The sequence below is a fragment of the Salmo trutta genome, chromosome 29 (assembly GCF_901001165.1).
Source record: "Salmo trutta chromosome 29, fSalTru1.1, whole genome shotgun sequence".
In the NCBI taxonomy this organism is placed as follows: domain Eukaryota; kingdom Metazoa; phylum Chordata; class Actinopteri; order Salmoniformes; family Salmonidae; genus Salmo; species Salmo trutta.
In genome coordinates, this window is record NC_042985.1 from 5,066,126 (window position 1) to 5,210,304 (window position 144,179).

The 144,179-nt window shown below is 42.8% G+C and overlaps 3 protein-coding genes across 6 annotated transcripts in view; 1 reads left to right on the plus strand and 2 right to left on the minus strand.

Annotated features, from left to right (window-relative positions):
* Positions 1 to 11,018: 11,018 nt before the first annotated feature.
* On the minus strand, positions 11,019 to 91,447 carry LOC115166801 (D-glucuronyl C5-epimerase B). 2 transcript variants are annotated; one of them, XM_029720630.1, is made up of 6 exons: positions 91,260 to 91,447; positions 51,662 to 51,763; positions 37,729 to 38,258; positions 24,358 to 24,609; positions 16,288 to 16,580; positions 11,019 to 15,506 (listed from the first exon to the last, which is right to left on the minus strand). In XM_029720630.1, exons 3-6 carry the CDS (start codon positions 38,243 to 38,245, stop codon positions 14,775 to 14,777), a joined length of 1,794 nt encoding a protein of 597 aa, XP_029576490.1. In that variant the 5' UTR covers positions 38,246 to 38,258; positions 51,662 to 51,763; positions 91,260 to 91,447; the 3' UTR covers positions 11,019 to 14,774. The 2 variants fall into 2 exon arrangements, with proteins under 2 accessions (XP_029576490.1, XP_029576489.1); XM_029720629.1 differs by having other exon boundaries at positions 51,662 to 51,771.
* A 33,659-nt stretch (positions 91,448 to 125,106) lies between these two features.
* On the plus strand, positions 125,107 to 130,707 carry LOC115166803 (acidic leucine-rich nuclear phosphoprotein 32 family member A). Of its 2 annotated transcripts, none has more exons than XM_029720633.1 (7): positions 125,107 to 125,310; positions 127,590 to 127,739; positions 127,883 to 128,005; positions 128,414 to 128,609; positions 128,898 to 129,004; positions 129,297 to 129,345; positions 129,503 to 130,707. In XM_029720633.1, the coding sequence occupies exons 1-7, from the start codon at positions 125,257 to 125,259 to the stop codon at positions 129,568 to 129,570; spliced, it is 747 nt and encodes a 248-aa protein (XP_029576493.1). In that variant the 5' UTR covers positions 125,107 to 125,256; the 3' UTR covers positions 129,571 to 130,707. The 2 variants fall into 2 exon arrangements, with proteins under 2 accessions (XP_029576493.1, XP_029576494.1); XM_029720634.1 differs by having other exon boundaries at positions 129,506 to 130,707.
* A 344-nt stretch (positions 130,708 to 131,051) lies between these two features.
* LOC115166802 (coronin-2B) overlaps positions 131,052 to 144,179 on the minus strand; it is a 96,014-nt gene continuing 82,886 nt past the window's right edge. For both annotated transcript variants that reach the window (XM_029720631.1, XM_029720632.1), the window contains exons 6-12: positions 139,900 to 140,016; positions 139,429 to 139,533; positions 138,996 to 139,092; positions 134,591 to 134,703; positions 134,238 to 134,328; positions 133,681 to 133,820; positions 131,052 to 133,298 (exon numbers count right to left, since the gene is read on the minus strand). In XM_029720631.1, coding sequence (XP_029576491.1) covers positions 133,158 to 133,298; positions 133,681 to 133,820; positions 134,238 to 134,328; positions 134,591 to 134,703; positions 138,996 to 139,092; positions 139,429 to 139,533; positions 139,900 to 140,016 — 804 coding nt within the window. In that variant the 3' untranslated portion in view covers positions 131,052 to 133,157. The remainder of the gene's footprint in view (positions 133,299 to 133,680; positions 133,821 to 134,237; positions 134,329 to 134,590; positions 134,704 to 138,995; positions 139,093 to 139,428; positions 139,534 to 139,899; positions 140,017 to 144,179) is intronic.

Genomic DNA, 144,179 nt, shown 5'->3' on the forward strand with positions numbered 1-144,179 from the left:
TCTCTCTCTCTCTCTCTCTCTCTCTCTCTCTCTCTCTCTCTCTCTCTCTCTCTCTCTCTCTCTCTCTCTCCCTCTCCCTCTCCCTCTCCCTCCCTCCCTCCCTCCCTCCCTCCCTCCCTCCCTCCCTCCCTCCCTCCCTCCCGTCAGGCTCTGCACACCCCATCTAGTTTCACCCTAAGACAAAAAGGTGTTGAGCAGCTGAGTTCATGTTCACACACAGACACACAAAAATATTCACATTCTTCGAAAAAGCTGCCAAGGGAGAAAACTTTTGAAAAAGGCAACAGAAGTCTAACCAAAAGCTTTCATATTTTGAAAGATAATGGTTTATGAGTTACAGAGTTTGTCTTTGAGAGCAGTTGGCCTATTGTTCTCTGAAGTAAAAACAATGAGTTAATGACTGATTACGGTAGCCTAACAATCACAAAGGGGAAAGAGCACAGCAGTACAGCAAGTTTAGCAGCTTTCACTGTGATGTTTAGAGATTTCAACCCCTGCCTCGCTTGTGTCTGCTTGGTACTCGTGAACTAGATCCATGGAATAAGTAGCAGAAAAATATATATTGATCTGTCTATGCATGCAGCAAAGAAATGCATAACATTATTCTGGAAATCTACAATCCTCCTACTTGAACACAGTGGCTAAATTAAATATCTAGCTACATTCTTGAGGACAAGATTTAGGTCCTACTGTAACATCAAAGGCAGACCAAATGATTTCCATAATATCTGGCAGTCCCACATCAGATTCATGTCAATAAGAGCAAATCAATAAGAAATAAGACATGTGAATATGAAATCTTTTTTTTGTTTTTGTCTGATTGCATGGTTGTACCTGTTCTGATGCTGTACATGAGTGTATGCATGGTTGTACCTGTTCTGATGCTGTACATGAGTGTATGCATGGTTGTACCTGTTCTGATGCTGTACATGAGTGTATGCATGGTTGTACCTGTTCTGATGCTGTACATGAGTGTATGCATGGTTGTACCTGTTCTGATGCTGTACATGAGGGTATGCATGGTTGTACCTGTTCTGATGCTGTACATGAGTGTATGCATGGTTGTACCTGTTCTGATGCTGTACATGAGTGTATGCATGGTTGCACCTGTTCTGATGCTGTACATGAGTGTATGCATTGTTGTACCTGTTCTGATGCTGTACATGAGTGTATGCATGGTTGTACCTGTTCTGATGCTGTACATGAGTGTATGCAAGTCATGGGGAAGAAATACAAAATAAAGACAGGTATTATTTAAGCTATTCATTGTAATGAAATTGTATCTTTTTTTACCTGCACTTGACAATACATTTATAAAAAAGGTTTCGCAGTGAGGAGTCTTGGTTCAACTTCAAGGTAACAGTGACAAAAACAAGCACTACCTCAGTCTCCAAGGAACCAGCTGTTACTGACATTCATTGTCTTAAGAATCACTTTAGAATGGGTGGCCATTTTCCATTAAGAGACACCTAAGTGAAGATGTCTGGAGATTAGCAGTGAATTTAGCCTGGTCCCAGACCTGTTTGTGCTGTCTTTCCAACTCCTACAGATGTAGGATCTTAATTTGACCCAGTTCGCTACAGGAGGAAAATAATCCTGTAGCAACAGGAAATGTGAATTATTATGTGGATTATAATTAATGGACATTTTTGTAAGGGTTGATACATTTTTCGTTAGAGCAAATGAAGTGACATTTTAAAGTGGAAATTATAAACTTTAGAATACTTTTTAAACCTTGAATACACTACAAGTTTGCATTTCCTGCTTGGCAGGAAAATTCTCAGCAACAAAAAGATTGATCAAATTAAGATCCTACATCTGTATGGTCATTGCGTAACAGCACAAACAAATCTGGGACCAAGCCATATTGAACTCTGCCAAATATGCAAACTGAGTTTCAGTCACACCAGATAAAGGCTGGCAATGAATGAAGGGTGTAAGTGGCAGAAAGAAACATCTCTTTCACTCATTCCTTCCATGTTAGAAAGAGGCATGTACACATGTCATCTGCCCACAGAATGAGTGTCACACCCAGAGATGACTGAAAGCTTAAATCAACATTCCTCCATGTTATGTTGTTCAAAATCTGAACGCAAAGAATGAAAACATATTCCACTTTTGCTATAGACGTAGTAACATTAAGTGTGGCCTTTTCTTAGTAATTTTCTGTCATGTGTAAATAAATGTTTTTTTAATTTTATTTTGTTGCTTTGTTCGTTCGAATATAGTTACAAATGATGTTTTATTTATTTGACTGGACATTGCTAACTACTGTAGCTCTAGGTTTGGTTCACTTGAGGACAGTTCATCTCAAATCTCAGCAACTAGAATGTGTAAAAATTAACCAAGTGTGTAAACTGAGTAACAACTACATGGCTAGGCCTATATCAGCACAGACATGATGGTCCTACAGATCATAGAAGAGCCTGATCTTTTACCTGCAGTACAATTACAAATTAATGTCACATTTTATCTGAAGATACTCAACAATTTGATAGAGTTATGAGTAGGGTCAGGTTAAGTGAGGGTTGGGGTTAAGGGTAATGTTAAGGTTAAGGGTCAGTGCAGTGGAGGCTGCGGAGGGGAGGATGGCTCATAATAATAGATTACAGCCTCAATCCTTCTTGGGTATGATGCTACAAGCTTGGCACAGCTGTATTTGGGGAGTTTATCCCATTCTTCTCTGCAGATTCTCTCAAGCTCTGTCAGGTTAGATGGGGAGAGTTGCTGCAAAGCTATTTTCAGGTCTCTCCAGACATCTCCCCAGACCCAGCAGGTTAACTAACCTAAGTGACATGTCCCCAGACCCGGCAGGTTAACTAACCTAAGTGACATGTCCCCAGACCAGGCAGGTTAACCAACCTAAGTGACATGTCCCCAGACCCGGCAGGTTAACTAACCTAAGTGACATGTCCCCAGACCCGGCAGGTTAACTAACCTAAGTGACATGTCCCCAGACCCGGCAGGTTAACTAACCTAAGTGACATTTCCCCAGACCCAGCAGGTTAACTAACATGTCCTTAGACCCGGCAGGTTAACCTAAGTGACATGTCCCTCGACCCGGCAGGTTAACCTAAGTGACATGTCCTAGACCCGGCAGGTTAACCTAAGTGACATGTCCCTAGACCCGGCAGGTTAACCTAAGTGACATGTCCCTAGACCCGGCAGGTTAACCTAAGTGACATGTCCCTAGACCCGGCAGGTTAACCTAAGTGACATGTCCCTAGACCCGGCAGGTTAACCTAAGTGACATGTCCCTAGACCCGGCAGGTTAACCTAAGTGACATGTCCCTAGACCCGGCAGGTTAACCTAAGTGACATGTCCCTAGACCTGACAGGTTCACCTAAGTGACATGTCCCTAGACCCGGCAGGTTAACCTAAGTGACATGTCCCTAGACCCGGCAGGTTAACCTAAGTGACATGTCCCTAGACCCGGCAGGTTAACCTAAGTGACATGTCCCTAGACCCGGCAGGTTCACTTAAGTGACATGTCCCTAGACCCGGCAGGTTAACCTAAGTGACATGTCCCTAGACCCAGCAGGTTAACCTAAGTGACATGTCCCTAGACCCGGCAGGTTAACCTAAGTGACATGTCCCTAGACCCGGCAGGTTAACCTAAGTGACATGTCCCTAGACCCGGCAGGTTCACTTAAGTGACATGTCCCTAGACCTGACAGGTTCACCTAAGTGACATGTCCCTAGACCCGGCAGGTTAACCTAAGTGACATGTCCCTAGACCCGGCAGGTTAACCTAAGTGACATGTCCCTAGACCCGGCAGGTTAACCTAAGTGACATGTCCCTAGACCCGGCAGGTTAACCTAAGTGACATGTCCCTAGACCCGGCAGGTTAACCTAAGTGACATGTCCCTAGACCCGGCAGGTTAACCTAAGTGACATGTCCCTAGACAAAGAGGGAAAGAACAAAGTAAAGGACCAATAAGGTATTCTTCAGGAGGACTACAACACAACATGAAACATCGCACATATTTGTACATCTTTCAAATAAATGTCAAATAAATGTCAAATAAATGCAATGCATTCAATATGCTATTTGTGATGACTTGGTGATTCATTCAATATGCTATTTGTGATGACTTGGTGATTCATTCCTTTGAATTACTTTTAAAACAAAATGGGAAGCCCATTAGGCCTGAACATAAAGACAAACGAGGTTCAAACAGAAGAAAGTCTCTTGTGAGAGCTATACAGATTTTGCCCCTGAGGTATTCTTTATCAAAACATTGTATTTCCTCCCAAGACACCAGTGTGTTTTTGTTACCTGGTAGTGTGGAGTATCTGCATAAAACATCTTCACTGGGACTTGTAACCAGGTGACGGCAAGTAAACATGAACCATTAGGTAGTTTAATGTAGTCTAGTTAATGTAGTCTAGTTAATGTATTAATGTAGTCTAGTTTAACGTAGTCTAGTTAAATGTAGTCTAGTTAATGTATTAATGTAGTCTAGTTTAATGTAGTCTAGTTTAATGTAGTCTAGTTTAATGTAGTCTAGTTAATGTAGTCTAGTTAATGTAGTCTAATTTTATGTATTAATGTAGTCTAGTTAATGTATTAATGTAGTCTAGTTTAATGTAGTCCAGTTAATGTATTAATGTTGTCTAGTTTAATGTAGTCTAGTTTAATGTAGTCTAGTTAATGTAGTCTAGTTAATGTAGTCTAGTTTAATGTAGTCTAGTTTAATGTAGTCTAGTTAATGTATTAATGTAGTCTAGTTTAATGTAGTCTAGTTTAATGTAGTCTAGTTTAATGTAGTCTAGTTAATGTAGTCTAGTTAATGTAGTCTAGTTAATGTAGTCTAATTTTATGTGTTAATGTAGTCTAGTTAATGTATTAATGTAGTCTAGTTTAATGTATTAATGTAGTCTAGTTTAATGTAGTCTAGTTTAATGTAGTCTAGTTTAACGTAGTCTAGTTTAACGTAGTCTAGTTTAATGTAGTCTAGTTTAATGTAGTCTAGTTTAATGTAGTTGAATTTAATGTATTAATGTAGTCTAGTTAATGTAGTCTAGTTTAATGTAGTCTAGTTAATGTAGTCTAGTTTAATGTAGTCTAGTTTAATGTAGTCTAGTTTAATGTAGTCTAGTTAATGTATTAATGTAGTCTAGTTTAATGTAGTCTAGTTAATGTAGTCTAGTTAATGTATTAATGTAGTCTAGTTAATGTAGTCTAGTTAATGTATTAATGTAGTCTAGTTTAATGTAGTCTAGTTTAATGTAGTCTAGTTAATGTAGTCTAGTTAATGTAGTCTAGTTAATGTAGTCTAGTTTAATGTAGTCTAGTTAATGTAGTCTAGTTAATGTAGTCTAGTTAATGTAGTCTAATTTAATGTAGTCTAATTTAATGTAGTCTAATTTAATGTAGTCCAGTTAATGTATTAATGTAGTCTAGTTAATGTAGTCTAGTTTAATGTAGTCTAATTTAATGTATTAATGTAGTCTAGTTAATGTATTAATGTAGTCTAGTTAATGTAGTCTAGTTTAATGTATTAATGTAGTCTAATTTAATGTAGTCTAGTTTAATGTAGTCTAGTTAATGTAGTCTAGTTTAATGTATTAATGTAGTCTAGTTTAATGTAGTCTAGTTTAATGTAGTCTAGTTAATGTAGTCTAGTTAATGTAGTCTAGTTTAAATGTAGTCTAGTTAATGTATTCTAATTGAATGTATTAATGTAGTCTAGTTTAATGTAGTCTAGTTAATGTAGTCTAGTTAATGTAGTCCAGTTAATGTATTAATGTAGTCTAGTTTAATGTAGTCTAGTTTAATGTAGTCTAGTTTAATGTAGTGAATGTAATGACAGTGATATCAAATCATGCTAGGAAGGCATTTGGAAAGTCTCAAATTGTCTGGAAAGGTAAAAGTTTGGATTTTGGAGGGAAAAAAAACAAAAAACAATTTGGTTGTATTTACAAAAAAAATTTAAAATCTCAATGGATTGATAGTGCCACAATCCAATTTAACACCTTAGATAAGGAAATTGTATGAAAGAACAAACAGAAGATGTATGAAATGTCACTATTTAAATTGTGCCTTTCACATCGGCCTACACATTACATATGATCATCCTTAATTAGTTATGTTATTATCATGGTGTGCATCCTCAATGTGAGTTTGCGTGGTGCTGAACTGCAAGTAGACTATATTGCATATTGAGATAGTGGTGGTTAGGGAAAACTTTGTGATGCTGAAGGACAGCTCCGCCATTCAGCCAATTGTATCCCAAATTTCACTGATTAAGAGTCGGACACACTTTGTCACAACAGGTAAATTAGTATGCACACTGTATAATTTGGCCTAGCTGACACACAAACTAAAATAGGGAAAATTTAGTGTATTAAACGTTTATGTTACAGGCAGGGGCGGAAATCCCGGGGGGGACGGGGGGGACACGACCCCCCCATCCTGGGAAAAATATGATTTGTCCCCCCCAATATATCACTGAAACATAACTATATAATTTAAATAATATTAATAATATGCAATGAAAGCAATTGTGCTTATTATAGACACTTAATAGCGCGTTTTTAAGTTTCAAAAGATTGCAACCCCCCACCCTTTGCCTCACAATGGTTTGATCCACTGCCAGTTCCTTAGCTTGCTAGGTAACAGAGGTCGTATCTACTGTCTGAAAGACACTCAATGAACGTAACTGACGTGAGGTTAATCCAGTCAATCGCGCACACACACTAGCTGAATATGCAGAGCTTGCGCGCAAATATTAACTATTAAGCTAGCTAGTACCTATTCCATTTATGTAGCGTCGTCAAAGATGGAATCAGCATGCAGATGATATAAGTTAGTGCTTCAAAGTCCCTGTGATAAGGTTAGCGATAAACTGAAATCCAAACTGAACAGAACTACACTCTCTTCTACCATTGTCTTAAATATATTTAATGGTCTCGTTGCAAAAGCTAAATTGACGCAAGTGAACTTTTATTTGTTTATTTTATTACACCTTTATTTAACCCGGGTAGCAAAGATTATAGCAAACACCACTGAAACTGAATTGGTGCTCGCTAGCTTTGCAAATTCAGCTATTGTTGGAAGCCAGCCAATATGAAACAAACTATTAAAATTACAAAAGGTTGCAGCATATGTTGTGTAAATGGTGAACTCATACAGCTGTCAACTCTTGTCATTTTAATCCGTTTCACATTTGCTAGCTACCTTTTAGATCGAAGCCCAAATAGAATGATTGAAGATGATAGAAGCCCATCTCCTACTGTAAATAACCTACACACTGTGTGTGTAGCCAGCCAGCCAGCCAGGTAGAAAAATGGCAGAAAAATAAAAGACGGACATCAGAGTATTTTTCAATACGTGTACAGGGTTCATGGTGGACTCTTCCTGTGTTGACGTGTACAGGGTTCATGGTGGACTCTTTCTGTGTTGACGTGCACAGGGGGTTCATGGTGGACTCTTCCTGTGTTGACGTGTACAGGGTTCATGGTGGACTCTTCCTGTGTTGACGTGTACAGGGTTCATGGTGGACTCTTTCTGTGTTGACGTGCACAGGGGGTTCATGGTGGACTCTTCCTGTGTTGACGTGTACAGGGTTCATGGTGGACTCTTCCTGTGTTGACGTGCACAGGGTTCATGGTGGACTCTTCCTGTGTTGACGTGCACAGGGTTCATGGTGGACTCTTCCTGTGTTGACGTGCACAGGGTTCATGGTGGACTCTTCCTGTGTTGACGTGCACAGGGTTCATGGTGGACTCTTCCTGTGTTGACGTGCACAGGGTCCATGGTGGACTCTTCCTGTGTTGACGTGCACAGGGTTCATGGTGGACTCTTCCTGTGTTGACGTGTAGTGAGATATTTGCTCCCTTAGCGGCTGCATTGGCTTCACTCAAGTCATGCAGGAAGGAAGGAGGACACACACCTAGGGAGGAAGGATGATACGCACAGGGAGGAAGGACGATACACACGCACAGGGAGGAAGGACGATACACACGCACAGGGAGGAAGGACGATACACACGCACAGGGAGGGAGGACGCGCACAGGGAGGAAGGGAGGAAGAGTGCAGGGCGGAAGGACGTGTGCCGGGATCAATTTGGACATGCGCCGGGAGGAAGGAGGACACGCCTGCCTCCAGGCTGGATTATCCAGTGACCCTGGCCGGCTTGAAGATCTCTCCTGCCATGGTCCCGTTTGGCCCCGATCCAGTTTCCAAGACATTTACAATGTAAGAACATATGTTAAGTGTTGATAATTGTTGCTTGTGCATTCCCATCTAATGATTGTGGCGATGGAGAGCTCAGTAAAGCAGCCCTGGATATAGTATCACCTGGGACCACAGAGAGACTTAGGAAACTGATAAGTTATTTCCTTCTATCATACATTTTATGCAATCTTAATAAGTAGTTGGCTAAATCCAAACCAGTTTGTTGGACATTTAGAGCATCGATCTCTGGATGTCTTAGAAAAAACATCACTGTTATGAGATTATTTGACCTCATAATGGAAATGTCATATTCTTCATGCAAATAATGAATAATAAAACACTTTAAAAGAAATGAATGGTAGTTTGTTGAATTCCAGACAGACTTTCAGGAGAGCTCAAGCCTCTTCCCTATTATAATACATATGACAGGTGAATAAAATGCAAGCTCACAGCCATGTCTGCAATATCACACTTCACCACAAGATGTCAGTCTTTTCATATGGAAACATTACAGGGTAGAGTTCTGAACAGTCCTCAAGGTGAACAGCTCAGAGGCCTTACCTTACCACACAGGTTGGGGAATCCTAATGCCTAATATTGGTATTAGCATGGTTTTGAGAATGTCTGGATTGCTTTGGTCAAATGTGTTCATTCAACTACAGTGACGGCTTATAATGGCCAATAAAATCCATCAATGTTGTTTATCACCTGAACACCCCCAGAAGCCATATAAAAATAAATATCACTGCTGTAACATAGCATTAGTAGCCTGGCTATGAAGATAGTATTTTTCAACCTAATTAAAATCAGTTGTTACCAGCTTCTTTAACTTGCACCATGATCCAGTCTTTCTTGAGTTCATTGTGTTCTCTGACAAGCAGTAATCTTTCTGCATATCTTCTGTAAGAACAATGCATAGACACAGTAGCTCTGCTGTAGCGAAAGAGGGAATTCTCAGTGATTGACAACATTTCCTACGGTTTCTGATACGACTTCTAATAGCAACAGATGGGACCTAATAGACCAAATCTACCAGAGGCCTTGACCCACCTATAGTTTTACAATGAAGAATTCCCCTGTGACAAACCCAAACAAAGACCAATGGTTCTGGCAACAACCCAGTAGGTCACAACCTGAACCTACCATTTGGTTTCCACCACATGCTGTGGAAAGAAGCCCTTGGTGCGTAACCACCACTATTGACTGTTGAGAGAAATCTACTTGAGGCTAAACACCCTCCTCTTCTGCAGGCAAAACAGAGCCCCCAGTGGGGGTATAATTTGGCCCTAATTTCAAAGTGCCAATGGAAACAGGGCTTCTTGCCGCACATTCATTAGAATACAGTACGTCCTAGTGTGTGTGCTGCCAGTGTGACAGGAGGTCGGTAGAAGGTAGGTAGAAGGTAGGTAGAAGGTAGGTAGAAGGTAGGTAGAAGGTGGGTAGAAGGTGGTTAGAAGGTAGGTAGGTTGGAGTGGATTAGGTCATCTGCTTGGTTGTGGTGTTCTGGAGTCTGTTGGCGAGGTCGGGTGTGTGTCTGGCAGACAGACACTCCCTGACCCAGTCTGCCCTGCCGGATTCATAATTAATGGTGGGTAAGCAGCTGAGGTCGCTCTCCCTCTCTGGTTGGGGCACGGTTATGCCAGCCTCGCCCCCGAGGTCACCTCTGGCTCTAACACAACTGCCAGTTAGTGGCATAATGCACTATATTATTCAGTACAATGCCTATAAGAGGAGAGCCGCGAGACAAAGCGCCAAGCCAAACACTGTAATTAGCTGGTTTGGTAAGTCAATGGCAGCAATCAGGGAATGATCACATGGTCTTTGGTTAATGATCATCTCTGCTGTTCCATCGTCTGAAATAGATATTGCTAAAACTATCTGCATTCGATAAAATGTTTATTCTGCTTCTGAATTAGATAAGCATCGGTGTTTAAAATAGGTCAGAGTGGGATCATAAACCAAGCTAAGATTAGAAAAAGCAAATCAAATGTAATGAGAAAGTTCCAGCTACCTCTAAGACTTGCAACTTCATAAGCTCCGTCTTACACAATGAAGTGATGACTCGAGGCTTCCTCCATCTTCCCTTCTCCCCCTCTACCTCCCTCTTTCACTCACTCAACTCTTACCTCCCCTGCTTTAATCTGCTCTCCTCAAACCCTTCCACCCCCCCTCTCTCCCTATCCCATCTACACACGCCTCACACGGACCCAAACCCAATGAGCGTAGGGTCACCCTGGAGCTAATCTGATCAGACAGACAGTGAAATGAACCCAGCTGCAGTGCTCCTCTCCTGGGTCTCCGGACTCTCAAAGCACCATGAATTCCTCTAATGCTATCAGAGGCATCTGAATGGCACTAGAGTAGGTGAAGGATGTGGATGGTCCTGTGGAGGGAGGGCCAATGGGGCCAATAAAGAGACAAAGCCTGGAGTCTGGGAAAGGCCTAATTAAAGGGCTGGGAGACAAACTGGCTGTCAGGAGGAAAGGTAATATCATTAGGGTCTGTGGAGAGAGAGAGAAGGGCTGAAGTCTATAAATGTCAGGAGAGGGGAGCTCTGCTGAGCTCAGGTCGAGCGTCCTCAATGAGTTTCCAATTCAATGTGCTTAAACTCACCCGGGTTCCATCCATTAGGTCTTTGCTCAGGTTTGTGTTTTGTGGGTGTAGAGGACTGATCACTTAATGGAAGTAGACTATCGGATTGTAACTCAATCGTCTCGTCCGAAACGAGTTGTGCATTTTGATACATCTTGATTGATTAATCTTCTAAGCAATTAAAGAGTATTAAACAGGAACATGGTTGCATATTTGAAGAAAGAGATCATTGGACGTCAACATTAAGAAAAATGTATTTATTTTACAACTTTAAAAAGCGACTTTTCAGCACAAAGATTCACTCTTATATATAAACACTTTTTCTCTGCATAAAAAAATGGTAGCATGTGCACATTGTGCTTGTCTGTACAACCGCTCTCTGGGCGCCCCTCAGCAGCTGGGACACAGTCTACATTTTATTGCATAAGTCACATGTGATCCGCACATGTCAATTTACAGGATAGTGGAAAGAATCAAGTTGAAAAGGAGAGAAAATAAAGACTAGAAAGATTCCATTACACAGTGAAAAACAATAGCAGCTTTCAAAAGGAAGGCGTTGCACATTGTCCAAAAGAAAGAAAATCCAACAGAAATATAGACCAACGAATGGAGCCTGTGATTGTGCTTTACTCAACAACAACAAACAAAACAGCTGACCCTAAAGCAAATCCTTCCACCATGTAAAGCAACGCTAAACAAAACAAGCTGGTAAACTACAACCCCCTCCAGGAGGATCTGCAGTTAGGAGCCTATTTTTCCCTTTGAAATATGACCGAGCACTAACACTAGAGGTACGGTTGCACACATCCCATTAGACAGGCCAGTTTTACATATCTTCTGTAAACTACAACTTCCCACGCTACTCTATTAGAATCTACATTTCAAAAACTACATTTTTCAAAAGGCAGTTGATTCCCCCGTTGTCTCTGAGGGGGGAAGGCAAGAAACTCTCGTTTAAGCATTATCGTTTGTCATCTTGTGATATCTCAGACTTGAGACTGACAAACAAAATGCTTCATGGAAAATATGTAGAAACCAAAAAAAAGAAGAATAACACCTCAAACAACCTGGACTTTTAAAGACTTTGGTATGAACAAAATGAAGCTCTCAATAAACAGGCCCTATCGGTACGCCTGACTGTCCCAATATCCTTTTAAAGAATGTACTTCATTCTTAGTCCCGTCAAAGTATGAAATATGCATAGTGGTACTCATGTGAAGAAATGAGATTGAATAGAAATGATCAACCAATGATTAAGAGAATCAAACAATATCCATTGAATATCCAAATCAGGGGATCTCAAGTTATGACAGGTTCAGAGTGCAATTTCTCAGCAACCAATGACTTGGCCTCCAGAATGAAACCAGAGCAGGGCACAAGAGGGCAAGGGTCACAGAGGGTGAAGAGGTGACCATCTGAACCCTGTGACTGACATGGAACCTGGGAGATCAGATGGAGCAGGTAGACACACACACACACACACACACACACACTACCTGGTCTCAGATGCGTTTGTGCAGTCTTGTGAAATCCTATGGTTATTGTCGTGCTAAAACAGATCTGGGACCAGGCTAGGAAACACAAGGTTGGGGCTTTGAGTTTGAGAACTACTGGACCTCGACTGACACTGGATTTCACTGAGAGTAAATGAAGGTTAAACCCCATTGACTAAACCATTTCCTCTGCATGTTCTAATGAAAACATGTAGCTCACGCCAAGCTCTTCTTACGGTCTCCTCTCTGACAGCAGTACCAGACTCACACCAGTAGTAGGTTTTCCTTTCATTATTTTATACGTCATTGGCATCACCTCAAAGAGCGAGGGCCAATGTCACTAAAATAGCCGGATTTCGTCCTTTATCAAGTTAAAAAGTGATTTAGGAAAAATGGAAGAAATGGAGTGGTCCTTTGAACAAAGAACATTTGAACCTCTTACGCACTTTAGAATTCCTGTAGCCGGTTGGAGACGGTGAAACCCGATCCATCTGTACCACAGAACATCCTTTTCACAAACCATCTTTGATCTGACTCCATATCAGTCAGGAGTGAAACCGTCTTCTTGGGCTTGGCCAGCCATTGTTTACCAGTCAGTTAAAAGGTGAATCATTCCTTGATGCACCACCGACAGGCTCTCAAGACTCAAGCCTATTAACCATCTGAATTAGAGGTGGCTCTGCAACCCTCTTCACTCACATCCACCTGTCAATAGGCCAGGCAGGGAGATTAAACAGGCCCGAGCCCACGCATGCTAACGGATAGGAGAAAGACTGACTGTCATTAGCTTGCTTTCGGCTAGCGTCTCCGTGTGCCAAGAATTAGGGCAGCGTTCAAAACAACCTCAGCCGCCGGCGATGTTCTTGTTGAGAAACTAAAGATGTTGACAGTGTTCCTGGAACAACATGACGCCTCAATCTGCCCACTCTCTCTCTCACGCGCAGACACACACACTTCCAGAATTGTAGTGTAGTGATTAGCAAATGATTGACATAATTTCCAGATGATTGAGAGAGTAATCAAAATGTAGTGTAGTAGCCAGTATTTCTGACAATGAATGTAAAATAGGATATGGCTATGATGTCAGTGTTACTGAAACAATATTCAAATAAATTACATTCATGTACATTTCATTTGCTGATCAGACACTCACAACTGGAGAGGGTTCACGAAAATCAACCCACGGTGAAATTAAAAATCAGTGAAATCACTAAGGAAGAATTCAAGATGGATTTATAATGGACATGGACAGAGCTCCAGTCTCAGACTGAGGGGAGGGCGGCCATTTCCTGGCAATGGGAAAAGATAGGATGTAATGTAACGACTATAGCGAATGCCTCTGGCTCCAGTATGTGAAGGATGATGGGCCGACCCCAGGGAGCTGTAATGGGAGCTAGTTGTGGCCGGGGATCAGGGATGCTGCCTCCCATTGCTGGGCTGAAATACAACCCGTGTCCCAGAGCAATCAAACTGACCTGAGAGCAGCTACACGGACACCGCCCCTGAACAGATTAGGACTACGGGGCTCCGCAGGGTTCAATCTTCACCCCCCAAAATGAGATTGTGGTGAGGTGGTTATGAGGCCTATGGGAATGGGATGTTTTCTGGAAGGGGCGAGATGTTGCTACCCCTAAGAGCTGATCACAAGTCAGATCTATTTATTGGATACTGATGTTTTAGGTTGGGATTGGGTTAAAATGAACTGATTCTACATCAACTGGGGTTATTCATGATAATCCAGGGGAGCGATTGTTAGTGAATGACGATAGTAGCTCCTTATCTTTCTACTCTGAACACCAATCAGTGGACTATTTACTTTCATAGAACAACAAATAACATTTGGTACCTTCAAAACAACTATTATCAATGTTGTTGGAAAACTGGTCGGTTGGGGGAAAACCTGATCCAAAATTCATGAAGACTCTCCTCCAAAAAGAGTCTTTATAAATTAGTCTCCTCCAAATAAAAGACTCATATCATACTCCATCTAGTATTTACAGTATGGTTTCAGTCAGCTAGTTCTTCAGCCGTCCCAAAACACAGATGAAACAGTAAACAAAAAGACAATTGGAGGGGAGACTAGTGAAGGAATAAAGTGTTGGAACAAAGCTATTCAATAAACCCACTCAAGACCTTCTTCTGCAGCATCCTGATGAGTGAAGAGACAAATAGGAGGGGGGGCACCCTTTTTCTCCCATACACACAGACACACTCCCTGAAGCTACGTTTGCACATAATTACAACAGCTAGCTCGGAATAGACCACAGCTGCAATTACAGTGGCAAAAATAAGACCCGGGACTGTAACGGGCACCGCAAACATTTACCGCTTTTAGACTGCAATACTGAATGCACCTTTCACCTTCTCTGTAACCTTACCAGATCACACACACACTTAGCTACGTAGGCTTTACACACAGATAGATGTGCACACCCACACATATACAAAAACCACCCGGTTCCCTCCCACACCTTCCCCAACGAGTTTATGGTCCAGGACCGGCTCCTAGTTGTGCTTGGCCCGTCCCCCCTTCAGGTAGCTCTTCCAGCGCTTCACCACGTCCCGGAAGATGGGCGCGTTATCGATGGACGCCAGCAGCTGCAGCTGGTTGATGTGCGTGGTGTGGTAGTCCCAGCGTGCCAGGTTGGGGGCTGTACCCAGCATGTAGTGCCGCAGGTCGTAGATGCTGCCCGAGCCCGTGTCGTACAGTGGCAGCATGGCCTTGAGGGACTCCATGCCCCTAGAGAACAACAGGCCAGACTCCCGGCCTAGTTTCTCGCCCGCCGTCTCGGCCAGATCGTGGAGACCGAGCAGCGAGTAGATAAAGCCGTTGAGCACGAAGGAGCCTGGTGTAGTGGGGTACTCCTCGTACCAGTCGTACTTGTTCATGAAGACAGCCTTGACGCCGTGCTGTTCAGAGGGCAGCTTGTAGGGGCCGGTGGCCCGCAGCGCAGCGTTCAGGTACGTCTGGTCCTTGGTGAGCAGGTAGGCACGGACCAGAGTCGACATGGCCTGGCCCTGCGCCATGGCGGAGTACCAGCCGGGCTCCAGCGGGCGGAAGCCCTCGCCCAACTTGCGTGTGACCATGATGGGCCATCCGCCACGCTCGTCCTGGTTGCGCAGCAGCCAGTCACTGGCAGCGAAGAAAGCAGCCGTGTGTGCCGTGGTGGCGATGGTGACGTTGTCGATGGCGCCGCGCCCGCGGACTATCAGTCGCACAACCCGCCGCGGCATCACCTGGAAACAAGGAGGGGGGGCAGGTTGTTTTGTTTAACTGAAGCCATGTTTAACATGATAGGAACATTAACTCTTCTTACCAAGACTCACACAACTTTTACTTCTAAGTTTCTGGTACTTTATAACCTTATGGGTTATATGCTGATTTGGTAACTAACATTTAAAAATATATTTTAACACTGTAAATAGTATCTTATGGTCTTAACCAACATGTTTAAATGTATTGTTTGGTTAAAATGTATTATTGTTTCTATACATTTTGTTGTTTCTCTACAGCAGGGCTCTCCAACCCTGTTCCTGTAGAGCTACCCTCCTGTAGGCTCTCACTCCAACCCTGTTCCTGGAGAGCTACCCTCCTGTAGGTTCTCACTCCAACCCTGTTCATGGAGAGCTACCCTCCTGTAGGTTCTCACGCCAACCCTGTTCCTGGAGAGCTACCCTCCTGTAGGTTCTCACTCCAACCCTGTTCCTGGAGAGCTACCCTCCTGTAGGTTTTAACTCCAACCCTGTTCCCATAGAGCTACCGTCCTGTAGGTTCTCACTCCAACCCTGTTCCTGGAGAGCTACCCTCCTGTAGGTTTTAACTCCAACCCTGTTCCTGGAGAGCTACCCTCCTGTAGGTTCTCACTCCAACCCTGTTCCTGGAGAACCACCCTCCTGTAGATTTTTCACTACACCCCTAATCTACTACAGTCGATTCTAATAATTAGCTTGTTGATAAACTGAATCAAATGGGGTTTGGAGAGCCCTGCTCTAACACAATTAAGACCTTGGTGCTGACCTTGGTGGCCTTGACGGCCTTGGTGTTGGACAGGCCCACGCCCTTCCTCAGGTCGGTCAGCAGGTCCCGGGTAACCGTGGACCAGGCGGCACGGGGCCCGATGCCGTAGGTGATGTCGCGGCCGCTGAAGGCGATGAGCTGAGTGGAGGTGACATAGTGGATGATGAAGGGCGCGCCCTTCTCCGTGGTCTCAAGCACCACAGACACACTTCCATTGGAGGTGAACTTGAGGTCGAAGGAGATGATAAAGTCCTTGGAGTTGCCCAGGGGGAGGGAGACACCTTCAGAGTTCTCTGTAGTGACGGGAGGGAGAAACAACATGGTGGGTTTAATGGTTTCACACTTCTTCACAGCGCTGGTACTCACTAGGGTCCAACCTTCTCTGAACTAATGAGAATGTGTGTATTTGGGTTTGTTCTCATGGTTACGAACAGGGTGAGGGAGATTTTGAAGTTGGATTTTTTTGTAACAAAGCGCTGTATTTAGAAAAAGGCCCATCACACCCAAGACAGTTTGTCTTAAACGTGCAGCATCATAAAGCGCTACCGTGTCATTCTAAGGACAGCTTTCTGTAGGCTTGCATTGTAATAGGACTTTGAGAAGTCTCTCTCTTCTCCTCCCCCAACAGATGCATGGGTTCTGAGAGAAAGTCCCCCTAGATAGATAGATAGATATACGAGAAGAGAGATAGTGGGGAGAGAAGGAAAATAGACCAAGGTGCTGCTCGGCCCATATCCTAATTAGGCCCCTAAAAAAAAAAATCTGTAAAAAAAATTAAAAATCTGTAAAAAAAATAAAAAATCCAAATTCAGTTCTTGGTTCTGTTTTTCAGTTCCTTGTTTTTTCTGTTTTTTTGCTCTCAAAATCACACTTATTAAAAAAACAAAAAATTGGATAATCTAAGTCAACAACCATACTTAAACCACATCAGGAGACCACTTGAGGAATGGGAAAATTAGTATGCTGTCACCCTTTAATTCCAGTGTGCACCTAGCAAGAGGCTGTTTAGCTGTGTTTTTGTAGCACACATTTGCATTGTCACACGTGGGTAGAGTTTACAGAACTAATACCCACTGGATTGATGTAAATAATAATGATATTCTGCCAGGTAAACAGAGGCTACTCTGTAGTTAATATTTCATTTAGAATGTTTTTGGGAAGACCTTTCCATCTATTGGGAGATTTATCATTAGCATCATCGCTAACGGCTACACAAAGTGATAGCAGCGCACACCGCCCATACAGCATACAGACAGGGAGGAATTGTCCTTGCCTCGTCAGAAAGTTGCAGGAAATACCAAATCACTCTGTTCATGTCATGATAAACTTGGGCAAATTAATACATGCTTTTATACATTTAGTTGATTCCCTACTGAAAAAGTTCAATACATTGTTAAATTCTGTTTTACTGTCTGGATTCAGTCCACATCTCGCACTGCAACACTTCCTTAGGCAACAACCCAGCATGGAACACAGTTTGACAACACTACTAGGAAATGTTGAATCCCTAACACACACACATACAGTACCAGTCAAAAGTTTGGACACACCTTCTCATTCAAGGGTTTTCCACACAAGAGTGTGTAAAGCGCTCATCACACCAAAGGGTGGCTACTTTGAAGAATCTCAAATATAAAATATATTTTGATTTGTTAAACACTTTTTTGGTTACTACATGATTCCATGTGTTATTTCATAGTTCTGATGTCTTCACAATTACACTACAACGTAGAAAATAGTAAAAAATAAAAACCGTGGAATAAGTAGGTGTCCAAACTTTTGGCTGGTACTGTATAGATACACACGCTTCCTTCCAGAATTCATCTTCTGAACTTATCCCAAAATGTTCAGGCCCCTTGTCAGCGGCTAAGCATTGCTCCCTCCCTCCTACTAAGTCTGCACCCCACAGCACTCTGAAAACACTCAGCGGAGGAGGCACTATTAAACATTCAGACAGAGAGTGCACACACAGACAGAGAGGCACACACAGACAGAGAGGCACACACAGACAGAGAGGCACACACAGACAGAGAGGCACACACAGACAGAGAGGCACAGTCAGGCTGGCAGGCAGGGCCCCAGGTTTCTACAGCTCTTTAATGCACTCATAAATCCATTACTTAAGGCAACCCAGAGAGTAAGTGGATTTGTACCGTGGCCCTGTGATTACTCTGCCATCAATAAATGATGGGCCGGGAATACAGACGAGATCCCATCTCCTCTCTGCTGCTGCTCATCACCGGGGCTGAGAGAGACACTATGCCAGGTTGTCTGCTGCTGCTCATCACCGGGGTTGAGAGAGACACTATGCCAGGTTGTCTGCTGCTGCTCATCACCGGGGTTGAGAGAGACACTATGCCAGGTTGTCTGCTGCTGCTCATCACCGGGGTTGAGAGAGACACTATGCCAGGTTGTCTGCTGCTGCTCATCACCGGGGTTGAGAGAGACAATATGCCAGGTTGTCTGCTGCTGCTCATCACCGGGGTTGAGAGAGACAATATGCCAGGTTGTCTGCTGCTGCTCATCACCGGGGTTGAGAGAGACACTATGCCAGGTTGTCTGCTGCTGCTCATCACCGGGGTTGAGAGAGACACTATGCCAGGTTGTCTGCTGCTCATCACCGGGGTTGAGAGAGACACTATGCCAGGTTGTCTGCTGCTCATCACCGGGGTTGAGAGAGACACTATGCCAGGTTGTCTGCTGCTCATCACCGGGGTTGAGAGAGACACACTATGCCAGGTTGTCTGCTGCTGCTCATCACCGGGGTTGAGAGAGACAATATGCCAGGTTGTCTGCTGCTGCTCATCACCGGGGTTGAGAGAGACAATATGCCAGGTTGTCTGCGACACAGGTGCACTAATACATACATTGCCTTCATTAAGTATTCACACACCTTGACTTTTTCCACATTATGTTGAGTTAGACTGGATTTAAAATGGATTACATTGAGATTGTGTGTCACAGATCTACACACAGCACCCCATAATATCAGTGGAAATCTGTTTTTAGAAATATTTACCAATGAATAAAAATGAAAAGCTGAAATTAGTCAATAAGTATTCTACCCAGATATTTAAATTTTTTACATTGGATAAAAGTAGAGACTCAGAGCTACAAAATGGTATATCATACACTACAGAACAATGGGAAAGTAATTATGCTTTGAAAATTGATAAACTTGTAACCTCACTTTCGAGAAAATGGCCCTTGAATGTTTTGGTACACCTACTGGAGAGCTCTTTTGTCTACACCCATTCAGCATCGTTCACACTCGCTTTAGCTCCACCCATCTCTTTAAGGATTCACATGTAAGGCCATGTACTAAACAATCAAAGACATTAAGACTAAAGGCTGGTTTATACTACGGGTGTGTTTGTAATTTAATTTGAAGAGCAGGTTAGCGCGCTCTGGGCGTTTCGTAAACTCAGAGTGTTGTCAGATTGTCTGTTGGTAAATTGAGCGTTTCGCTCTCTTAGCGTTCAGAGCGCACACTGGACGCTCTGGCACAAGGAGTAGGGTTCATCCCAGCGTTCTGACCTCAACAGCAGTCAAGCACCCAAGCTAACGTTGGCTAGCTTGCTAGCTACTGCCAGACCAAAAAAATTAGAGAACAGATCACTCCGACCATTTTACTCATCCAGGCAGAGCTGATTAGGCTGTTTTTATGTTATCCAAAACGTTGGTGACTAACTGTAGTGCTGGCAACAATTTAATTCCGATTTTTTTGCCAACATTTACTGATACCGGCAATATTCAACGGGTGTTGGGCTATCGTATATTTGTCAGTTATTCTGCGCTCTGGCACACTCAGACGAGAGTGCTCTGAAATCGAAGTAGATAGCTGGTAAATTCGCTCTGGCTAAGTCTAGCGACAGTTGTCGCAGTGACATCATGAACATTCTATTGACATGGTTACTTGCACAGTGGAGTCTTTTGTTTAGACATGTAGCTATCTAGCTAAACAATGAACCATAATCCCAATTTCTAACGTTACTACTCTGCATTAATTTGTAGGTAGCTAACCAACCAGGTTCAATGTTAGCTAGCTAACATTAGGCTTTAACTAGCAATGCAAATGGCTCAAATATGAATAATATTACTACACAGATCATACACGTAACGTTAGCAAGCGAGCCTGCTAACGCTAGCTAGCTAAAACATTTACATTCAAATGGCTCTCCTGTGAAGTAGTGACGCATGACATATGCCTAGTTTCCTGAAACCAGTCACAATTATCTGTAAGGTCCCTCAGTCGAGCAGTGAATTTCAACCAAAGACCAGGGAGGTTTTCCAATGGTACACAAAGAAGGGCACCTAATGGTAGATGGGTAATAAAAAAAAGCAGACATTGAATATCACTTTCAGCATGTTACAATTACTAATTCAACTTTGGATGGTGCATCAATACACCCAGTCACTACAAAGATACAGGCGTCCTTCCTAACACAGTTGCCCGAGAGGAAGGAAACCTCTCAGGGATTTCACTATGAAGCTAACAGTGAGATTTTTTCTTTAGTGGCTGTGAAAGGAGATAACTGGGGATGAATCAATAGCATTGTAGTTACTCCACAATACTAACATAAATGACAGAAGGAAAAAGAAGCCCATACAGAAGAAAAAAATATTCCAAAACATGCATCCTGTTTGCAATAAGGCACTAAAGTAATACTAAAAAAATAAATAAAAAAAATAAAAAATGGCAAAGAAATGAACTTTTTGTCCTGAATACAAAACGTTATGTTTGGGGCAAATCCAACAATACGTCACCGAGTACCTCTTAATATTTTCAAGCATGGTGGTGGCTGCATCATGTTATAGATATGCTTGTCATCAGCAAGGACTAAGGAAGTTTAGGAAAAAAATAAATGGAATAGCGCCAAGAACAGGCAAAATCCTAGAGGAAAACATGGTTCAGTCTGCTTTCCAACAGACACTGGGAGACAAATTCACCTTTCATCAGGGCAATTACCTAAAACACAAGGCCAAATACACACTGGAGTTGCTTACCAAGACAACGTTCCCGAGTGGCCTAGTTATAGTTGATTTAAAATCAGCTTGAAAATCTATGCCAAAAATCCCAGAAAGACTCACTGCCAAAGGTGATTGTAACATGTATTAACTCAGGGGTTTGAATACTTATCTAATCAAGATATATTAGTGTTAATTTTAAATAAATTAAAATGACATTTTCTTCCACTTTGAGTCTTTTGTGCAGATCACTAACATTTCTTTTTTACAATTAAATCCATTTTAATCCCACATTGTTAACGACAAAATGTGGAAAAAGTCAAGGGGTGTGAATACTTTCTGAAGGCACACGAATATACCAAAACGGTTTGAGTACTATAATTTGTTACTTTCGATACTTTTGTCAAATGTGTCTCACGAATCAAGTCTATCAGCGCTGCAAATGTCCCCCACATACTCACTGTTAGCCTGCACTGGGAGTCTGGGCTGTATCACGTTAGCCCCACATACTCACTGTTAGCCTGCACTGGGAGTCTGGGCTGCATCATGTTAGCTCCACATACTCACCGTTAGCCTGCACTGGGAGTCTGGGCTGCATCATGTTAGCTCCACATACTCACTGTTAGCCTGCACTGGGAGTCTGGGCTGCATCATGTTAGCTCCACATACTCACCGTTAGCCTGCACTGGGAGTCTGGGCTGCATCATGTTAGCTCCACATACTCACCGTTAGCCTGCACTGGGAGTCTGGGCTGCATCATGTTAGCTCCACATACTCACTGTTAGCCTGCACTGGGAGTCTGGGCTGCATCATGTTAGCTCCACATACTCACTGTTAGCCTGCACTGGGAGTCTGGGCTGCATTATTTTAGCTCCTCACTCATGATGCACAGAAGTCAACACACTTGAAAAATGTGACACGGCATGTAGAAAAGTTGAAACTGTTAATTATTGTTCAAAAAACAATGTAAAGTATTTTAGCCTGTGTGGACAATGCAAGAAGATACCGGTAGCTTCCAGCTTTGCAGGCTAACTTTCCACCAAAAACGTAATTAATTCACTTTATCGGTCTCCCTCATGTCTCTCTGTCAAAGATTTATTGCCTCAGAGAACTGAGGGCTCCGACAGGCCGTACCCCTCTTGGCTCGTGAACGACTTCATTACTAGTTAAAGAGACAGTGGCAATTTTATAAAAGAAGCTACTTCTACGCAAATGTTGTTGATTGGTACAATAACATAAGTGTCACATGGAAGGGAAACAGATTGCCATCTGTACCCCATGAAATCAGCCAAAACAAGCTGAATAACTCAACGCATGCACACACTCCTATTGAATATGCATTCACCTGTATTGTGGATAGACCTAGACTACATCTTGATTTACCCAGTTTATCAATAGAGATTTAACATTCAAAAAGTTATTACCATGTTGTTGTTATGTAGTTAGATTGTTTAATTGGTTCATTAATACATACATGGCTGTATCTGAAGAAGTCTGACGTAAAACATTTCAAATGTAATGATATTGAACTCAAAAGATACCCAGCAATTGAACAGAGCAGTACCTGAGTTCATCTGTCTGGATCAAGTGCCATTCTGTGGCTTTGGCTAATATGCCCTCTGTTTTTGCTGAGGTATCATTTTGGTATCGAGCATTGTGATACTAAACCTGGTATCCAAATTAAAATGCAGGTATCGTGACACACTGACGACCCTCCCACTCTGTCTGCCGAATTCTCTTTGCTCTTGTTTTCCTTAATAGGATGTCGGTGGGCGGAGCTGGGAGGGTCGTCAGCGAAATGGGACACCCGGGCTCGGGTGTATCCCAGGATAAATGCACCTCTTCCCCATTCATTGGGGAGACTCTCTCCATGCAGACACAGATTTTGGTTGTGGCTGTTTTTGGTTGTTTGCTTTGGCACCTTTCAACACCCCTCATTATCACATTTATGCACGCGACCACTCACTCACACTAGTGATTACTGACCACACACACACACCATTGTTAATTATATTTAGTTTACTTTAGTTAAAGAAATATATTTTGTTATTCCTTATCTCCACGTTGTCTCCTTTTTTGTTACGCACTTTGAGCCGGTTCGTGACAACACACACACACACACACACACACACCCACCCAGGTACTCAATTGCGCTCCCACACACACTTATTTAGGCCTATTGAAACACATAAGCACTCACACATTCATAGACCACAGCTCTAGCCATATGGGGCTTAGCTAGTGACAACAATTACTCCACTGTCTCCTTATAGAATGGCCCTGCTAATGTTAATGGGGTTTGATCTGCTGCAGGGGGAAAACTGCATTACAGGATGATCAACAAAAGAATGGGCATCAGCGCCCAGAATCCAGGCGCCTCTCTGCCATTGACGACTGAGACATACAGTAGTGACCACAATCTGCTCTGTATGGGATGAGTAGGCCACAGGCTTCCAATCAAATGAAACTCATTGATCCGCTTGTCAGATACCCAAGGGGGTTGGGGAAAAGAGGGAGAGATTGTGGGGGAGGGAGAGATTGTGGGGGAGGGAGAGAGAGGGGGATTGTGGGAGTTCATTCTATTAGGTTGACGTTTGTCGTCATGAGTCTTGTCCTGGAGGCAGAACTGAGCAACTTCCCTTTAGATAGGCCAGCTGAAAAGTCAAAATTGGGTTAGCAGTGGGTTAAGGTTAAAATATAATGACTTTGTGGCTGTGCAGAGTTGCCTCAAGAACAAGATTCATGCGAAAAAAACATTAACCTGAGTAATTCTATGGGGACTAAGAAAGATGAGTAGAGAGAGGAATAGCCTTCAAAAAAAGATGGAGCGAGAGAGAAGAGAAGAGGGAAATGGCCAGACAAAGTTGAGAGCTAGAAAGAGAAAGACAAAGAGAGCAATCAAGGAGAGGTTGATGATGTACTAATGATCAAGGTCTAAGAAAGCTCTTCAGCTTGAGGTGAGGACAGAACTGAATAGAGCAGAACATTCCAGCCTCATTTTCAACCACTGCATTCTATCCACCACAGAGACGCACAAGAATATCATTCCATTTCCATCTACCTCCCCGTACTATAGACATACATGCGCTGCTGCCATCCTACCTGGGGCACTGAACTGGCGCACGGCGGTGGCACGGCCCTTGTCGTGGAGCCGTGTGAGGCTGCAGCCCTTGGGGACCGTCCAGGGCCCGCTGGGTGAGCCCGCTCGGTTGTCCTTCTCATCGGCCGCGTCGTACAGCTCCACATGGGGTGGCCGCTCCGTCAGGTTCTTGCTGTAGTGGCTCAGGCCGTACTGGGCGATCTGGATGGCATAGAAGTAGCCCTGGGGACCCCACTGGGTAGAGAGGGGCACGCCTGGGGGAGAGGGAGAGAGCTTACATAATGAAACAGTTGAGGCACTAGCTTTACAAAGCAGTGACGTCACCTGTGATTACAGATCATGCCTGAGCACCCAGGACGCCACTGAATAATTACGGTCTTGTTTTCAGAGAGACTTCATTCTTGATACACTGTGATATCATTTCGATATCAGTTGCAATTCGTTACTGTTGTGCTATTTCGTTAGTTTTTTTTGCGTTGTTTGTAACTTATTGTGTACATAATGTTGCTGCTACCGTCTCTTATGACCAAAAATAACTTCTGGACATCAGAACTGGGATTACACACCACGAACTGGAAGAATCTTTTTCTTTTAACGAGTCCGACAAGAAAGATCTACTGCTCTCCCGGGAACAGGCCCAGATCCGTCATTTGGGTGAAGAAAAGACGGAGGAAAAGGACGCACATCGGGCTACCTTCTGAGAACTTTAATCCAGGCAAACAAAATCATTTTTACCAGCATGTCACATGTGAAACCATAAGAAAAACGTCTCTGGACCACCTTTACTCCACACACAGAGATGCATACAAAGCTCTCCCCTGCCCTCCATTTGAAAAATCTGACCATAATTATATCCTCCTGATTCCTGCTTACAAGCCCAAACTAAGCAGGAAGTACCAGTGACTCGCTCAATACGGAAGTGGTCAGATGACGCGGATGCAACGCTACAGGACTGTTTTGCTAGCACAGACTGGAATATGTTCCGGGATTCATCCAATGGCATTGAGGAGTACACCACCACCTGTCATCGGCTTCATCAATAAGTGCATCGACAACGTCGTCCCCAGTGACCGTAGGTACATATCCCAACCAGAAGCCATGGATTACAGGCAACATCCGCATCGAGCTAAAGGCTAGAGCTGCCGCTTTCAAGGAGCGGGACACGAATCCAGACGCCTATAAGAAATCCCGCTATGCCCTCAGACAAACCGTCAAACAAGCAGAGAGTCAACACAGGACTAAGATCGAATCCTACTACACCTGCTCTGACGCTCGTCGAATGCGGCAGGGCTTGAAAACTATTACGGACTACAAAGGGAAACCCAGACGCAAGCTGCCCAGTGACGCGTGCCTACCAGACGAGCTAAATGCCTTTTATGCTCGCTTCGAAGCAAGCAACACTGAAGCATGCACAAGAGCACCAGTTCTGGATGACTGTGTGATAACGCTCTCGGTAGCCGATGTGAGCAAGACCTTTAATCTTACATCTAGACGTTCCGCTAGCGGAACACCTGCTCCAATATCCAATGATGGGCGTGGCGCGAAATACAAAGTACTCTAAAATCCGAAAACTTCCATTTTTCAAACATATGACTATTTTACAGCATTTTAAAGACAAGACTCTCCTTTATCTAACCAAACTGTCCGATTTCAAAAAGGCTTTACAGCGAAAGCAAAACATTAGATTGTCAGCAGAGTACCCAGCCAGAAATCAGACACCCATTTTTCAAGCTAGCATATGTCACAAAAAACAAAACCACAGCTAAATGCAGCACTAACCTTTGATGATCTTAATCAGATGACACTCCTAGGACATTATGTTATACAATACATGCATGTTTTGTTCAATCAAGTTCACATTAGCATGTGACGTTCAGAACTAGCATTCCCACCGAACACTTCCGGTGAATTTACTAAATTACTCACGATAAATGTTCACAAAAAACATAATTATTTTAAGAATTATAGATACAGAACTCCTTTACGCAATCGCGGTGTCCACTTTTAAAATAGCTTTTCGGTGAAAGCACATTTTGCAATATTCTGACTAGATAGCCCGGCATCACGGGCTAGCTATTTTGACACCCACCAAGTTTGGCCCTCACCAAACTCAGATTTACTATAAGAAAAATTGGATTACCTTTGCTATTCTTTGTCAGAATGCACTCCCAGGACTTCTACTTCAATAACAAAATGTTGGTTTGGTTCCAAATAATCCATAGTTATATCCAAATAGCGGCATTTTGGTCGTGCGTTCAAGACACTATTCGAAGGGTAAAGAAGGGTGACGCGCCCGGCGCGTTTGGTGACAAATTTCAAAATATTCCATTACCGTACTTCGAAGCATGTCAAACGCTGTTTAAAATAAATTTTATGCGATTCTTCTCGTAAAAAAGCGATAATATTCCGACCGGGAAACCCTGTTTTCGTTCAAAGACGAAAAAATAAAAACATGGAGTCTTCTCGTGCACGCGCCCCCAGTCTCATTGTTCTCAGATCGACCACTATCCAAATGCGCTACTTTTTTTTAAGCCATGGCCTGCAAAGTCATCATTCAATGTTCTGGCGCCTTCTGAGAGCCTATGGGAGCATTAGAAAATGTCACGTTACAGCAGAGATCCCCTGTTTTGGATAGAGATGATCAAGAAGGCCAAGAAATAGTCAGAGAGGGCGCTTCCTGTTTGAAATCTTCTCAGGTTTTGGCCTGCCAAATGAGTTCTGTTATACTCACAGACACCATTCAAACAGTTTTAGAAACTTTAGAGTGTTTTCTATCCAAAGCTAATAATTCTATGCGTATTCTAGTTTCTGGGCAGGAGTAATAATCAGATTAAATCGGGTACGTTTTTTATCTGGCCGTGAAAATACTGCCCCCTATCCATAACAAGTTAAACAGGTCAACATTCACAAAGCCACGGGGCCAGATGGATAACCAGGACGTGTACTCAAAGCATGCGTGGACCAACTGGCAAGTGTCTTCACTGACATTTTCAACCCCTCTCTGACCGAGTCTACATGTTTCAAGCAGACCACCATAGTCCCTGTGCCCAAGGAAGCGAAGGTAACCTGCCTAAACGATTACCGCCCGTGGCACTCACATCGGCAGCCATGAAGTGCTTTGAAAGGCTGGTCATGGCACACTTCAACAGCATCTTCCCGGACACCCTAAACCCATTCCAATTCGCATACCGCCCCAACAGATCAAGCCATCTCTACACTGCCCTTTCCCACCTGGACAAAAGGAACACCTATATGAGAATGCTGTTCATTGACTACAGCTCAGCGTTAAACACCATAGTGCCCTCAAAGCTCATCACTAAGCTAAGGACCCTGGGACTAAACACCTCCCTCTGCAACTGGATCCTGGACTTCCTGACGGGCCGCATCCTGACCGGTTGCATCACCGCCTGGTATGGCAACTACTCGGCATCTGACATTAAGATGCTACAGAGGTTTGTGCGTATGGCCCAGTACATCACTGGGGCCAAGCTTTCTGCAATCTAGGACCAATATAATAGGCGGTGTCAGAGGAAAGCCCATAAAATTGTCAAAGACTGCAGCCACCCTGTTCTCTCTGCTACCGCACGGCAAGCGGTACCGGAGCTTCAAGTCTTGGACAGAGCGGCGGCGGCAGACAGAGCGGCGGCGGCAGACAGAGCGGCGGCAGAGCTTCATAGCTGGGAGAACAAAGATAGAAATGGAGAGAGTCCTATAAAGAGAAGGGAGAGAGTGAGAGCCACAGACAGCGGTAGACAAATGTAAAGAGCGGGGGGGGGGGGGGGGGTGGCAGAGACAAAGTGAAGCGAGACAAAAGTGCCAGCGAGACACGGCCTATTTTAGAAACAAACTGAGAAATAGGCAAGCACACAGAGAGAAAGGAAAATGGCCACATTAAGTGATCAGAGAGACAGACAAGACCGTGAGGTGAAATTCAAGCTAATCTATTTCCAACGTCAGGTACCTGGAGGCTAGCCTCCTCGTCCCACTACAAATAGCCTGGGCTGCCTGGCGGGTGGCACCCTGATGAATAGATAGTTTACCTAAAGAGCTCATGACAGAGACAGCAGAACCCACTAGCCATGACAATCACATTAGCGGCTAGCGTTAGGCTAGCCCATAGTGTTGGTGGTGGTGGGGGTGATTATTCTGCATTAAGCAGTGAGGGGGTGTGAATCAGTTTGTAATGTTTTATCTTGTACAACAAGACAACACCGGACCAATGGGTGTGAATGGTTTAAAGAAGCTTCCTCATATCTCCTTTCCTTCATCTGCACCCAATGGAAAAAAAGAGGGATCTACCATATTGCTTTCCACTATCCTCAGTTCAGAGCAGATTAAGGACAAGAGATGAGGAGAGAAAGACAGCGAAGTATAAACCGTCAACACCAGACAAAAGGACGACCAGACAAAAGGACAGCAGAGTTTAGGATTATTAATAATGGAATAGTTGAGGTTGTGACGTTTTCTGAATTTGGGAGCATAGTGTTCAGTAGTCTGCCTTCAGTTCTCCTTACAAAACCCAGGCAGTTGCCAGGTCGCCCTCCATCCATCTCACACAAACACTCAGCGTGCACATCCATTATTTCTCAGGGGCTGCTGGGTAAAAAAAAGACATGTCTGATGTAGAAAGGATACCTGGCGCATGAAGACTCTCCAAAGAAAATAAATAATTTTTGGTGTAAAAATGGCTTATGATGGTTTGACTATCGCTTAGATCTTCCTGAGCTATGTCGACTTTAAAGATGATGCAAGCCATTCTCACTTAAAACTTGATTTACACTAGGGCCGCGTGGCACCAGGACTGCCTCTGTAAGCACCATGGCAGGGGATTGCTACTCCTGCTACACGCTCCAGGAGTTCAATTAAGTCTTAGGTTTGGCGACAGTGTCTGGCCTAGATTCTATTCAGAGTCCTTAGCCCCCTCCACACACACACACACTCCTCTGGATGAAGAGTGTCATATACATCATTAGAGGGTGTGTGAGAGAGAGACTAGGGGAAGAGAAAGACCGTGAGAACACAGACTAGAAAGTGATAAAGAAAAGCTCTATGGGTTGAGGAGAGAAGCTTCTCTCTCCAGTAATGACAGACACCCTGCTAGAACTTCATTCCTAAAGATTCAACTTCAGCAGCAACTCAGTCACCTGATAAGAGTTTTCCATAAGCTCCGACCATCGGCGAAATAGCCGATAAACTACTTTGTCAGCCGGCTACTTTTTCCACTTTATTAATTAACTAGGCTTCTTTTCATTTAAAAAGTTTCAAGTCGTCAGAGAAGTCAGTAGAGCCTTCTCCCACTCGAATGAACGACATGAATCTTCTAGTGATCTATTTATAGGACAGGCGCTTGTCAGTCAAAGCCAGACATGACAGGGACACACTGCTGGATTGTCAGTCTGCTGTCTGTCCCGCCTCTTGGTACCCGTGTGATCTTTGTGCGCTCTGGTTGGCTGCAGTCAAATTTATTTTCATGGAGGAGCGTGATCCTCTTCAACGTCTCCTGTGAGTGAATTTACACTTCCAATGTACATTAATGCAAGTGGTAACGATGAGTTAAAATCCACTTCATTATTGTTTTGAGGCATATTAATTTACGTGTTTCATAGGCCTACTATAGCCAGCCAAAGAGTCGCGGCCCATAGACTATTTACTGTGCTTTGATTGATGACCAAACAGCAAGTGTTGACCAGTTTATAAAAGGTGTCGAACTGACTGAAAAGTCCATCTTCTAGATCCCTTTGCCATTTATAAATCATACTTTGCTATTTATAAGTCCATGGTACCGCATCGGGACAAGTTAACCAAAAGATCTTTGTATTTTCCTAGGATTCCAAGCCGATGTCGAGACTTGCCAGTGACCTCTAAAATGACTCGTCAGTGTAGCCTGGTGATCGTTGCTCGCGAACGAACGGCTCTTTTTGAACACATCTTTTAGGTGAAGGAATCGAGTCGTTCATTTAGCTCTCCAATTTACATACTGGTAGGCTACTACTGCTTTTTTGGCAATTATCTGCAGATAAATTATGAAAACATTCGGTTAAGATGTTGAATCCTCGCTGCAGGAACAATAGGTAGTAGAGAAAATATGATAAATAAAACAGATTGAAGGTTATAAAAGCTAATGTCATGGTACGGTATTATTCAGAATATTGATATAGGCCTACTGATTTGATTAAAGTGTCCACAAGTAGTCAACTGCTGCTTTCTGTGTAGCAAAGCCCATGTTAAACACTGGCTTCAGTCTTCAATCACACCTGTAGGTCTTTTCATGTCTTTTAATGGGTGCCTGACTTGGTATAAAAGTGGGGGTGCACAATGGGAGGGTCTGGGTGTCCTCCCTCTAACATTTTTTAAATGTTATTTTAAACCCATTTCCCTTCAATTCTATATTGTTTCTCAACAGGGAATCCATGTTTACATGACATTAAAAAAAATAAACTGAATCACAATAAAACTGAATTGAAAGAGTAGACTACACTTTTCTGACAAGATTACTAATCTACCGCCTTCCCTCAAAGTCCTACCCACAGTGATTGATTGACAGGTCTGAAACCCTACGAACTGACTCAAACATCCTGTCCCCTCCCCTGACTATCCCACCAACAATGATTGATTGACAGGCCAATCAATCACTGTGGGTGGGATTGTCAGGGGAGGGCAGGGTGTCAAACTCATTTCATGGAGGGCCTAGTGTCTGCAGGTTTTTGGTTTTGCTTTCAATTAAGCCCTAGACAACCAGGTGTGAGGAGTTCCTTACTAATTAGTGACCTTAATTCATCAATGAAGCTCAAGGGAAGAGCAAAAACCCAGACACTCGGCCCTCCATGGAACGAGTTTGACATACGTGTTAAAAGGATAGTACACCCAAAATGACATTGGATTCCTTACCCTAAGTGTCCAAAGCAGCAGAGCCAATAAAATAAATAATTTTAAGAACAAACGTCATTGTGGCAATTCATGTTGCAGTAAAACTGTAAATATGACTAACCTCAATAGAAGACTTGTTTAATGTTAAAATCATTCCCGCGGGCCCCCACCCTTTTCTAGGCCCACGGACCAATTTCACACAAGAAACTTATTGAATAATAGAATACACAAGGGGCAATATCGAAATGCTGTCCGCTAGACTAACTAACTAAAACTTGTAGTAAGCATGGTCGAATTACTGACCGGGGTGGGGCCCATTGATCATCAGTTATCATATGAAAACTGCAAACATTTGCCTCCGCCCTACGGCCAAATCCACCCTATGGCAAAATCCAAAACAACTAGCATGCTGAATTCATCCATTTTAAGAAATGTTAATCGTAAAGTCAACAACTCATTTTACCAATCTGGGAGGTAAAGTCGTTAACGTATTCAATAATTGAACTGTGTATTTTTCAGATGGAATATAGACAGAATGTACCAGAGGCCACCAAAATAGAGCTTGTTCTGCAAAACAAAAAATCCCTGGGGGGGTATGCCCCCCCAGACCGGAACTCCCTGGCTGGCTACTTTCTCCATGACTTACAGAAAACACTGCTGATATACATTCTAATAAGTCAAAACATTTTTACCTACGCCTCCCTTCTAATATAGAAACGCAAGGCATAAAGCGGACATGACATCATCACGTCAAAATAAATCACTTATTGTTCCGTGAATTGCATTTATACGTCAAAGAGTTGCCTTTTGAACAAGAAACGTAAACAAATGAGTCCACTTGACATCTCCACTCTGACCAAGTCTGTTGTGGAGGAGTCTCTCAGTGGATGGTGAACGATTTGAGTTGGTCCCAGAGTGATTAGGCAGGGTTAAAGTAGGGACAGAGATGAAAGGAGACCCATGTTTAATGCATTATGCTCCAAGGGGCCTTCACTAAATAACTTTTCCATGGATACCAGGGTGCTCCCAAAACCTTACGGCTGAGCCCTCGGGTCCCTCTGGCTGTGACGACCTAATTAAATGGAGTGATATATTCACCCCTTTATAACATGCAAAGTTGCAGTTGAGGTGCGAGATAGTGCAAGTCTCTCCTCGTCTATAGGAAATGGGTGAGAGAATAAGTAAGCTCCCTCCAGATTCATACAGTACCACACATGGATTCTGCTCAGCTCCTGACTGACCCATTTTCTGCCCCAGCCAAATGCAGCCCTCCATACCTGTGGTGCAGAACACTGTTGGGTAAAGGTAGCAGCATTTACTACCCAGCTGGACCTAATAACAGGGTGCAGTTCAGCCATGCAACAAATCTAGAGTGACGCAGCAACGAATAAATCTGCAGGGGATTGACTTTTTCCATATACAAACTGTAAATTCCTATGACTGTTCCTGAGACGATTGTTTCCGGTCAGTGGCTTATTTTTCTCATTCAAAAGAAGTTAAAAAAGGTTTCACATTTTAATGTTGGTCATTTGCATAATTACACAATTGTCAGCAGGTAGTGAGAGCACACAAAATGTTTTTTTATCACTTCAGGCACATTTATTAATATGTAATATAAAGCGCTGAGCTTTTTTTGCCTCCATTCATCAATTAATATCAAGTATACAGGCCACTTTACCAACTAGCATTGGGAAGGGTCCAGCATGGTAATATGTGGTTTAGAGCCAGAGCTTTCTGAAATGGGCTATTGATATTTGGGGGCTTTCATTTTAACAAGAGGTGCCTATCAGTAATGACTTTAGTTAAGGCCCGACTCTCATTATAGCAGGCTAGCTGGCCCAGTCCTCATTATAAAAGGCTAGCGGCCCAGTCCTCATTATAAAAGGCTAGCTGGCCCAGTTCTCATTATAAAAGGCTAGCTGGCCCAGTTCTCATTATAAAAGGCTAGCTGGCCCAGTTCTCATTATAAAAGGCTAGCTGGCCCAGTTCTCATTATAAAAGGCTAGCTGGCCCAGTTCTCATTCTCTTAAAGCTAGCATCATTCGTTGTCGATTCCAACACTAACAAGGCCTCCAAGCTAGAGTTCCAATGCCTTTTTAATTGGCTTTACAAACAAATCAAGTATGATTATGTTTGCAGTAAAAAAAAAAATGTTTTTAAAGTCTAATTGCATTTAGGTGGAGGGGCAGGTGATGCACGTCTTACATGCCGTTGGTAAATGGGATGTGTCTTGTTAATCAAGCCTGAAATCACATCAGCACAGAACAAGTGAACATTTTTATTTAGCCATCACACAAACTTCACTGGATTCTGCTGATTATCCAAAAGGATCTGTAATTTCCCTAAGAAAAGCAGGTGGTTATCAAGCCATGTCTGATTGAGTTAAAACAATGTGGAAGGGCAAAAACATTTCTGTTTATACCTGATTAATCTCAATGGCTCTTGATCATGTTTTCTGTTCTAGTCAAATCCACCTTCTATTTAATTCATATTACAGGGTACTAAAATGGTACCACATCCATAGAGAACTAAATACTACTTGTTAGGCAACAACACATGGCAGCTACCATGCAATGACCATAAATACCATGTAGAATAATATGACGCATAGCATGACGCCTGCTATGCGGTCAGAATTTGAATAAGCCAAGGAAGTGAAAGTGGCATATGATGAAATGAACCCCTAGGGAGAGAGAGACAGGAAAGTGAGAGGCATCAGAGAGGAGAGTAATAAGGAGATAAATGGAAGGAACATGAGGAGAGATGTTCTCTCCTTCCACACTTGGCAGTATCGCTGTGACTTCCAGTAAGGAGAGAACAAGAGACAGCACAAGAACGAGAGAGCGAGAGAATGAGAGAGTGAGAGAGAGATGCAGAGGAAACGTACTGTTAGATGGGGGGGGGGGAAACCTGCTCTCTCCATTGTGCTGTAGTCATGGCAGAACAAAAACCCAAGGCCATCCTTGGGGAGAATTTCTTGTTTAAACAGAGAAGATAAATGAAAGTGGACTGGCAGAGCAGTAAGGACAGGGACGAACACAAAGGTAGGGAGACGCTTGGTTACACTCCGGCTCAGTAAGTGGAGCACTGAGGACAAAGGCAGACAATGTGTGTGAGCTTCTGAGATACTGTGCTCTTTTCAAGTCGTGTGTTATAGGCAACATATTCACACCTACCCACACACCAATACGAAGCATACTTCACAACCCACAAGATAGACAAATAGAACACAATTCAAAATGTTATTGGTCACATCCACATATTTAGCAGATGTTATTGCGGGTGTAGTGAAAGGCTTGTGTTCCTAGGTACAGCAGTGCATTAATATCTAACAATACACACAGATCTAAAAGTAAAAGAACGGAATTAAGAAATATATAAATATTAGGACGAGCCATGTCAGTGTGTGTGTGAGACACACACAAACTCAGCAAAAAAAGAAACGCCCCATTTTCAGGACCCTGTCTTTCAAAGATAATTCGTAAAAATAACTTCAGATCTCCATTGTAAAGGGTTTAAACACCATTACCCATGCTTGTTCAATGAACCATAAACAATTAATGAACATGCACCTGTGGAACGGTCGTTAAGACACTAACAGCTTACAGACGGTAGGCAATTAAGGTCACAGATATGAAAACATAAGACACTTTGACTCTAAAAAACTAAAAAGAACGATGCCCAGGGTCCCTGCGTGAACGTGCCTTAGGCATGCTGCAAGGAGGCATGAGGACTGCAGATGTGGCCAGGGAAATAAATTGCAATGTCCGTACTGTGAGACGTCTAAGACAGCGCTACAGGGAGACAGGACGGACAGCTGATCATCCTCGCATTGGCAGACCACGTGTAACACCTGCGGGACAGGTACAGGATGGCAACAACAACTGCCCGAGTTACACCAGGAACGCACAACCCCTCCATCAGTGCTCAGACTGCATTACTCTGAGAGGCTGGAATGAGGGCTTGTAGGCCTGTTGTAAAGAAGGTCCTCACCAGACATCACCGGCAACAACGTCGCCTATGGGCACAAACCCACCGTCGCTGGACCAGACAGGACTGGCAAAAAGTGCTCTTCACTAACGAGTCGCCGTTTTGTCTCACCAGGAGCGATGGTCGGATTCGCGTTTATCGTCGAAGGAATGAGCGTTACCCCGAGGCCTGTACTCTGGAGCGGGATCGATTTGGAGGTGGAGGGTCCGTCATGGTCTGGGGCGGTGTGTCACAGCATTATCGGACTGAGCTTGTTGTCATTGCAGGCAATGTCAACGCTGTGTGTTACAGGGAAGACATCCTCCTCCCTCATGTGGTATCCTTCCGGCAGGCTCATCCTGACATGACCCTCCAGCATGACAATGCCACTAGCCATACTGCTCGTTCTGTGTGTGATTTCCTGCAAGACAGGAATGCCAGTGTTCTGACATGGCCAGCGAAGAGCCCAGATGTCAATCCCATTGAGCACATCTGGGACCTGTTGGATCGGAGGGTGAGGGCTAGGGCCATTCCCCCCCAGAAATGTCCAGGAACTTGCAGGTGCCTTGGTGGAAGAGTGGGGTAACATCTCACAGCAATAACTGGCAAATCTAGTGCAGTCCATGAGGAGGAGATGCACTGCAGTACTTAATGCAGCTGGCGGCCACACCAGATACTGACTTACTTTTGATTTTGACCCCCCCCCCCCCTTTGTTCAGGGACACATTATTCAATTTCTGTTAGTCACATGTCTGTGGAACTTGTTCAGTTTATGTCTCAGTTGTTGAATCTTATATTCATACATGTTAAGTTTGATGAAAATAAACGCAGTTGACAGTGAGAGGACGTTTATTTTTTGCTCAGTTTACCACACACACACACACACACACACACACACACACACACACACACACACACACACACTACCGTTCAAAAGTTTGTGGTCACTTAGAAACGTCCTTGTTTTTGAAAGAAAGGGTACTGGGTGGAGGCTGGCTTAGTGATGGCTATTTAACAGTCTGATGGCTTGAGATTTTTCCAGTCTCTCGGTCCAAGCTGTACTGACCTCGCTATCTGGATGATAGTAGGGTGAATAGGCCGTGGCCCGGGTGGTTGATGTCAATTATCTTTTTATCCTTCCTGTGACATCAGGTGCTGTAGGTGTAAAACACTCACAGAAAATAAGTGACATCCTCACCACACAGATATCTGATCAGAGATTAAAACCACGGATACCCACACATGGAGACCCTCACTCCATTGTCTACCAATAGTCCACCATCTCCACGTTGTGAAACAGGAGACCCCTGCGTAGCAGTACAAGCACAAAATGGTGCTCCATTAAGTTGCCACAATCAGGTCTCGTGATCTGCCCGATCAAATCCCAGTTTAATTTGCTTAATGCAACTCAATTGATGGTGCATTATTCACAAGGGGCCAGTGGTGGATTACTCAAGCCTGGTTTCCTGGAAAATTCTCCTGTGGACTGTGCAGCTAAATGGCTCTTAAGCACGTATGGACACTGTCCTTTAAGACGGGTCCGTTCAGACTGCTTTTACATGGCCCTGACGTGCCATGTATAAACTAGTGTGTGATAGAGCTTTAGTAGTTCCTTTCCTGGTCCCTGTTTATGGAGTTGCAGGGAGGGGTTATGGAGTTGAGGACAAAGGCAATGAATGTTGGGCTACTTTGCTTTCTTACATTTGACTACTCACAGAATTCTTCCAATCCTGGTCTTGGGGTGGGACCATTCACAGGGCCCAAAAAAATCCACATTGCGGAGAATGAGGACGGAATCACGGAATCCAGATATTAAAACGGATTTCAACAATATTCAAATTTATTGAACTTAGTAGAAAGCACATTAATTTGCCCAAGACTAGAACAGAATGCATCAGTGATTCGTATTTTCCTGCAACTTTATGAGGCGGCGAGCGTATGCCTGAGTGGCGAGCGTATGCCTGAGTCTGCGCGGCGAGCGTATGCCTGCACATTGTGTAGCCGTTAGGGATGATGCTAATTATAACCATCTTCTGTTAGATGGAAAGGCTTTCCCAAAAACCTTACCAATTAAAATGTGTACCACAAAGTAGCCTATGCCTACCTGGCAGAATGATATCATGACCATTTGCATCAATCCAGTGGCCATTTGTTTTGAAAACTCTGCAGCCACATGAACGCTACACAAACGTCGGTAACCAAACAGTCTCTCGTTGGTTCATACTACAACCCAAAATCAAAAAAAAGTTCACATTTTCTTATTTTTCTATTTTTAAAATTACAGAAACCTTGAAAACCCAAACATAGAAAACAAAATTTTGGGAAAAACAAATAAGATTTTATAACGCCATACATTCGTGATGGTATTGATCAATAAGTAGTAATTAAGGCGATTAAAGGATGGTAGACTAGCTCTGATTTCCTGTGCGTCGGGTGAATCAAAAATATTGGTTGTAATATGGTTGGCTGGAATTAAATGCCTTTCCTCGTGGACAGTGTCACGGATCAATGTTGGCGCCTCAAGGGATTTGACTCACCTTCCACTCCACTGATGCACTTGACGCGGTCGCGCACCTCCACGTTGTATGCCTCGAAGGACATGAAGACGCCGTCCGGGTGGTAGGGCTCGCGCTGCGCGTACACCTTGGAGTAGCTGTGCTGGAACTCGAAGCGCTCGTAACCGTCGTACTGCACCACCTTGCCGTACACGTCAAAGTACTTTTCCAGCCAGCTGAAAGGAAAGTACACTTCAGCACCGTCCCGCCGACCCTTTATCGTGACATCGTCGTTAATCAGGCAGTCGATCTCTTCGTACTTGATGCCGGCAGCTCCGCCTACTATGGGCGGCGGCTCCGGGGGCTGCGGGGGTTGCTGCTGGCTGCTAATGCTGGCGTCGCCCCCCTTGGCGCTGGGGGGTGGCGGCGGGGCCCGTGGGAGGAAGCGCAGGGCGGTGTCGCTGGAGCAGCGGTTCCACAGAAGCACGGTGAGGAGGGTGAAGAGGGCGCAGATGACGATCAGGGTCTTGTAGTTGACCCGGGCCGCCAGGCAACGCATGGTCACAGCACGCCTGCACAGGGGACAACAGAGACTTATTAATAGTATCCTTTGACAACATTAAGTATATAAAACACATACAGTGCCTTCGGAAAGTATTCAGACTCCAGAACATTTTCCACATTGTTATGTTACAGCCTTATTCTAAAATGGATTAAATCGTCTTCCCCTCTCAATCTACACACAATACCCCATAATGACAAAGCAAAAACAGGTTTTTATACATTTTTGCAAATCTATTACAAATAGAAAAACTTAAATATCAGATTTACATAAGTATTGTGGAGGGGTCTGAAAACTTTCCGAAGGCACTGTAGATACAGGCAGCCTTCCTACTTCATTTGCCGCAGAGGAAGGAGTTTAATGGCTGTGATAGAAAACTGAGGATGGCTCAACAAAAAGAAGGAAGTCGGTACAGGAAACAAATACTCCAAAATATGCATCCTGTTTGCAACAAGGCACTAAAGTTATACTGCAAAAAAATGTGGCAAAGCAATTCACTTTTTGTCCCAAATACAAAGTGCTATGTTTGGGGAAAATACAATACATTACTGAGCACCACTCTCTGTATTTTCCTCATGTTATGGGTATGCCTGTAATTGTTAAGGACAAGGGAGATTTTCAGGATAAAAAAAATAAACTGAATGGAGCTAAGCACAGGCAAAATCCTAGAGGAAAACCAGGTTCAATCTGCTTTCCACCAAACACTGGGAAATTAACATTTCAGCAGGACAATAACCTAAAACGAGGCCAAATTTACACTGGAATTACTCACCAAGAAGACAGTGAATGTTCCTGAGTGGTAGAGTTACAGTTTTGACTTAAATTTACTTGGAAAATCCATCGCTAGACCTGAAAAATGGTTGACTAGCAATGATCAACATCCAAATTTGACAGAGCTTGAAAATTATATATATATATATATATATATATATTTTTTTTTTAAATAAAATGTTGCACAATCCAGGTGTTGAAAGCTCTTGGACACTTACCCAGAAAGACTAGTCTCTGTCAAAGGTACTTCTACAAAGTATTAACTCAGGGTGTGAATACTTATGTAAATGAGATATTTCTGTATTAAATGTAATAGATTGGCAAGAACATTTCTTTTCATATACATTTTGAAATTCAGACTAACAACATGTGGAATAAGTCAAAGAGAATGAATACTTTTGAAAAGTGGTTTTTCCCCCCTCAGACTTAAATAAACAATTCCAGGTGAAAGGTCATAGCTTTCCAGGGGAGGGGGAAACACACACACACACACACACACACACATACTTCTATATGAATAAAATAGTGTAAAACGGCTGTCAACTCAACTGGTTGTAAATACCTGCAGTTAACTTCTGCTATACGTTAGGTGATCAAGAACATTGCCTTCATTTTACCTGTCATATTATTATGAAGCTTACGGTAGTCCCCAGTCACTTGGCATTTGTTTACAAGCATACGACGATGACGACAGACCGGAGCCTTGAGTCGCTTTACTGTTGTGCAGCATGCACCAGGTGATCTAATTACAGATTAGAATTCACAGCTAAATGTTTGCCAGCTAGATATCCTATAACTATTAAGTTGTCAAAAATGTGCTAAATGTTTTACAGTTAAATATGCAGCAAAAAAAAATAATAATCAAGCATTCACTTGGTAACAGCAGAGAATCCCCTCTTGGATCAAGAGCCTTGCTGGCTAATATTTGTTTTGTGCAGCAAACTGAGTTACTTGTATAGTTCAGTAAGAAACTGTACAAAAATGTTTACAACGCGATCATTAGCATTTATTAGCATTCTCTGGGATTTTACATGTACTTGTTAGCATTGCTAATCCTCAGATTGCAGAGTATTAGTGGGGTTTAAAAACCGCGGCCCTTGTGATCAGTGCCGATATTACTGAATATCCCCGTATGACACAAGGTCGGTATGAAGGTATGACTACCTGGATACCGCAAAAGCAAAGAAAGCATTGGCGTCAACATGGTCCAGCATTCCTGTGGAACTCTTTCGACACCTTGTAGAATCCATGCCCTGACGAATTGAGGCTGTTCTGAGGGAAGGGGCTCAATATTATGGAGGTGTTCTTAATATTTTGTATACTCCGTGTACTTCTGCTGTACCACTACTACTGTCACCGTATGTGTGGATCAACATCTTCAACAAAAACACATGCAAAGTGTTATCTGGGAGCTCCATTGATACAAACAAGAGAGGTGTTGGGATGTGGAGAAAAACAGCACAGAGAGTCACTCCAACACTAGCCTACTGCTCTACACCGACAGGTCCGGGCTCCCCAGCTCACGGTTCTAGCCGACAGGTCCGGGCTCCCCAGCTCTAGCCGACAGGTCCGGGCTCCCCAGCTCTAGCCGACAGGTCCGGGCTCCCCAGCTCACGGTTCTAGCCGACAGGTCCGGGCTCCCCAGCTCACGGTTCTAGCCGACAGGTGCGGGCTCCCCAGCTCACGGTTCTAGACGACAGGTGCGGGCTCCCCAGCTCACGGTTCTAGACGACAGGTGCGGGCTCCCCAGCTCACGGTTCTAGACGACAGGTGCGGGCTCCCCAGCTCACGGTTCTAGACGACAGGTGCGGGCTCCCCAGCTCACGGTTCTAGACGACAGGTGCGGGCTCCCCAGCTCACGGTTCTAGACGACAGGTGCGGGCTCCCCAGCTCACGGTTCTAGACGACAGGTGCGGGCTCCCCAGCTCACGGTTCTAGACGACAGGTCCGGGCTCCCCAGCTCACGGTTCTAGACGACAGGTCCGGGCTCCCCAGCTTACGGTTCTAGACGACAGGTCTGGGCTCCACAGCACACGGGTGATCAATTAAGGAATATTGATTACACAAAGTAGACTAAACCGCTTAAGAAGATGCAAGGTGATTGAGGAACATCTACAGATGAGTTGATGAGAATCGAATGCAGATTAACTTGAGGAAAGGAACCAGCATTATGGTAAATGTGATGACGAGCAGCATTGGCAATTAGTTGTTTGTGTACGCTTTTGCAGCTACTTCCGCTTGAGGGTTGGGAATGGAAAACATTCATTCAACTACCACTTCAGAGGCTTGCATAGACCAATTGACATAGCACATCTGTCAGCATTGGCCATTTTAAATGAGCACAGGGGTGGAGGGTGAACAAGGAGTAAATAACTAGAATAGTGGTTTCCAAATAGTGGATCACAGACAGCCACAACCAAAGAGGGACTAAACACTTGTCTACGAGAACGGTATTAAGAACTTGAAACGCTTTGAGGTGAGGGTCAAAACTAGATAAAAAGGCTGGAGTGGACGTCTACCAGGCGAACGAGACGCGGCGATTCATTCACCCAATTAACAGTGCCAATCAGCGCGGGTACGAGGCTCACGTCGTCAGCCATGTTGTTTCTGGCATTTCCATCGTCCTGAGAGAAATCAATAGGCAAACCCCCTCACTAATTACAGCTTACGGCGCTAGGAGTTGCAGATGCAGCAACGACAAAGACTCAGCCTTCCCACAATACAGGAGGCGAGAGAGAGGGTAGAAAATCATTACTTCCAAGAGCATCTCAATGCTTCAGCTTAATCCAGCCACAGCTAAAGGTCAGCACAATGAATGCGCATTAATTCCACAATGGGAGCAATCTGCCCTAGCAACGCCGAGTCAAATTACAACGATAATGGTCTCTGGTCTCCAACAAAGTTATACACCAAGGACAAGCATGTAGCCAGACAAGGGTGACCGGAGTCAGGAAGTTCCAGTTCTCTCTAATAGGCGTGTAGAGTAAAGGCATGATATGATACAGGATATGAGGCAGTATAGGCTACTCTCTTAAGAACAGCCTTGAGTGCTGGGTGATTTAAAAATGTCAGTCAAATGATCAATAATATAATAATGCTCTTAGAAAAAATGTTTATTTTATTTACAATCTGTAGACACTATGAGAATAGAAAGGTTCAGAACTTTTGTTAAACATCACAGCTGAAAACTATATACTAAATAGAAACCAAAACTGGATGGTGTTCAGAGATGGGAGGGGAGCTGAAAGATGGGACTAAAAACAAACAAAAGATAACTATTGTAAAATATACAGTGTCCATAAAATGTATATAGTATGTATACACTGGAAGTAGAAGCCTAAGTGTTGTTGTCGATTCGTTTACTCCAATTAGGGGAGGAGTGGTAGGGTTAGGGGGAAATAAAAACATACAGTACCAGTCAAAAGTTTGGACACAGGGTTATTTTATTATTTCTACATTGTAGAATAATAGTGAAGACATCAAAACTATGAAATAACACATGTAGTATCCCCCCCAAAAAAGTGTTAAACAAATCAAAATATATTTTATATTTGAGATTCTTCAAAGTAGCCACCCTTTGCCTTGATGACAGCTTTGCACACTTGGCATTCTCAAACAGCTTCATGAGGTAGTCACCTGGAATGCATTTCAATTAACAGGTGTGCCTTGTTAAAAGTTAAGGAAAGAAATTCCACAAATTAATTCATTTCAGCCAAATCAGTTGTGTTGCGACAAGGTAAGGGTGGTATACAGAAGATAGCCCAATTTGGTAAAAGACCAAGTCCATACTATGCTTATTTGAGCTGTTCTTGGCAAAGGGAAACGACAGTACATCATTACTTTAAGACATGAAGGTCAGTCAATGCAGAAGATTAAGAACTTTGAAAGTTTCTTCAAGTGCAGTCGCAAAAAACAACTGGCCACAGGAAAGAAAAGACCCTCTGCTGCAGAGGATAAATTCATTAGTTACCAGCCTCAGAAATTGCAGCCCAAATAAATGCTTCAGAGTTCAAGTAACAGACATCTCAAAATCAACTGTTCAGGGGAGACTGCGTGAATCAGGCCTTCAAGGTCGAAATGCTGCAAAGAAACCACTACTAAAAGGACACCAATAAGAAGACTTTCTTGGGCCAAGAAAACAATATTTTTTCTTCCAATCGCCATGTCTTCATGAGATACAGATTAGGTAAATAGATGATCTCCACGTGTGTGGTTCCCACCGTGAAGCATGGAGGAGGAGGTGTGATGGTGTGGGTGTTCTTTTGCTGGTAACACTGTCAGTCATTTATTTAGAATTCAAGGCACACTTAACCAGCATGGCTACCACAGCATTCTGCAGCGATACGCCATCCCATTTGATTTGCGCTTAGTTGGGACTATCGTTTGTTTTTCAACAGGACAATGACCCAAAACACACCTTCAGGCTGTGTAAGGGCTATTTGACCAAGAAGATTGATGGAGTGCTGCACCAGATGACCTGGCACACAGAGTGAAGGAAAAGCAGCCAACAAGTGCTCAGCATGTGGGAACTCCTTCAAGACTGTTGGAAAAGCATTCCAGGTGAAGCTGGTTGAGAGAACGCCAAGAGTGTGCAAAACTGTTGTCAAGGCAAAGAGTGGCTCTCTCAAATATATTTTGATTTGTTGAACACTTTTGGTTAATCCATGATTCCATATGTGTTATTTCATAGTTTTTATGTCTTCACTATCATTTCTACAATGTAGAAAATAGTAAAAATAAAGAAAAACCCTTGAGTAGGTGTGTCCAAACTTTTGACTGGTACTGTATACATTTTAAAAACAGCCTGGTGTGAGTAACCCAGCTCACAATATGAACCCTGAAGATCATGTGCTGGTGATCATGTTCTAACAATAGCTGCTGCAAATACATGAGCTGTATGGGGTGGGTTAGAAACACACTTTCCAATAAGAGAGAGCACTTCCATTTGGAAATAGGTCTACACATGCTTCTCTCCAAGAATCAACTGCTGGAGGGTAAAAGTCAACTCTGCACTTGCAGTTACCAACTTTAAGTGTCATGTCATGTGAAAAATCTGCTTTGGCAGACCTCTGCATATGTAAAATATTGCTGTATGAATAAAAGTATCATTGATATTTGGAGAAAAGTCAGCGTAGTGTAGAGATGAATGATTGGGCTGCTAGGAGCTCTGACAATGATGAGAACTCTGGGAGGAAGCCTGGGGACTGCACAGTGAAAGATAAGCAGACTGTCTCCATCTTATCAGGGCCTGACTATAAATAATTGTATCTTATTAGGTGGTGTGCTGCCGGCAGAGCTCAGTCAGTGGCATGGCTACTGGCTATACCACTAGGCTTCACTGAGACTTCAGAGTCCAGCCAATCACAGCCTGCTTAAACCAGGACAACACCATAGTGACTAGACAAGTGGGAAAGGATAAATCTAGAACTTATTTTGCATTGCTTGTGATTCATTCATGTTCTCCCTCACCACCTTTCATGAATCCACATCTTGTGATTCATATGATCAGACTGTTAAAACGGATCTCCTCAAGGTTCTGGAAAAGGAGCCATTTCAATAAAAACCTGTAGCATCTTTCAATTCACTTGTGAACGTAACCTATTTATTATGTACGACTAAACTACAGCTCAGACAACACCACTAGGCTATATCTAGTGGACTAGACAGTAGCAGTGTTTTCATGGATCATTTCAGCCCAAATCCACTTAAGTGCATGAGATATGGATGGGCCTCTGTGTAATCCAAGGGCAATCAGCTTGACTACGGATGTGTTGCACAGATGTAATCCCTCTGGTAATATCCACAACTTGAACTACAGACTTAGAGGGAAAGTACTCAAAAACAACAGACAACAAACCGGATACGGAGTACAAGGCTGTTGAGGATAAAAACCCTCCATGCCTGACAGATTGTGTGTGTGTGTGTGTGTGTGTGTGTGTGTGTGTGGGGGGGGGGGAGCTTTTCAGCTTAAAATGCGCCAACGTCCTGCTTCGGAGAATTGAAAGATACTTAAAAATTTGACACAGCAGCATGGGACCTGCATTTAAAATGAGTGCATCAATCTGTAGCCAGCACACATGACCAAATGCCCTCCCAGTCTGCTTTAAGAGTTCATCTGTCACCACGGCGCTCTGCCCAGAGTTCACGCCCACTCCCCGTCCTCATCCTGGTGATGCATGGCCTTCCCAGGGGGCCAAGGGGGAGGGACGACACACAGGAGGAAAGGAAGGACTCTATTGAAATGCTGCTAAGCATACTGCTGAGCTTAAAACAGCCTAGCCTTTAGCCTTGATAAATGTGTGTATGGGGGGGTGGGTTCTCCACTGTCTGAACTTAAAACAGCCTTAATAATAAAGATGTGTGTGTGTGTGTGTGTGTGTGTGTGTGTGTGTGTGTGTGTGTGTGTGTGTGTGGGGGGGGTTATCCACTGAGCTTAAAACAGCCTAGCCTTTAGCCTTGATAGAGGGGGGGGGGGGGGTCTCAGTAATGTGAGAACATCCACTGCCCTTGGCCTCCACCCCAGCCTTGGCAACCTGGCCCTTGGGAGCATAGGGGCTACATTGTCTTTCGATGCTGTCCCGATAATGGCCATCAGGGGTGGGAGGAGGAAGGCTGGCCCTGGCACTAGGGACTGTGGAGTCTGAAAGGACTGCTTTCAGGTTTAGTGGCCTCTGCTCTGAGTGGATGGTTTGGCTCCGGTCACCTTATGGTTGTCAGAACCCTTCCACTCAGAGTTTTTTTTAGAAACACTGACTGGGCATCAACGTTGAAACAAAATGAAGAGGGCAGCTGCTGCTGCTAGCATGCTGATGATGTAGGACTACATGTAGCGTTTTGTTGGCTTCCAAGGGGTTGGGACGACAGGCCATATTGGGCCCAACCTGCCCAGCCAGGTGGGGTTAGACGACTACGGCGAGCTTGACAGAACGGTCATCAGATATACTGGCCAACTCTTCAGGCCATTTAAGTTCCAGGAATAGATCAGAGGCAGGTGCATGCCAGGCTTGCTAAGACTTGAAAATCAGTCAAAAAGTTGGTTGAAATACAATGCATTGCTTCTAGGCAACATGAGCTATGGCAAAACTTACAAACAGTCCTTGAAGACCAACAGAGACATAACAGTATGTCTAACCTTGGACGGTTGGAGCAGAGGTCAATCGATATGTTCAAGGGGTCCATGTCTAACCTTGGCTGGTTGGAGCAGAGGTCAAATCGATATGTTGAAGGGGCTTACGCGTTGAGAAGTACCTTTGTGATCCGAGGTCACGGGACTGTAAACACTGAACACAGAAGCCATGAGGAGGGAGGTCTGCGAGTTCCAATTGCTCGCAGCTTCTCCGGTCATCTCTGACATCACTCATAACCAAGCTCCGATGACAGGCGTTTGCTCATCGGGTGAATGCTGGCAGCAGCTGCGCTGCATTGTTAACATGTCAGAAATCTCTGGATGCAATAACAGCTGCTTCACAACTACCCAGGATACACCGTGCTCAAGAGTATCTCATTCTGCCTTGGAACGTCAGACTGCCAACATACCAGCTGGCCAGTTAGTTTAATGTGCATGTATAAAAGGGGGGGATACTTTAACCCTTCACACAACAGCAAGAAAACAGAAAAGGGGGTGGTTGGATTGGCTACTTAGTTACAGTACGCCTGCTAAAGCCAATCTCCTACTACAAGTTCAGTTTATAATGAAGAGACCGCGAAAAGAGCAAAACAAGTGGGCCTAACATTGCTCACATTTGAAAAACAGAGGGTTTGTTGTTTTACTGATAACATGGGGAGGGATGAGGAACATCCTGCAGTGTTTAGGTTCATTGTCCTGTCATTATCTCTCAATATAAAGGTGTAGCGTCGTTTAGGCAAAAGCACTCATGTCCTACGACCTTTGCCTCCATACCAAAACCACCATCTGCAGTACAAAGGGTGCTAGTGATGATTATTCAGCAGTAAGATCATTGGAACCCCATCTCACAAGCACCTAAAAGTATGTTTTCATTGGTATGCTTAGGCAATATCAAGTGTGTATGAATACCAAGGGGGGGGGGGGATATTCTCATGCTAGCAGACCTTTTCTTTTTAATGGCAGTCCTCTGGATGTCCTGGACTTTTAGGTACCTGCTTATCTCCCAGCTGGTTCCAGAGCAGAATAAACCCTTCATGACATGCCAGACCACTGTAGCAGCAGAGCCCTGGGATGGATGGGCAGACCACTGTAGCAGCAGAGCCCTGGGATGGATGGGCAGACCACTGTAGCAGCAGAGCCCTGGGATGGATGGGCAGACCACTGTAGCAGCAGAGCCCTGGGATGGATGGGCAGACCACTGTAGCAGCAGAGCCCTGGGATGGATGGGCAGACCACTGTAGCAGCAGAGCCCGGGGATGGATGGGCAGACCACTGTAGCAGCAGAGCCCGGGGATGGATGGGCAGACCACTGTAGCAGCAGAGCCCGGGGATGGATGGGCGGACCACTGTAGCAGCAGAGCCCGGGGATGGATGGGCAGACCACTGTAGCAGCAGAGCCCGGGGATGGATGGGCAGACTGTTGTTTTTATCCCTCTGCTGTTTTCTGGTGGAAAACAAAATCTAACAGCCATCATTGCGATAACGCCCCAGCGCCGGTGAGCTGCCCTTGGGGAGGTATCGGAGCAGAAGTCCCGGTGTTTGTGCAGCCAGGTGTTCCAGCCCCAACTAGACACTCATGACATTTTCAGTGGTCTCTGGGTGAATTCAGGCAGGGGCTCAGACTGCTGTAAATAATAAGCTCTGGTTGGCTGGAGCTCAGGGGCCTGTTAACTCCTATTGTGTCGGAGACGAGAAGGGTGTCCGCCCGTCCGTCCGTCCGTCCGTGTGTGTGTGTGTGTGTGTGTGTGTGTGAGGCAGCTCGTTAGAAAAAACAAACACGCCTCCCATAAATGTGCTCCACTGTAGGTCATCTCACTCCTCTTCATCAGTTAATGCATGGCTCACTCAGTAACATTTAGGCGTTGACAGCATCACTACCAAGGTTGAGGCCAAATTCTCCCTTGGTGGTGCCTCAATACAAGGGAAGCGACCGCGACTCAGCTTGAATAAGTCACACTGATGACAGAGTATTAATATGCACCACAGTGCATGTACCATCCACAACATTCAAATGTCTGTTCTGTAATCGTGGTAACACCCCAACACATGCCCTTTCAAGTCTTCAAATGCCTGCTGCTGCCTGGGCGTAAGAACACACCGTCACAGCGGGTTGTATCTCAAAGGAGAGGAGTAGAGAAGGAGAGGGGGGGACAGGGGGAGGGAGCTAGCCCTTCATCACATATTAAAACACATCTTCTGTTAGCAATGAGTACACATTCTGCCCAAAACACCTGCTCCGTTGCCCAATCAGACGTTGGCACACGAAAGCAAATCTGGTGCGATCTTCACTAAAGGATGCCAGTCCTCTGGGTGGAAAGGTTGTCTCTCTCTGAGACTGACTGGATATAGATCATCCTGCAGAGAAGGAGATCATCCTGCAACTACACCTTGTGAAATAATGACTGAATTAGAGTGCAAAGTGATTCACCAACAGAGTCAGCGGCGAGCTACGTTCACCATTCTAACCTGTTAGTCATATTTCAACAAATATTTCAAGAAGTTTAGAAAACAATAAAAATGGAGATTAGTCAAAGCAGAAGCTCTAAAAACCAGATGGCCAAACAGTTTCTAGAGTAGTGTGTGTGTCTCCATTTACCAGCTCACCAGGCCTCTCAGGGGAGTAGCAGGACTTCCAGTAGCTCAATACCCTGCTGGACTCCAGCCTTGTTAATCATTCATGGGTGTGGATGCCCTCGCCACTCCAATAGGGCCCAGTTGTGCAGACCTCACATTGATTTGAATAAGACTCTTACTGTAGTCCAATCAAAACTCCTATCCAGATGTTTGCAGTGGAAAACAAAACAGCATATAGGCTCTTCTAGTCTAACCCTGTGAGAATGTGTATTTGGATTAATACAGGTTTTAAAAAGAGTTCACTGTGTGAGAACTCCAACTCCAAGCTGATATTCTTCAGACCTCTAACGACCCAAAGAGTCGTATGGGCGTTTACAAATGTAGAAAATGGAAGTAAAATGTTTATTTGAAAAAACGATGCCCATTTCAAGGCTGAGATATCTACACACGTAGCCAGGTAAGGCTGAGATATCTACATGTAGGATTTATCCTCTAAAGCTGGGCCTATATAATTGAGTAAAGATGTGTTCTGCTGATTTTAGCTGAGGAAGGTCTGTACCGGCCAGCCGGTGTTTACCGTCTGTGCCCTGATAACACAAGACTTAAGCACCAGGTTGTTCTTACCTGGCATTGGCCCTGCATTCCACTGGGCTTCTTCTCTCTATTACATTCCGTTTGTTGAATCACCATAACAAACACACTGAGCTAACAAATTGACTTCGATGTGGCCAACAAAGTAATAATTTCACATTAGCGCTGCACAATGAAACATTGTTTATATCTCTCAGAGCAGGCAGAGAATGGAGGAAATTGCTTTGAAGTTAATGCCTCGGTCCAACTCATCGCTAGTCCAGGGATTAGGCAGGTTATTACCAAGAAGCGTACAATATTAGAGACCTACAGAGAGGATTAAACACGCTCCTAATCAACTGGAGAAGAGACGATAGAAAAATAACCACTCTTCAATGCCATTACTGTGACCTTTGCACATTTATAAGCAGTGCACAACAACAAGTAGCCTCTGCAGCAGCATAACAGAATATGATTTAGGGACGGAGCAGGGCATGGCATCCTTTCACAGTAAGGCTTACATGGTTAAAACCTCATGACATAGCAGGGTTACAGATATTGGGACCTTGAACATGTGACATATCCCCTCTAGGCGAGTCTTTTGCATGAAGAGGTGGCATAAAAAAAAGCAACCCGTGGAGCTGTAGCTTTGATCAGCGTCTGTGAATCTACCCAAGTCCCGTGCTCTCGCTCCATGCAGACTTCCAATTACCAGCCTGATACAGGCTAATAAATCCAGAGCACGTTCAAAGACTTCTCCTTTCCTTTTGCTATCAACTTGATACGGTTTGGGTATAGGGAAATCCGTCACAGCTCTGCTTACTCAATTAAGATTAGGTCAGATTGGGTCAGCATTAATGCAGTTCTATGGTTCCAAAGTAAGTTACTTTTGAAAAATGACAGGTACAGTGCCTTCAGAAAGTATTTCACCCCCGTTGACTTTTTCCACATTTGTGGTAGAGCCTGAATTTAAAATGGATTGAAATTAGAGATTGTCGCTGTCCTACACACAATACCCTATAGTGTGGAATTATGTTTTTAGAAATGTTTACAAATTAATACAAAATAATAAGCTGAAATGTCTTGAGTCAATAAGTATTCATCCCCTTTGTTATGACAAGCATAAATAATTTCAGGAGTAAACACTTTTGCTTAATAAGTCACATGGACTCACTGTGTGCAGTAATAGTGTCTAACATGATTTTTGAATGACTACCTCATCTCGGTGTGCCACACATACAGATAATTGTAAGGTCCCTCAGTCGAGCAGTGAATTTCTAATACAAATTCAACCACAAAGACCAGGGAGGTTTTCCAATGCCTGACCAAGTAGGGCATTGAATATATCCCTTTGAGAATGGAGAAGTTGTTAATTACACTTGGATGGTGTATCAATACACCCAGTCACTACAAAGATCCAGACGCCCTTCCAAAGTCAGTTGTCGGAGAGGAAAGAAACCGCTCAGGGATTTCACCATGAGGGCAATGGTGACTTTAAAACAGCTACAGATTTTAATGGCTGTGATAGGAGAAAACTGAGGATGGATCAACAACATTGTCAATTAGGTTAGTATTGTGGAGTAACTACAGAGTGAAAAGGAAGCCTGTACAGAATAAAAATATTCCGAAACACACATCCTGTTTCCAACAAGGCACTAAAGTAAAACTGCAAAAAATGTGTCAAAGAAATTAACTTGCTTTCCTGAATACAAAGCGTTATGTTTGGGGCAAATCCAACACTACACATTACTGAGTACCACTCTTCATATTTTCAAGCAGGTGGTGCCTGCATCATAGGTATGCTGGTCATTGGCAAGGACTAGGGAGGTTTTTTTATTTAAAAAAAATTGAATAAAGCTAAGCACAGGCAAAATCCTAGATGAAAACCTGATTGTCTGCTTTCCACCAGACACTGGGAAATTAACCTTTCAGCAGGACAATAACCTAAAATACAAGGCCAAATCTACACTGGGTGTTGGCCGAGTTAGTTTTGACTTAAATCTGCATGAAAATATATGTCAAGACCTATAAATGGTTGTCTAGTAATAATGAACAACGTATTTGACAGAACTTGGAGAATGAAAATAATCAAATGGGCAAATGTTGCACAAAGCTCTTAGAGACTTACCCAGAAAGACTCACAGCTGTAATCACTGCCAAAGGGGATTCTAACATGTATTGACTCAGGGGTGTGAATACTTATGTAAATGAGCTATTTCTGTAATTTGCTAAAATCATGTTTGCTCTTTGTCATTATGGGGTAGTGTGTGTAGATGGGTGAGGAGAAAAGCACAGTTTGAAATCAGGCTGTAACAACATGTGGAATAAGTCAAGGGGTATGAATACTTTTTGAAGGCACTGTAGGTACTCACCCTAATCCATTCACCAGAAAACAGCCAACGGATCAGTCATGTCCACGGCCACGGGTTCCCCTGGCTCTAGTTCATCTGGCCACCTACCTCACTGGCCGACTCCTCACCACCTGCAATAAAAACATCACATTAGATTGAGTAGCAGTGTGAACACTTAAAATGTTAAAACTTTTAAATGAAATTGGGATCCGTAACATTACGACAAATCCCAGTACGCAGATTGCAGAAAGTAAACAGCATAGTGGGTCAATTTCCACAAGAACTAAGAGCGTTGAAGCGCGAGGCTCAACTTCTTCAAATGCTGATGCTCTAGATTCTCAACTAGTCTAAAGAAGGGTTAGTTAGTTTTATTGCTTCTTTAAATCAGGACAACAGTTTTCAGCTGTGCTAACATAACTGCAAAAGGGTTTTCTAATGATCAATTAGCCTTTTAAAATGATAAACTTGGATTAGCTAACACAACGTGCCATTGGAACACAGGACTGATGGTTGCTGATAATGGGCCTCTGTACGCCTATGTAGATATTCCATTAAAAATCTGCCGCTTCCAGCTTCAATAGTCATTTACAACATTAACAATGTCTACACTGTATTTCTGATAAATTTAATGTTATTTTAAAATGGACAACAACAAAAAAAATGATTGAAAGAAAAGCACAAGGACATTTAAGTGACCCCAAACTTTTGAACGGTAGTGTAGTTGAGAAGGAAATGCTAATTATGTGAGGTGGAATTGAAGTAGAGTATGGTAGTACAGGTTCAATGCTGAAAAGGACCGCACCCTGAGAACCAAACCATAACCATCTGAAAAGGACCGCACCCTGAGAACCAAACCATTGCAGGCAACAGCACAGCTGCATTGTGAATTTTATTTAATTAGGCAAGTCAGTTAACAAATTATTATTTACAATGACGGCCTACTCCGGCCAAACCCAACGACGCTGGGCCAATTGTGCGCCGCCCTATGGGACTCCCAATCACAGCCGGATGTGATACAGCCTGGATTCGAACCAGGTACTATAGTGACGCTTCATGCACTGAGATGCAGTGCCTTAGACCGCTGCGCCACTCGGGAGCTTATAGGTTAACAGAAAGCAGATGCTTTTAGTTTTTTCAACATTAAGAAAATGTTTCCATTTGTCACATCCCTAACAGTGACTACCTACCGATGAGGATGACTTACTAAATATAGGCCTAAATCTCTCCAGGAAAGAAAGTACATATGATCACATTCTAATAAGGTTAACATTTTGGATGAGTTACCAGGCAGACATCTTTGGTTGTTTCAAAAATTGTCCCTAAAAACGTGGAAGCATAATGACCTAACAACCAAGGGAGACAACAAGGCCTGTAGAGCAGAGAATGTTGTGTGTGTTAGCTTGACTCCATCCAGCAGAGTGGGCGGCAGCCATTTTGGACTTGGACCACTGACAGGAAACATCAAGAGTTCCCAGACCAAGACAGGGCTCTATCAGTGTCTGCCATCATCAGGCCTACATCGGGAGATCAGACAACTCCTGGGCAAACATGGCCAGAGAGAAACGTGTCTGTGGGGAAAAAAAAGAGTCTTCTAGTACCCTGCTGATAGGGATGAAAGGCTGTGATGATTCGTAGAAATGAGCGCTTAAAAGAAACATGCACGGATTACATCTCTACAATCAAATTAGGCCAATCAAACAGCCAAGCCTCATCCCCTGGCCTCTCATTGATGTTCATTGGACAAAAAGGCTTAGAAATATCAATCATATCTATTTGGAGAGAACATAAAGGTCACTCAGACATATGTATCCATACCATGAAAGTTCAACATAAAAGGCAGACTCCATGGAGGTGGAGTTCACTGGTTAAATATAATCTGGAATATTGAAGCTCCATGTTCTCCTCTATTCAGAGGCCTCTTCATCAAAGGTCAAATGTGCCCAAACTGTGCTGCATCAAATACAAACGATTCATTGTAAATCACTAAAAACACCCTCTTTGGCTAAGCCTGTACAGTTTGGTGGACAAGATTAGAGCCAAAATTGGCAGGATGTTGGTTCACTGCAGCAACCAGTGGCACTAATACAAATCGTATGCAAATTGTGGGCCATAAACGTGTTGCGATTAAGACGTTCAGGCAACACAATCTTTGGAATAATAGGCTATGGGTAATCTTAGCGAGATCAGCTTTCACCAGAGCATGAGAATTTAGCAGGATATTTATAACATGATCCTCATGCTGAGGCTATCCTAATCCAATAAGTATTGACGTCCATCTTCCTTCTTACTGAAATCAGTACTATTAACTGTGCCCGGGCATTTAGCCTATATTAATTCTAATTTGTCAAATCAGACGATAATATCTAATTGTTCACAACAGGGTTTGTTACAAGGTTCAACACCACACTTCAAGATTTACCAGGGTGAATGACGTTAATGTTGGCCTTTTTACAGGAGAATTGATCATGCAATAATCAGATCACGCTGCACTTTCCCTTTGGAGGTTTCAAGATAATCCTTTAACAGACGTAATGTTTCTTGAAGTAAATTACGATTGATCTCTTCCACCGCCTTTTCAGGTCACACGTTTTGTGAGGGAAACCAAAATGATTGCCGTAATGCTTTTTGACCAGGGGTAAATGATAGTCTTACATCAATAGCCAATGACTTAAGGCTCTGAATGACCCATAAATGATGCTGAGGAAACAAACACATATTTGTAATTGCAACCATGATGAATTTACAGGCGTCTCAACCACTAGGTCATTAACGTACTGCCAGTCCATCATGAGCAATGTGTAGAAAGTGACAGGGATACTTCACCCTGCAGTTAATCGCGCCCCTATAACGTTCCTACTGCAGAGGCGGAAAGGGCTGTTAAATAAAAGACGGTGTTAAATCACCGCACAAAGAGAAACGATCAATCTTTCATCAAAACGGGTTTAATCGACAAAGCACTCAAATCAGGTATTAGAAAGTTTAACAGCTGGTAACATACAAGCCCTGTTGTGGGCACAGTGTTACATTGTGGAGCGGATGCTTGAAGAACAAAGAGAGCATCTTCAGTCAAGGCTCAGATGGGGTGGAGCAGGAAGGTAGATGTTTGATTGGGGCCGAGCTGTGTGGGAGGATATTTCGTAGAATTCCCCCAAATTATAATATTTAATTGCATTTGATCTAGCCATCAGACCAGAGCAAGTACTGACACACCAAGGTGGCTATAGAAGACAAAATCACACACAACAAGTCTGGGCCAAGAGGCTGTTGAAGTCTTGACTATGGCAAATATACCTTGTGATTCTAAATCATATGACTGGTAATTCTAAATTATATCTCCATGCATTTAGTGTTGGTTTAATACAGAAACTAAATCTGTCTTGGTAATTAAACAGCACAATGCTGTACTATCATGGACGGTCATGTGGTGAAGACCCTGGTTTGACAGGTCTGGGTGGTGAAGGCCCTGGTTTGACAGGTCATGGTGGTGAAGGCCCTGGTTTGACAGGTCTGGGTGGTGAAGGCCCTGGTTTGACAGGTCTGGGTGGTGAAGGCCCTGGTTTGACAGGTCTGGGTGGTGAAGGCCCTGGTTTGACAGGTCATGGTGGTGAAGGCCCTGGTTTGACAGGTCATGGTGGTGAAGGCCCTGGTTTGACAGGTCATGGTGGTGAAGGCCCTGGTTTGACAGGTCATGGTGGTGAAGGCCCTGGTTTGACAGGTCATGGTGGTGAAGGCCCTGGTTTGACAGGTCATGGTGGTGAAGGCCCTGGTTTGACAGGTCATGGTGGTGAAGGCCCTGGTTTGACAGGTCATGGTGGTGAAGGCCCTGGTTTGACAGGTCATGGTGGTGAAGGCCCTGGTTTGACAGGTCTGGGTGGTGAAGGCCCTGGTTTGACAGGTCTGGGTGGTGAAGGCCCTGGTTTGACAGGTCATGGTGGTGAAGGCCCTGGTTTGACAGGTCATGGTGGTGAAGGCCCTGGTTTGACAGGTCATGGTGGTGAAGGCCCTGGTTTGACAGGTCATGGTGGTGAAGGCCCTGGTTTGACAGGTCATGGTGGTGAAGGCCCTGGTTTGACAGGTCATGGTGGTGAAGGCCCTGGTTTGACAGGTCATGGTGGTGAAGGCCCTGGTTTGACAGGTCATGGTGGTGAAGGCCCTGGTTTGACAGGTCATGTGTTGAAGGCCCTGGTTTGACAGGTCATGTGTTGAAGGCCCTGGTTTGACAGGTCATGTGTTGAAGGCCCTGGTTTGACAGGTCATGTGGTGAAGGCCCTGGTTTGACAGGTCATGTGTTGAAGGCCCTGGTTTGACAGGTCATGTGTTGAAGGCCCTGGTTTGACAGGTCTGGGTGGTGAAGGCCATTTAGAGATGCTACTAATATCAAATACAACCCCCCATGGCCACCTTGAAGGTGACAGGCATGATAAACCACTATGCATCTTTTTTGACCCACATTGCAACAGGGAACCTCAAAAACCTGTTAGACTGAAGAGGAGGCACTAGAGGCAGGGTGTGACTGGCCAGCTGAACACTGCCTCAAGATACTAGTCACCTGTGCGTCACTCTCCCTCTCTCCAGGCACCAACCTGGCACTCTCCCTCTACATGTGTCTCTCGTCTTTCCCACAGGAATGAACATCTGGACACAGCCAGGCCCAGCCTCAGGCCACATACAGCCACTTCCTCACACACACATACAGAGGTGAGAAATAAAAAGACATGCAAGAAGATAAATGAAAATGAGTAAAGTAAACTACACAGCAAGCAGCTCAGTCTTCCATCACCCCGACTCCCTGAGCAGAAAGCAGCTGTCGTGTCTTTGGCATCATTAAAACGGAAGACATGTTTATCAAATAACTAATTATTATTACGCGATTAAACGTGTAACTGTAATTAACTAGGAGGTCGGGGCACCAAGGAAAATACTCAGATTAAAGTTATAATTTTCCTAATATAACTTTCAGATATCATACTATCTGATCTGAGTCTTCTGATTAATGACGTATTCGTTTACCTCACGTCAGTCTCATTCCAAACGTCGTAAATTGTTGGTTATCTGCACGAACCCAGTCTTCACTATGAGTCATCCATACATCAATTGTCTTAAAATCATTTATTTGCTAACTAAATAATTCACAGAAATGCATAACAAACAGATATGGTTACAAGGAAATGACAGGATATTGTGCCCTAGTGGGCTAAACCGGCATGGCGGCTTGTTACACAAAGAAATGGGGGTTGGGCTTGAATGAAAGAGCGGGAAGACTGAGGAACAAAGAAAGCAGCTATGCCATCGTAATTACTGTATCGTATGCATTCTAAATTACCGCCCATTTGGAAAAGGAAAATGCAATAAATATTTACTCTGAGCTGCGCTTCGGTAGGTTGGTCGCAGATGCTGGCTGTGTTGGCCAACAGAGATCTTCCTGTCCTCGGAAGAATGTCACTCTTGGTAAAATGGATACATTGTAGTATCTTCGTTGTGTGTTAGACTGGATACGTCGTCCGTCCTTTCCTAGCTCACGTCTACAGCGGCCGCTGCTAACTCAACAGCTAGGAAGTATCACTTCAGTAGTGAATAAGAGTTCAAAGTTCATACCATTCGCAACCAAAGCCCACGCTGAGGTTGGCTTAGTTCTGTACTTGACATGTGTGTCCTTTTAACGCAGAGGCTGCAGACCTCACGTACCCGGAACAGGCTGGTTACATTTTGTCAAAGGCTTATATAGTGGCGAGGGGAGAGGTGTGTGTTTCATCGTTTATAACCCCCGTCTCTTCACAGGGGCGGGCCACTGATTGGTCAGGGCTCTTTCCTTATGAAAACCCAATTCTCTCAATTGGAAGCTAAATTACATTTAATCTCCTAACAAACAGTTTCAATATCAAACATTTAACCTGTTAGGGTATAGGGGGCAGTATTTTCACGGCTGGATAAAAAAATGTACCCGATTTAATCTGGTTACTAATCCTACCCAGTAACTACAATATGCATATACTTATTATATATGGATAGAAAACACCCTAAAGTTTCAAAAACTGTTTGAATGGTGTCTGTGAGTATAACAGAACTCATTTGGCAGGCAAAACCCTGAGACAGATTCTGACAGGAAGTGGATACCTGATGTGTTGAATTGACTTTAAGCCTATACCATTGAAAAACAAAGGGGGTGAGGAATGTTTTGGCACTTCCTATTGCTTCCACAAGATGTCCCCAGCCTTTACAAAGTGTTTTGAATCTTCTACAGTGAGATCTGACCGAATAAGAGCCTTGGAACTGTGATGGCCCATTAGACACCTTGCGCGCGAGTTGATGGTGGGTACTCTCATTCCGAAATGTTTTAAAAGAGAACCCAATGGTCCGCCTTGAATTTTATTCATGTTCTGGTTAAAAAAAGGCCCTAATGATTTATGCGATACAACGTTTGACATGTTTGAACGAACGTAAATATATTTTTTCCGTTCGTGAAGTGAAGTCCGGCTGGCTTAGATCATGTGCTAACAACACGGAGGTTTTTGGACATAAATGATGAGCTTTTTGAACAAAACTACATTCGTTATTGACCTGGGATTCTTCGGAAGTGACATCTGATGAAGAGAATCAAAGGTAATGGATTATTTACATAGTATTTTCGATTTTAGATCTCTCCAACATGGAGGTTAGTCTGTATCGCAATGCGTATTTTTCTGGGCGCAGTGCTCAGATTATTGCAAAGTGTGATTTCCCAGTAAGGTTAATTTTAAATCTGGCAAGTCCATTGCGTTCAAGAGATGTAAATCTATAATTCTTTGAATGACAATATTAGAAAACATTGGTAAAATATTATATTAACTAATTATTTTGTTGTCATGACTTGACTGCCGGTATTGGAGGGAAACGATTTCCTGAACATCAACGCCATAGTAAAACGCTGTTTTTAGATATAAATATGAACTTGATAGAACTAAAAATGCATGCATTGTCTAACATAATGTCCTAGGAGTGTCATCTGATGGAGATTGTAAAAGGTTAGTGCATAATTTTAGCTGATTTTATGGTTTTGGTGACGCCTGTCTTTGAATCGACAATACATTACACACAGCTATTGTCAATGTACTCTCCTAACATAACCTAACTTTATGCTTTCCCCGTAAAACCTTTTTGAAATCGGACAATGTGGTTAGATTAAGGAGATGTTTATCTTTCAAAGGCTGTAAGTTAGTTGTATGTTTGAGAAATTTGAATTTTGACATTTATTTGGTTTCAAATTTGCCGCTCTTGAAATGCACCTGCTGTTGATAGGGTGCGCCACGGGGGGCACGCTAACGTCCCACATAGCCCCAAGAAGTTAAATTGCACAACAATTCCATGTGAATCTGATAACTAGAATGTGTAGACTTTCCCAGGTACAGTTTGTCGTCCTGTCATCAGTCATAATGTCTCAGATGACAACCGAACTGACATCCATACTCATTAAATACCTGGTATATTTCCAATTGGTTCTATTACCGAAATATGGTTCCTTTCCCCCCACTTGTTTGATGTTCCCAGGCACTCTATATTTAACAAAGGCTATTCAAAAGTCCTTCAGTAGGGTCAAAGAGAGAGGGGAAGGGAGAAAGGTATTTATGGGGGGGGTCATAAACCTTACCCACAGGCCAACGTCATGACACAGCTCAGTCTTCCATCGCCCCGACTCCCTGAGCAGAAAGCAGCTCAGTAACAAACCATTCCTAAGCCTTGGGATGTGTAATGTTTAAGAAGCAGAATGGTTGTTCAACATGATCCAGGGATCTCAGTTCCTGCAGAGAGGTAGCTTAGCACATCTCTGGACTTTAATCTTTACCGTGACACTCATCATAGCCTTCATCAAGTGTCCTTTCATCTGACACTTCAAAGCAGGGGTTGACACCTTGCACACATGCAATGACTCAACCAAGCTCTAACCTACCATTCACATTGTACATGGTGTGAAGGGGAGTCTATTACGTTAACCTGTTGGGGCTAGCGGGCAGTATTTGCACGGCCAGATAAAAAAAAACATACCCGATTTAATCTGGTTACTACTCCTGCCCAGAAACTAGAATATGCATATAATTAGTAGAATTGGATAGAACACACTAAAGTTTCTAAAACTGTTTGAATGGTGTCTGAGTATAACAGAACTCATATGGCAGGCCAAAACCTGAGAAGATTCCATACAGGAAGTGCCCTGTCTGACAATGTATTGTCCTTCTGTAGCCTCTCTATTGAAAATACCGCATCTGTGCTGTAACGTGACATTTTCTAAGGCTTCCATTGGCTCTCAGAAAGCGGCAGAAAGTGTAATGAGATATCTGCAGTCTCTGGGCTAAGGACAGCTGCAGAGTTTGTTACTGGCCTGCCTGGGGACAGTGACACTGGAGATGCGCGGTCATGTGAATTCTCCATTTTGTTCTTTCAGTCTTTGAATGGATACAACGTCGCCCGGTTGGAATATTATCACTATTTTAGAGAAAAATCGCATAAAAATTGATTTTAAACAGCGTTTGACATGCTTCGAAGTATGGTAATGGAATATTTAGATTTTTTTTGTCACGAAACGCACCGGCGCGTCACTTCGGATACTGACCTGAACACACGAACAAAATGGAGCTATTTCAATACAACTATGGATTATTTCGAACCAAAACATTTGTTGATGAAGTAGTAGTCCTGGCATTCTGACAAAGAACAGCAAAGGTAATCCAATTTTTCTTATAGTAAATCTGAGTTTGGTGAGGGCCAAACTTGGTGGGTGTCAAATTAGCTAGCCGTGATATCTAGTCAGAATATTGCAAAATGTGCTTTCACCGAAAAGCTATTTTAAAATCTGACACTGCGATTGCTTAAAACCTCCTGACGGTCTTGTCCCGTAAGCGGGACGGACATCCAGCGAAAAACTCCTATCGACATTAGCATAACGAAATGTAATATTATTATTTTTTTCCAATATAGGACTATGTCATATCGTTTTATAGATACACCTCTCCTGAATCGAACCACGTTGTCCGATTTCAAAAAGGCTTTACAGCAAAACATTAGATTATGTTAGAGGAGTATATCGTAAAAGTAGCCACAGCCATTTTCCGACCAACCACATGCATCACAAATAACCAAAAAACTGCTAAATGCAGCACTAACCTTTGACAATCTTCATCAGATGACACTCCTAGGACATCATGTTACACAATACATGCATTCTTTTGTTCGATAAAGTTCATATTTATATATAAAAACAGCATTTTACATCGGCGCGTAACGTTGACTAACTATTTTCCCTCAAATGCATCCGGTGAAATAGTGCTACAATTTAGTAAATTACTATTCGAAAACATTTTTAAAATGTAATATTGTCATTCTAAGATTTATAGATGAATATCTCTTGAAAGCACCTGTAATGCCAGATTTACAAATAACTTTACTGGGTAATCACCCTTTGCGATAAAAGGGGATGCGATACTCAGAAAACTACCTAGTAATACAGGTCAGCGCCATCTTGGAACAATCGCATATCACATCTAGTCTTGTATACTATTGTCAATAATCCCTTACCTTTGGTTGTCTTCATCAGAAAGCACTTCCAGGAATCCCAGGTCCACAACAAATGTATTTTAGTTCGAAAAAATTACTCCTTTATGTTCCAAGAGCTTGTTCTTGTTAGCGCGTCTGAAGGCTGATCCAAAAGCTCCGTCGGCCGCGGGACAGCTATTTAGAGAAAATGCATTTTTTTCCCCATATGTTCGTTCAAACATGTCAAACGTATAACATAAATCTTTAGGGCCTTTATCAACTAGAGCTCCAATAAGATTCAAGGGGGATGATTGCATTGTCTTTCAAAATGTTTCGAAAGGGGAGGGTAGCCAGGGGCGCTGGCGTCATAATGGTGATGGCCCTCCTCATGTGACCAATTTCAACAGCGTCTCATTCATTCAGTTAACAGTAGGAGACTCAAACCACTTTGTAAAGACTGGGGACATCTAGTGGAAGCAATAGGAAGTGCTCAATGAACCATTGCTCACTGTGTGAATTACAGGCAAAGTGGTGAAGTTGAGTCCACAATTCAGAATTCCACATCCTGTTATGATCGGTCTCGGGGTTTTGACTGCCATATGAGTTCTGTTATACTCAGACACCATTCAAACAGTTTTAGAAACTTTAGGGTGTTTTCTATCCACAAGCACTAATTATATGCATATCCTAGCTTCTGAGTTTGAGTAGGAGTCCGTTTAAAATGGGCACAAATTTCCCCCCCCCCAAAAAAAATAATTTAAAAAAGCTGTAGCGCCCCCTATCCTAGGCGACCGTCAAGAGGATAAAGGAGTTCTGTATCTATAATTCTTAAAATAATGATGTATTTTGTGAACGTTAATCGTGAGTAATTTAGTAAATTCACCGGAAGTTTGCGGTGTGTATGCTAGTTGCTAGTTCTGAACATCACATGCTAATGTAAAAAGCTGGTTTTTGATATAAATATGAACTTGATTGAACAAACATGCATGTATTGTATAACAATGTCCTAGGAGTGTCATCTGATGAAGATCAAAGGTTAGTGCTGCATTTAGCTGTGGTTTTGGTTTTTGTGACATATATGCTTGCTTGAAAAATGGCTGTGTGGTTATTTCTGGCAGGGTACTCTAACAATCTAATGTTTTGCTTTCGCTGTAAAGCCTTTTTGAAATCGGACGTGGTTAGATTAACTAGAGTCTTATCTTTCAAATGGTGTAAAATAGTCCTGTTTGAGAACTTTGAATTATGACATTTTGTGGTTTTAAAATTTGGCGCTCTGATGTGTCACTGGCTGTTGAATAGTGCGGGACGATTTCGTCCCACCTACCCTAGAGAGGTTAAGGATCCTCACATTAAGTGTTGTTCACATTGGCAGTTTGAAGTGACTCAAATCCCCCCAAAATTGCATCTCTGTACCTACAGCCAGTCTGAACCTACAGCCAAAAAAGCACATGGAATCTGATATTTCAAGCCCCCTTCATAGCCTACACCACTGCACACACACCCGGCGTTACTATAACAACTAGCTTGGCCATGTCAGCTAATGACTGCTGTCTGAACATTTACAAATCCTATTTGGTAACTTCTAACTTCCGGTTTAGACAGTCAGTATTCTAAAAGTAATTTGAGCATTCAAGCCTTGCTCACACTGCAGGCCGAAGTATGATGTTACTGCATTGTAAATTCCAGACACTCGTCCTTTCCTGGCGCTCTGAGCGAGCATCCATCAGGAGTTCTACTCAGGGTGTGTGTGGGCCTGTGATGGTCCATCTGCTCTGCAGTCATAACACTCATGGTCTTGATAGCTGGCTAATCATGAACTAATCAAGCCATGGACATTAATAGTGGCAGGCATCATTAGCCATCTGAAACCCAGAGCAGTGTCCAGGAAAACTGAGTCAGTGAAACAAAGAGCCAAAATGACAGATATATCTGCTTCCACACACACACACACACACACACACACACACACACACACACACACAGCTCAAATCTGATTCAGAACCAAGATCACCGAATCAACCAGTCACACAGCCAGCTCAGTTCTGATTCAGAACATAGATCACTGAGTGGGTTGAGCTGAAGATCTAAACACAAGTTTTAGAGACTCAATATAAAACAAGCTTCAGTAGACTCCTCAGTGACAGGAGTCCATCACATATTCTGAAGGAATGAACACTCCCATCATTGCACACCTTCCCATTTCAAGTGATTTGGCTGTCATTTTCATAGAAAAGCGAACAAAAAGGAAAACAGCTGAGAATTTACACATACAGCACGAAGACAGATCTATGACATTTACTGTGAAACGTTGACAGAATGAATCAAAGCAAAGTATTCCAGGGTCTGCTTCCTGTATCAGGGAAGAAAAGACTGAGCTAAAACCTTGTGACGCAATTAAGGTGTCAGCATGTTTAAGTTCGGCTGGCAGCTCACCGAATGAGTGTACTCACATACTCCCTAAAAAAGACCTTCTGAAAAACAAAAAATCTGAAATAGTACTGTTTGGCCATTTTGAGATGCTGTAGCGAGTACACACTTCCTCAAAATAGTCCGAATTAATCTAAGATAACAAGAAATATGTAATTGACGTTTTTGACGAGGAAATCTTAGTCACGCAACTTTACATTAACTAAGATGTTTGGTGCGGTATTTCTCAATTTAAAGAAGTTGCATGAAAACGAGTCATCTCTCATTTAATGACAACAAACCTTTAGTGAAGAATCCCTACTGCTGACCAATCACCGACGAAGGGGCGTAGACTTCAGCTACCAACGTCGTCGTCTCAAGAAAATGTGCGCCAGAACAACCAAAAAAAAACCTTCCCGAAGTCTAAAACAAACAAAGACATCCCAAAATGTCCTCAATCTATTCAAACTCATCCCAACTGTTTTGGCTGGGGGAAGCATGCGGACGCCTTTAGAGTTCCTTGATTGATTAGAATAATACAGTGTGGCTGCCTGTATGTTTGTGTAAACAAATACTAGGAAGGCATGAGTCTGTACACCATGTCAGACTCAACACTAATGTATATGAAGATCACAAGCTGCTTCCCTGACAACACTTCAAAGGCTGAGGCAACAAAGCTGAATTCTAAATGAGCACAGAGAGAGCTGGAACACTGAACTACACAATATTTAATCTGGCATCCGATGAAGATGGAAAAGTGCCTCTTACCAGGCTAATTTCCATTCTGCATAAAATATTGCAGGTTAAATAATAGATGCACACTTGAAAGGGAAATGGAATCTCTCTCATTTCTGATTTATAACAGTCTGTCAGAAATGCTGCTCGTAAAATCAAATGGACCAAGAACATCTTAATGCGGACCGGCAAATACAACATCACAAAGCAATATTTAGATTAGAATATGCAAGACAACTACACATGGGTGGGAAACGGAGACATTATTAAGACTTAGGTCTCCAATTTGGTTTGCATACAGAAACGCAGTTTCTATTTTTATCACAGCTGACAGGATTCTTTTCAGTAGTCTCTAGAAGCACATTGGGAGTATCAAGCCAACACAATAACCCTGTCTGATGGGGATAATTAGGCCCTAAATCCTGAGATGGCTACTGCAGAACTACACACCCCTAATATCCTACACCAACCCCCCCATCCTCAAATCTCCAAACATGAGTGCAATCTTCACAGTGGATTTAGTGAACAAAGAGGGTTTCAGGGGCCCTGCGTCACACGCTGAGAGATGCGTCGTGGCTGTCACAAGCTCTCAGGAATATAGTCAGTATATTCCTCTGAGTTTTTACCCAGGCTTTGCATATCATTTGGTGGTCCTCCCTCCCCACGAATGTGGCTCTGCCACGGTTCTCCGTCTCCTCTGTGGATTCCACCCCGATCGAAGCAGCCGTTTTCTACCGCTTCTCTGTCCTTCTCTACTCCTCCAGCCCTTTCTCAGCTTCTGTCCTTCTCTACTCCTCCATCCCCGTCTCAGCTTCTCTACTCCTCCAGCCCTTTCTCAGCTGGTGTCTTACTGTGAGTAGTAGATCCTGCCCCTGTCACAATATCCTGCTGGCAGCATCACAAGTCATTGATCTATTTTAGACTAAAACAACCCCCCCCCCCCCCCCCAATACTGTGATGACGATGACAGAAGAGTAGGGATCCTTCACTGTTTCCCATTAACTCACAAAAGTTCAACCCCGCTAATGTGGGGCTAAAAGACAGATTAGTGAGAAGTGGCAGGCAGAGGCGATAAAACCAAAACAGGCTCTAGGGAGGCCGGGAGTGAGCGCTGAGCGACAGGGGAGCCCAGACTGCAGCGTCTCTGTAAGTACCACTCAGGCTGGGCTCTCTGGCGCCAAACAAACAAGCAGGAGAGAAAGGCAGGGTGGGCAGGCTGCAGCACAGGCCAGCTGAGATGAGAGTAAATAAAAGCTGGACACAGTTTGACAGAGCTGCATAAACAGCCCTAGAGGGCAGAGCCTCCCAGAGTGTCAGCTCTGAAGACTGAGTGTTCATATCCTGGATGAACTCAGAAAACCCATCTTGAAATAGAAGATAAACAAGTAGGACACAGGTCCTAAACTGTCCACACACACACACACACACACACACACACACACACACCTGTTTGCAAAAGCTCACAGCTCTGAATCCAGACGAAGTGTCAATGGTCGACGGAGTCTTAGCTAAACGTGTCCCCCCCTGTCAGACTAGGGGGAACTTGTTGCACTGACACCCCTCCTCCTGCAGTAAGAGGGGGAGGGGGGCACTTCTAGGGACACTTGTAAAGACAAGAGACTGGAGGACAATGACGTGAGCGTCTGTCGGGCGTCAGGCCACGGTGCTGTCTGAGGAGAGCGACAGAGCTTTCTAGAAGCATTGCGACCCCAGTGTCTGAGAGTCCAGCTGCCTCCGCATAAAGACAAGGCTCACATCCTCAGCACCTTGGTGGTTTTCTGAAAAGGCCACCAACTAGTTTGGAATATTAAACAGTTAAGCCTGTGGAAATCAAAAGGACTTGAAAAGAGATTAGGGGCTTCAAAAAGCTTTGATGATATCGCTCCATCTCTTCGAAGGCTTGCTGATATGACAGAGCCAACAAATAAAAAGGCAGGGAAGAAAGGGCTTCCAAAAGAGGAGGATTATTCTTTGCCCATCTTATCCTGGCACATGATATAATTCCTCAATCAAAGGCTTTTCAATATCAAGTTCTGATTCAGAGAGAGAGAAGTGGTGGGAGAATGGGTGAAGCACAGACTGCCAGAGGGAGTGGAAGAGAGTGGGAAGTGGGACACCAGGAGGGGTTTCAGGACATTTGTCATTCTCTTTCAATAGATCTGAGACACACTGCTTGACACTGATCTCCAGTATGAGGCCAGAATGTAATACTGAGGGCTCTCCCCCTGACAGTAACCTCCTAATACAAGCCTTCAACTACAGCGTGGTGTGTTAAGGCCCATATCAGAGTCCACTACAGCGTGGTGTGTTGGGGGCCCATATCAGAGTCCACTACAGCGTGGTGTGTTGGGGGCCCATATCAGAGTCCACTACAGCGTGGTGTGTTGGGGGCCCATATCAGAGTCCACTACAGCGTGGTGTGTTAAGGCCCATATCAGCATCCACTACAGCGTGGTGTGTTGGGGCCCATATCAGAGTCCACTACAGCGTGGTGTGTTGGGGGCCCATATCAGCGTCCACTACAGCGTGGTGTGTTGGGGGCCCATATCAGAGTCCACTACAGCGTGGTGTGCTGGGGTCCCATATCAGCATCCACTACAGCGTGGTGTGTTGGGGGCCCATATCAGCGTCCACTACAGCGTGGTGTGCTGGGGCCCATATCAGCGTCCACTACAGCGTGGTGTGTTGGGGGCCATATCAGAGTCCACTACAGCGTGGTGTGTTGGGGGCCCAAATCAGAGTCCACTACAGCGTGGTGTGCTGGGGCCCATATCAGCGTCCACTACAGCGTGGTGTGTTGGGGGCCATATCAGAGTCCACTACAGCGTGGTGTGCTGGGGCCCATATCAGCATCCACTACAGTGTGGTGTGTTGAGGCCCATATCAGCATCCACTACAGCGTGGTGTGTTGAGGCCCATATCAGCATCCACTACAGCGTGGTGTGTTGGGGGCCATATCAGAGTCCACTACAGCGTGGTGTGTTAAGGCCCATATCAGAGTCCACTACAGCGTGGTGTGCTGGGGCCCATATCAGCATCCACTACAGCGTGGTGTGCTGGGGCCCATATCAGCATCCACTACAGCGTGGTGTGCTGGGGCCCATATCAGCGTCCACTACAGCGTGGTGTGCTGGGGGCCCATATCAGAGTCCACTACAGCGTGGTGTGTTGGGGGCCCATATCAGAGTCCACTACAGCGTGGTGTGTTGGGGGCCCATATCAGAGTCCACTACAGCGTGGTGTGTTAAGGCCCATATCAGCATCCACTACAGCGTGGTGTGTTAAGGCCCATATCAGCATCCACTACAGCGTGGTGTGTTGGGGCCCATATCAGCATCCACTACAGCGTGGTGTGCTGGGGCCCATATCAGCATCCACTACAGCGTGGTGTGTTGGGGGCCATATCAGAGTCCACTACAGCGTGGTGTGCTGGGGCCCATATCAGCATCCACTACAGCGTGGTGTGTTGGGGGCCATATCAGAGTCCACTACAGCGTGGTGTGCTGGGGCCCATATCAGCATCCACTACAGCGTGGTGTGTTGGGGGCCATATCAGAGTCCACTACAGCGTGGTGTGCTGGGGCCCATATCAGCATCCACTACAGCGTGGTGTGTTGGGGGCCATATCAGAGTCCACTACAGCGTGGTGTGCTGGGGCCCATATCAGCGTCCACTACAGCGTGGTGTGCTGGGGCCCATATCAGCGTCCACTACAGCGTGGTGTGCTGGGGCCCATATCAGCGTCCACTACAGCGTGGTGTGTTGGGGGCCATATCAGCGTCCACTACAGCGTGGTGTGTTGGGGGCCCATATCAGCGTCCACTACAGCGTGGTGTGCTGGGGCCCATATCAGAGTCCACTACAGCGTGGTGTGTTGGGGGCCCATATCAGAGTCCACTACAGCGTGGTGTGTTGGGGGCCCATATCAGAGTCCACTACAGCGTGGTGTGTTGGGGGCCCATATCAGAGTCCACTACAGCGTGGTGTGCTGGGGGCCATATCAGAGTCAACTAGGAGGACGGAGAGGGAGCGATATTGGCCTGTGAAAGGGAGGAGGGCAGAGACATGCCTCTTCAATCTGGGGGAACTGGAAGGTCAGGGGCCTAATGAAACGATTAGGTCAACAATGGTCAAGGCAGCAGAAATGACAGCAGCAGAGCATGCCCCTTTAAACAGATTTTAGAACTTGGACGGGTACCAAGGATTTCCGTTGGGTGATGGATAATTAGTAGCACATTAGATAAATGACTGTGTATTTGGCGCATGTGAATAATATAAATGTGATATATAGCCCGTCTGACTTAGTACTTCTCTCATGTATCCTGTATTAACCTGGAACTTCAGGGAGATATCCACAGTTAAAAATAAACTAAGTAGACCTGAGCTCATAAGAAAAGCTAATTCAGAGTTCAATATGCAAGGCCCGTAATGTCACCATGCTTAGGAATTCTACAAAAATGTCAGTATTCACATGGAGCCTTGCTAGTAAAATGGTTCAACGTGTCTGTAGATTGAGTGAGCGAGAACAGAAAGGCCTTGGGGGGGAAATTGAAAAACCTGAGAGATGTACCCCTTCAAACTTCACCTTGTGTACATAGCCTCAGTCTTAACTCTCTGTTCTGAGAACCTTGGCATTAAAAGCTAACACCTGCCTTGACACACATCAAGCCCTTAAGCAACAGGCTGAATTTTCCAGAATTCTAAGCTCTCAGCTGAATATCATATTTTCTCATCTCAAAACGAGTGCGGTGGCAGGTAATGGTGTGAAACAAACAAATGATTAAGAAGTAAACCCTATCGTTTGAAAAATGACAAAAGCGCCGTGGTTTCACTTGCTGACAAATTTTTTTTTTTTACAAACGGGCGCCTACGGGGTTGGACATGACGCTGTGCCAGGTCATTTCCACACCTTCTCCAGATGGAGAGGGGGGAGAGAGCTGAGGATATTAGAGTCATCCAGTGGAGCAGCACAACTCTTCAAATCTGGCATCACTGACAGGGCTTTGTCTGAACGGGCTGGTTGGCAAGGGAGCACATTGGTACAATGTTACCAAGGCTAGCTAGTCTTGGAGGGCAATAAGGCATAGAATGGAGAGGAGGAGATGAGAGGCAGAGAGGAGAGGCAGAGATGAGAGGAGAATGACCTTGTTGGTGAGGTGAGAGAATATTTACTCAGCTGCTCCTCACATTAGGAGCACTACAGAAAGTACGGGTTCACTTACTCTTTGCTACAGATGCACAGACCTACTGCAGATGCACAGACCTACTGCAGATGCACAGACCTACTGCAGATGCACAGACCTACTGCAGATGCACAGACCTACTGCAGATGCACAGACCTACTGCAGATGCACAGACCTACTGCAGATGCACAGACCTACTGCAGATGCACAGACCTACTGCAGATGCACAGACCTACTGCAGATGCACAGACCTACTGCAGATGCACAGACCTACTGCAGATGCACAGACCTACTGCAGATGCACAGACCTACTGCAGATGCAGACTTCAGCAACGTTCATAAAGGAGGAAGATAGACATCCCCAAAAACGTGAGATGCACACATTTACTCTAGCACGTGACCATGACTCAAAATGACTGGCACAGGTGTTCTGAACGCCACAGACAGGGATTATATAAAGCAGGAGGTACGTTGTTATTAGAGATGACATATGGCAAGTTCTCACACGCCACATACATTGCAGAAATGGTGCGAGTAGAACACTCCCAAATACCTCCACTGGAAAGCAGGCCAGAATTGCATGGGTCTGGATTTTCTGGCATATCGCCGCTTAAGCTCAGTAAACTCCAGCAGAATGCTTTTAGGGCGGAGGATTACATGAAATGAATAGCTAAATATGGACTTCTAAAAACCTCTTCCTAAATATTAAATGGGGAAGAAGATCAAAATTAGAAAAGCTGGGAGTCAATAATCACCCCAAAGCTTGTTGTTGTTAACGCTGCTACGATGCCTAGCCTGCAGAAGCATTCTCAGAACTTCACCAGCACACTGCTACGGCGCCTAGCATGCAGAAACATTCTCAGAACTTTTCCAACACACTAGCTCTTCAGAGGCAGAGGCTCTCTTTTCAAGCTCAACCTGGCCTGACCTCTACCTGGCAACGACCGCCTCCATCTGAAATCCTCTTAGTGAGGCTTCTGAGCACCTCTGTGGCCATGTGGTGGGGGGGGGGGGGGGTCCCTATGTTGGAATATTCCACTGAGGCAGAATGAAAGGTGCTGCAGTCTCGCTTTGGAGTGGAGAAGATGAAAGGGAGGTAGAGGATGAAGGGCCCAGCTTTCAGGGGTGACGTCACCTGGGTGCATCAGTCCTCAGTCATGACGGTGAGGAGCGTTAAGATATGGCTGTGCTACAACCTGCCACTGAAAAGCTGGTTGTCATTTGCTATGATAATGGTTGCTTCACCTTTGAAGGTGATTGTCATAACCTTAGTGAAGGCTTTCGATCTAAAAGATAAAACGCATGAAATGAACATCTTGGTTCCAGCGAGACATGTGTTCAAAGATTTCTCCTGATGTTCTTTGATGTGCAGCCTTGTAATTGAAAGCACATCCAAATCTTTTCTCCTTGGTGGCAACAAGGTAACAAATGATCAGCTAGCCCTGGTGTTTCTCTGCTACCGCTAGCCCACCCTGGCCTATGGCCTCACAACGTTACGGCCTCACAACGTTACGGCCTCACAACGTTACGGCCTCACAACGTTACGGCCTCACAACGTTACGGCCTCACAACGTTACGGCCTATGGCTTCACAACGTTACGGCCTATGGCTTCACAACGTTACGGCCTATGGCTTCACAACGTTACGGCCTATGGCTTCACAACGTTACGGCCTATGGCTTCACAACGTTACAGCCTATGGCTTCACAACGTTACAGCCTATAACTAGGCAATATGCAATACAGGCAAGCACTTTCCAGGGTGTGTACACTCTGAACAGGCCCTCAAAGAAAACCTGCAAAGGAGGAGAGATCACTTCCCTTTATACTTTTCTCTCTGGACTGTCAAGTTTACAAAGACCTACTTGGGAAATAAGCCAACCAACTACCGTCTCTCTGTTTCTTACAGAATAACACCAATAATGTTTGCCCTTCAAAACATGCTTCCCCACTCCATTCTATTATTTTGCTTGCAATAAACACCAACCATCCTTCCTTTAGAAGTCATTTATCAGAATAGTCCAATCTCAGGAGAGAGAGTTAAATCATTTCAAATCGGTCACATACACATGGTTAGCAGATAATTTTGCTACACTCGCAATAGTCATGTGCTTCTAGTTCCAACAGTGCAGCATAATAGATTACAAAAAAATTAATAGTGCAAAGTTTAAGGACTAGAAGCGAGGCAGCCCTCTGTCGGCGCCATCTTTAGGTTGTGTACATATTCTGAAGAAAACAAAGAGCTGTTATAGATCATTGGCCCGACTCATCACATGAGATCTGATGATAGTGGTGACAGGTCTTACATGGGGCCAATGGAGCTGAAGACATCACAGCATTTTGAGCAGTGTGAAGTGTGTGAAAACATCAAAACGTGTGTGTGTGTGTGTGTGTGTACTGAATGTGCACGGTCTTTGTCGAGTAGACAAAGACTTTCCCCAAAAACCTTCAATGAATATGTCAATTGCAGAGTAGGCTTACCTGACAGAACCATAAATCATTATTTGATTAAATTGGGAGTCCATTGTTTTGCAAACTATGCCATGACGTGCTGCAGCAGTAGGACTAACAGCAGAAACATCGCTAGACTGACACATTCCTCTTTCTAGATGGACAACTAAAGTGGAATAAGACAAATAAAAAATGTGTTAAGCATTGAAATGGACTCAGAACATATGGCTGGGATATGATTTTTTTGTCTATCAAAATTTGTTTGACGGTATTGTATGTTTTTCAATAATAAAAGTTCTAAATATGATTTCAAATGGGGCTTTCTCCATTTATACTGTTCAATCCAACAACAACAAATTCAGCATTTTCATCAATTTCCGCACTTATTTCCACACTGCATGATATGGGCAAAAAAAATATAGGCCTAGTTAATTGGTGAACTGTTGGAATCATGAAAATATAATGATTATTCTAATTCTATAGTTGGAATATAGTGGGCAGCACCTTGAATACATTGCTGTTTGACAATGAATTAATAAACCAGGGAGGAATTATTGACAAGGTAGGAACCAAAAGTGTTGGTCGGTCAAATGCGGTATACCCCCCAGCCCTATCAGAATATGAATTAGTTGTTTCTCTACAAATATTGTAAGAGTGTCAATTAAATAAATCCATAAACCAGATAGAAAACAGCATATGGGAAAATACAAGTCATGCCAAATACTTTAAATCAACCATTATTTGATCAGGTATATTTCACAGAAAACACATCTTGTCTCCAGGTCCTTGTGTACAAGTTGCAGTGTAGAGGAGAAGCTATCAAATAAATAAGTAATACTAACTCACGATATGTTCATTTATAAAAATAAATAAATGAAGTAGCGCTCATGCTAGAAAAAGGTTACAGACCCCTGGCTTAGATTGTTTTCTAAATATATTTGACATGTCAACAAATACATTTTCACAATGAGCACTTCTCAAATATATTGTTACATCTGTTGGATAGCTAGTGAAATTTCCAACATTAGCATAAACACCTCAAAACAAGACACTGGATCAAGCACAAGATAAAAGTAGCTGAAACAAGCCACCTACGATTCCCCACATGCCAGGATTTATTTCTCTCCCTCTTCATTGTTGCTAGCTATCTGCACATCCAGAATCACAACACACTGACTTCTGCCCCATTGAAGCGAGCACGTCGTTTTCCTGACGTTGTCAACTAACCCGTCTATAGCCAACTGTGGAACAATACCGTTCAAAAAAAGACAACGTTTCAGGAGGTGCGATCCCCACACCACGTAAAGAGGATGAGGAAAGGCGGCTAGCTGATTGGTTCGGTTCCATTCCTCTGTGTGCGCTGCATCAAATCGGATGACAAACGGTGGCTCTCTCTTGACCAAAGTGCTTCATCAGTCTGGGGACCCCCCCTCGTCTCAAAGGCTGTTGAGGGAGGGGCCGTTGTGGAGGACGTGATGGAAGAGCTAAAGAATGTGCTGATGATGGAGGAGCTGGCCTGTCCACGGCTAAAGAAAAGACTTACCGGGTCTCCAGGGCCAAGGTTGCTCTTATCTTTCAAAAGAGGAAAACGTCATTTGCAAGCCCAATCATGTGTGAGCGTGACTTGAGGCATCCAGGGAGGGAAGTCATTTTATCCTGGGAGAGGAGGAAGTCAGACAGCCAGTTTGTATCCAGGCACTGGCTTGTAAAGGCGGCTATTAGAACTATTTAACGAGGCATCATTTCAGACTCTACAGTGGGAGTGGGTGGCGCTCATGATGGTGGAGGGAAAATGGCTGCCGAGGGACATTTTATTATACTGGCTCCATGTGTTATCAAATGGATGAAAAATAATTGCGTCGTTATTCACTTATGAAGCCCTACCGCTGTCCTTCCCATGACACAGGTCATATTTGCATAAGCGCTTTCCTCGCTTAGGAGAAACATCAAAGAGTCGCTGCAAATAATGCCAACAAATCCTAATAATGACTATCCTAACACTTGATATTGAGCAATGGTCTGCATATGTAAAGTATCAGTAGTGTAGTGATGAGCTAAAATGTCATTAAAACATTGGCCTACATGTCAAATAAAGTTCAACCAATGATATTAAAACACAAGACACTAAGCAATGTTTACAATCAGTGATGGCTTCTCAGGATGTTTGGCATTCCGTTCTGGATTTAACATAGGCACGTACAGGCTAATAGACAGTGTGTGGAGGATCACTAAGCTCTATCTGCTGAGGAGAGGAGGGCCGCCATGTGGTTTAGGCATGAGCACTCTTCCACCTTGTTTCTGGATGACTGGAGGTTTTTAATATATCGCCCCTGACAACCTGCTGCTTGGAGGGTGCTAAAGGTCGAGGCAGGAGTTCCCGGTGGCAGGAAGTGAGCTAAAGGTCTGGAGAGGATCTGTCGCTGTCGCTACCATGCACTAGGGATGTGACAAATGGAAAAACACATGTCTGTAGTGATGCCTCTAGCAGTGCCTTGGGAAACCCAACATGTGATTTTAAACCTAATCTCAATCACACTGCTAGCCTAACCTTAAATGAAAACAAAAAAAAGCACATAGTTTATGAATTTTCATGATATAGACAATTTTGACTGTGGCTGTGCCATCTAATTGAAACACTCACTAGCTCGCTCTGAAACAAGTGGTAGTATTCTCAGAAGTACGACAACTAATCCTTCTCCTCCATTCCAAAAACACTGACTCTTACGAGTCGATTCCCAGATGAATTTAATTTTCACTTGGAAATGGGAATCGACCTGCAAGGAGTCGAGAAATCAATTACTTTGGAGTCGACTCTCCACCACATCGTTAACAGTTGGAAAAATGGCAGAGGCAGGCGACGACAGGCAAAGTCCTGTATGGCAACACAGAAGTTAAATGAGAAGGAAATGCAGCAAACGTTGCAAGGTGGAATTGAGGTACAGTAATGCTTAACAATCTGAAAGGACGACACCCCATTCGTCACATCCCTAGTACATGGTTGCGACAGATCCTCCCCAGTCGTACATGGTAGCAATAGTTCACCGACTATGCTACGGTAAAAACTTTTTGGGTTAGGTATTTTTTACGTTTTAACATTCACGCCCTTACAATGCACGACCTCCCCAGACACCCGCCTCAACCCTCAACAGGCTAACAGCCATTTACAGATAGCCTACTGTACCCACTTGTTGCCATTTTACAAGATAACAGGGAACATTGACATGGAGACCATTTCAAAATGACAATGAAAGCTTTTCCTTTTGTGTGCTTGCTTGTCCAGGTATCATTTGAATCTGAGCATGAATAGAGAATGATGGAACATGTGTAGGTCTAGACATACTCCACTCATTGGCTGTTGTCTAGACCTTTTCACATTTTGTTACGTTACAGCCTTATTCAAAAATGGATAAAAAAAAAAAAAACATTCCTCTCTATACACACACACACACACACACTACCCCATAATTCCAAAGCAAAAGATGGTTAGAATTTTTTGCAAATGTATTAAAACACTGAAATATCACATTTACATAAATATGCAGACCTTTTACTCAGTACTTTGTTAAAACACATTTGGCAGCGATTACAGACTCGAGTTTGGCACACCTATTCTACTCTGCAGATCCTCTCAAGCTCTGTCAGGTTGGATGGGGAGCATCGCTGCACAGCTATTTTCAGGTCTCTCCAGAGATGTTTAAGCGGGTTCAAGTCCGGGCTATGGTTGAGGCACTGAAGAACATTGAGACGTGTCTATGTGCTTAAGGTCGTTGTCCTGTTGGAAGGTGAACCTTTGCCCCAGTCTGAGGTCCTGAGCGCTCTGGAACAGATTTTCATCAAGGATCTCTCTGCACTTTGCTAAGTTAATCTTTCCCTTGATCCTGACTAATCTCCCAGTCCTTGCCGCTGAAAAACATCCCCACAGCATGAGGCTGCCACCACGCTTCACCAGATGGATGGATGGTGCCAGGTTTCCTCTAGATGTGATGCTTGCAATTCAGACCAAAGAGTTCAATCTTGTTTCTCCTGGTATGAGAGTCCTTTAGGTCCCTTTTGGCAAACCCAAAACGGGCTGTCATTTGCATTTTAGAGAGGAGTGGCTTCCGTCGAGCCACTCTACCATAAAGGCCTGATTGGTGGAGTGCTGCAGAGATGGGACAACCTTCCAGAAGGACAACCATCTCCACAGAGAAACTCTGGAGCTCTGTCAGAGTGACCATCAGGTTCACGGTCACCTCCCTGACCAAGGCCCTTGTCCCCCGATTGCTCAGTTTGGCCAGACACTAGGAATTGTCTTGGTGGTACAAACTTCTTCCTGTCCCTCAGCACAATCTTGTCTCAGAGTTCTATGGACAATTCCTTTGACGACATGGCTTGGTTTTTGCTCTGACATGCACTGTCAACTGTTGGACCTTATATAGACAGGTGTGTTCGCGCCTTTCCAAATCATGCCCAATCAAGTTGTAGAAACATCTCAAGGATGATCAATGGAAACAGGATGCACCAGAGCTCAATTGAGTCTCAGAGCAAAGGGTCTGAATACTTATAGATGTTCTATTTTTAATACACTAGCAAATATTTCTGAAAACCTAGTTATCATTATGGGGTATTGTGCATAGATTGAGAAAAATACATAATTTAAACATCAATTTCAGAAAAGGGCTGTGGAAAAAGGGCTATGTGGAAAATGTGGGAAAAGTCAAGGGGTCTGAATACTTTCCCAATGCACTGTACTCCTCCTATTGGCTGTTGTCAAAACAGCAACAATGCCAAGAACAGGCAAGACAAACATGGTTTTCCACTTTTAATGCCAACAACTGATCTACGCTCCAATCCATTCTCCTATCATTGTTTGAACAACTGAAAGACAGAAAATTGAGATCAAAACAGAGTGAAAACAAAGTGAAGGCTCTCAGCCAGTTAGTATGACATGAGGGTCATATGGACCTCTGTTGACACTCCGGAACACCCCTCTATACATTCAGCTGAATGGGCTCCTAAACAGACCTGAGACAGTGCCTGAGAGGACCATCCTGGCAAGGCAGCAGTGTGACTCCACAGGCCAACACCACAGTGTGTGTCTGTGTGGGCGTGTGTCCATAGCCACTACTCCTCATGGCAGTGTCTGTCATAGCAGACCACAGGGCAACAGGGAGAGCTGCAAGCTTTCCATTGGCTCAGTAGCAGCAAACCAGATATTCCCAATCCTCAGAGAGAGCACCCCCACCTTAGTCCCTGTAAGCCTGTCTGGACATTCAGGCTATTGCACAAACACTGGCATCGACCAGGAAGTCTAGCCCCGAAGGCAGCACAGACACATTTTTCTAAAAGCCCCCTCCATTCACTACTGGCCATAATGAGAGTACAGTGAATAATAGGATGGGAGCACAAGTCCATCTCTGTTGGTCTTGGTGCCGGGGTGCTGAAGCCAGCTCTTTGTTGATGTGGCTGCTGGGGCTGCAGGGGAAGGGGGGCGTCTGAGGATTAGAGCACCCCGGGTCGAGGAGCATTAGTGCCGTCTGGTTTAGGACTGAACTGGGCCATGGTCAACGGTGCCCTGAGGGGCCCCAGCGAGGGGGTTAACGGTCAGGCTGACAGATAGCATGGAGACCACCCTCTACAGACAGCAGTGGTAACAGTGACACCACATTTCCAAGAGCCAGTACTCAGAAAAAAATGGCATTAGGGAAAACAAGTGATTTTCGAAAGAGGAAATAGTCTGTCTTACAAAGTTGTGTAATACTTTGTATTTCACCAAGACCCATGATGATAGCAAAATGAGCAATGTCACATATTTAGGCTACTCCATGGTAATATTTAGGAAGACAACATACAGCAGTTATAAAAAGGAACTATTCAGTACAAAATATATAGAAATGATTGGACAGCTGTTTGAATTAAATGAGGCTCTCAATGATGCATGGTCACCACCACACTGAATCAGCTGACTATGGGATGTTGCACCATGTCATCAACAGCTCCATTAAAAAAAAATCACCACCAAGCGCTGTTCAAAAATGTTAATCATTAATCACCCATTAAATCAACATTAAAATGTGATATGAATGCCCATTGACTACACAGAAACCACTCAGAAAACAGAAGTCTGTGGGTGAAAGTGTCTAGTTTCTCAAGCCCATATTTTCTCTCTGATGAGACAATAATGGCCTAGCCCTTCCTGACATCTCTTGGCTCCCAGAAGCTCTGCTGTCGTTCCGGGGTGACAAAGTGGCCCTAAAGCAAAAGGGCCTCAACAGAAAGACCATTGTACAATGAAGTGGCGAGATGGGGAGTCATCCATGCACACGTGAAATCAGGATATGGGAGTAACTTCCACAGTTTGAATGCAGGCTTGCATGCTTCAGTTCAAAACAGAACACACTGGAGACATCATGAGCAGTTTAAAATACTTCCCCTAGTCTTTTCTGCATCCGTCATGTATTTATTAACTACTGTTCTAGACACTATTGGAAACTGGAGCCATGTGTCATGGAGACGCATCAAATTAACTATCAATAGGGATCGTCACACCCCCATTGTGACTCAACAAATGAACTGACCGGGGAACTCTTATGGAAACCATCCACAGCAAACAGATCTCGCCTCTTGCTAAATTCCACCCCCTCAAAAGTATCCACTCCTCAAGAACTGGGTAAACTTTGCACCGTTAACCCTGTTTGTCTGTGTTGCCCTTTTCAAACCAGCAACACAGGCAGCGTATTGATTGCGAGGGCACCGTAAAACCTTTGCTGGCTTTCAGGTTTTATCGATCTCTCAAAATGTCTCCAATCCATTAGAGCGTTTATATTCATGGCTCCTTTTGGTTCTTGCAAAGTACAGAAAACTTTGCACGTTTGTTTTACCACAACTGTGTTGAACTTTAATGGCAGGGCTGAATGAAGCCCAGTTGGATGATCCATTTTAGCAGTCTTGCTGACAGCAATGTTAGTTAGCCAGTAACCCAGCCATCCAAATGACCGGAGTGACTTGTGTACCAGAGGGCTGCAGGCTCCAGGAAGTGTCCAGCTAGGAGCCAAAGTAGGGCAGGGCCTTCCAGCACTACACTATTATTAGTCTCGATGGGGCGCCTGGCTTAACGCTCCACTCACGGTATCAGAGACTAAACCCCCTCAATGAGCCGACTCAAGTGACTGAAGCATTGGGGCAGATTATGAGTCTACCTATTAGTGTCTGGTTGACAGTGAGCCTATAAATGTTTTTTTTTTTTTAAAGGCAGCCACGGAACAGGCCAGTGACCCAACATTTTAGAGTAGAGGTCCTGAGGCAACCAAATGAGACCCAGCTAGTTGGCCAGGCCTGCACAGGCCCACAGTCTTACCAGGAGTCGTGTTCCTATTTTTTCTAAATCTCCTTTGAAGATGGCTACAGGTCATGTTGAAATTGTTCCTGTAGTTAGAAATAAGATTAACATTCCTGAAACATTATTTGGTTGAAATATAATTTGGTCTGAGAAAATAAGCCAATTGATTACACCCAAATTGGTCCTTTTAATTTATAGAACTCAATAAATATAGTACCTACCATCCAATTTGGACCATAATTATTGTAAGTCATGAGCAATCCAATAACATGATCAAAAGCCACCCATGGACCCTCCCCATGCCAATCCCTCCCCAACAACCATTATCAGTTCCCCATGTCTAACAAGTAGTATGGAGCTACGGCTTGGAGTATTGTTTCGTCATACTATGTAATGTATTCCCTGTTAACCTGGTGGTTTTTCCCCTGTTCTGACCATTGAAGTCGCTTGCATTATTTAACAAAAATGTGTGAAAATACCAGGTTTTGCCCACTAGATGCCACTGTTCCTGCTACTGCCACACCCTTTTATAAATGTCACTGGTCTCATGTTTATTGAACAGATCACAACAATTTATTTGCAACTTTGGGTAGAGAGCCATTTGCTTTTGCTCATGATGAAAATGTATTTATTTTATTTATTTCACCTTTATTTAACCAGGTAGGCAAGTTGAGAACAAGTTCTCATTTACAATTGCGACCTGGCCAAGATAAAGCAAAGCAGTTCGACAACATAGAAAAACACCGAGTTACACATGGAGTAAAACAACATACAATCAATGATGCAGTAGAAAAAAATAAGACTATATACAATGTGAGCAAATGATGTGAGATAAGGGAGGTAAAGGCAAAAAATGCCATGGTGGCAAAGTAAATAAAGTATGGCAAGAAAAACACTGGAATGGTAGATTTGTAGTTTGAAGAAAGTTAAAAGTTAAAATATAAATATGGTGCAAAGGAGCAAAATAAATAAAATAAATAAATACAGTAGGGGAAGAGGTAGTAGTTTGGGCTAAATTAAAGATGGGCTATGTACAGGTGCAGAGATCTGTGAGCTGCTCTGACAGCTGGTGCTTAAAGCTAGTGAGGGAGATAAGTGTTTCCAGTTTTAGAGATTTTTGTAGTTCGTTCCAGTCATTGGCAGCTGAGAACTGGAAGGAGAGACGACCAAAGGAGGAGTTGGCTTTAGGGGTGACCAGAGAGATATACCTGCTGGAGCGCGTGCTACAGGTGGGTGCTGCTATGGTGACCAGTGAGCGGAGATAAGGGGGGACTTTACCTAGCAGGGTCTTGTAGATGACCTGGAGCCAATGTGTTTGGCGACGATTATGAAGTGAAGGCCAGCCAACGAGAGAGTACAGGTCGCAGTGGTGGGTTGTATATGGGGCTTTGGTGACAAAACGGATGGCACTGTGATAGACTGCATCCAGCTTGTTGAGTAGGGTATTGGAGGCTATTTTGTAAATGACGTCGCCGAAGTCGAGGATTGGTAGGATGGTCAGTTTTACGAGGGTATGTTTGGCAGCATGAGTGAAGGATGCTTTGTTGCGAAATAGGAAGCCAATTCTAGATTTAACTTTGGATTGGAGATGATTGATGTGAGTCTGGAAGGAGAGTTTACAGTCTAACCAGACACCTAGGTATTTGTAGTTGTCCACAAATTCTAAGTTAGAACCGTCCAGAGAAGTTATGCTGGATGGGCGGGCAGGTGCAGGCAGCGATTGGTTGAAGAGCATGCATTTAGTTTTACTTGTAATAATATAAATAGTATGGTCTGAGATGGTGGGTGTCATGGCTTGCTGAAATTACATGGAACGGCTCCTACGGACGCTCATTAAGAGGTGCTGCAGTAAAACAAAAAGACAGCGGAAAAGGCGTTCTGAAAATCGGTGAAGGCCAATTTACTTCTTCCCATTTCACTTCAGCTTCCTTTGTGCTTGAGACCTGTTCTCAGCCAAACTCCCTATTAAAAATTCCCTTGCACCTTACAGTATAATTAGTCCACTGAAATATCATATGCCTCTTAATCAAAGCACTTGGTGGGCTTGGCAGACTCCCCAAAGCTTTAGCGAAAGTTAAAGGAGAACGGGAGGGAAAGTTCTGCATCTTATCAAGGCACTGCAGGTGAGACTCGCGATTATCAAGACATACTGCTAAGTGCTAATTATGAGTGGACGAGGTTGGTTTCATTGGTTGTAAACTGTCGCTCTTGGAAGCAGGGTTGCTGATGAGTGTGTGTGTAGGCTACGGGTTGAAACGTGGAATTATTGTAACTACCAAGACAGAAGTCACATGAGCCACTGATTACAGCTACAACTCACGTTTCCATACAACCTAGACAATAAGAAGAGATTTAGGAATGTTAGTAAAAATGCTGCATCATTATTAGGCTACACTGCTGCTAGGACCAAGCCCATTTCTCTAATTATTCATGCAGTATTCAAAAGACTTCCCTGAAAGACAGCCTTGACAGGGGGACTTTTACATTTCCAAGAGATTTGGGTTAATTCAAGTTCATAAATACATTAGTGAAAAAGCTGTTATATTGTTAAAATTGGATATTTAAACCACTGCAGCATACTAAGTTGTATTATGTTTAAATAATGGTTTGGTTGTTCGCTAGATACACTTGTCACTGATGACAATGACTTAGGGTCGACACCGTGTAGGTAAGGCTTACTGAAAACAAGCCGATGGAACAATTTGTTAAGAGCACGAGTTAACATGGTCGTGGGTCCTTGAAACGCAATTTAGCCAGAAAACAGGAAGGGAGAAGTTCAAGCACTGCCACATCCCAAAAGGACATGACAGAGGATTTCCTAGTGTGCTCCAGTAGGGCCTGGCCCCAGACGCCCCACCTCTGATAACCTCCCAGCAAACCACCACAGGGCAGGACAAAGCCAAACAAGTGTCATAAAGCCACTCAGTCTGCTTTAGGACTCTGTTTGATGGGTGGCAGGCAAACACCCCAGAGACAATGGCATCTCCTCAGGGCACAGAAATGTTAGCATTCCTTCAATACAATTTCTTCAGCTGCCACTTTTCAAAGCTCATAAAAGCAGCCCATTGTTGAGGGTTGCTTTCCAAAGCTACGGAACAGGAAGTAGAACTACCAAGACTCCTTCAAACAATAAAAGGGGAAAAACAGAAGAAATGTGTATATCTGTGGCAGGAAGCTAGACAGTACCGTCTCTCTTTAGGCTAATGCAATGCAGCTGATACAAAAGCCTCACACACACACACACACACACACACACTATAATTAGCTTACTTTTTGACAGTCTGATAATCAGCCCAACTTATCATTCATTAATTTAGCCAAGATGATAACTGCTCCCAATAGAATGGGGTGGTATGCTGAGATAACATAAGCTTGTTCAACACTTCCCTGAACACTACATTCCCCCACACCATTTAGCCTACAGAACCTGTGTTCCTCACGCATGTAGCCTAGTGTTCTGGCTAATGTTGCTTTTCACATCTGTTCAGACACTGGGGGCATTAACCACCTACGTAGTCTATTCCAGTCCTCAAGTAGTCTGAATAACATGACTGAAATAACAGCAACATTTAAAATAAAATAGACTACAGGCCAGGCCTTTAACATTGGGCCTGATGTAGTCCTAGCGACTAGCTAGCCTCACCTACATGTTTCAAACATTACTTTTCGGTTAACTTTTTTTTTTAAATTATTATATTTTTTTTTTTACACCTTTATTTAACTAGGCAAGTTAGTTAAGAACAAATTCTTATTTTCAATGATGGTCTAGGAACAGTGGGTTAACTGCCTTGTTCAGGGGCAGAATGACAGACTTTTACCTTGTCAGCTCGGGAATTCGATCTTGCAACCTTTCGGTTACTAGTCCAACGCTCTAACCACTAGGCTACCTGCCACCACTAAAGCACATCAAAAGGCCCATGTATTCCCAATGACTTTATAAAATAATTCAGCATTTTGCCCTGATGCGCCCAAAGCCGAGCCCCTTGAGGAAAGAGATGACTCCAGCAGCTGACTGGAGAAGTAGAGTAGAGGCCATTTGTCCACTGTTCGTAAAGTAGCTGGATCCTCTGGCTGCAATCAGCACCTGCCTCTCCAGCTACTGCACCCTTAATACAGGTCTACTTCACATAGCACAGAGAGCCACAGAGAAAAAAAAAGCTTTGTAATAACTGAACACTTGCCCCAGAACTAAAGATTGCTGTTGAATCAACTTAGCACTGATGCTGCATTAATCAAAGCTGTAAATGCATTAGTTTCTAAATAAATGCATTCGTTTCTAAATAAATGCAGGAATTACAATTTAGTGTGTTCGCAACATCTAAAATATTGAAAAACCTCAATTAGAGGTGGAGCCAGGCTCAAGAGAATTAGCAAAACAGTCAATTCAGCACCATGCATAAGAGTTGTAAGAATTCTTGTATGAACACAGAAACAATATCCGCTCAGACCAATGTGGTCCAGAAGTTCATCCCACTGAAACAACAGAGCTTGCAGACACTTGCTAAGGAAAACAGCTGTGGTTGACTATCCTGCTCTTGTCAAGACAGGCAGATCTTTCCATATTCACGTTTCAGACAGGACCTGATTAAGCAATGACAGGAAAGGACTATGCATTTCATTCAGGCAAATTCTTTCTAGAGCCATGCCTGACCTGAAGGGGAAGCAGCTGCAGCAAGTCCTGTAAACTGCTGAGGTGAAGCGACTTGATCAGACAACACTGCAAACTAGACAGGGTTGAGGCCAATGTAACCTCTAATTTTTTTCCAGCACTGAGAAAATGTAAAGTATGCTGAGCGCAAACTTGAACATAGTGAAAATTCAGTGCAACTTCAAGCCCGTTGACTGAACACTGAGGGTGTACCCACTTTAAGTTAGTTTTAACAGTGGCCAAGGTGACTGAAAATGTTGTTTGATGCAAGAAACAACTTTACAAAATAAAATGCATTATTATTCCCATACCATTATTACAGAGAATAAAACAGTTACCCTCTGCCTGTTGGCATAGCTTATTTCAAGTCTCTCAATACAGCACTGCCCCTTTAAGATTTTTTTTTTTTTTTTTTAATTAAAAAAAAAAAGTCTTTACCTGACTCGCTTTTCAAAGATGTCTAGAAACGCATACGTTTTGTGCTCTTGTAGGATGCAATCACTCCCCTATTGCTGACTACAAATTATTTGTAACTTGGTTATTAACTCACTAACTAGCAAAATATATGAACAAAATGTGCACAAAACAAAAGCATTTACTCACGACCGATCATGCTGTAAACACAGTCTAGTTCAAAGTAAATGGCACACATCCATATATGGCAACAGTCTATTTGCCTATATGCCTACTGCAGCATAGGTCTGTGTAGAGTACGGGCTGAGTAGTGCATGTCAATGCAATAGAGTCCTACTCTGATGCTTTCTGCCTACAGTAAATGTATTTTGATTTGGGTAGTGTTGCATTGAAAGTGGCTAACATTGCGTTGAGTCGATCACAATTGCCACAGTAAAGGGAAACTTTGATAGCGTTAACAGGGAAAACTCTAGAACAGTGGTCGCCAACCTTTCCTGAGTCAAGATCACAGAGTCAAAATGCAAGCTGAGATCTACCGCTTAGATGTATTAACATGACTTAAAAAAACGTAGGCTACGCAACATTAACCAATTAAAAACAGTACTGTAGTAATAAGGTTTGTGCAGTAAACTTTGGCCAATTATCACTGCATACTGTCTTTCCTGCCAGTGCATTGTTGTGAGAGACTTTTTTATTATATTCAAGCAATAAGGCACAAGGTGGTGTGGTACAGTTGAAGTCAGAAGTTTACATACACTTAGGTTGGAGTCATTAAAACTCGTTTTTCAACCACTCCACAAATTTCTTGTTAACAAACTATAGTTTTGGCAAGTCAGTTAGGACATTACTTTGTGCATGACACAAGGCATTTTTCCAACAATTTTTTACAGACAGATTATTTCACTGTATCACAATTCCAGTGGGTCAGAAGTTTACATACACTAAGTTAACTATGCCTTTAAAAAAGCTTCTGATAGGCTAATTGACATCTTTGAGTCAATTGGAGGTGTACCTGTGGAAGTATTTGAAGGCCTACCTTCAAACTCAGTGCCTCTTTGCTTGACATCATGGGAAAAATCAAAAGAAATCAGCTGAGACATAGGGAAAAAATAATTTGTGGACCTCCACAAGTCTGGTTCATCCTTGGAAGCAATTTCCAAACGCCTGAAGGTACCACGTTCATCTGTACAAACAATAGTACGCAAGTATAAACACCATGGGACCACGCAGCCGTCATACCGCTCAGAAAGGAGACGCGTTGTCTCCTAGAGATGAACGTACTTTGCTGCGAAAAGTGCAAATTCATCGCAGAACAGCAGCAAAGGACCTTGTGAAGATGCTCGAGGAAACAGGTACAAAAGTATCTATATCCATAGGTAAAACGAGTCCTATATCCACATAACCTGAGACAGCTCAGCAAGGAAGAAGCCACTGCTCCAAAACCGCCTTAAAAAAGCCAGACTACGGTGTGCACATGGGGACAAAGATCGTACTTTTTGTAGAAATGTCCTCTGGTCTGATGAAACAAAAATAGAACTGTTTGGCCATAATGACCATCGTTATGTTTGGAGGAAAAGGGGGAGGCTTGCAAGCCGAAGAACACCATTCCAACAGTGAAGCACAGGGGTGGCAGCATCATGTTTTGGGGTTGCTTTGCTGCAGGAGGGACTGGTGCACTTCACAAAATAGATGGCATCATGAGAAAGGAAAATGATGTGGAGATATTAAAGCAACATCTCAAGACATCAGTCAGGAAGTTAAAGCTTGGTCACAAATGGGTCTTCCAAATGGACAAAGACCCCAAGCATACTTCCAAAGTTGTGGCAAAATGGCTTAAGGACAACAAAGTCAAGGTATTGGAGTGGCCATTACAAAGCCCTGACCTCAATCCTATAGAAAATGTGTGGGCAGAACTGAAAAAGCGTGTGCGAGCAAGGAGGCCTACAAACCTGACTCAGTTACACCAGCTGTCAGGAGGAATGGGTCAAAATTTACCCAACTTATTGTGGGAAGCTTGTGGAAGGCTACCCGAAACGTTTGACCAAAGTTAAACAATTTAAAGGCAATGCTACCATATACTAATTGAGTGTATGCAAACTTCTGACCCACTGGGAATGTGATGAAATAAATAAAAGCTGAAATAAATCAATTCTATTATTCTGACATTTCACATTCTTAAAATAAAGTGGTGATCCTAACTGACCTAAGACAGGGAATTTTTACTAGGATTAAAATGACAGGAATTGTGAAAAACTGAATTTAAAATGTATTTGTTCAATATAACACGGCTAAGGGCTGTCCTTATGCACGACGCAACGTGGAGTGCCTGGATACAGCCCTTAGCCGTGGTATATTGGCCATATACCACAAACCTCTGAGGTGCCTTATTGCTATTATAAACTGGTTACCAATGTAATTAGAGCAGTAAAAATAAAAATTGTCATACCCATGGTATATAGTCTGATATACCACGGCTGTCAGCCAATCAGCATTCAGGGTTCGAACCACACAGTTTATAATTCAATATTTGAGGTAGGCTATATGATCACACCTGTAATAGATATGCTGTATTACTTGTGAAGCACAGCTCAGTGAGCATATATTTAAATACTTTGCTGATGGTGCCTGCATCGGATGGTCATTCTCAGCGGAGGGTGAGAGCAGCAGACTGAGGGTCCGCCTCTCAACACCCCTCCACTTTACCTTTCATACACAAAAAGAGACACCGTCTTCCAGCTGATGGCGAAACTCGAGTCGCACTGCATTATTTCTGCTTCATGCACAAATTCATGTTGTTACTCCTATGAACAGAGAAAGTGAAATATTCCTTGATATTAAAAGACCCAAACAACGCAAGCCTATCGATACACTTTCCTACTCATTCATTACTACTGCACTGCTTGTTGTAGCATTGAGTGGAAATAGGAAGAACACACATTTCATGGCTTATAAATAAGTGTTGAATACAAAGTGCTGACAGTGCTGAGTAAGAACTTAAACTCAGTCATAAAAACAGCAGCTCTTTGCTGTATTCACTGAGCCTCTCATGGTTTTAAACATTTTGAAATCTCACAGTACCAACTTTTCTTTAGCTTTCTTTAATGCCTGTGACGTTACTGCAGACACGATCATCTGAGCCAACTGATTGGACAGCGGTAGGCCTTTAATGCACTTGATTTGCTCTCTGGGCCCGCCGGGAAGGGAGAGTTTGTACCTTCAGACACATGAAATGGTTCAAAATGGCAACCGTTCCCCAACCCGGGTGCACCTACCGCCAACAGCAGGAGACAAATACATTTTTAAAAAGAAACAAGGACTTATCATCAGGGTTTTTACAGAAATGTTTGACGGTTGGTGACCACTGCTCTAGAAAGTTGAGTGAAGTTTAATCTCAAGCGACTCTCTGTGGGCTGATATTTCTGCACTGCAGTCCCAGGGAGATGCACGTCTCGGGACTGCTGCGTGTGCGCGCACAGCTTAGAGGGAACATTGGCTGCAACAGAAATCTCTAATTAAACTCTGAACCCAATGCGCCCATTATTCATCACATTTCCAGAGAATATGTAGTCCCCAGGTCTTTTAAAAAGTGCTTATGAATGAAAAGGCATTTCCACTGATGAGTCTCTTTTGGAAGTCTGAATAGCAACTGATGCACCGTTCCTTTCAGCATCAGCTAGCTCTGCACTTCAATCACAGAAAGAATAATTCAAGAAAGTATGACAAAATGTGCTGATAAAGGACACTCATTGGAGAGAGGACTTTGAAATGGATTTGGAAGGACACGTGAACTACAAATCACAGTCGCTGACTCACTGACAAAAGTGCACACTGCCAAGGCCAAACCATTGTTTGGCTTAAACAGTGCCTAAAGAATGTATTCACACACACACACGGTGATTTTGTCTCCAAGTGTCTGTTGGAAAGCAGACTGAACACGGTTTTACTCTAGGATTTTGCCTCTGCTTAGCTCTATTCTGTTTCTATTTATCCTAAAAACAACTCCCTAGTCCTTGCCGATTAATATTATACCCATAACATGATGCAGCCACTACCATGATTGAAAATATGAAGTGGTACTCAGTGATGTGTTGGGTTTGCTATAAACATAGTGCCTTGTATTGAGGAAAAAGTTAATTTCTTTGCCACATTTTAGAGTTTTACTTTAGTGCATTATTGGAACCCGGATGCATGTTTTAGAATATTTATACTCTATACAGTCTTCCTTCTTTTCACTGTCATTTAGTTTAGTATTGTGGAGTAACTACAATCTTGTTGATCCATCCTCAGTTTTCTCCTGTCACAGCATTAAACTCTAACCGTTTTAAAGTCACAATTGGCCTCATGGTGAAATCGCTGAATGGTTTCCTTCCTCTCCGGCAACTGAGTTTGGAAGGGCGTCTGGATCTTTGTAGTGACTGGGTGTATTGATACACCCTCCAAAGCGTAATTATTAACTTCACCATGCTCAAAAGGATATTCAATGTCTGCTTTTTTTTGTATTACCCATCTACCAATAGGTGCCCTTCTTTGCGTGGCATTGGAAAACCTCCCTGGTCTTTGTGGTTGAATCTGTGTTTGAAATTTACTGCTCGACGGAGGAACCTTACAGATAATTGTATGTGTGGGGTACAGAGCTGAGGCAGTTATTATAAAATAAATGTTAAACACTATTATTACACAGAGTGAGTCCATGCAAATGTATGTGACTTGTTAATCAAATTTTTACTCCTGAACTTATTTAAGCTTGCCATAAGAAAGAGGTTGAATACTTGACTCAAGACATTTCAGCTTTTTATTTTGTGTGTGTGTGTGTGTGTGTGTATGTATATATATATATATATACACACACACACACACACACACACACACAAAAATAATTCCACTTTGACATTATGGGGTATTGTGTGTTGGCCAGTGACACACAATCTCAATTTAATCCATTTAAAATTCAGGCTGTAACAAAAGAAAAGTTGAAAAAGTAAAATTGTGTTGACTTTGTGAAGGCATTAGGCTAGCTAGAGCGCACAGAGCAAAAACTGCTTCTCAGACCAGAGAGATGCAGTCGCAAAAGCCAAGTGGGCTCAGCCAGTGCACACAAAAGCCCCAAAAAGTCACTGTATCCAAGACTGCAGAAACAGTTTGACAGGACAAAGTAAAGCTGGATGAACATCCTTTAGTTGGTGAAGAGGCTGGATAGAATAGAATTGACTGGGGTGTGTGACAGTTTACTTTTTAAAGATCAGGGGTGCCAAACATTGTTTTCACACTTGGTCCCTTTCAGACAATTTTGGTGAACTCAATGCCGTTTGCAAAAAAAATGGTAGTGTGAACATTCCAAAGGAACTCAGACCCCTCAAAAGAGCCCTCGAAGCGAACCAAAACAATCTTCAGAGCTGGTCTGAGCTCGGTTTGCTTCACTTTTTTGGGGTAATGTCAACAAAAATCTCCCCAGGATTACATGTCGTTATTCCGGCACCACACACTAGACTACGGAAACACCGTTTTCCCTGACATAAACCCTCACATTAGTGCCACAAAAGAGAGATGATGTGCAGGTTTGTGGATTTTTTTGTTGTTGCTGTTTTGGATATTGATTAGCAATTGTCAAGAACGCACAGAAATGCCTTAAAATATGTGGAGTTTAGTTCAGATAATTGGTTTGCAGTATGTGATCTATAGGCTAAGAGAGCTTCATAGACTGTTTATTCAATTGTGGGGTTTGAATAGTGTGAGGAGATAATATACTGTATTTGGTGAGAATCACAAACTAGGGTACCACATTTATTCTAGCTCTCGAAAGGGGCAGTACCATACATTGGGTTTACAATTTTCAATGACAGCATTATTTAATCTGCAGTTATTCTGCTATTTATTCTGTTACCATAATATTTACATGTTAATAGTATCTTCTGATTAAAATGATTATGTCTCATCTTTTAACGAAATGCAATCTATTAGCTTCCAACAAAGTAAGTAGGTATATCTTGCTGTCCAATGACACATTCTGATTGAATGGCTTTCCTGCCATTTGTAAAAACCCGGAGTGCATTGAATGAATATTGGAAAAAGATCTTGGGTCCTTTCTAAACATAGCAATGTGACTCGGATCACAAAATAGGTGAAGTGAACTGGCAAAATAGTTGAGTCCTCATTAAAATGCAAGGGCAGTGTTAACAAAGAACTGAGTTATTTGCTCTTTTTTTAAATCCCAGAGTTCGCTTTAAAGATGACTATTTGAAAAGACACTTAGTATAAAACTAGTCAAATTCATCTATGGTGGCATAGCCAAACTCTAAAACTGGACTGAGGAGGGTAAAAATCTACTTTGATTGTGGTTGGGTGGTTATACAGACATTAACACTTGAGTTATCCTGTTGTACTGTCTGGTAGTTAGAAATAAACTCTGAAGTTCAGAGTTGAACGCATGAGAGCCTGGCCACGTAGCAGGAGCTGGCTAGAATGTCAAGAGGGTGAACACTGCTAAGTTACCCAAATGTGGATTTCCTTCTTTTCTTTATCCCTTTACACTGAACAACATACCTAGTTAGTGTTTTTGTGCAACTTGCAAAACATATAGTTAGCTAGCTAACGTTACCCGCTGTGGTTGTACGAGTGTGTCTACCAGAAGAAGCTAACGTAGCTGCCAGCTGAGATCTTAAAACATTGCTGGCTAGTTCACTACTGTAACGTTAGCTAGCGAGCTAGCTGGCAGGCTAACTTGTACATGTAACTTCAATGCACCCTATCAAATACAATGATAGCTAGCTACTTAGCTAGCAAACAAGCTAGTACGGCAAATAGAGCCATTTCCGTTGCTATACTGTCTGAACAAGGCACTACATATGACGGTTGTCCTAACTAGCAGCTGGCTGTGTATGTGGAGAATGGAAAATTATTGCAAACAGACGTTAGCATTACATGGGCAATAATAAACAGAGAATGCTGAAAGACGTGTGACTTACCTTCGACAAAAGCTCAATAAATGTCCTGTTCAGATATAGTGCTGAATATCCAGGGATGCTGAAATCAATGACTTCAGTGCAGGTTAGGTAGATAGCTGGCTTCTCTCTGAATGTTCCTTTTCACAAGAGGCAGTATGCCTTACCTTCGCGCAACATTTAATGTGGACGCAATCGCGCATCTACTTCTCACTGCTAGCACTCTGACACCGCGAGACAGTACGAGAGGGTGGAGATTTGACGAACCAGTGAGAGGCCCCGGTGAGAAAGGCAATGGCCAATGAAATCGAAGATTATCGTTTTTTTTTCATTGGCAGATTCAGATATCTGACGTTAGGGGTCGCGGTTATGCACATATACAGTCGTTTTAAGTGATCTGTCTGTTATTTTAACTAAATGGGATAAAAGTATGTTTCATTCAATATGCTTCAAAGCAAAAACAGTGAAAACATAAATTGTGATCATATATGGCCCTCAGTTTAAAATGATCTGGTAAGGAGGTTTTGATTCATTATGACTACAGCTATAAGGTATATTGTGGAATGTGGATGGATGCTACAACTCTGTATGAATATTAGCAGAGGTGCGATGGCTACCTGCTATCCAGAGACCAAGATCTAGTCTGTTGTATTCAGTCACTAACATTGAATTTCTGCATAATTAGACTAAACTTATGTTGAATCCTCTCAAGTGGCATTGTTAATATGAGTTCTGATGTTGTGATATTATTTTTTTTGTTTACCTTTATTTAACTAGGCAAGTCAGTTAAGAACAAATTCTTATTTTCAATGACAGCCTAGGAACAGTGGGTTAACTGTCTTGTTCAGGGGCAGAACGACAGATTTTTACCTTGTCAGCTCGGGGATTCAATCTTGCAACCTTTCAGTTACTAGTCCAACACTCTAACCACTAGGCTACCTGCAGCCTTAATGAGTTCTTATGTTGTGTGATATGAGTTCTCATGTTGTGTGATATGAGTTCTGATGTTGTGATATGAGTTCTCATGTTGTGTGATATGAGTTCTCATGTTGTGTGATATGAGTTCTCATGTTGTGATATGAGTTCTCATGTTGCTCTTTTTTGGCCTGTTTTAATTTGAGAAGAAAAAAAGTATTGAGTCATCCCTGTTCAACATAGGCTGTGACCTGGCTGAAAACGTACAACACATCTGATTTCATGACAGCAGTACCAGAATCCCATTTTTAAAAAAGGAGCACTAGACCAATGTTTAAGTGTGTCCTACTCTGTTTGTGTACAACCGGGCTGGGAGCTGTACTCATTAACCTGAGAAACAGCGAGGTAATTGTGGTATTTTCAGACATATTTACTCCAGATGAAACATTCACAATGTAAAATGCATTAAGCAAATCAATAACAAATGTATTTTTGTTTACTACAGATTAGGTGACTTTGTGTGTGTGCGTGTGTGTGTGTGTGTCTCTGTGTGTGTAGACTGCAGGCTATAATTAAGCTAATGAAGCAGGTTCTCATAAGAGCATGACTTCTTGCATTATAAAACAACAATATTTCTGGATCTGTGGTGGTGCTCAGTCATGGCAAATGCAGGTTACAAATGCTTTGTTAGCGTATCATTACGTGCTTTGCCTAATAGATCGATCAATAGAATTGTAATCATGTGTGGAAAATGTTTATAAACAGTAAACATCATAGACAGGGTTAGGCTGCATCGTCCACCCACCACCCTTAAAAACACACAGCCGTTTGTAATTCCAAAATTATTCATTTTATTCAAAAAACAACAACCCTTTGGAGGCCGTTGTCAAGCTCTTTCTCATATTCATCAGCTTATACGGTATCCTTTGATCAGGCTCCCCTACTCACCTCCATGCATTATTCACTATGTTCCTGTGAGCTGGAGTCTTTTCAGCCCCCCCCCCGGTGAAAGGGTTCCTGACCTGCGATGAAGAGCTTTCTCTCCTTACTCAGCCTTGCATGCTGGGTAATGAGCTTTGGCCATGTGTATGGCTGGTCATGCTTTTTGGATGTGTCACTGGGGTCGGAGTCATGGTCCACTCTGCTAAGTGAGGAAAGGAAACAGGCTGCAGGCTACAGGGTGCTGTGGGTGTTATAGGAATAACATGCCAATAGTATGCGCCATTTACAAGAGTTGCTTTTTAATGGTCAGCCGAATAATCAAGTGGGCGTCAAAGATAGTAGTGTTGTGTATTTGTTACTTTCAGTGTGTGTGTGTGTGTGTGTGTGTGTGTGTGTGTGTGTGTGTGTGTGTGTGTGAAATGTCATTTTGTGTGTGTGTGTGTGTGTGTGTGTGTGTGTGTGTGTGTGTGTGTGTGTGTGTGTGTGTGTGTGTGTGTGTGTGTGTGTGTGAAATGTCATTTTGTGTGTGTGTGTGTGTGTGTGTGTGTGTGTGTGTGTGTGTGTGTGTGTGTGAGAGAGAGAGAGAGAGAGTGAGACAGAGAGAGTGTGTGTGTGTGCTATCCCACAGGAGTGCCTGTCCATCTCCAACATAGAGTAAGAGACAGTCTCTCAGAAGTAGACAGTCTTTCAGAAGTAAACAGTCTCTCAGAAGTAGACAGTCTCTCAGAAGTAGATGGTTTCTCAGAAGTAAACAGTCTCTCAGAAGTAGAGTCTCTCAGAAGTAAACAGTCACCCAGAAGTAAATCGTTTCTCAGGAGTAAATAGTATCTCAGAAGTAAAGAGTCTCTCAGAAGTAAACAGTCTCTCAGAAGTAAACAGTTTCTCAGAAGTAAACAGTCTCTCAGAAGTAAACATTCTCTCAGAAGTAAACAGTCTCTCAGAAGTACACAGTCTCTCAGAAGTAAACAGTTTCTCTGAAGTAATCAGTAATCAGTCTCTCAGAAGTAAACAGTCTCTCAGAAGTAAACAGTCTCTCAGAAGTAAACAGTTTGTCAGAAGTAATGTCTCTCAGAAGTAAACAGTCTCTCAGAAGTAAACAGTCTCTCGGGATGTGTGTGTGTGTAAATTCCCATGTGTACATGTGCTAAATTTTGGAGGTGTGTTTGAATGCTCCCTGGAAGCTTGTTGACAAAAAAGCTCAAATTGGGATGATGGAAATCTGGACCCAAGATGCCAGGGGTGCGTTCAGTTCGGTTCAACATTTGCTAATTGCTTGACGGTTTGTACTGAATGACACATGTCCCCAAAACAATGTGCAATATGGTTGTGACCATTTTATAACACAAAACCTGTGCAGCACATTCACAGTCGTTCTCTGGGTCACCATAACCACAACATTCTTCAACTGGTCGTTCAGCACACCGTTCTTCAACTGGGCGTTCAGCACACCGTTCTTCAACTGGGCGTTCAGCACACCGTTCTTCAACTGGTCGTTCAGCACACCGCTCTTCAACTGGTCGTTCAGCACACCGTTCTTCAACTGCGCGTTCAGCACACCGTTATTCAACTGGTCGTTCAGCACACCGTTCTTCAACTGGTCGTTCAGCACACCGTTCTTCAACTGGTCGTTCAGCACACCGTTCTTCAACTGGGCGTTCAGCACACCGTTCTTCAACTGGGCGTTCAGCACACCGTTCTTCAACTGGTCGTTCAGCACACCGTTCTTCAACTGGGCGTTCAGCACACCGTTCTTCAACTGGGCGTTCAGCACACCGTTCTTCAACTGGTCGTTTAGCACACCGTTCTTCAACTGGGCGTTCAGCACACCGTTCTTCAACTGGTCGTTCAGCACACCGTTCTTCAACTGGGCGTTCAGCACACCGTTCTTCAACTGGGCGTTCAGCACACCGTTCTTCAACTGGGCGTTCAGCACACCGTTCTTCAACTGGGCGTTCAGCACACCGTTCTTCAACTGGACGTTCAGCACACCGTTTTTCAACTGGGCGTTCAGCACACCGTTCTTCAACTGGACGTTCAGCACACCGTTCTTCATCTGGGCGTTCAGCACACCGTTCTTCATCTGGTCGTTCAGCACACCGTTCTTCACCTGGGCGTTCAGCACACCGTTCTTCAACTGGTCGTTCAGCACACCGTTCTTCAACTGGGCGTTCAGCACACCGTTCTTCAACTGGGCGTTCAGCACACCGTTCTTCAACTGGGCGTTCAGCACACCGTTCTTCAACTGGGCGTTCAGCACACCGTTCTTCAACTGGTCGTTCAGCACACCGTTCTTCAACTGGGCGTTCAGCACACCGTTCTTCAACTGGGCGTTCAGCACACCGTTCTTCAACTGGTCGTTCAGCACACCGTTCTTCAACTGGGCGTTCAGCACACCGTTCTTCAACTGGTCGTTCAGCACACCGTTCTTCAACTGGGCGTTCAGCACACCGTTCTTCAACTGGGCGTTCGGTACAGTTTCCTTTGAATTCACCATTGCACACCATTCTGTCAAACTGAACGCACCCAGCTGTATAATAATGAGTATGTAGCTTTGCACTAATACAGGGGGAAAAAACGACACAAGAGGAGGGCAGAAGGAATTAAGTAGGTCTATCTTGTTTTGGGAGAGGATGTGAGTGGAAGGTTGTTAAAACGACAGAGGACATTTCGGCACCTAATCACATTTCCTGGCAGCCATGTTCTCGATTCCCTCATCCAGGAACATGCAGAATGTTATTGAAATTAATAAGCTTAGTGTTTTTCTCCCTGTCCCTATGCGCAGAGGCTGATGTCTGGCACTACCCAGGTAGCTACCTCCAATGAAAAATATGCTCAAACACATGGTGGATATTATTCCATAGTAGTGTCAAAAAGCAGCATTCGCAACACTGATAGGAGCTTTAAATACGCATCCAGCTTTACAGTACTTATAACTGCACTGACAAAATTAGGAATTAGCGTCTCTTTAAAAAAAATAAGTCTGGATGAAGATACTAGATGTGGACTGAGGAAGTTACATGCATATGCTCATACTACAGGTTTAGGCAAAAATATGTTATTATTAGGTTGATTAAGGAAGTGAAGGTAACCTGCCTAAATGATTACCGCCCCGTAGCACTCGTGTTGGTAGCCATGAAGTGCCTTGGCTCACATCAACAGCATTCTCCGAGATACACTAGACCCACTCCAATTTGCATACCGCCCCAACAGATCCACAGATGGCGCAATCTCAATCGCACTCCACACTGCCCTTTCCCACCTGGATAAAAGGAACACCTATGTGAGAATGCTGTTAATTGTCTACAGCTCAGCGTTCAACACCATAGTGCCCACAAAGCTCATTACTAAGCTAAGGACCCTGGGACTAAACACCTCCCTCTGCAACTGGATCCTGGACTTCCTGACGGGCCGCCCCCAGGTGGTAAGGGTAGGCAACAACACGTCTGCCACGCTGATCCTTAACACTAGGCCCCTCAGGGGTGTGTACTTAGTCCCCTTCTGTACTCCCTGTTCACCCACGACTGCGTGGCCAAACACAACTCCAACACCATCAATAAGTTTGCTGACGACACAACAGCCTGATCACCAACAACGATGAGACAGCCTATAAGGAGGAGGTCAGAGACCTGGCAGGGTGGTGGTAGGACAACAACCTCTCCCTCAATGTGAGCAAGGCAAAGGAGCTGATCGTGAACTATGGGAAAAGGCGGGCCGAACAGGCCCCCATTAACACCAACGGGGCTGTAGTGGAGCGGGTCAAGAGTTTCAAGTTCCTCTGTGTCCACATCACCAATGAACTATCATGGTCCAAACACATCAAGACAGTCGTGAAGATGGTACAACAAAACCTTTTAACCCCTCAGGAGACTGAAAAGATTTGGCATGGGTCCCCAGATCCTCAAAGAGTTATACAGCTGCGCCATCGAGAGCATCCTGACCGGTTGCATCACCGCCTGGTATGGCAACTGCTCGGTATCTGACCTTAAGGCACTTCAGAGGGTAGTGCGTACAGCCCAGTACATCACTGGGGCCAAGCTTCCTGCCATCCAGGACCTATATAATAAGTGGTGTCAGAGGAAAGCCCATAAAATTGTCAGAGACTGCAGTCACCCAAGTCATAGACTGTTTTCTCTGCTTCCGCGCGGCAAGCGGTATCAGAGTGCCAAGTCTAGGACCAAAAGGCTCCTTAACAGCTTCTACCCCCAAGCCATAAGACTGCAGAACAATTCATCAGATGGCCACCAGACTATTTACATTGACACCCCACCCCCCCCACACTGCTGCTACTTGCTGTTTATTATCTATGCATAGTCACTTCACTCCTGCCTACATGTACAAATTACCTCGACTAACCTGGACCCCCACACATTGACTCGGTACCTGCACCCCCTGTATATAGCCTCATTATTGTTATTTTATTGTGTTACTTTTTATTATTTTTTACTTGATAAATATTTTCTTAACTCTTTTTGAACTGCGCTGTTGGTTAAGGGCTTGTAAGTAAGCACTTCACGGTAAGGTCTACACTTGTTGTATTCGGTGCATAAAGTTTCATTTGATTTGATCATCTTGAGAATCCTATAGTCAAGAGGTTTGAAGTTCTGTTGATACAGTGAGAATGGATAACCTGGACTGATCCATACAGTGAACTAAATCCATGGCAGTCAAGCCCTTTACAGTGAGAACATATGATTTACAAGCTTGTACATGATTCAATAATAAAATATATTGCCACACTTCCAACCCAGCCACATGGTTCTTGGACATGTTGTCTGAACCCAGCCGTGCTTACACAAATGTACTGAGCTAATTGGTAAAAGCTGTCTCATTATGAAAACATTTGTCTCCCCGCTCCAGTGTTGGTCATTGAAAGCATAATTGTCCAACACCAACTCTCTCTGGGGCGGGGCTGGTGTTTTCACCTCCCTATAGCTGTTTGTGAGTGTGAGTGTGAGTGTGTGAGTGTGTGAGTGAGTGTGTGTGTGTCACAACCATGAGGGAAGCTAGGTCTTTGTTGCTGGGGCCTGAATAGGCTGACTGGGCGAGATAAGGCGCTCAACACCACAGTTCATTTGATCTCCCGCCATTTATATTCAGCTGTAGTTTCTCATTTTCACTTTTGGGAAAAGGGGATGAGACGCGGCACTTTCATACGCTGCTCTCCCTCTCTCTGATATTAACCTTGGCGCAAAAAACTGACAGCACTGCAAAAGGGGAGCGAGGGAGGCCATCACTTTGAATGGAGACATGCAGGCTTGTATAAACTGGGTGTTTCGAGCCCTGAATGCTGATTGGCTGACAGCCATGGTATATCAGACCGTATACCACGGGTATGACAAAACATTTATTTTTACTGCTATAATTAAGTTGGTAACCTGTTATAATAGCAATAAGGCACCTCTGGGATTTGTGGTATATGGCCAATATACCACAGCTAAGAGCTGTATCCAGGCACTCTGTCACGACTTCCACCGAAGGTGGTTCCTCTCCCTGTTCGGGCGGTGCTCGGCGGTCGGCGTTGCCGGCCTACTAGCCATCACCGATCCATTTTTCCTTTTCCGTTTGTTTTGTCTTTGGTTCTTTCACACCTGGGTTCATTTGGTTTAATTTCTGTGTGTATAATTACCCCTGTTGCCTGCTTAGGTTTGTGTGGGATTATACGTGTTATGTTGCTCGTTGAGGTTGTGCCTCAGGTTTATTCCCGTTTATACTGAGTGTGTAATAGTTTAGGAGCGTTGTTTTCCTCCTTCCGTGAGTACTGTGTTCTCTTGTGTCGTGGGCGGTTTCTTGTTTTGGTATTGTACCTGACCTTTTGTGTGTTGTGGACTTGCCTATTAAAGACGCTACATGGACATCTCTGCTCTCCTGCGCTTGACTCCTTCACCTACCTCTAACACACTTCACAACACACTCCGCGTTGCGTCTTGCCTAAGAACAGCCCTTCGCCATGATATATTGGCCATATACCACATCCTTTGTGCCTTACTGCTTAAATATAAACTTTTATTTGGCTTCTAATTCAACCTGACAACTTCCCTGCAACCTTTCTTTCAACTGTGGAACTTTATTTAAACTGAGTAGGGGCTTTCCTTTTCTGTGTGTGGATGGGCTTACTGCTAACACTATATTTCAGTTATTTAAACTGAGTAGGGGCTTTCCTTTTCTGTGTGTGGATGGGCTTACTGCTAACACTATATTTCAGTTATTTAAACTGAGTAGGGGCTTTCCTTTTCTGTGTGTGGATGGGCTTACTGCTAACACTATATTTCAGTTATTTAAACTGAGTAGGGGCTTTCCTTTTCTGTGTGTGGATGGGCTTACTGATAACACTATATTTCAGTTATTTAAACTGAGTAGGGGCTTTCCTTTTCTGTGTGTGGATGGGCTTACTGCTAACACTATATTTCAGTTATTTAAACTGAGTAGGGGCTTTCCTTTTCTGTGTGTGGATGGGCTTACTGCTAACACTATATTTCAGTTATTTAAACTGAGTAGGGGCTTTCCTTTTCTGTGTGTGGATGGGCTTACTGCTAACACTATATTTCAGTTATTTAAACTGAGTAGGGGCTTTCCTTTTCTGTGTGTGGATGGGCTTACTGATAACACTATAATTTGCAATTCGAACCAGAAGTAAGCACAGCATAATATGTCACTGATAATATGTCACTGATAATATGTCACTGATAATATGTCACTGACTGCATATTGGGGACCTACCATGTAGTCTTCCTGTCTGACAGAAAGTTAGAGTATAGGTTATATATATAGCTTTCCTTCCAGTTCTCTGCTGCCAATGACTGGAACGAATTGCAAAAATCTCTGAAGCTGGAGTCTTATATCTCCCTCTCTAACTTTAAGTATCAGCTGTCTGAGCAGCTTACCGATCACTGCACCTATACACAGCCAATCTGTAAATAACACACCCAACTACCTCATCCCCATATTGTTACTCATCCTCTTGCTCTTTTGCACCCCAGTATCTCTACTTGCACATCACCATCTGCACATCTATCACTCCAGTATTAATGCTAAATTGTAATTATTTTCACCTCTAGGGCCTATTTATTGCCTACCTCCCTACTCTTCTACATTTGCACACGCTGTACATATATTTTTCTATTTTTTTTTCTTTTGTGTTATTGACTGTACCTTTGTTTATGTGTAACTCTGTGTTGTTGTTTTTGTCGCACTGCTTTGCTTTATCTTGGCCATGTCGCAGTTGTAAATTAGGACTTGTTCTCAACTGGCCTACCTGGTTAAATAAAGGTGAAACTAAAAATAAAAAAAATAAAAAAGGTTTAACACACCAGTCAGGTTCAAATGATGTAAGGCCAAGTGAGAGTAGGAGTAATCTAAGAGGGACTTGAAATTGTGGGACTGGTAAATGAACCAGTCAACAAGTGCTTAAGAGCTCTCGTGTTGTTAAGAGGATAGGAAAATGGAGTGGAGTAACTGATGCATGTTCATTCTATGAGACAGGTACCTGTGCTTTGGGATGTGGTTGACTCACACCTTTGTATTCACTTTCTGAGAGTACTTACCAGCTGGGGAAAAAAACATAGTTGCTTGACAGTTAAGAAGCGCACACTGAGTTCCTCAAAATAGTTAGATTCAGGATATGTCTTGTACAATATATAATATTACAATAATATAAAATAATATAATATATGCCATGTCTTTATCCAAAGACATGTCTTCATGTCGGACCAGCTCTTTATTCTCAGGAGTTTCCCAGTTACTGTAACAATATCAAGGTCACCTTTCAGATCGCACGCTAATTTAAATGAGCAATTACCACTACTAGTAAAATAATATGGCAGCAATCCCTCAGTAACAACAGCATAATCCCTCAGCAACAACAGTATAATCCCTCAGTAACAACAGCATAATCCCTCAGTAACAACAGCATAATCCCTCAGTAACAACAGCATAATCTCTCAGTAACAACAGTATAATTCCTCAGCAACAACAGTATAATCCCTCAGTAACAACAGCATAATCCCTCAGTAACAGTAGAATCACTCAGTAACAACAGTACAATCATTCAGTAAGAAAAGTAAAATCCCTCAGTAACAACAGTATAATCCCTCAGTAACAACAGTTCAATCCCCCAGTAACAGCATTATAATCAACTAGTAACAACAGTATAATCCCTCAGTAGCAACAGTATAATCCCTCAGTAATAACAGTATAATCCCTCAGTAACAATATAATCACTCAGTAACAACAGTAGAATCACTCAGTAACAACAGCATAATCCCTCAGTAACAACAGTATAATCTCTCAGTAACAACAGTATAATCCCTCACTAACAACAGCATAATCCCTGAGTAACAACAGTATAATCCCTCAGTAACAACAGTTTAATCCCTGAGTAACAACAGTATAATCCCTGAGTAACAACAGTATACTATCTAAGTAACAACAGTATAATCCCTCAGTAACAACAGTAGAATCCCTCAGTAATAACAGTACAATCCCTGAGTAACAGTAGAATCACTCAGTAACAACAGTACAATCATTCAGTAAGAAAAGTAAAATCCCTCAGTAACAACAGTATAATCCCTCAGTATCATCACTATAATCCCTCAGTAAGAACAATATAATCACTCAGTAACAACAGTTCAATCCCCCAGTAACAGCATTATAATCAATTAGTAACAACAGTATAATCCCTCAGTAGCAACAGTATAATCCCTCAGTAGCAACAGTATAATCCCTCAGTAACAATATAATCACTCAGTAACAACAGTAGAATCACTCAGTAACAACAGTATAATCCCTGAGAAACAGTATAATCCCTCAGTAACAACAGTATAGTCTCTCAGTAACAACAGTATAATCCATCAGTAACAACAGTATAATCCCTCAGTAAGAACAGTATAATCCCTCAGGAACAACAGTATAATCCCTGAGTAACAATATAATCCCTCAGTAAGAACAGTATAATCCCTCAGTAACAACATTATAATCAATTAGTAACAACAGTATAATCCCGCAGTAACAACAGTATAACCACTCAGTAACAACAGTAGAATTGTCACGTCCTGACCAGTAAAGGGGTTATTTGTTATTATAGTTTGATCAGGACGTGGCAGGGGGTATTTGTTTTATATGGTTTGGGGTGTGTGTGTATGTAGAGGGGTGTTTGATTTATGTATTCCGGGGTTTTGGTCATTATTCTATGTTTGTATATTTCTATGTCTGTTCTAGGGTGTTTAGATCTGTGTTTAGGTAATTGGGATTGGGGCCTTCAATTGGAGGCAGCTGTCTATTGTTGCCTCTGATTGAAGGTCCTATAATTAGGGATGTGTTTGTCATGGGAATTGTGGGAGGTTGTTCTTTGTACTGCTGTGTGAGCCTACAAGACTGTTTGTCGTCCGTTCATTGTTTTTTCGTGTTTTATTTTGTAAATAAACATGAGAATTCACGTACCCACTGCGCCTTGGTCCATTCACTACGACGACCGTTACAAGAATCACTCAGTAAGAACAGTATAATCACTCAGTAACAACAGCATAATCACTCAGTAACAACAGTATAATCCCTGAGTTACAACAGTATAAACCCTCAATAACAACAGTCAAATCCTTGAGTAACAGTATAATCACTCAGTAACAACAGTATAATCCCTCAGTAACAACAGCATAATCACTCAGAAACAATAGTAGAATCACTCAGAAACAACAGTAGAATCACTCAGTAACAACAATATAATCCCTTAGTAAGAACAGTATAATCCCTCAGTAACAACAGTCAAATCCTTGAGTAACAGTATAATCACTCAGTAACAACAGTATAATCCCTCAGTAACAACAGCATAATCACTCAGAAACAATAGTAGAATCACTCAGAAACAACAGTAGAATCACTCAGTAACAACAATATAATCCCTTAGTAAGAACAGTATAATCCCTCAGTAACAACAGTATTGTCCCTCAGTTACAACAGTATAATTCCTTAGTAAGATTATAATCCCTTAGTAACAACAGTATAATCCCTCAGTAACAACAGTATAATCACTCAGTAACAACAGTATAATCCCTGAGTAAGAACAGTATAATCCCTGAGTAACAGTAGAATCACTCAGTAACAACAGTATAATCCCTCAGTAACAATACTATAATCCCTTAGTAACAACAGTATAATCCTTGAGTAACAACAGTATAATCACTCAGTAACAACAGTATAATCCCTGAGTAAGAACAGTATAATCCCTGAGTAACAGTAGAATCACTCAGTAACAACAGTATAATCCCTCAGTAACAACACTATAATCCCTCAGTGAGAACAATATAATCACTCATTAACAACAGTATATTCACTCAGTAAAAACAGTATAGTCAGTCAGTAGTAACAGTATAATCACTCAGTAAGAACACTATAATCCCTGTAACAACAGTATAATCACTCAGTAACAACAGTATAATGCCTCAGTATCAACAGTATAATCACTTAGTAACGATAGTATAATCTCTCAGTAACGACAGTATATTCACTCAGTAAGAACAGTATAGTCAGTCAGTAGTAACAGTATAATCACTCAGTAAGAACAGTATAATCCCTGTAACAACAGTATAATCACTCAGTAACAACAGTATAAAGCCTCAGTATCAACAGTATAATCACTTAGTAACGACAGTATAATCTCTCAGTAACGACAGTATATTCACTCAGTAAGAACAGTATAGTCAGTCAGTAGTACCAGTATAATCACTCAGTAAGAACAGTATAATCCCTGTAACAACAGTATAATCACTCAGTAACAACAGTATAAAGCCTCAGTATCAACAGTATAATCACTTAGTAACGACAGTATAATCTCTCAGTAACGACAGTATATTCACTCAGTAAGAACAGTATAGTCAGTCAGTAGTACCAGTATAATCACTCAGTAAGAACAGTATAATCCCTGTAACAACAGTATAATCACTCAGTAACAACAGTATAAAGCCTCAGTATCAACAGTATAATCACTTAGTAACGACAGTATAATCTCTCAGTAACGACAGTATAATCACTAAGTAACAACAGTTGAATCCCTCAGTGACAACAGTAGAATCGTTTCTTATTACGTTTATCAGATTTAACATTTTTGGGATAATCTGAAATCTCAGTGCTGCAAGGGCAGATCAATCTATAAAAAAATAGGTTGGGTGGCAAGAAAATATGAGCATTGGTATTTTTATTTCATTTGCAATGCTATGGTTCGGCTCCTTTTTTTCAATTTTCGCCTAAAATGACACGCCGAAATCTAACTGGTCATGATAACAACACCCACCCGTAGCACGCGCTCCAGCAGATATATCTCACTGGTCATCCCCAAAGCCAACACCTCCTTTGGCTGCCTTTCCTTCCAGTTCTCTGCTGCCAGTGACTGGAATGAATTGCAAAAATCGCTGAAGCTGGAGACTTACATTTCCCTCACTAACTTTAAACATCAGCTATCTGAGCAGCTAACCGATCGCTGCAGCTGTACATAGTCCATCTGTAAATAGCCCACCCAATCTACCTACCTCATCCCCATATTGTTTTTATTTACGTTGCTGCTCTTTTGCACACCAGTATCACTACTTACACACCATCATCTGCTCATCATCATCTGCTCATCTATCACTCCAGTGTTAATCTGCTAAATTGTAATTACTTTGCTACTATGGCCTATTTATTGCCATACCTCCTCATGCCATTTGCACACACTGTATATAGACTTTCTTTCTTTTTTTCCATTGTGTTATTGACTGTACGCTTGTTTATTCCATGTGTTGTTGTTTCTGTCGCACTGCTTTGCTTTATCTAGGCCAGGTCGCAGTTGTAAATGAGAACTTGTTCTCAACTAGCTTACCTGGTTAAATAAAGGTGAATAAAAAAATATAAAAACTGCCTGTAGCTCAGGCCCTGAAGCAAGAAAATGCATTTTCTTGGTACCATTTGAAAGGAAACACTTTAGTGTTTGTGGAAATGTGAAAGGAATGTAAGAGAACATAACACATTAGATCTGGTAAAAGATAATACAAAGAAAAAAAACGAACCTTTTTTTCTCTTTTTTTGTACCATCATCTTTGAAATGCAAGAGAAAGGCCATAATGCATTATTCCGGCCCAGGTGAAATGTTGATTTTGGCCACTAGATGGCAGGAGTGTATGTGCAAAGTTTCAGACTAATCAAATGAACCATTGTATTTCTGTTCAAAATTTTGTATCAAGATTGCCCAAATGTGCCTAATTTGTTTATTAATAACTTTTCATATTCAAAACTGTGCACTCTTCTCAAACAATAGCATGGTATTCTTTCACTGTAATAGCTACTGTAAATTGGACAGTACAGTTAGATTAACAAGAATTTAAGCTTTCTGCCAATATACGTTTATGTCCTGGGAAATGTTCTTGTTACTTACAACCTCATGCTAATCGCATAAGCCTACGTTAGCTCAACTGTCCCGCAGGGGACCCACCAATCCTGAAGAAGTTTTAACAGGAAGCCAGAGGCTAGCACTGGAGTAATATGATCAAATTTTTTGGTTCTAGTCAAGATTCTAGCCGTGTTTAGCACTAACTGACTAACTGTGCTTTGTCCGGGTAGCCAGAGAGTAGAGCATTGCAGTAGTCTAATCTAGAAGTGGCAAAAGCATGGATTAGTTTGTCTGCATCACTTTCGGACAAAAAGCTTAGGATTTTTGCAATGTCACGAAGATTGAAAAAAGCTTTCCTTGAAATATTCTTGATATGTTCGTCAAAAGAGAGATCAGTGTCCAAAGTAACGCCGAGGTCCTTCACAGTTTTATTTGAGACAACTGTACAACCATCAAGATTAATTGTCAGATCCAACAGCAGATCTCTTTGTTTCTTGGGACCTAGAACTTGGTTCTCTGTTTTGTCTGAGTTTAAAAGTAAAACATTTGCCGCCATCCACTTCCTTATGTCTGAAACACAGGCTTCCAGGGTAATTTCAGGGCTTCTTCATGTTTTATTGAAATATATAGCTGTGTGTCGTTCGCATAGCAGTGAAAGTTGACATTGGGTTTCCAAATGACATCACCAAGAGGTAAAATATATAGTGACGAACTGATATCTTTCCGACAGATAAGATCTAAACCAGGCAAGAACCTGTCCGTGTAGACCAATTACGGTTTTCAATCTCTCCAAAAGAATGTGGGGATCGATGGCGTCAAAAGCAGCACTAAGGACTAGGAGCACGAGGACAGATGCAGAGCCTTGGTCTGACGCCATTAAAAGGTAATTTACCACCTTCACGAGTGCAGTTTTCATCACTGCTGAAGTGAAAGCCAGCACTTGGGCAACGCTGCTTTTTGGTTAGCTTTGCTACAATATCAAAAATACATTTTGGATTGTTCTTATTCTCCTCAATTAGGTTGGAAAAATAGGATAATCGAGCAGCAGTGAGGGCTCTTTGATATTGCATGGTACTGTCTTTCCAAGCTAGTTGGAAGACTTTTAATTTGGTGGAGCGCCATTTCCGTTCCAATTTTCTGGAAGCTTGCTTCAGGGCTCGGATATTGTTTTGTATACTAGGGAGCAAATTTCTTGTGACAAATGTTTTTGTTTTTTAGGGGTGTAACTGCATCGGGGGTATTACGCAAGGTTAAATTTAGATCCTCAGTTAGGTGGTTAACTGATGTCCTTGGGTAGGTTGAGGGGGTTTGGAAGGGCATCTAGGAATCTTTGGGTTGTCTGAGAATTTAGAGCACTACTTTTGATGATCCTTGGTTGAGGTCTGGGCAGATTATTTGTTGCGATTGCAAACGTAATAAGATGGTGGTCCGATAGTCCAGGAATATGATGAAAAACATTTAGATCCACAATATTTATTCTACCGGACAAAACTAAATCCAGGGTATGACCGTGGCAATGAGTAGGTCCGAAAACATGTTGGACAAAACCTACTGAGTCAATGATGGCTCCGAAAGCCTTTTGGAGTGGGTCTGTGGACTTTTCCATGTGAATATTAAAGTCACCAAGAATTTGAATATTATCTGCCATGACTACAAGGTCCGACAGGAATTCAAGGAACTCAGTGAGGACCCATATATAGGGCCCAGGAGGCCTGTAAACAGTAGCTATAAAAAGTGATTGAGTAGGCTGCATAGATTTTATGACTTGAAGGTTCCAAGACAACAACGCAGTCTTTTTTTAAATGTATTTTTATTGAAATTTGCTGTCATAAATGTTAGCAACACCTCCGCAGGATGTGCGGGGGATATGGTCACTAGTGTAAACAGGAGGAGAGGCCTCATTTAACACAGTAAATTCATGTTTAAGTCAGGCCAATCACATCAAGATTATGATCAGTGATTAGTTCATTGAGTATGACTGCCTTGGAAGTGTTAAGTAGCCCTATTTTGAGATATCACAAATTCTTTCAATAATGACAGGAATGGAGGAGGTCTTTATTCCACTGAGATTGCTAAAGCGAACACCGCCATGTTAAGTTTTGCTCAATCTAGATCGAGGCACAGACACGGTCTCAATGGGGATAGCTGAGCTGACTACACTGACTGTGCTAGTGGCAGAATGTGGGGATAAGCTAATCTTTTGGGAGAGGCAGAAAACAGTTTTCAACAAGAGCTTGAGTTGTGAGACTGCTGTAGAGTTCATCGCTCCCCCTAACTGGGAGGGGGCCAGAGATAATTACTCGATGCTGACATGTTTCTAGCTAATTTACACGCAGAAGCTATGTTGCGCTTGCTTGGTGACCTCTGACTGTTTCATCCTGACATCGTTGGTGCCGACATATAGTAGATAACAATATCCCTATACTCTCTATGCTCACCAGTTGTAGCCTTAGTCAGCACCCTCTTCAGATTAGCCTTAACGTCGGTAGCCCTGCCCCCTGGTAAACAGTGTATGATCGCTAGAGGATTCTTTTTAACTCTAATATTGCGGGTAATGGAGTCGCCAATGACTAGGGTTTTCAATTTGTCAGAGCTAATGGTGGGATGCTTCGGCGGCTCAGACCCCGTAACGGGTGGAGGAGGGACCTGAGGGGAGAACCGGTTGGAAGTTTCTGTCCAACAGCATTTCTTTCCAGAAGGCTGCGAGGACTGTGCGGTAGGATTTATACTACTATCTGTACTTACTTGTGGCACAGATGCTGTTTCATCCTTTCCTACACTTAAATTGCTCTTGCCTAATGATTGCATCTGAAGCTGGGCTTGCAACAAGGCTATCCCCAACATAAGGCAATAGTTCTCCTGTATATTATGAGTACAGCGACTGCAATTAGATGGCATAGTGTTAATGTTACTACTTAGCTTCTTCGGCTGGTGGACGTCTCCAGAACCATGTCCAGATAAAGCGTCCGGGGTGAAAAAGTTCAACGAGGAAAAAACTAAGACGTTGGTAATTGTATTAAATTTTGATTTTGATTAAACGGTTATTAAATGTAAAAAACAAAAACTTTGGCAGGTAGCCAAGTAGCAACAAGCAGCACGGAGACAATCAACAAGTCAAACATGAAGTACCAGTGACGAGCAGTCACCTAAATCACAATTATTTGTCCCAAATACAATGCTTTTAGTTTTTAAAATATTTAGTACTAACTTATTCCTTGCCACCCCTTCTGAAACTAACTGCAGCTCTTTGTTAAGTGTTGCAGTAATTTCAGTCGCTGTAATTGCTGACGTGTATAGTGTTGAGTCATCCACATACATAGACACACTGGCTTTACTCAAAGTTATTAGGTTGTTACTTAAGTTATTTGGCCACTTTAGTTGTGATACAAACCTTATCAAAACATATAGGCATATCTATGTGCTATGCTACATGAGGTGTGCGACTATGATTTGAAAAAGTCACACAAAAAAAGCCATGGCTGTTTCTTGCCTTAAGCTGAGCATCATTCACAAGTGGTAATATATAATTCACAAGTGATAGCCTAATATTATCACCCATCACACTATTCTTGATTTAATATTGTCTGTACATATACTAAATAATATAAGTATGAAATTTGTTTTGATTTAGAATGGACCATTATGATGCACCTGTCTCGATGTCATCTATGCACTTAAATAGCGAATGGAAGATGCTTTTCCAGCGGTTAATTTTCATGCCAGACAGGTAGGCTATACTCCTGTTGTAAAGAGAAGCAATGTGCTTAATATGAGGAAAGTTGAGAAATATATATTGTAGGCCTCAGCTGCTTCAGAGCTTGGAGAAGCCTAATTACCATAACTAAACGGTCATGTGGAATTTTACTGCCTTAAGAAGGTCACGGTAACAGCCCTACTCGTGACCACCGGTGTGGCGGTAACAGCCCTAGCCATAGCTAGGTGTTCTGCCAGTCACATTCTGTTAAAGGTCCCCAAAGCACAGACATCCCTGGGTCCCTCCTCTTTTCAGTTCGCTGCAGCTAGCGACTGGAAAGGGCTGCAAAAAACACACAAACTGGACAGTTTTATCATTCATTCAAAGACTCAATCCTGGACACTCTTACTGACAGTTGTGCCTGCTTTGCATGATTATTGTTGTCTCTACATTTTTGCCCTTTGTGCTGTTGTCTGTGCCCAATAATGTTTGTACCATGTTTTGTGCTGCTACCATGTTGTTGTCATGTTGTGTTGCTACCATGCTGTGTTGTCATGTGTTGCTGCCTTACTATGTTGTTGTCTTAGGTATCTATTTATGTAGTGTTGTCTCTCTTATCGTGATGTGTGTTTTGTCCTATATTTATATTTTATATTATTTTAATCCCAGCCCCCATCCCCGCAGGAGGCCTTTTGCCTTTTGGTAGGCTGTCATTGTAAATAAGAATTTGTTCTTAACTGACTTGCCTAGCTCAATAAAGGTTAAACAAACATTTTTCCATTGACTAAAAATGCCTCATAAAACTGACCTTATCCCTCCATAAATCCCCAGTTCCACAGTTGTCTCCTACAAGCCCTCTCCGACATTCCCTAAATGCAGTCAGATTCAGATTCTGCCTGACCCCTAAGCAAGCATCTCATCGCTTTCCAGCAAACACTCCAGTTTGCCTTGACACCAGAGGGTCTTCCTTCTCGTTAGCACCCAAACACACTAACACAGCACCCGGGGGAATATAGCGCTAGGAGAGACAAAGTTCAACTCAGCCCAGCTTGGCTTTCAACACACTGGGACTGACAGCTGATTGATTCCAGTGTTGCCATGTGCTCACTGCTGCAACCCTCTGTTGTCTTTCATTTTATCTAGCCTCCGAAGGTCATAAAAGATTCATGCGCAGTGCTTACAGTGTTTGTTAATGTACTTTACGCAGAGCATTGCAGGGACCGAGAACAACGGTGTGGAGGCTTTATAAATATTTACAATGCCTCCCTTGTTCCCCTCAGATAGACCTGTTTACCAGGACAGCCCTTATAAACACTGTTGTGGAGACAAGATGGCAGCCAGGTGAGACAACTACAAGTAATAAAGAGGGAGGATGCTAAACTAGGGAGAAATATATGCAGTGGTGGAAAAAGTACCCAAATGGCTTACTGTAGTAAAAGTAAAGATACCTTAATAGAAAATGACTCAAGTAAAAGTGAAAGTCACCCAGTAAAATACTACTTGAGTAAAAGTCTACAAGTATTGGGTTTTAACCCTCCTGTTGTGTTCGTTTCATGTTAATTAATTCTGTGTTCCCGGTCCAAAATGACTGCCCCATTATAGCTGATTATAAATCCATAATAATACATATATTATCACCTAATGTTGTGTTAGATCTTTTTAATCAACTTAAGTTCTTGTTTACATTACAAGTTTTGAACTTCTATTTGCTAGTTATGGCCTGTAAGCCTCATTGAGCTGAGCTCATACAACTTGGTTTTGAGTAAAAAAAGCATAATGTATGGATTATTTTGACTATAACAAATACTCAGAATAAACATATTGTGCTATTTATCACAGGCTACTTTGTGTCGAAGCTTAACAAGGACTTCCTCCTCCTCACTAGTGTCATGATCAAAGATATGATCAAGAGCCTCACATACAGCATATCGTTTTGTCACGATTCTCTAAAGCTGAACCCAGAAGCAGACCAGGACAAGGTGAGTAAAATGAAGGTGAGTATTTATTTACAGTCTCGAGGTGAAAATAGAATAATTCAGGAGACGGAGCGGCAGCGGAGGTGAGTTGATGAGAGTGAATAGGCAGATCCAATGATGTCACTGAAACCACCGACAGCCAGGCAAGGGGGGTGAATGTTCCGGGAGGATGACTGTAGACAGAGTAAACCGGGGTGAGTAACCGGCAAAAAGTACAGAACAACAAAACTAACTCTGGTAACATGAGGCTGACACAACATACTGTTTATTGCTAACGATCCGGCAGGGAATGGATGTCAGGTCAGGGTTTATGAAGAGAAGAGGTGATGATCAGGACCAGGTGTGCAGATGGCTGATGAGATGCAGGTGCGGGTAATCAAGAGTTCTCCCGCCTAGCTTCGTCGCCTGGCAACCAGACAGGGTGTGTTCAGGAATCTCAGGAAACAGACTCCAAAACAAAAAAAAGTCAGCTCAGGCAGAAAACAGACTCAGGAAGCGGGATTCCTGACACGTTTGGCCATTGTGCTGCCACAGAATGAATTGTGAGCAAGGCCTCAATAAAGCTTTACATACCAGATCTGCGAGAAAAGTTCTATACATTATTGAAACAATGTTGTGATTGTTTGTGAGAATGCCAACAGGTGTGGTTCCCATGGGGGAAAGATTCTATTGAGGAAAGGTTCCCGTGGGGGTTGCCATGGAAGCCAAGAAGGGGAGTGAGGTGTGTGTGTGTGCTCAAACACACATGCATGTGAGGATCTGGGAGAGTAAGTGTGTACATCTGATGAATGGGCATGTGCCTGAACTCAATTCTATACACTAATTGTAGTCTCACCCATTCATTTCTAATGACCTGTCATTTTTGATCGGGAACACCACAGCTGTACAAAGTTAAATAAAACACCCAAAATGTTATGAAAATCATCAAAATGTATTTGGTGTGTTCAGATGCCCTGTGTGGACAAAGTCATGGAACCATATGACAATCAGATTAAATTAACTACATTTTTCAGAGAGAAAACATGTAAATTGGTCCAATTCGACTGGAACACAGCAGGAGGGTTAAATATACTTAAGTATCAAAAGTTAAAGTAAAAGTATAAATCATTTCAAATTCCTTATATTAAACCAGACGGCATAGTTTTCTTGTTTTTAAATTTACGGATAGCCAGGAGCACACTCCAACACTCAGACATAATTTACAAATGAAACGTGTGTTTAGTGAGTCCGCCAGATCAGAGGCAGTAGAGATGACCAGGGATGTTCTCTTGATAAGTGAGTGAATTGGACCATATTGCTGTCCTGCCTGAGCATTCAAAATGTAATGAGTACTTTTGGGTAAAAGTAAATGTTGTCAAAAATATAAATAGTAAAGTAAAGTACAGATACCCCAAAAAACTACTTAAGTAGTACTTTAAAGTATTTTTACTTAAGTACTTTACACTACTGAATATATGGGTGAATAAGTGGGCTACGCCTGACTGTGTGAGGGTGTTTGGCATCGCTGAATTCATACAAAGAAGTCTGGAAATGGCAGTATTCAGTTAACTGTTCTCCTGACTCGGAGCATCATAACCTTATTTGTTTCCCAAATGGTGGGCTCCCGAGTGGTGCAGTGGTCTAAGGCACTGCATCTCAGTGCTAGAGGTGTCACTAAAGACACCCTGGTTTGAATCCAGGCTGTATCACAACCGGCCGTGATTGGGAGTCCCATAGGGTGGCTCACAAATGGCCCAGCATTTGGCCGGTGTAGGCCATCATTATAAATAAGAATTTGTCCTTAACTGACTTGCCTAGTTAAATAAAGGTTACATTTTTAAAATGACTGGTGTTGCAGTGGGTCGTGGCTTAAGCCAGTATTGTAGCCAATTCAGTGGGAACAGCTTTTCATTATTCTGATCACCTAGGGCCTAGTCCTCCTACTCATCTCAGTTTCTTCATTTCAGAATTGCTGAAGCAGCCCTTTGTGAGATCTGAACTAAGACCCTGCTTTATCGGACACAATCTCATCTCTAATCCACAGCATCAACCTGACACTCAAAAAGTCTGTGCCTGGTTCTCCTGCTTCTGTTCTGTCCTGTACCAGCGCAGTCCCTGTTGGGCTGCTGGGGAGTTGAAGTGAGTGGGTGTTTAGAATCAGTTCACATTCACTGCATGTTAAACCAGAGAGCTGCCTGCTACACTACCGTACTCCATTAGTCTCTCCGGGTGACGCCTCTGAGATCCAGGCGTCAGAGTCAGCAGCGTCAGGGGGATTGGCTCCGCAGCCTCACACAGCTCCTCAAAAGCCATCTGTCCTCCTCCTACTCCTCAGATCAGTCATCCTTTACCCTGCTGGGCCCACCCGCCTAACCCGCCCAGCCTGCCTGCCAGCGGGAGGAGGGCTGGGTCTCTGAGGACCACTGGCGTGTCTGCCTGAGGCTGTCTCCCTGATTCATGTTTATACGGAGAATTTAAAAAATGAAAAGAAGTGTTCTTCTATCACATCTACCATGCAAATGCTGCTCCTTGGTTTGTCTCCTCTGAGGCAGGCGGTAACCGGGGTGATGAAGTTTGTCTCCTCCGAGGCAGGCGGTAACCGGGGTGATGAAGTTAGTTTCCTCCGAGGCAGGCGGTAACCGGGGTGATGAAGTTAGTTTCCTCCGAGGCAGGCGGTAACCAGGGTGATGAAGTGGAAGGTGTGTCACACTGCTTGTGTACAGATGAGAGAGTTATCCATACTGTGTGATCCAGTGGAGGCTGCTGAGGGGAGGACGGCTCATAATATGGATTCATGCAATGGATTCAATGGAATTGCATCAAACACATCAAAGACATGGTTTCCATGTGTTTGATACCATTCCATTGACTCCATTCCAGCCATTAATATGAGTCGTCCTCCCCTCAGCAGTCTCCACTGGTGTGATCTCACTGCTGACGTTCACTGTTGTCAGTAGCTATGCAGACAGGCAGCGGGAGGAGAATGAAAGAATTTAACTAAAACATGGCCTCCAGATAGAAGAAGCTTTTCAGTCAGCTGACAATGAAAATATGAAATCCCCCTCACGTCTTTCAGATGAGTCCATCTGTGTCTCAGTGCTTCAAGCCTCAAACACAATCCATTCTTCCGCCCATTTTGTTGAATTACAGCAACGTGAGTTTTAAAATAGATTCCGAGCCCAGTAGGGAGTTAGCCTGGAGGACCATAAAATAGCTCTCTGATGAATTAGAACTATCTTCTATGGCAATGTTCCAAGTATTGTCGCCAAGATTCCTAACTGCACGTAAACTCAGAAACATCATTAAAGAAAAATAATAGCATGGTAAGCTTTTTAAAGACTATTGGATACTACTTAGAAGATGTAACTGTATTTTTTGAATAATTAATTCTATAACTTATTTAAATGTAAAAGGCTTGGTTAGTACTACTGTTAACTGAATCAACCTTACTCCACTGTGATATACAGTGCATTCGGAAAGTATTCAGACCACTTCACTTTTTCCACATTTTGTTATGTTACAACCTTATTCTAAAATTGATTAAATAAAAAAAAATCCTCATCTACACACAATACCCCATAAGGACAAAGCAAAAACTGTTTTTTTGAATGTTGCGAATGTATTTAAAAAATGAAAACAGGAATAGCTTATTTACATAAGTATTCAGACCCTTTGCTATGAGACTCGAAATTGAGCTCAGGTGTATCTTGTTTCCATTGATCATCCTTGAGATGTTTTTACAACTTGATTGGAGTCCATCTGTGGTAAATTACATTTATTGGACATGATTTGGAAAGACACACACCTGTGTATATAAGGTCCCACAGTTGACAGTGCATGTCAGAGCAAAAACCATGCCATGTGGTCAAAGGAATTATCCATAGAACTCTGAGACAGGATTGTGTCGCGGAACAGATCTGGGAAAGGGTACCAAAAAATGTCTGCAGCATTGAAGGTCCCAAGAACACAGTGGCCTCCATCATTCTTAAATGGAAGAAATTTGGAACCACCAAGACTTCCTAGAGTTGGGCGCCCGACCAAAATGAGCAATCGGGGGAGAAGGGGCTTGGTCAGGGAAATGACCAAGAAGTCTTACAATGTTTTATTTATTTAACCTTTATTCAACTAGGCAAGTCAGTTAAGAACAAATTCGTATTTACAATGATGGCCTACCCCCAGGGTCTGTAGTGACGCCTCTAACACTGCAATGCAGTGCCTTAGATTGCTGAGCCACTCGGGAGGCCTCGATGGTCACTCTGACAGAGCTCCAGAGTTCCTCTGTGAAGATGGGAGAACCTTCCAGAAGGACAACCATCTCTGCAGCACTCCAACAATCAGGCCTTTATGGTAGAGTGGCCAGGCGGAAGCCACTCCTCAGTAAAAGGCACATGACAGCTCGCTTGGAGTTTGCCAAAAAGCACTTAAAGGTGGTGGCAGCGTCATGCTGTGGGGATGTTTTTCAGCGGCAGGGACTGAGAGAATAGTCAGGATCGAGGGAAAGATGAACGGAGCAAAGTACAAAGAGATCCTTGATGAACACCTGCTACAGAGCACTTAGGACCTCAGACTGGGGCGAAGGTTCACCTTCCAACAGGACAATGACCCTAAGCACACAGCCAAGACCACGCAGGAGAAGCTTCGGGACAAGTCTCTGAATGTTCTTGAGTGGCCCAGCCACGGACTTGAACCCGATCGAACATCTCTGGAGAGACCTGAAAATAGCTGTGCAGCGACGCTCCCCATCCAACCTGACAGAGCTTGAGAGGAGAAACTCCCCAAATACAGGTGTGCCAAGCTTGTAGTGTCTTACCCAAGAAGACTCAAGGCTGTAATCGCTGCCAAAGGTGCTTCAACAAAGTACTGAGTAAAGAGTCTGAATACCTATGTAAATGTGATATTTCAGGTTTTTTTTCATAAATGTACAAAAAAATCTAAAAACCTGTTTTTGCTTTGTCATTATGGGGTATTGTGTGTAGATTGATGATGGAAAAAAACGATTTTATCAATTTTAGAATAAGGCTGTGACGTAACAAAATGTGGGAAAAAAGTGAAGCGGTCTGAATACTTTCCGAATGCACTGTACATTACACTAACAAGATTGAGAGTGGAATGTCTGTTTTTTTAGAGTGTGGGGGAATTAATCAATGAATTAAAAAGAGAAAGTTATTGTGGTTTGGCAAAGTTCGGCTCCTTTTAATAGAGGATAATTGAAATTATGCAAATTAAGTCTGTCAGTGAAAATATGACACGGAGAAGCCATGCAAATCAGGAAAGCCCCTTTAATACCAGAGAATTTGAATGGTGTTTACACCCGTGGCCCTCATTCCTATCATTATATTGATTAAAATATTAAAGGGAAGGTTTGGGGAAATGGTCACACCAAAAGAGGTGAGAGTAGGCCTCTTTCACACCGAAAGCAGTGAGAGGAGCAGGCCTCTTTCTTTCATGAAGTTGAAGATTTGATGCTTCCACAGCTGCAACTTCAGAGGACTCCCCCCTCCACCTCGTGAATCAGGCTGCTTATAAAAGTGAATCATGCCATCATGATTGTGCAGATTAGTACAGCTACTGTGAGGCTGAGACAGAGCCAAGGTATAAAACTGAAAGAGAACGTGTGCAAATGTTCCATAAGTCATATTTGTATTGGGTATCATTTGACACCACCATTACACATCGATAGTACACATTCAACAATGGAATAGTATCCAAGACTTTAACAGCAGTTAGAGAAAGGGCCTATCATTCTTCACATTATAACTGTAGGATATTTACCCTGTATTTTGATTCCTTGTGATGATGGTGGACCGAGCCTGGTCCCAGATCTATTTGTGCTGTCCTGCCAACTCCTATGGTCATTATCATGCCATGTCAAACACGCGAAACGACCATAGGAGTTGGCTATACCGAACAAACAGACCTGGGACAAGGCTAGATAGTGGTAGCTTGCTGCAGGGATTTGTTACCGGCCCTGTACAGATGTCGGTTGTGACTACGCCACTCAACCCTCTGGTTAACATGAAGACGGTCCACTTAGTGATCGAAACCACTGCAGATCAGTGAGCAGTAAATATGTAATCATGTATTCCTCCTCCGCTCTAAGACAATATGATTAGCTACAGGGCAGGATGTGTGTGTGTGTATGTGTGTTTGTGTGTGTTTGGCATTCAGCTGAGCAGCCAGCTGAGCTTGATATAGAGGATCTCAGGAAAGTTAATGAATGTTCAACATTAGTCCCAGGGAGTTGGTCCACTGTTCTGGATAGAGCTCAGTGTGAGTAGGATGAACCCTTGATGGGCAGGTCTATGCAGTAATTTACAGAGGGGTGAAGGGATGCTGAGAGCCACATGGTTGGGGATTATCTTGAACAGTGGGAATCACATCATGGGCTGGTTTCCTGGACACAGATTAATCTCAGTCCTAGACTAGAAGGCATGTTCAATGGAGATTCTCCATTTAAAGTGCTTCTTAGTCCAAGACTATGCTTAACCTGCTTCTGGAATTATTTTAAAGAAGTATCAGCTTTGGGGAGTCAAAATCCTAAAACAGCTATATATAACGTAAACAGTTCTGCACCAGAAGCCAGTATTTATATGAGAGTAGGTCAAAAAAACATCTTAACCATGAGAAGCCCTTTAATAACAATAGCACAACTTATGTTCCAACCATCATACTCTGAAGAGTATTCAGGAGACTGGGTGTCAGGGAAGCAAGATAAAGACAGGGGGAGACAGGGAGAGAGGCAGAGAGACAGTGACAGAGAGAGACAGAGGCAGAGAGAGACAGGGTACATCTCTATATGCAACATGTTAGATGGCTGAGTTGGAATGAGTAAATCTCCATATACAACATGTTAGACCTTTGCCTCTCTCCTTAAAAACAAATCCATCTAGCCATCTGCTTTTTCCTGCTAAAACGTAAGAAAGGTAAAGGCTAATTCAGCAGAGTAGCAGTAGTAGAGTCTATACTAGCTCTATACACACCTCTCCTACAATCACTGTTGCCCTCTTACAGTCCCCTCTTCATCTTTCACTCTCTCAAGGGTTGCTTTCCTGTCTCTCTCTTTCTCCAACAAGAGTTGCTTTCCCGATCCCAAAAAATACCTCACTCAACTAGAAATGAAACATCTTCTGAGTGGCACCTCCAATTCAACTTGGGCTGTAGTTTGATTGAAAATGTGGGTTGTGGTGCTTGTGTGCTACAGGCAGTTCTCCAGGGGCTGCTATTTGAGTAGGTGAGAATATAACACTGGTTACCCAGATAGATGTGGGTGCTGCTGTATTGTAATGTCACCAGCAAATGACAAATGTTGCTCTGGACTTTTCAGTGATATGCCTGCCCACCGGCATCTAGCAAGAGGAGCCACGAGATGCCTGAGTGATGGGATGTAGAGTATTAATCAAAAGGCTTGCCTTCAATAGACTGAACACACCGATATTCCCCAACATCCATATAACTGAGAGAGAAACGTGGTTCTACAAGGCCTTGTGCCCCCCATTCCCGAAAAGTACAGGGGGTATCCATATAATATGTAGACCTTGAATAACGACACAGGGCGAGACCCAGATGGTTAAGAGTCTGATATTTATTAGAATACAAGGGGCAGGCAATAGGCAGGTCGAAGACAGGAAGAAGTTAATTAACCAGGTCGAGTCCGAAAGGTACAGGGGGGTGGGCAGGCTGAATGGTCAGACAGGCGGGTTCAGTGTCAGGGCAGGCAGAACAGGTCAGAACTGGGAGGGCTAGAAAACAGAGACTAGAAAAATCAAGAGCACAGGGGCGAAACACGCTGATAGGCTTGACCAGACGAAATGGCAACAGACTGAGAACACAGGTATAAATACACTGGGGATAATTGGGAAGATGGTCGACACCTGGAGGGAGTAGGGACCAGCACAAAGACAGGTGAAACAGATCAGGATGTAACACCTTGGTAACATACAATAGATTATAATCAATGGTTTTGAATAATGATGCTATCAAAATAATGATTTACTAAACCTAATTGCAGCTGCTTTGGGAGTATCACACCCTGATCTGTTTCACCTGTATTTGTGCTTGTCTCCACCCCCTCCAGGTGTCGCCCATCTTCCCCATTATCCCCAGTGTATTTACACCTGTGTTCTCTGTCTGTCACCAGTTTGTTTTGTTTCATCAAGCCTACCAGTGGTTTTTCTGTGTGTCTGTCTTGCACTAGTTCCTGTTTTCCCAGCTTTCCCTGGTTTTTGACCATCCTGCCTGCCGTTCTGTACCTTTCGGACTCTGTTCTGGATTACTGACCTCTGCCTGCCCTTGACCTATCGTTTGCCTGCCCCCATTTCTGTAATAAACTTTTATTACTTCGAAACTGTCTGCATCTGGGTCTTCTCCTGAGCCGTGACAGGGAGATGTATAAACTTAAACAAAAAAGAAAACTGAACAACATTCACTGGGGTAGTGGGTTTATAACCATTGTACTATCAGATGTACATTTCCTTTCACTAGGGTCTTGTGTGCAAGTTTGTCGTGTGACTGTTAAATGGGCTCTTTAGTATGCATGTCAAAGGAAATTAGTGTGCATTTCTCATCCCTGTCCTCCATGGGTGTTGCATTACAAGGCACTGTCCTCAAAACTGCCAGAATCAATTAATATGAATAATGAATGTAGAGCAACTTGAGTTACCCTGTGAGGCATAGAACCTTCTCCTGGCTCCTACCATTGTTCTCACATCACTTGAATTTAGCAGAAGAGGATCCTCAGCTAATTATTTAGCAAAATAGGGGTCAGAAGATTTGTTGTCTTGGTATGACATTCAAATAGTTCAAATATAGGCTACCATACATGTGGTGGATGGAGAGAATGTTCTCCTCCACTTAGAAGAGAACTTTCTTAGTCCATTTTGCAACAGAAATGTCTATTGTATATCCCATTCTCCCAGGTGGACGTACACATACAGTACTGTATATACACATTGAGAAGTAGGGGTCAGAACCAGGGACAGACTGGACCCGTTTTGGGGTTAAAGGGCACAATGGCGGTAGTTAGCTCATGGGATTTTGAAGGACCCTCCAGATTCCCCCATCAGCTTGGGGATTCAAACCGGCAACCGCAGATTATCTTTGTGTCATTTAGTCAAACTCTGGTCCCCGCGTTGGTATGAGGAACAGTCCACTGATACTCCATCAAGATTACCCCCCCTCCCCAGTCTGGTCCCCGCGTTGGTATGAGGAACAGTCCACTGATACTCCATCAAGATTACCCCCCCTCCCCACTCTGGATCCCCGCGTTGGTATGAGGAACAGTCCACTGATACTCCATCAAGATTACTCCCCCTCCCCACTCTGGTCCCACGTTGGTATGAGGAACAGTCCACTGATACTCCATCAAGATTACCCCCCCTCTCCACTCTGGTCCCACGTTGGTATGAGGAACAGTCCACTGATACTCCATCAAGATTACCCCCCCTCCCAAATCTGGTCCCCACGTTGGTATGAGGAACAGTCCACTGATACTCCATTAAGATTACCCCCCCTCCCCACTCTGGATCCCCGCATTGGTATGAGGAACAGTCCACTGATACTCCATCAAGATTACCCCCCCCCCCTCCCCCCTCTGGTCCCCGCATTGGTATGAGGGAACAGTCCACTGATACTCCATCAAGATAACCCCCCTCCCCCCTCTGGTCCCCGCATTGGTATGAAGAACAGTCCACTGATACTCCATCAAGATTTACCCCCCTCCCCCCACTCTGGTCCCCACGTTGGTATGAGGAACAGTCCACTGATACTCCATCAAGATTACCCCCCCTCCCCACTCTGGTCCCCATGTTGGTATGAGGAACAGTCCACTGATACTCCATCAAGATTACCCCCCCCCCTCTCCACTCTGGATCCTGCGTTGGTATGAGGAACAGTCCACTGATACTCCATCAAGATTACCCCCCCTCTCCACTCTGGTCCCCACGTTGGTATGAGGAACAGTCCACTGATACTCCATCAAGATTACCCCCCCTCCCCACTCTGGTCCCCATGTTGGTATGAGGAACAGTCCACTGATACTCCATCAAGATTACCCCCCCCCTCTCCACTCTGGATCCTGCGTTGGTATGAGGAACAGTCCACTGATACTCCATCAAGATTACCCCCCCTCTCCACTCTGGTCCCCACGTTGGTATGAGGAACAGTCCACTGATACTCCATCAAGATTACCCCCCCCCCTCCCCACTCTGGTCCCCATGTTGGTATGAGGAACAGTCCACTGATACTCCATCAAGATTACCCCCCCTCTCCACTCTGGTCCCCACGTTGGTATGAGGAACAGTCCACTGATACTCCATCAAGATTACCCCCCCTCTCCACTCTGGTCCCCACGTTGGTATGAGGAACAGTCCACTGATACTCCATCAAGATTACCCCCCCCCCCCCTCTGGTCCCCACGTTGGTATGAGGAACAGTCCACTGATACATTTACATTTAAGTCATTTAGCAGACGCTCTTATCCAGAGCAACTTACATACTCCAAGCTTTAGGTTATAACTATCAAAATATACAAAGACGTGACATCTAGTGTTATGCCTCAAAATTATCAAGCAACTTTATCTACTGACATAGAACGTAATGTTTATATATGTATAGACTCGATCATATTACAATATGTCATTTACTTGGACATTTCTAAATGTACAGAATAATAATTTGCAGAACACTTCACTTTCACTGGTTACCAACATTACATGTTTGATAGTAGACTATACATAGTGTGTGACTTTTCTGTTTCCGTTAGTCAGCACCTCGAATACTTTTTGGGTATGTGTCAACTCTATTTGTTTATAAGGACGCTTCACCATAATCTTTTCTCATCAACACCCCCCTCTTCTGGTAAAATTATTTTACTACAACATTATACTTTGTCAGGTCTCAATATGTTCAAAACTATTCTCTACCCTAAGGTTCCATCTAGTGGATAGAAATACTACCTACATATGGTCTAGTGCAGTGGTTCTCAACCAAAGCTACTAGGACCCCTGGGGGTACTTGAGAAGACTCATGAGACCATAGGCTTACTGGTAAAATGCACATGAAAGGGTACTTCAGGGGTACTCCAGGCAGAGCAGAATTCAGTTAGTAGTACAGTAACCGAAAAATGTCGGGAACCACTGGTCTAGTACATAAAAGAGGAAACATACTTTCAAGGCTGAACATACTTTCAAAGTGAAAGATAGTTCATTTTTAGACCTTATGTATGAAATGTCTCTGATTTCTTGATTAAAATGTTTCCGCTTTAGAGTTAAAGTATTTTTTAAGCCAGCAGGTCAACTTCAAAACCTTAGGCTAGAGGAGAGTTCTGAACATATTGAGACCTGATAAAGTATACTGTTGTAGTATAATCATTTGACCAGAAGAGGGGCTCCTGAGTGGCGCAGCGGTCTATGGCACTGCATCTCAGTGCTAGAGGCGTCACTACACACCCTGCTTCGATTCCAGGCTGTATCACAACCGGCTGTGATTGGAAGTCCCATAGGGCAGCCCACAATTGGCCCAGCATCGTCCGGGTTTGGCCGTCATTGTAAATAAGAATTTGTTCTTAAGTGACTTTCCTGGTTAAATAAAAACACATGGCTGCATCATCCTCCAATAATTGCTATGTCACCCCCAACAATTTCAAGTTGTGCTCTTGCAGCCATACTGGGCTGGCACATTTCCTTCTGGTGTTTCCAGCTCTTATATACATACTTAGAAATAAAGTAGGCAAGGCACTGTATCCATCACTAGATGGCAATGGTGTGGAGCTGTGCAGCTGTGACTGAACAGCCTAAATGAACTCAACAAAATGTGGATACATGAACTTGATAGGCTTATTGAAGCAAAAGGTATCTAGTCAAGCTAGTTGCAACATGACAGCTAGGCCTATGTAAAAACTAAATATCCCATAGGCCTATAGGCTGCAAAACTGTCTTTGTGTAGGTCCTGAATCAACTTTAATCAAAACGACCACATCACACTCAGTTAGTTATATTAACTTCTAGGTAGGAGGAAGGACTGGAATGTATATGGGCCTTTGGAATTTAAACATTACATTTGGGAAGTGGCATCTTTCATTCATACACACGTAATACTTGTAAATGTTAATTTGTTAACTCTAGGCCACCATTCAACCTGTATTCATATTGTGCCAGGGGGCTACTCCTGTAACGTTGTTTCAGTTCAAACCAAAATAGATGGGAGTGCCCTTAAAGATAGCATACAGGCTACATTATGTATGCCTGTGAATGCACTTTACATTTCCTCCAATTGTCGTATCCCTGTGTAGTAACAAGGTAATTCCTACAAAGTAGCATACTGGAGTTATACTGTTTAGTAATAGAAGCCTAGAATGTTTGGCTACAGCTTAGCCACATATGTGGCCACTATATTAAGCAACATATTCCTCTTGTGTAACCAAAACCGGCCACTCCTCTTCATAGGCAAGTAGGCTTTTTTGTAATGCATTTACAAAAGTAGCCTACTATGAAACGGCATGATAATAATACGATGTTGCTACAAATGTACACATCATCAGAGCAACCTGACCTGATAGTTACCTGGTTGCTATTTTCCTACAAACGAGCCTGCCTATCCCCCTAGTCTCAAGCGGAAATGTTTGAGCTCGATTCGGAGCAAGGGAGGGAGAGATGGTTGCGGGAAAGGTCGAGCGACGTGGAAAACAGCTCTGCGCACAAGAAACACGCAGTATGCAGTTCTCTTCTCACATTCAAGGCAGAACAAGGGCATATAGTCAGAGAGACACACCCAGCGGAAATATGGTGCTGGCAAATGCGACAAACAGCAATACCCAAAAATGGTTCCAAATGATCCTGCAGGCACGGTGCGGAAACTGGCCAGGAAAGTGGAAGAAGACTGTCGAGAACGAAATTACCTGAAATGTACATGACATGAGCGACAGATTCTCATGAAATGTGTTCTCTCAAGCCAGCAAAGTCGGTGCATTTGAGAAAAAACAATTAGTAGCGCGCAAAGCTTTACGTTTTCCATGCTTTTTAAAGCAATGTCGGAGCGCCATACAGAACTGACCTCAATGATAGGTAATGTTAATGATTTTTGTTCGTTTTAATCATCAATAAATTACATTTCACTGTATTGCATTTTGCTGGCAAGATGGCGCCGGCGTAGCCAAGTCAGGTGACCTTGTTTTTCTCCATCACCAATGCATGATTGTTGGTTCATAAGAGATGCGGAAGTCAATGTAGCCTATTGTAGCCTACCTACACAATTGCGTAGCTGGTTGGGATATGTGGTGAGACCATTGTTTCAACCGTGCACATGTAATGGCGGCAATGTGGGTCTCTGATGCGACCACTTTATAATGTGTGAGTGGTTTTGGTGTCAATAAATTTTGGTGGCAACAATCCTGCATTCCACACATTCTTGGATATAAAAAACAGGAGTTTGGCCATGCATAACCACTATGGCTAGGCTTACATGTCACCAGATGTTGCCGCAGTTGCATGCTGCTCGTTCTTCATTAGCCTGTGTTGGGAAACTGCGCTTTGAGTTTTCCAAGGGTGTAGTGCATAAAGGCGTACTTATATAATTATTATGTTGTGGCCAAGACCCAATGCCAAAATGATGTTGGCAGCAGACTCGCCGACACAATGATAAAATGAGGAAGACGTCAAAAACGTCGATTGAAAGGTTGTAAGCACCGCACCTGCGTGCGTAATTAGCCCATCATTGAAGGTGTCCATAGCCTACTTCAAAATTAAGGCAACATTTTGACAATATCTAAATTAATTGCTAAGGAGAATCTTCACTGTTAAGCCACATTTCATTATTTAGTTGTGTGCTAAGTAAATCCTGATGGACAGAGTTCAATGTTGATGTGTACATACTTTGGATGTGAACTTAAATACTGAACATACAACCAAACATCGTGTAGAAAACCCCACCCAATTTTAGAATCGCCTTTTATTGGTGGGTGATCTTTTGTAAATCCTGTCCCCCTTTTTGTTGGCGATTGTAATTGGTCAATGGTGACGACAATCCCAGCTCACATTCCCGCCTACCGAGGAGATCAAGTTTGAATGAACAACAGCAGTCTGTTCAAGGAGTAGTAGTTGCAATTTCAGTAAAAAATACTTTTACGTCTGTATACTTGGTTTAGAAAATCGGTGGACTGGTTTTCTCAAGATGGATATGAAGAAAAGAATTCATCTAGAATTGCGGAATCGCACGCCATCTGATGTAAGCTAACGTTGAGATCGTATTGTTTGCAATTGTTTTAATGATAGTGTGATATGCAAAGGGTTACAAAGTTTTTTCGCGAGTTAGCAATGTTGCCATTACTGGAGCAGTTCGTGTTACATTGTTGCTGATATTTATCACCGTAATTGCCGCTCTAGACTTCGTAGCCAACTTAAAACGATTAGAAGGAAGCATGTCTGAAAGTGCAGTTGGTGAGAATGCACCAATACACCTCATTTTCATATCTGTATTTAAAAGGCAAGCGTGAGCCATATTGCCTGATGGTAACTTTGTAGTCCTGAACGCGCCCTTTTCCTTCCCATCAACAAGGCGCATTCATAGCCTCTTTTCAGCTAATTCATTGTCAGTTCTCATACAATTAACGTTACTATTTTAGCGCATGCATAGGCTACAAAATGTCCTTGATTTTTGTACCCTGGCGATTGCTCGCTCACAACTTATTACGCAGCACAGGCTATACCTATTAGAAATGGTTTGGTAACCGATCTCAATGGTCTGTCTACGGATTGTTTATCCAAAGATAGGCTAATTCCTAGACTGCCAAATAGACGTGTGTATCGTTCGTTGGGTCGGCTATATTTACCGTGCATGGTAGGCTAGGCCTACTTTTTGTATTTGTTATAATAGCCTAGGTATTAGTAACGTTAAGTGCATAGCCTACACAACTAATTTAAAACCGCAATGAAAAGGTTTTGTCCGTCCTAGGATTTTAGTGCAGGTTATCACGTGTGAAGAAACATCTATCTCGGCTCATATTCTAAACAAGGTGCACATTCGGAGAATATCAGACTATTGCCGAATAAAAATCAAAAAAGCATGTTACAATATTTTACATTATGGCTCGTTTGGTTGCATAGGCTATACGCATGCTTGGATTCCCAGTTGAAAAACGATGAGTTTGACCCTGGTTTCAGTATCAAACAATAAGAATAATTTTCTGTCAAGCTAAGCACATAAAAACCGACAGGCAATTTCGGGCTGCGGTGCTCCAGTTTCAAGATCTAGGACAAGCCGCCATTTTACCGACAAACAAAGGCAACGGTTTCTATCGAAGATACCGTGTACATTGCTGTGCGTTCATTTAACACGAACGATAACAACTTTTTCCTGCATACCTTTAAACATATTGCAGTAGGCTACAATCCAAATCGTCAACTCTTTATGAGTAAGCCATAATGTAACGATTGGTTTTCTTGCGCCTGCTGCCAACCCAGCCAACGTCTAATCGGCAGCCCCTCCTACTCGCTTGATGACCCATTGCACGACTCGTAGCAGGTTGTTTTCGCTTTTAGAGCAATGAAAATCGGCAAATACACCAACACGTCGATCATTGTGCGTGGTTTACCCCTTATTTAGTCGAATTTGTTACGTGCGTAATACGTGCATAATTTGCGGATTTGGCTCTCACCAGCAGCACAGATGGTCTAATCCAGGGTATAATATAATGCCAATGGTGTCCACTCAGCATAATGTTCATTTCAACCGTGAACAGAAGTTGTTTTCATGCCAAATTTAATATACCAGAGGTGTCTGTGTTTTGCCTATGAGCTGGTTGGGTTCATTTGTGGGACTACGACAATGGAGTATAAGAAGCAGCACCACCAATTAGAAAATATTAATATTGGTCATTGTCCTCTTAGGACGCTAATGAGAATCCCAGTCCTGTGCAAATCATTAGTCTGCATTCTGACCCCAAAACGTGGGAATTACAGAGGAGTGTACAAGCTGGGTACTGTCATAATCATCAGATATGTTTAATGTGAGTTCAATCTAAATGTGTATGTATTACATGTACGTTTCTGTGAGAAATCACCTCTATGTATTTACAAAATAGTGATCCGTGGAACAACAAGTTACCTGAAACTATCACCCAGATTCTGAAGAATATGTTTAATAAATGATCAATTCATTAAATCCCAAGCAACACACCATCTGTTATGTAACATTTTCTGCACCAGACCAGTGTCAGAGGAGGCTGGTGGGAGGAGCTATAACAGGACGGGCTCATTGGAATGGAATAAATGGAACCGAGTCAAACATGTGGATTCCATGTGTTTGATAGCGTTCCGTTCCGGCCATTCCAATGAGCCCGTCCTCCTATAGCCCCTACCACCAGCCTCCTCTGTTGTCAGATATGGACTTTATGCAGACACCATTGCTTTGGGACTGCCCTCCCTCAAATGGACTGACAGGCATACTATAGTTATAGATTTGGAGTAAAGAATCACTTTACATTTCCTATTCCTCTTGTTTTCCAGGTGAAAGAGCTGGTGCTTGATAACTGTCGCTCAAACGAAGGCAAAATTGAGGGCCTCACAGATGAATTTAAAGAGTTGGAATTTCTAAGCACAATCAACGTTGGGCTGACATCGGTCTCCAACTTGCCGAAGCTGAACAAGCTGAAAAAAGTAGGTTTTCTATTAAAAAAATTTAACAAAGTATTATTGTTGCCATGCTATTACCACTTTGTGCAGTAAAGTGAAAATCTGTTTTATGGATGTCCTGTTATGATTACTCTGCTCATACAGTTGTTGCTTTATTTTCTCCTCAGCTTGAACTCAGTGACAACAGGATCTCAGGTGGGCTGGAAGTACTGGCGGAGAAATGCCCAAACCTCACACACCTAAACCTCAGTGGCAACAAAATTAAAGACCTCAGCACGATAGAACCTCTGGTATGCAGTGGGTGTCATGACAACGTAGTAGCTCTGTGTGTGTGTGTGTATATATATATATATATATATATATATATATATATATATATATATATATATATATATATATATATATATATATACACACATATACACACACGCTATGCTATACTATACTATACTATACTGAACTCTTGTCTCAAGGTGCTATTGGGTCTGAAAGGGAACCCTGAATGGACAACATTGTCCAGAAAATACCTCATTCATCAAATGTACCTTCATAACTTATATGTAAAGCTTTGAGGTAAACAATTAGCAACTAAACCTCCATAGTGTATATTTTAATCTAGTTGGAGTAGTCAGTATTAAAGAAAACAAACGAAGCCTAAATATTCATATTTCATCATCAAGACTTCTCTTCTTTCACAGAAAAAATTAGAGACCCTGAAAAGCTTAGACTTGTTCAACTGCGAGGTGACCAACCTCAACGACTACAGAGACAACGTGTTCAAGCTCCTCCCCCAGTTGACGTACCTCGACGGCTATGACAAAGACGACAAGGAGGCGCCAGATTCGGACGCAGAGGCCTATGTGGAGGGACTGGACGATGACGATGACAGTGATGGTACGATTTAAGATCCATACTATTGTATACTATATACAAATGTTGGTAAATAATAATCTGATTGGGCTGTGATTTAAAAGATGGATATGAACCCATAGAGCTCTGACATGACCTCTGTTTTTCTAATGGTAATTATGTTCATGATGTTGTTCAACGTTTCCTTTTGTAATAACGGTATTATACCAAGTGGCTGCAGTGAATGAGTTGCATTATAACTATTGTAACTTTGTAGTGGCCCTTATGCATTTTTTGATCACCTTAATAGGCTAACTCTATTTTCAACTGCAGAGGTAGACGAGGAGGAGGATGAGGATGGAGAAGCCCCACCAAGAAAAGCGGAGGATGATGACGATGAGGAAGGTGAAGAAGAGGAAGAGGAGGACCTAAGTGGAGAGGTGAAACTTTGAGGATGGGGCTGCAATGATACTTATATCTTGATCGACGCCTGCATGATAAGTTCAATGATTTACAATAAATGAATAAAGGGCCACACAAAATGATCTTATACCTACCTTAAAGTGATGCAGACTGGGCTGATGTTTGCTAAACCAGCAAATACCTGGTGCTTCCCCCCCCCCCCCCCCCCCCCCCCCAAGGTGCATCTCAACCACTGCACTGTGACATCATTATTTGAATATGACCCAGGGCACATGACAAGGGAGATTCTGATCTGCATTTGTCTCTTAGGAGGACGAGGAGGATTTGGACGGCAAGGAGAGTGATGAGGATAATGAAGGTGAGTGTGGTGGAATCTCACTGCTGTCACCAAATGTGCATGGTCACAGTATCGTGTGTAGCTTTAATGTTGGGACTGATTTTTAAAATAACACGTCTACTTAAACCAAACTCAATGCTTTCCTGTTGAACGTGACCATTGACTTTTGTTTTCCTAGAAGAGGAGCGAGGTCTGAAGAGGAAAAGGGATTTAGACGAGGAAGCAGAGGAGGAGGAAGACGACTGAAGATGTGCTCACCACCAAGCTATGTTTTGATCAGACTGTTTTAACCTTGTATTCCCTGTCTCCCCCACCCCTCTGTATTTGTCAGTTGTCATATATTGCAGTAGGCATGGTAGTGTCATGGGCCAGCTGGGTAAAGGGTTGGTGGAAGGAAACAAGTTAACATTTGATTATTTTTTCTTTATCATTTTCTTTTGTACTTTTTGATTCCTTGTATTCTACTCATATCTGTCCCCTGCAAACCACTGGAAGGGCAGAAGAGAACATTTTGTAAAAGTCCAATATTATTAGCTCTAACCTTTGTAAAGGTTTTGTTTTCTCAGTGATATTGATAGCTTCTGTGTATACAGATTTCTGATGATGATTTATGTATTTAAAGAGACAAGCTACCAAAAAACCTTTTAGAAATGCATGTCTGAAATAGATTTTAAAGTCGACTACTGGATTTCAAGTATGACAGTTTCCTATACCCTTTTCTTATTCAGTGTCTTTTTCTTTGTGTACATGAAGCGTTTTGTGGTGTCATCCGTATATCATTGTATGTGCTGTTTTCATCATGGAAAGGGTGTTTAAACATTCATAGAATGGCCTGTATACAGGGCATCTTTTTAAGCATAGTAAAGAATGTCTGCCCTTGTCAGAATGTTTCTCCTTAACCCCTAGCTTTGATAGTTTGGAAATTACGTGTTATTTGTAAATACTGACCAAATCTATTTTTTTTCTATTACTCTTTGATAATGGCAGACATTTACACTTAATTAATTGTAACGATGAACTGTAGTAAGATATTGAATATCTGTGCAGCCGTACCTAAAATAGGCTAATTGAATCTGGTACACGATTTCCATGTTCACCAAATTATATTCACAGAAATACTCACTGAATCCAAATTTGTTATTGCTGTCCAACTCTTCAAGTACATATTCGTTCCCCACCTATATAATACACCGCTGGGCAATGTGCAAAGAAAACACCTTTTGCATTTTCTTTTCTAAAACCATAGGGCAGTTCATGGTCAGATAGGCCTACCTCAGTCATGTTCCCCTTACATGTTTAACCCACTGTCATCAAAGCTAATACCTTACCATGAGACAAACTTTTGATTTTCTCCCTTTCACTTCAATAAATATTTTTTTTTTTTATACAAGTTGTGGTTTGTGATCTTTTTGAATTGCTTACGTCGTCATCTAATAGTTGACAGCAATTTTGATAATCCCAGATGCTTGTGCTACGTTGTACCTGCTTCCTAATGTACTGTAGCCTACTACTGACATCATGTGGAGAATCCAGGTAGTTCATGCTAAAAGGGAATGATCTGGTTTATCCACTCATTGCATTAACTTAACAAATTGATATTAGTTGTTGGGACTTGTAGATCAATGAGGTGAAACAGGATGTATTGTAGGCTAACTGACACAGTACAATGTTCTGTCTTTCTGAGAGAATTGTCATTCTGCAGTTTCATCAGCACATAGTACAATTAGGCATTTAGATGGTCGTCGACCAGTATTTACTACACCTATATGCCATCATCTCCACCAAATGGTTAGTTATCCTCCCATTCAAAACAATACTGCAGTGCTTTTCACTCACCTTGCATACTGCTGCATCTTCACAGTGCAACACTGAATCCCCTCCTTTAGGCCACTTGAGACCTCTGTCATTCTCTACGGGCTGACCTGACCTTATCCACCATGTTCACCTTCACTGTTGCCAGACTAGATGCCCACAGGGTGCTGTGCCTATAGTCTGGTGCTAGCCACCCACACCTGTAAGAGCTTAAGGCAACTTCTCCAATGTCCATATGGCATGACAACGAATGCCAGAGGAGTTGGCTAAAGCAAAATGTAACACCTGGCAACCAAGCTACTGTACCTACATTTGTTTGCTTGGTGTCTTCATTGGATAAGGACACACTATTACAGTATAACATTTGAGGGGGGGGGGGGGGGGTCTTTACAAGGTATATGTTAGGGTTAAAGATGTAAATAATTACCTTGTGTAAGTAATATTGCTGTTTCATTCATTTAGTCAGTCAACCCCTGCAGAATATGTTACCAATTATGACAATATTATGACAATTGTACAAATAATGATTCCTCTGTAGAGGTATAGTATAGGTAACCAGAACTACAGGAAATCTCAGTCTTAACTTGAGTGGAATGGATCATGTGGAATACCACAGATTAACAATGTTGGTAACTTTCTTAAATAGAATATTCATAGCTGAAAGGTATAAAGACAAATATTGTATTAATTTTTCGGTTTGATGTACTGTTTTACGTACATAACCTAATTTCATGTTAACTAATATTCCAATTCACCAGATTTAGTATTGTATCGATTCAATCAAGAAAATACTGGATATTTTTGACTATACGGTCTCAGCCAAATTGCCACCATCTGTGTGAAACATAATTCAATCACAAGTGTGTCAGCTATCATTTTCATGACCACGATTTCTCCCAAAGACATGAGATGAATGTTCTGCATAAAGAGTTAGCTAAAAACATCAAATATAACAAATAAATAGTAACAATAATACATTTTCCAACAAAACTTCTCCTAAAGATAATGACTGAGGCGACAGACAAACTGCCTGTTAAGACTACATTTGGGTTGCTGTATGCCAGTCTGAGCCAGAGCTGCAGCTTTTTACAGACAACACATTCTTAGGAGAGATGAAGAAAAAAAACTGTCTTGAAATACACCTCATTCATGTCCCTGTAAAACTCATCATCTTCATTCATGTCCCTGTAAAACTCATCATCCTCATTCATGTCCCTGTAAAACTCATCATCTTCATTCATGTCCCTGTAAAACTCATCAACCTCATTCATGTCCCTGTAAAACTCATCATCCTCATTCATGTCCCTGTAAAACTCATCATCCTCATTCATGTCCCTGTAAAACTCATCATCCTCATTCATGTCCCTGTAAAACTCATCATCCACAGTAGTTGGAACTAGTAGAAGACTCTTCCATTGGGAGGTTGAGATGTTGCAGCTTTGCTGTGAGTTGGTTTGCAGTGGGTAGACCATGGGGGAGGATTGGGGGAGAAGGGGGAAGTCAATCTCTTTCCCCAGGGTAGTCTCTGGTGATGGCAGGGTGGAGGTTGGAGGATTTGGGGGTGGCATTTCTGGGCGATGACAAAGGCTTTGCCACGTGGACTCAGAGGGGCATGGCATGACATGGCAGGTGGGGTGTGAGGACCCCTGGGATACACTGATGGTGCTCTGCAGTAGGGGGGAGGGGTGTATTGCGACTGATGATGTAATAACTAATCATAATGAAGCCAAACCGGATATCAGGATACATCAATGGAACAGAATAAAAAAAAATCTTATAACAATAAATTACATTACCAGTTTGTTATTATGTTATCAATTGAGGGATTTAACAGTGATGTCAATATGATTACATTATCGATAACAAAAACTGTTACACAAACGTTATAATCAGTATTTACATTATCCGGTGGCTATTACATTATCAATTGCAACAGGAAGTACAAATGATACACGATGAAAGGGAGGGAGGACGCTGGACGTGGCGTGGTGGTGGTGGTGCCATAAGCTAGAGATCAGAGGTCAGACATTGTTTCCAACGGGGCTGACGTTCCTCAGGTTGTTGAGTTCCAGCTCCAGCTGGCGTATTTTAACGTCCTTGGTGTTCAGCTCCTCCTTCAGCTTTCTCAGCTCCTCCTGCTGCCTGAAGAACATCCTCAGTAGCTACAGAACAGAACAGAGGGATCAGGGTCATATAGCGTCCTGAAGAACATCCCCAGGAACTACAGAACAGAGGGATCAGGGTCATATAGCGTCCTGAAGAACATCCCCAGGAACTACAGAATAGAGGGATCAGGGTCATATAGCGTCCTGAAGAACATCCCCAGGAACTACAGAACAGAGGGATCAGGTCCACAAAGATAACAGGCTATAGACCATAGTTTGTAATTGTGCTCAGGAAGTAATTTGAGCATTTGCACCCCATTCCAAGTAGTGTTTAATACACTCACCACCCACCAACCAACCTTCTTCCTTCTCTCCCTTTTCTTTTCATTCATCCATTCACCCACCCATATCTCCATCCACAGTTATCTGATGAACACACCTCGTTCTCTGTCCTGGGTGGCACGTTTTCCAGCAGGTCAATGCCGTTGACCACCACACCTTTCTTTTCCTTCACCGGTGCCTTGAACACCAGCTGGTTGGGCTTCTGGTAGCCCTTCTTCAGGGACATTAACACTGGGTCTGCTCGCATGCACACACACACACACACACACACACACACACACACACACACACACACACACACACACACACACACACACACACACACACACGCACACACACGCACACACACACGCGTACGCACACACACACACACGCACACACACACACACACACACACACACACACACACACACACACACACACACACACACACACACACGCACACACACGCGTACGCACACACACACACGCACACACACGCGCACACACGCGCGCACACGCATACACACACACACACAAACTTCATTAAAATGTGCTACGTACAACTACACACATACACTATATATTGATATAAACATTTCCTCTCCCACTACTAGGACTATATCAGAAGGTGTACTGAACATTCAAACTAAAGACACGTGGCGTGCACTGTACCTCGGTTGATACCACTCAACCAGTCATTGGCTGAGAGGGCAGGCTCGGTCCCTGCCGTCATTGGATAGATGTCCTCCTGGTACGTCTCTGACTGCAACACCAGGAGAGACAGAGTGAGAGCATGTTCCAATACTTTAAGATCTCTGTTTCTTCCCAAGGGTGCACATGTTTGTTCCAACCCTGCACTGATTCAACATTCAATCTGATTCAACTGCCCTGCATTAGATGAATGAGGTGTGTTAGTGCAGGGCTGTAACAAATATGTGCACACACCCTAAGGTCTTTCTGGGAATGGATTGAGAAACACTGCTATATGAAGTGAGAGGGAGAAGGGCATCCCCACTGACACTGACCCTCCTTGGTACTATCATGGAGATGGGCTCGATCAGCCCCTTCAGCGTCACCAGCTTGTAGAAGCGAAACACCTCGCAGGCCGTTACGTCCAGCCCATGTTTAGGCATCACACCTGAGGAGGGAATCGCCACAGTCCTGTTACTGTATAACATTACCTTAGACATCACCATAGTGATGTTACTGTATAGCATTACCTTAGATATCACCATAGTCCTGTTAATGTATAACATTACCTTAGATATTACCATAGTGATGTTACTGTATAACATTACCTTAGATATCACCATAGTCCTGTTACTGTATAACATTACCTTAGACATCACCATAGTCCTGTTACCGTATAACATTACATTAGATATTACCATAGTGATGTTACTGTATAACATTACCTTAGATATCCCCATAGTCCTGTTACTATATAACATTACCTTAGATATCCCCATAGTGATGTTACTGTATAACATTACCTTAGACATCACCATAGTCCTGTTACTGTATAACATTACCTTAGACATCACCATAGTCCTGTTACTGTATAACATTACCTTAGACATCACCATAGTCCTGTTACTGTATAACATTACCTTAGATATCCCCATAGTCCTGTTACTGTATAACATTACCTTAGACATCACCATAGTCCTGTTACTGTATAACATTACCTTAGATATTACCATAGTCCTGTTACTGTATAACATTACCTTAGACATCACCATAGTCCTGTTACTGTATAACATTACCTTAGACATCACCATAGTCCTGTTAATGTATAACATTACCTTAGATATTACCATAGTGATGTTACTGTATAACATTACCTTAGATATCACCATAGTCCTGTTACTGTATAACATTACCTTAGACATCACCATAGTCCTGTTACCGTATAACATTACATTAGATATTACCATAGTGATGTTACTGTATAACATTACCTTAGATATCCCCATAGTCCTGTTACTATATAACATTACCTTAGATATCCCCATAGTGATGTTACTGTATAACATTACCTTAGACATCACCATAGTCCTGTTACTGTATAACATTACCTTAGACATCACCATAGTCCTGTTACTGTATAACATTACCTTAGACATCACCATAGTCCTGTTACTGTATAACATTACCTTAGATATCCCCATAGTCCTGTTACTGTATAACATTACCTTAGACATCACCATAGTCCTGTTACTGTATAACATTACCTTAGATATTACCATAGTCCTGTTACTGTATAACATTACCTTAGACATCACCATAGTCCTGTTACCGTATAACATTACATTAGATATTACCATAGTGATGTTACTGTATAACATTACCTTAGATATCCCCATAGTCCTGTTACTATATAACATTACCTTAGATATCCCCATAGTGATGTTACTGTATAACATTACCTTAGACATCACCATAGTCCTGTTACTGTATAACATTACCTTAGACATCACCATAGTCCTGTTACTGTATAACATTACCTTAGACATCACCATAGTCCTGTTACTGTATAACATTACCTTAGATATCCCCATAGTCCTGTTACTGTATAACATTACCTTAGACATCACCATAGTCCTGTTACTGTATAACATTACCTTAGATATTACCATAGTCCTGTTACTGTATAACATTACCTTAGACATCACCATAGTCCTGTTACTGTATAACATTACCTTAGACATCACCATAGTCCTGTTACTGTAGAACATTACCTTAGACATCCCCATAGTCCTGTTACTATATAACATTACCTTAGATATCACCATAGTGATGTTACTGTATAACATTACCTTAGACATCACCATAGTCCTGTTACTGTATAACATTACCTTAGACATCACCATAGTCCTGTTACTGTATAACATTACCTTAGACATCACCATAGTCCTGTTACTGTATAACATTACCTTAGATATTGCCATAGTGATGTTACTGTATAACATTACCTTAGACATCACCATAGTCCTGTTACTGTATAACATTACCTTAGACATCACCATAGTCCTGTTACTGTATAACATTACCTTAGACATTACCATAGTGATATTACTGTATAACATTACCTTAGATATCACCATAGTCCTGTTACTGTATAACATTACCTTAGACATCACCATAGTGATGTTACTGTATAACAATACCTTAGACATCACCATAGTCCTGTTACTGTATAACATTACCTTAGACCTGTTACTGTATAACATTGCCTTAGACATCCCCACAGTGATGTTACTGTATAACATTGCCTTAGACATCACCATAGTGATGTTACTGTATAACATTACCTTAGACATCACCATAGTCCTGTTACTGTATAACATTACCTTAGACATCACCATAGTCCTGTTACTGTATAACATTACCTTAGATATCACCATAGTCCTGTTACTGTATAACATTACCTTAGATATCCCCATAGTCCTGTTACTGTATAACATTACCTTAGATATCCCCATAGTGATGTTACTGTATAACATTACATTAGATATCACCATAGTCCTGTTACTGTATAACATTACCTTAGACATCACCATAGTGATGTTACTGTATAACATTACCTTAGACATCACCATAGTCCTGTTACTGTATAACATTACCTTAGACATCACCATAGTCCTGTTACTGTATAACATTACCTTAGATATTACCATAGTCCTGTTACTGTATAACATTACCTTAGACATCACCATAGTCCTGTTACTGTATAACATTACCTTAGACATCACCATAGTGATGTTACTGTATAACATTACCTTAGACATCACCATAGTCCTGTTAATGTATAACATTACCTTAGATATTACCATGGTGATGTTACTGTATGACATTACCTTAGACATCACCATAGTGATGTTACTGTATGACATTACCTTAGACATCACCATAGTCCTGTTACTGTATAACATTACCTTAGATATCCCCATAGTCCTGTTACTGTATAACATTACCTTAGATATCCCCATAGTGATGTTACTGTATAACATTACCTTAGATATCACCATAGTCCTGTTACTGTATAACATTACCTTAGATATTACCATAGTCCTGTTACTGTATAACATTACCTTAGACATCACCATTGTCCTGTTACTGTATAACATTACCTTAGATATTACCATAGTCCTGTTACTGTATAACATTTCCTTAGACATCACCATAGTCCTGTTACTGTATAACATTACCTTAGATATTGCCATAGTGATGTTACTGTATAACATTACCTTAGATATCACCATAGTGATGTTACTGTATAACATTACCTTAGATATCACCATAGTCCTGTTACTGTATAACATTACCTTAGACATTACCATAGTGATATTACTGTATAACATTACCTTAGACATCACCATAGTGATGTTACTGTATAACATTACCTTAGACATCACCATAGTGATATTACTGCATAACATGACCTTTTAAAATCATTGATGACATTTCCATAGATTTTTCACTCAGAAAAAGAGCAACAACATTACTGAATGAAAGCTGAGATATGGCTGAGTAAACAAACCCAAACCCTTGGTCTCTGTCTGTAAGGGTCGGGCCCCGGTGAGTCAATTCAATTCAATTCGCTTTATTGGCATGACGTAACAATGTACATATTGCCAAAGCTTACTTTGGATATTTACAATATAAAACTAAATAAAAATGAGAATCAAAAATTGTCAACGGGACAACAGTAACAACAATAACCAACGGTCAATATAACCATACATTCAACAATAGTAATAATCATACAGTTGAGGACATGTGCAGGTTTATTGGTCTGTCAGACACTGTCCCTCAACTTATGGCAGGCAGCAATGTAGTGCGCTGCCAACCCACAGCTCTCTGTGTCCTCCCCCAACAGGATGGGTAGCCTATCCTCATCAGAGAGGTCTTTGAAACCTTGAATAAGGGTTTCAAATTTGGGGAAATGACACTCTCTAATTGTTTTATATTTTTGACATTTTGTCAGGAAATGCAGCTCCGTCTCAGGTTCTGCTGTTGTGCAGTGGTTGCACAGCCTTTCCTCTACAGGGAGCCAGGTTTTCCTCTGTCTACCCTTCTCAATGGCAAGGTTGTGCTCACTGAGCCTGTACTTTGTCAAGGTTTTTCTAAGGTTTTGATCAGTAACCATGGTCAAATATTTAGCCATAGTGTACTGTCGATTTAGGGCCAGATAGCACTGCATTTTGCTTTGTGTTTGTGCTTGTGTTTCCCAATAAGCAATGTAGTTTTGTTTTGACTGTGTTGTAATTTGGTTTATTCTGATTGATTGGATGTTCTGGTCCTGAGGCTTCAGTGTGTTAGTAGAACAGCTTTGTGAACTCAGCCCCAGGACCAGCTGGATGAGGGGACTCTTTTCTTTGCTCAGCTCTTGGCATTGCAGGGCTTGGTAATGAGTCTGTCACTTACCAAGGCCTTTCTGTGGGGCAGGGGAGCGGAACTCCATGAGATACTGCAGGTAGGGCTTCTCTGTGGTGATCTCATAGTAACGGATGTTGCCATCGCCCTGTGAATGGAACGGATGTGTTTGTTTACTATCTGACCCAGATGTCTTCCAATACATGTACATATATGTTTGACCTTCACTGTTACTGACAGGGCTTGTTGATGAAACAGAAAGGGAATACCATCATTGAATCAGGGAATGTAAAATACTATTTAAGAATATTTTTGGTTAACGAGTTAACGTTTTCCATACACAATGGTCTCACATCTACTTAAACTAATCAAATGACGTCTCACATCTACCTAAACCAATCAAAGGACTAATTTGTCTTTAAAAAAAAGAATCCACTACATGAGTCCACACTATTCATTGTGTTGTGTAAGGGGTAGTGCTCACCTTTCCTGCCAGGTACAGCATGTGTGTGTCTGCATCATAGAAAGGAAACAGCAGCCCTGAGAGACCGTCTATCTCCTCTTCTACCATGGGCATAGACAGGTCCTCCTGTGGGACCACACACACACACACACACACACACACACACACACACACACACACACACACACACACACACACACACACACACACACACACACACACACACACACACACACACACACACACACACACACACACACAGGGATCAGACATTGTTCCTGAACACACACTAATAAGGACACACATAATCCTTAATTGAGGATATACACACAAGTGCAGTTGCACACACACACACACACACACACACACACACACACACACACACACACACACACACACACACACACACACACACACACACACACACACACACACACACCCAAGGGGACACATACAGTCCCACATCTCAGCAGGGGTCCCCGGCTGCCTCACCTGATCCCACAGTGCAATCTGTCTGGTGTTCCACCGGGACACACCTGTTGTCAGCAGCCGCTTCATGTTGCCCAGGAACACCACTCTGTTCACCCTGTGGTTCTTACAGCTGGCGTGCTGGTGGGGATCAATCACACAAAGACTCTACTGTAATGGGGCATTATGTTCACTCTAAATGTGGGGAACAATCACACAGAGACTACTGTAACGGGGCATTATATTCACTCTAAATGTGGGGAACAATCACACAGAGACTCTACTGTAATGGGGCATTATATTCACTCTAAATGTGGGGAACAATCACACAGAGACTACTGTAATGGGGCATTATATTCACTCTAAATGTGGGGAACAATCACACAGAGACTCTACTGTAATGGGGCATTATATTCACTCTAAATGTGGGGAACAATCACACAGAGACTACTGTAATCGGGCATTATATTCACTCTAAATGTGGGGAAAAATCACACAGAGACTACTGTAACGGGGCATTATATTCACTCTAAATGTGGGGAACAATCACACAGAGACTCTACTGTAATGGGGCATTATATTCACTCTAAATGTGGGGAACAATCACACAGAGACTACTGTAATGGGGCATTATATTCACTCTAAATGTGGGGAACAATCACACAGAGACTACTGTAATGGGGCATTATATTCACTCTAAATGTGGGGAACAATCACACAGAGACTCTACTGTAATGGGGCATTATATTCACTCTAAATGTGGGGAACAATCACACAGAGACTACTGTAATGGGGCATTATATTCACTCTAAATGTGGGGAACAATCACACAGAGACTCTACTGTAATGGGGCATTATATTCACTCTAAATGTGGGGAACAATCACACAGAGACTACTGTAATCGGGCATTATATTCACTCTAAATGTGGGGAAAAATCACACAGAGACTACTGTAACGGGGCATTATATTCACTCTAAATGTGGGGAACAATCACACAGAGACTCTACTGTAATGGGGCATTATATTCACTCTAAATGTGGGGAACAATCACACAGAGACTACTGTAATGGGGCATTATATTCACTCTAAATGTGGGGAACAATCACACAGAGACTCTACTGTAATGGGGCATTATATTCACTCTAAATGTGGGGAACAATCACACAGAGACTCTACTGTAATGGGCATTATATTCACTCTAAATGTGGGAACAATCACACAGAGACTACTGTAACAGGGCATTATATTCACTCTAAATGTGGGGAACAATCACACAGAGACTACTGTAACGGGGCATTATGTTCACTCTAAATGTGGGGAACAATCACACAGAGACTCTACTGTAATGGGGCATTACATTCACTCTAAATGTGGGGAACAATCACACAGAGACTACTGTAATGGGACATTATATTCACTCTAAATGTGGGGAATAATCACACAGAGACTCTACTGTAATGGGCATTATATTCACTCTAAATGTGGGGAACAATCACACAGAAACTCTACTGTAACGGGGCATTATATTCACTCTAAATGTGGGAACAATCACACAGAGGCTACTGTATTGGGGCATTATATTCACTCTAAATGTGGGGAACAATCACACAGAGACTCTACTGTAATGGGGCATTATATGCACTCTAAATGTGGGGAACAATCACACAGAGACTACTGTAATGGGGCATTATATTCACTGTAAATGTGGGGAACAATCACACAGAGACTCTACTGTAATGGGGCATTATATTCACTCTAAATGTGGGGAACAATCACACAGAGACTCTACTGTAATGGGGCATTATATTCACTCTAAATGTGGGGAACAATCACACAGACTCTTCTATAATGGGGCATTATATTCACTCTAAATGTGGGGAACAATCACACAGAGACTCTACTGTAATGGGGCATTATATTCACTCTAAATGTGGGGAACAATCACACAGAGACTACTGTAATGGGGCATTATATTCACTCTAAATGTGGGGAACAATCACACAGAGACTCTACTGTAATGGGGCATTATATTCACTCTAAATGTGGGGAACAATCACACAGAGACTACTGTAATGGGGCATTATATTCACTCTAAATGTGGGGAACAATAACACAGAGACTACTGTAATGGGGCATTATGTTCACTCTAAATGTGGGGAACAATCACACAGACTCTTCTATAATGGGGCATTATATTCACTCTAAATGTGGGGAACAATCACACAGAGACTACTGTAATGGGGCATTATATTCACTCTAAATGTGGGGAACAATCACACAGAGACTACTGTAATGGGGCATTATATTCACTCTAAATGTGGGGAACAATCACACAGAGACTCTACTGTAATGGGGCACTATATTCACTCTAAATGTGGGGAACAATCACACAGACTCTTCTAAAATGGGGCATTATATTCACTCTAAATGTGGGGAACAATCCCACAGAGACTACTGTAATGGGGCATTATATTCACTCTAAATGTTGGGAACAATCACACAGAGACTCTACTGTAAAGGGGCATTATATTCACTCTAAATGTGGGGAACAATCACACAGAGACTACTGTAATGGGGCATTATATTCACTCTAAATGTTGGGAACAATCACACAGAGACTCTACTGTAACGGGGCATTATATTCACTCTAAATGTGGGGAACAATCACACAGAGACTCTACTGTAACGGGGCATTATATTCACTCTAAATGTGGGGAACAATCACACAGAGACTCTACTGTAATGGGGCCTTATATTCACTCTAAATGTTGGGAACAAACACAAAGAGACTCTACTGTAATGGGGCATTATATTAACTCGTTTAGATGTACTCTGTAAAGGAGATACATAGTGAAACCTTGTCTCTGTAAAGGAGATACATAATGAAACCTTGTCTGTAAAATAGATAAATAATGAAACCTTGTCTCTGTAAAGGAGGTAAATAGTAAAACCTTGTCTCTGTAAACAAAGTAAATAGTGAAACCTTGTCTCTGTAAACAAAGTAAATACTGAAACTTGTCTCTGTAAACAAAGTAAATAGTGAAACCTTGTCTCTGTAAAGGAGGTAAATAGTGAAACCTTGTCTTTGTGAAGGATGTAAATAGTGAAACCTTGTCTTTGTGAAGGATGTAAATAGTGAAACTTGTCTCTGTAAACAAAGTAAATAGTGAAACTTATCTCTGTAATCAAAGTAATTAGTGAAACCTTGTCTCTGTAAACAAAGTAAATAGTGAAACTTGTCTCTGTAAACAAAGTAAATAGTGAAACCTTGTCTCTGTAAAGGAGGTAAATAGTGAGACCTTGTCTTTGTGAAGGATGTAAATAGTGAAACTTGTCTCTGTAAACAAAGTAAATAGTGAAACCTTGTGTCTGTGAAGGAGGTAAATAGTGAAACCTTGTCTCTGTGAAGGAGGTAAATAGTGAAACCTTGTCTCTGTAAAAGAGGTAAATAGTGAAACCATCTATCTGTGAAGGAGAAAAATAGTGAAACCTTGTCTCTGTGTAGGAGGTAAATAGTGAAACCTTGTCTCTGTGAAGGAGGTAAATAGTGACTCTTGTCTCTGTAAACAAAGTAAAAAGTGAAATCTTGTCTCTGTAAACAAAGTAAATAGTGAAACCTTGTGTCTGTTAAGGAAGTAAATAGTGAAACCTTGTGTCTGTTAAGGAGGTAAATAGTGAAACCTTGTCTCTGTAAAGGAAGTAAATAGTGAAACCTTGTCTCTGTGAAGGAGGTAAATAGTGAAACCTTGTCTCTGTTAAGGAGGTAAATAGTGAAACCTTGTCTCTGTGAAGGAGGTAAATAGTGAAACCTTGTCTCTGTTAAGGAGGTAAATAGTGAAACCTTGTCTCTGTAAAGGAGGTAAATAGGGAAACCTTGTCTCTGTTAAGGAGGTAAATAGTGAAACCTTGTCTCTGTGAAGGAGGTAAATAGTGAAACCTTGTCTCTGTAAAGGAGGTAAATAGTGAAACCTTGTCTCTGTTAAGGAGGTAAATAGTGAAACCTTGTCTCTGTTAAGGAGGTAAATAGTGAAACCTTGTCTCTGTTAAGGAGGTAAATAGTGAAACCTTGTCTCTCTGAAGGAGGTAAATAGTGAAACCTTGTCTCTGTGAAGGAGGTAAATAGTGAAACCTTGTCTCTGTAAAGGAGGTAAATAGTGAAACCTTGTCTCTGTTAAGGAGGTAAATAGTGAAACCTTGTCTCTGTTAAGGAGGTAAATAGTGAAACCTTGTCTCTCTGAAGGAGGTAAATAGTGAAACCTTGTCTCTGTAAAGGAAGTAAATAGTGAAACCTTGTCTCTGTAA

What these genes read in the sequence shown, in the direction of transcription:
- LOC115166801 (XM_029720630.1), bottom strand. Translation starts at nt 38,245, where the DNA reads ATGCGTTGCCTGGCGGCCCGGGTCAACTACAAGACCCTGATCGTCATC. An exon ending in GTGCATCAGTGGAGTGGAAG is followed by an intron (nt 24,610 to 37,728) that starts GTGAGTCAAATC and finishes CCTCTCCCCCAG; the next exon opens with GCGTGCCCCTCTCTACCCAG. An exon ending in GCGCCAGTTCAGTGCCCCAG is followed by an intron (nt 16,581 to 24,357) that starts GTAGGATGGCAG and finishes CCGTCACTACAG; the next exon opens with AGAACTCTGAAGGTGTCTCC.
- LOC115166803 (XM_029720633.1), top strand. Translation starts at nt 125,257, where the DNA reads ATGGATATGAAGAAAAGAATTCATCTAGAATTGCGGAATCGCACGCCA. An exon ending in AGGAGGACCTAAGTGGAGAG is followed by an intron (nt 129,005 to 129,296) that starts GTGAAACTTTGA and finishes TTTGTCTCTTAG; the next exon opens with GAGGACGAGGAGGATTTGGA. An exon ending in GAGTGATGAGGATAATGAAG is followed by an intron (nt 129,346 to 129,502) that starts GTGAGTGTGGTG and finishes TTGTTTTCCTAG; the next exon opens with AAGAGGAGCGAGGTCTGAAG.